The following is a 144,179-nucleotide window of genomic DNA, read 5'->3' as shown; positions in this document are numbered from 1 at the left end:
TGGCATTATGGATCCACCAACCTGAGAAATCAAGAGATCACTTTGAGGCTCTAGTTAGATTTTATCTTCATAATGACTTTTTCTTCACTCCATTTTCAGTGTTGAGAGATTGAGAGATTAGATGCAGAGAAAGCGATCAAATAGAGAGAAAGAAATGAGATCGAGGGAGATATAGAGATCTTATAGTTTCTCACAATCGAGAGAGAGAGAGGAGTTTCTCACAATCGATCGAGATAGTGAGAGAGGGGAAATAAATCGCATAGAAACTGAGAGTGTGAGGTTGAAAACTCAAAATTCATGGTCCATGCCCATCAAATTTGGGTTTTTAAAATTCTTCAGTCGAAACCCAACAAATTTTTTTTTTTTTCAATTTTTGCGGTTTTCACATAGTGGTAGCTCATTGTCTCGGTGTATATCAAAAGTTGTACAGTACAAGATGATTGATCACTGAATAACTAATACACCAGATGAGCTTGCACTAAGTAAAGGTTCAAGTCGTAAGACACCTTTGCTAATGCATGAATTTTTTAGTGTATTCCAATATTTATTTATTTTCATTTTCATTCATGTGGAGGGTTGTTAGTTATATGTATTTTTTCTTGATAGTTTATCATATAAATATAATTGAATAAAAAATATTTTTGTCAAAGTGTCAAGACCCACTTGGTTTTGTTGGTGACCCAAGTCAATACCCTAGAAGTACATAATAAATACCCTTGGTCTTATCTAGGAAGTTGGATAGACCATATCTTCTAGAATCTTCAACAACAAAAAAAAATCAATCTCTTACATTTATTAAAGAATAAAATGGGTTTCCCAACTCAGATTTGGGTGTGAAGCAATTCAACTGTCAATTTATTCATAACATCTTTGACCTATTCATCACTGCTACACAATAGCTCTGTATTTAGCATTGGAGTAACGGTTGGAGAATAAATACTCCTTGTTACAGATTGTTCTCTTAATGAGATTGGCAGTTCAATTTGTAAAGCTAGCTAAGATGTTGCCACGTGGACATTATAGATGGTCAAGATGAAGTGTACATTGACCACTATTATCTTTAAGTAGAAGCCTTGTCTTCCTTCTTTGTTAGATAGTATCAGAAAGAAAAGAAAGATTTAGAACAAATAAAATTCTTAGTTCATCCATCACACAAAATTTTGTTTTTCAAATTTTATCTTGATCTGTATATGCTTGAGACAGTTAATATAGTTCATTGAACTGCTCCCTTCAACTGAACTAAGAAGCTCATTGAGGTTTGCATTCCTTATTGTATTCTTGCTTAATCTGAACTGGCTTAGATCCAATTTTTCTAACAAATTAAGATCTAGATAAAATATCTAAACAACATAGTATCATTCTACATATAGTCCGTAGATCAACATATTGTAGTTTATAACATTCCTTCATCATCATTGAAGGAGAAATGCTAATACTAACAAAGTAATCTTTATTAAAATAAATATTATAAGTAAGAAGTTAAATCTTATCGATGCATATTTAATACTCTTTTCCTTCTTCAAGTCCTACACAAGTTTTTGTCATGCCTTCTCCAGACACTATAAGAAAATAGTGAATCAAGAACAAAATTATAAAACGGATTTTATCCGTTTCTAATTAAAAACGGGTTTAAACCGTCTTACATTTAAAAACCGTTTTATCAGCATTTTCTCCGACCCGATATCCGTCTTTTTAGTTGGAACGAAAATCTCTCTCAATCGTCTCTCCCGATCGCCACTCTCTCAGTCGCCTCTCTCTCTCGATCTCTGTCGCTCTCTCGATCGTCTCTCTGGATGTCATCTCTCTCTCGATCGTTCTCCCTCGATCTCATCTCTCTCTCGCTCAGTCGCTCGCTCGATCGTCTCTCTTGCTCAGTCGCTCGCTCGATCTCAGTTGCTCTCCCTCGATCTCATCTCTCTCTCTCGCTCAGTCGCTCGCTTGATCGATCTCTCGGGTTAGGTACTCTCTCTAATCCCTCTTTTCTTTATATAAATTTTATTAGGGATTTGGATTGAAGATTTAGATTTTTAGATGTAATTAAACACGAGCTTGAGCTCTTCAGCCGTCTCCATCTGCAACCAAACAGCTTCTCGATCGATTTTTTTAGTCTGGATTCTTAATTTCGTGATTAACAATAATCTTATTCAACTCTTTAACCGTTGATTTAGCTGACATTTGACTATGTCCTGTTCTCTTTGTTCAATTTTCTTCGATTCCATTCTCCTTTAGTCGATCAGCAGCACAAATGTCAACAAGGCTCTAAATGTATTAAAACTCACCTAAAAAGAAAACATGAGTCGGAAGGATTTGATGAGGCCAAACTAGATTAGATGTAATGGTTAAGGAAAGCAAATCTGTGAGCCAAGTTCATTGAGAATTGTGGGATTTAGTGAAAATATAGTTCCCTATATCTGCTGAATTCTTAATTTCTTCTCGATCAAATTTCATTTTAGCTTCTCGATCGATTTTTTCAGTTTTATTCAAGTAAGTGTAAAATCATTTGATTATCGAAGTGTACTCTGTTGGACCTCTCTGTAATTTGAAAAATCTGTTATTTTTAATTTCTTAGATCTAAGGGGATTTGATTTTCTATATATTTTGTATGGTGCATTTGTGCTTATTAACAATATAGACGTGATTGTCTAGGAGTAGGACTCTTTATTCAAGTCTACTTTACAATTGCATATCAGATTTTACAAGAGATGCTTGATGTCACATCCACAGTGTTTCATGATAATGTTGCTTGTCTGGGGTGGCGTGTTTTTTTATTTATTTTTTGTCCATTTAAATGTCAACCACTATATACAACTATTTCTCATTTGGGGGTTTGCACATTTGTGTATGTCATGAATTGGATTCCCTGATATTTCTCAATTGAAGTCTTAAAGTTAAACTCATCAAATAAAATGAAAAATTAGAGTCAACTTCAGGGGTCTCACTTGTGATCAATCTTTTATTTAGTAGACACTCACTCAAAAGTTTTCCTTTTCCTTGGTTGGTATGACCAAACGAAAAAAAAAATAAAAATGAAGATGGATTGTGAGTGCAAATTTGATGGTTAAGGTCTTGAGGAGGGGCACATATTCTTTGCCACCTTCACTGATAAAGAAGCTTTTTGGTACTTGTAGAAGGGAGGGTTAAAAAGCCATGTGTGTTTGGAACTTTAGACACCCCATTTTTACATCTGCCTGATTAATCAACTCGTCAACCCGATCGCAATGATTCCCAATGATGGATGTGTATTCCATTGCTTTATTTTGTTACCAGATGTGTTTCAGAAATCCGGATGAGGTATCTCAAACTAAAAAAACCTTAGAAACCACGCTACGCTAGGAAAATACGACCCCAGAAACATAGAAATTATCATCTTGCAGACCAAAAAGAAGCTTCACGATAAAAATCACTAAAAAATTGATCAAATTACCAAAATACCCCTAACCTCAAAACAACCCTAGAGCCTACGTTACGATTAGGAAAATCCTTTTGAACACATAAAATAACAAATCGAAACCAAATAAATCATTTCACCAATTTTAACAGAATTCGACAAAATTACGAAAATGCCCCTCATAAAGTTCATGATCATTTCACACAAAAAATTTCATAAATGACACAAAATAATATTTCCATTGAATTCCTTACGAAAAATCGATTCTAAAACATCCTAAAACATTAAAAAACCGACTTAAAACGTGGAAAGTCCTTTTCGGGGGCAAAACGGTAATTTCACAATTTTCATAATTAAAATTTCCGAAATTAATAAATAAAATATTAAATAATTAAAGTGAAACATTGATAAAATTAATTTAAAATTTTAAATTAAAAAATCGATCAATCGGGCTTTCAAGTAAAATTGTTGAGGGTTCGTGAGATATTTCTTTAAGGACCTCTCCATTTGGGGGGTCCAAAGAATTAAAGAAATAATGGAGGGGGGTTCTCCAAAAATTAAAAGTAAATCAAGCAAGACTGAAGTCAAGGTATTTAGGTGTGCTTGGGCAAGGGTGGCCAGATAAAAATGAATTGCACGTAGTAAGCTTAGAGTCTAGAAACCTTCCCCGTAGGTCACGACTCGAACTTATCGAGGGTGTTCCCGGGTTGTTTATTGAATGGAACCTTTGGATTGATGAATATATGTGAATGATGTGAATGATGAGATCAAAGTGTATGATTGTCCTCAAAGATCAAAATTTTGTTTTGAAAATCAAAATGGGTGCACCGACCCAATAAAGAATCCATTCTTTTACAATAATGACCCAGTCCATCCCGATCCAATAGTCCTGATGGACCGGGCCATTTAAATCGAAATAGAAATCAAATTTTCAAAGAAGAAAAATAGTTTACAAAGGCAAAGTATTTCCCAGAAAAAAATGTTTTTCAAAAGAAGTGTTTTCCAGAAAAAGTGTTATTCTCTAGAAAAAATATTTTCTAAGAAAAAACGTTTTCCAAAAAATATTTTTCATAAGAACAAGATTTTCCAAGAGAAAATAATTTCTAAATAAAAAACTATTTTTCAGAGAAAAAATATTTTTCAGAAGAAAATATTTTTCAAAAGAAAAGAAAATGATTTACAAAAGATCTATTTTTGCATGAAAATTTTTTAAAATATGTTTTTTACCAAAAATCTATTTTTTGCATGGACCTTATAAAATTATCAAAATATATTTTTCTAAAAAGAAAATGATTGCAAAAAATAATCAGAATTGTGAAAATTGTTATTTTCAAGAATACAATAAAATTATTTTTCTTCTGAATAATCATTGAATGGAAGAATTGTTTAACGGATTGGTGCACAAAATTCTATAAAATCTCAGGGTTCGTTTAAAATGTTATCAAGGGGGTGACACTGAAATTGGTTAAATTCACCTTCAAAGAGGTTTTAAGGGTTATCATTGTATCTAAGCTTAATCGTCTATCGTCTAGCTAGGGTTGTAAATCCGGTCAGTTAGAGTAAACGTCAATATCAAGTCAACAGTCAGAAATGACCTCAAAATTTCTCAACATCATCCAGTTGTTCTTTGAAAATCATAGTGCTTCAATCCTACCGGTTGTAAGCAATGTCTCAGTTCTCATCAAGCCCGTTTTGGGTAGTCTTGAGTTTTCATGAGTCATTTGGGTTAACTCGAGTCCTTTTTCCTAGCAAGGTCATGTCCTCATTAGATTGAGTCTACTCTTTCTTATTAAGTCAAGTTAGTTCATCGAGTTTATAAAGGTGTTTATCGCCCCTTCTGAATTTGATTAGATAAAGAAAATTTTTGAATACCTCGAGCGCATTAACGAGTTAACTAATAACTGGCTTCAAAGAGAAATTCCTCTAATAAGGAACCCCCTCTTGAATGAGAAGATAAATGTCTTGCTCAAGAAAGCAAAGGTCATTGACCTCGGAACAGAAATAAATTCCTAAAGAGATTCAAATAGAAACCATCTTATCTCTAGAGGAACACAAAGGGATAATGAATTTTCTCAGAAATTTCAAAAGACTTGTTCATGTGATCATATGAGGGTATGTTAGGTACAAGCTTGAGTGTTGTTCAACGTGGACTAGATACTCGTCTATATCAATGGAATCAAAGAAGATGTTATAAAATGTATCAGTGCTATCCTCACTACATCTTAAGTTGCAAATCACATATTATCAGTCGATATGGGGATACCTTTTGAATCGATATCTGATAATGGGTCGTACTTCAAAGTATAAATCACTACTCTGTGTTTAAAGTTGAAGATCCGGAATCACAAATCATCCCCCTACCGTTCTCAAATCAATGGAACGGTTGAGGTAGTTAATAAGAGTCTCAAGACTATCATCAGGAAAATGTGTCAATCACATCGAGATTGATCAGAAAAATTATCATTCACGCTATGGACATATCGAACCTCAATTCGATCCTCCACCGGAGCTACTCCTTACTCCTTAGTGTATGGCATGGAAGCAGTCTTGCCAGTTGAGATGAAAATTCCATCTCTCAGGGTTTTGTTAGAAAGTCAGTTGTCAGAAGCATATTGGGTTCGTCAACGGTACGAAGAATTAAGAAAAACGATTAAGAGTGTTGAAACATGTGCAAGCTTATCAAAGAAGAGTCGCTCGTGCATTTGACAAGAAAATCAAGGCCCGTCACTTACAAGTCAGGGATTTAGTACTCAAAGAGAACAGGGCACCTATCTTTGATCCCAGGGGGAAGTTCAAACCAAATTGGGGAGGTCCGTTCATCGTTAAGGAAATATTACCAGGAAAGGCTGTCAAACTTCAAGATCATGATGGAATTGAATTACCAGAACCAACCAACCTTAACCAAATCAAACGGTACTACATTTAAGGAGGCCATCTTTGGCCGAATCAATCCTCATATTACCCAGTTACCCAGTTCAACATATCCTTTCTCAACCCCTTTGCAACCTTTTCAAAAGGAAAAATTATGCCTTTTCTTTCTCAGCCTGATCACCTAACCTAGGGGAGGGAAGCTTCGAACTACATTTTGGTTTGATCCCAAAATTCTGGGGTACGTAGGCAACCTGAGAAGTTACTTCAGGCCCGACCACATCAAAATAAAAAAATATATAATTCCCACACAATAAAAAAAAATCAAGTAAAAAATTCAAAAGAAAAGAAAAATATCTTCAAAATGGGGAAGAAAATTTAAAGAAAAAGAAATAATTTAAAAGGAAATGCCACACAAGGGGCATTTGGGTTTTTGAGCCTCAAAATTCATTTCTTTTTATACCCAGTCCTAAGCTTACCCATGAAAGTCCTCCTAAGTACCATGCGAAAAGTCAAAGAAGATAGCAAAGCATGATCAGACAGCAACTCCAGAAGTTCAGAGGAGAAGGAAAAGATAAAAAAATGATGAAGCCTGCTAAGTTGAAAACCCGAAAAGGGCGACTTAGGCAAAAATTAAGGCAAGCTCGCAAGGTTGAAAATCTGAAAGGACAACTTTGGCAACAGTCAGAGCTAAAAAAAAAAAAAAACTCGCTAGATCGAAAACCTGAAAAGGCGATCTAGGCAAAAGTTAGAGCAAGCTCGTTGGATTGAAAACCTGAAAAGGCGTTCTAGGCAAAAGTTAGAGCAACAAAGAAAAACAGAAGAAAATCCCAAGCTGAGAGCGGTGCGAGCTAAAACATCAGAAGTCCGAATAATCAAGTTCAATACTTAGTGTAAACCAGGCATAGACTCAGAAGCCACAAGTATCTTGTCTACGATCGATCTGAAAATTCTTACTTCCCCAAGTGAACCAAAGAAGAGAAGGATGAATTCTATGATGAGTCTCAAAAGGAAATATTTTGTTCTCTTGAGCCTGACTAAAAATCTTTAATAAAATTAATCAAAATTAAAAGTTGAATCTTTATTGCGCTTGTGGTAATCAATTATTTCAAACCTTCATACAAGGGCATTTTTTTTTCTTCTTTAATGTAACTTTTCCCCTTATACTAGGGGCATTTTTTTTTATTTTTGCATGATGTGTTCAATTATCTTCAATGCCATGTTCATTGTCAAACAAGGGGCATTTTGTTTTTGAGCAATGTTAATCCTAAAAGATAATGAGAACCCCAAACTTAAGGTTACTCTCTTGATAACAGTTTTTTGAAAAACTCTTGAGGTTCAAAAGTAATAAAAACTCAGGTTTTAAATTCATAAAACTTTTTGATAAATCCTTGAGGTTCAAACAAAAGTATTTAGGATCTCACATAGGAAATATGGCATTCTTTCGTTCCCAGATTCCTTTCCAGATCCAATCATTCTTAGATTTGATCATTTATCTTTCAGATTCATTATCTTTCGGATTTATTCATTCTCCGATTCATTACAATCAGTCTTCTTCAAATTCATTCATTCTTTTCTAAAATTCCTTCATTCCTCTGCCAGTTTTGCTCAGTTACCGCCAAGGGTTAACTTGGATTTTGTCAGATGTCGCCAAGGGTTAACTTGGATTTTGTCAGATGTCGCCAAGGGTTATCTTGGATTTTGCTCAGTTGCCGCCAAAGGTTATCTTGGATTATGCTCAGTTACCGCCATGGGTTTTCTCGGAACTAATACCATCGAGGGTTTTCTCGAAACTATGCTCAGTTACCGCCGAGGATTTTCTCGGAACTATGCTCAGATGCCGCCGAGGGTTTTCTCGGAACTATGCTCAGATGCCACCGAGGGTTTTCTCGGAACTATGTTCCAGTTACCGCCGAGGGTTTTCTCGGAACTATGCTCAGATGCCGCCGAGGGTTTTCTCGGAACTATGCTCAGATGCTGCCAAGAGTTTTCTCGGAACTATGCTCAGATGCCGCCGAGGGTTTTCTTGGAATTATGCTCAGATGCCGCCAAGGGTTTTCTTGGAATTATGCTCAATTACCGCCGAGGGTTTTCTTGGAACTATGCTCAGATGCCGCCGAGGGTTTTCTCGGAATTATGCTCAGATGCCGCCGAGGGTTTTCTCGGAACTATGCTCAGATGCCGTCGAGGATTTTCTCGAAATTATGCTCAGTCATCGCCGAGGGTTTTCTCAGAATTTTGTACAGTTTATGCTCAGTTTATATTAAAATTATGCTCAGTTTATACTCAGATTATGCTCAAATTATGCTCAGATTTTAAATCACACACTTGCACAATTGTTACATTAGTCAAGGAGAATTTTCTAAAATTCAAGGATCTGACACCGTCAGTGAGAGTTTGCGCTCAAGGACCTGACAACCTTTTTAATGCGGGGAGAGTTTACGCTCAAGGATCCGAACACCTTAACAAATTGCTAAATCAGGCTGCAAAATGAACTGTCACTAGCTTTGGCATTCAGATATCGCACTATCTACCAAAATAGATTTGCTATCTAGTTTGTTTCAACCCTTTACCAAAGAGGGACATCTGTAGACACCCCATTTTTACATCCGCCTGATTAATCAACTCGTCAACCCGATCGCAATGATTCCCAATGATGGATGTGTATTCCATTGCTTTATTTTGTTACCAGATGTGTTTCAGAAATCCGGATGAGGTATCTCAAACTAAAAAAACCTTAGAAACCACGCTACGCTAGGAAAATACGACCCCAGAAACATAGAAATCATCATCTTGCAGACCAAAAAGAAGCTTCACGATAAAAATTACTAAAAAATTGATCAAATTACCAAAATACCCCTAACCTCAAAACAACCCTAGAGCCTACGTTACGATTAGGAAAACCCTTTTGAACACATAAAACAACAAATCGAAACCAAATAAATCATTTCACCAATTTTAATTGAATTCGACAAAATTACGAAATTGCCCCTCATAAAGTTCATGACCATTTCACACAAAAAATTTCGTAAATAATACAAACTAATATTTTCATTGAATTCCTTACGAAAAATCGATTCTAAAACATCCTAAAACATTAAAAAATCGACTTAAAATGTGGAAAGTCCTCTCCGGGGGTAAAACGGTAATTTCACAATTTTCATAATTAAAAATTCTGAAATTAATAAATAAAATATTAAATAATTAAAGTGAAACATTGATGAAATTAATTTAAAATTTTAAGTTAAAAAATCGATCAATCGGGCTTTCAAGTAAAATTGTTGAGGGTTCGTGAGATATTTCTTTAAGGACCCCTCCATTTGGGGGTCCAAAGAATTAAAGAAATAATGGAGGGGGGTTCTCCAAAAATTAAAATTAAATCAAGCAAGACTGAAGTCAAGGTATTAAAGTCAATCAAGTGAAACTGAAGTCAAAATTAAAGTCAATTAAGCAAGACTGAAGTCAAGACTAAAAGTCAATCAAGTAAGACTAAAGTCAAAATATTAAAAAGTCAATCAAATAAGACCAAAAGTCAAAATCATAATAGAATTCTAATTAAATAATAACTCTATCTAATAGCGTTCTAACTAAAAAATAATTATACCTAAAACAATTCTAATTAAAATACAATTCTACCTAAAACAATTCTAACTAAAACACAACTCTAATTAAAAGAACTCTAATTAAATACTAACTCTATCAAAATCAACCCCTAAAAAAATCTATAAATAGGGGTGCTCACACCCTATTTTCGTATAAAATCATAAACCCTAAGAGAAGTAGGTCTAGAAGTCCCCCTAGCCTCCCATAAATCCTAGTTTTGGAGTCCCAACTCCTTACCTAACATCCCTCCTTCAATTTTAGCCTAGAAAACACCTAAAAGCCCTCCAAAAATACCCCCAAACCAGCAACAAACTTGAAGAGTTCAGATCTAAAAATAAGGAGATACCTTGATCTCGGAGATCCAAAATCAAATCCGGAGACAGAACGAAGCAAGGGAGTACGGTACAAGGAGCTATTTTTGTCAGATCTGAGGGAACAAAATCCTTGCTATCGGAAAGGTATAAAATTTTTTATTTTTTATTTATTTTTATCTAGGTTTTTAGCAATGTGATTTTATTTGGGAAGTTAGTAGAGACCGGCTTTGGCCCGGCGGGATTGATGCCTAACACCTTCCAACCCCGTAATGTGATCCCCGGACTCTTTTTCTCTTTTGTAGATTAGTTTCCTTTTTTTTAGAGTCAGTTTGATTCCTAGACCTTAACAACTAGGTGGCGACTCCCAAACCTCAAGGGTCAAAAGCGGATCCGCACACCCCGCGGATCAAGGGCACTTTAAGGAACCACCAAAGGTTACCAAGCATCTTTTGTTTCTGTTTCGTGGTATATGCTTCAGGACCACATGTGAGACATTTGCAAGATACTTTGTTCAAATTTTATTTTAAAAAAAATATATATTTGGGTGAGGATGCATGGGTGTGTGGATTCAACCTTGCTTTATGTGTACCAATTTTCTTAATTAGAAACAAAATAGTTTCGATCGAATGATTATAACTTTCTAATCTATAGCTTTCTTTCGAATGGAGACAGAAAAAGTTGATCCTTTGTCGACCAATTTGGATGGGGTAACGATATCCTTAATGGACAATGTCATCCCATTTCTTGATTCACGACTCATTGAGTATTAGAGGTAAGATCTATCAATTATAATTCTAATATAATCTTAATCTTTTTCTCAAATACCAAAGACAATCTTTATCTTCATTAAGATCATGAAATGGATATATATCGGTATACACCTTATTATATAATACATCTCCTCACCAAGAGAATGAACTTCATTATTTTTAGTCCAATGGATATGGGGAATATAATCGCAATTGTTTTGTGTGTGGTTTTATGTACTACTTGCAATGTGAACTGGTTATCCTTCTTTTGGCATATGTCTAGATACTAAGTGGTACTACTAGTTGTATTTGGATAACCCCTCTAAAGTTTTACTACTACTAGTAATGTTTCTTCTCACTACAAGGTTCTTTATCAACAAAGTACTTTTACTTTTTTAGTTATATTGTTTAACTAATAACTGACTATGTTTTTGTGTCAACTAACCCCTTTTTAATTCCGCCATTGTAAAATTAATATTTTACACTGCCGGTCCCAAGCCCGGATAAAGGAGGAGGGAAAAGGATGATCCAAAGAGTATTAAAGTGCTAACAGGTATTGCTTTTCTTCCTCTTTTTTCTCATTCTCACATACAGAAGTATTAATAGTGAGGTTAGTAATGAGAGTTTCTTATAATAGTTTTTTGAGTATAGATAATTCTTTTCCCTAATCTTGTATTATACTTATGTACCTCAAACTGTATATGCATTAAGGGTACTTACGAAAAATAGAATATAAAAGATCTTACCTTCCTTGAATTCCTTATTTGCAACATATCCCTATGCTGCCTTTCTAGAAATAAGATCTATGATCTTTCAATGTCCACATAATCTATAGAGCAGACTATATGTGTTCTATTTATCATTCTTTTACATATTATATTATTTTCTATGCGTTATTATCTCACATTTGGTAACTGGCACTCCTTTTTTTTGGGTTGCTGAATTCATGATTTTAGTGAAAGAAACAAACATAACATTTGTAGGGTTTCCCATCATTCATTTGGCACAAAATTTTATTGCAAAGAAGTTTATTTAAGATATTTTTCATGCTATGTTGCTTTTATTTAGTTGAGAAGTTCGTGATTTCCTCACAACTCTTTTTTAGTTCTAATGAAGGAACAAATTATTTCCAGGTGACATGGTTGAAAGTCGAATTATGCAGATTGCTGGAGGAGAACAGATCTACTATCCTGAGGTCGGTACCTCTTAGACAGTGGCACATTTGTTGTCTTCAAAATTTAGCTGCATGTTTGTAATATGACTCTTCACTTAGCAAAAATAACAAGTTAACAACCATAATAAGTTCAAACTATCAAATAATTCTTTTAGGATTTTGTTCTAGTGCACTCAGAAATCTTCCCATAGTTTATATATTATTACTACCTAATTGACTCAGCAGGCTGCATGGCAATTCTATGTTGGATATCAAGTTGTAATCAAAGAAACACATAATTCTAATTGGATTTTGTCCCAGTGCACTTGGAATTCTTTCCATGGTTTATATGTTAATACTTACCTTATTGATTCGGCAGTCAGCATGGTAAATCTACGTAAGCTGGGAGTAAAGTCTATTTATAGTGTTATTGAGCTTCGATTATCTTTTGATACTCATTCATTATTCTCAAAAACAGACAACTTAGGTTGGATACTTTCTCGTGTATCCTCTAGTTCAAGCCGATAAGCTAACTCAACTATATACATTTTGCCTACTCTTCTTTATCCATTAATTTTTCATGATCAACAGTTTTTTCAGCCTTCATGATGCCTCTGTTTATGTTACACTTGGACTTTATATGTGATGGATTTGAAGTGTTATCTGGAGCCATTACTATCTGTCTTAGAGTTTCTACTGTAATCAAGATGTAAGTTTGCTTCTGTTTTAGCATCAAAATCTAAGGTCTTGAGCGGCCGTTCTGGAAACTAAAATGCTTCCTTAACAAACCGCTCATCTTACAATTGTATTTTTGGTGCTTTTCTAAGGTGTTTGAAACAATCTCAGTAATTGTCACAGAACTCTTACGTTTTTTTTTTATTACAGCATTGAATTTTCTTATGGTTCCTGTTCTTTTCCAAAGCTGGAGACAGCATTAATGGAGATGGTCAAGCAGGATAATAGGTGTCAATTGAGTGCAAGGGTATATCTGAAACTTAGAGAAACCAACTTAGAGATGATGAAGTCTTCTCTGGGTCCATTCAAACAATATGTAATGGATGCAAATGTCTACATAGATCGAACCTATATTTACAACTAGATAGTTGAAGGTTGTGCTGTTTGGTTTTCCTTTTTGACCATTTTTCAAGTAATATAATTGGATTAGGCTTCCTTGAAGCTTAATGTTCACTATTTTCGCACTTTTTCTAATTGCAGATGCCTGGTACTATTGAGGAATTGTTTCTAAGTGTTGGAATGGCTCGAGCACCATTATAACCTCACCCTTCTTTGCTTCAGAGGCGATCTTGTTTTTCAATAATTGATAAGACCACTTGCGGCCACTAGCCCAAGACTTGATGCGAGCTAGTTGGAGTATCTTGGAAGAGAGATTACGTTGAAGGACTCTCCAGAGAGGACCATAAAGGGCAGAGCTAATAGTGTGTTGGTTGCTACTAATGATGCTTCTGGTTTCTGGACCGACAGGACGATCAGCCAATGCTGCACCATTTTGGATGAGAGCTTTGTGAGCAGCAGAGGTGGTGGTGATGAAGACAGCAGGACGACTGCTCATATGGGTATGATTTTTGGGCTTGGTGGTAGTTTTCTACTACTCTTAGAAGTATTAGAGTTTGAGAGTAGATTGAAGAGGGATTTTAGTGCAACACAGACACACACAGAGACTAAGACTATAAAATGTTTGACTTTCTTCATTGATCATGCCTTCTCTACTTATAGTGGTGGGGAAATGTTAGAACTTAGCATCAACCTTAAGGTGGTCAGTGTAATTATTTCATCCCTTGCTTTAGACCGTTAGATAGTCAAACTTTGAGCTCTATCTAACGGTGCAGAGATCTTGTAGGGATTTCACTGATTTTCTCTATTTGGATCTATCTACAAGATTTCACTGATTTTCCCTATTTGGATCTATTTTAATCGTGGGTAATAGGTAAGTAGCAAAAAAAAAAAATTAATTTTAGATATTAATTTGTAACAATTTTAGATATCGGTTTATGACCGATGTCTAAAGTCTCAGACGTAGGACATCAGTTCTATAAAATCCGATGTCTCAAATCTTTTTGAGTTATTATGTGCTGTTATACAAAGACGTAGGTTAGGAAGGGTTTTAAGCCGTTCCAAATTTTGAGATCTGGAACGGTTGTTAACCGTTCCAAATCATGAAATATAGAACGGCTTTCAGCCGTTTAACCTCATTAACGACGCCTCGATTAAAGACGGTCTGCAAGCCGTTTCATAGTGGCTTAGGAACGGTAATAAACCGTTCCTAATTGCCATATTTGTTGTAGTGAGAGACATTACCTAACATGACAATTCATAACTATCTTTGCCAAAGAAAAGCACATAATCAATTTATGGAGGAATTTAAAATCTAAATCAAAATAATAAATCCTCAAATATTATGCCAAAAGCATTAGAGTGAAGCTTAAATATATAAATGCCATGATTTACTCCATATAGTCTTTATTTACAAAATTTTGGGGTTAAACAAAAACTCCAAGATTAAACCCCGAGCAAACTCATACACTACTCTATACTACATATTCACATCATTAGATTCCCACTTCAGTACTCCATTATAATATATTGCTCGGAGGTCATATCCACCGTCCCAACCTCGTGTGGTTCCTCAAAAACCAAACAATCATATCCTACTACTGTCTATTAATCTGACAATGACTCAAAGCATCTCCTAGCAAAGTCCTTCAATGAATCAATGCAAGTCACCATCTCGACCACACTTTGGGTTTTCAAATAGAATCTCAAATCCTACAATTGAGGGGTAGAATGAGTGAGAAACAAACATGTTACCTAGTAGAGGAGGGGCACAACAACGATTGTAGGATGAACAGTTAGACCTGCTGAAATCATATCATATGAGCTCGATATTAACATAGGTTTTGTATGCACTTACAAAAAACTCATCACAATTTAGTCTGGTTTATCGCTAAAATAGAGGATGATCACACTTAATCATAATAACTTACTTAAATAACAAGGCAATTTGTATATAATGGAATATAACTTTAGCAATCAACACACGATGAATGAGATAACTACTATAAATATGATGGTTTATCAAATAAGAGTTATGGGTTTTATGACTGAATTACACCTCAGTTGAGAATCCCAAGTTTGTCGATGAGGGACTACAATGTTATTGCCTAATTTTACGATTGACCTGACCGCTTTATTTAGAGTCCATTCCTTCAACTCAAATTGGACGTTGACGAAGATGTTCCACAATCACAGGGACCCATTTTCACTTGGGTTAGTCAGTTTGACTACTATAAACTTTCCACGATCACAAGGATAGTCTTTTTCGTCTTGCCTATCAGGCCAACCATATGAATCCCATTATGCTCTACACTCTACACCCCTTTACATTACATTACAGATAAACTAGCTTTCCTTTACTTCAAAAGATCCCTTACTCAGCTTCATTTTCAAATGAAAAGTTAAAAGATAACATAGCACGTACATGGATTTTATCCCAGAGAGCACCCAAACACTTACTGTTAGGTCGATTACGCCCAACTCCGATTGGAACGATCACATCCAATCTCTCTTATTGGAGTAGTACCCACCACTCCTCGAAACGATCATGTCCAATAGCAGGGTTGAGCACATCTTTGTTCTATTGGAGGATCGATCACATCTACTAGAACTACCCGCATGGGCACTTTCGTGTACCTGTTCACTTTTCTTGAATCAATCACATGTAAGTTTACATTTGGCCAAGAGTCCTCCACGTACCCTCAAATAGTCTTCAACCCCTCTGTATTTTTCTTGAATGATCACGTCCATAATTGCACACTAGAATAATCACGTCCACTGACTCCTCTGGGATTTATTCCCACGTACTTACATAAAATAAAACCTTTATCTTAGCTTTTATAGGCGTATATTTATAAATCCCCGGTTCATCTAAATCCAACCTTTATAAATATCCTGGATTCACCAAACCCAACACTTATAAAAGACTCTAGACATCTGGTTCCCTCACTTATTCGCACTCAAACTCACACAACACCGGGTTCCCATGACCCAAAAATAAATACACTATGGGTTCTCCTTAATCCAACAGAAATTAAATCACGGGTCTCATTCACCCAACAAAAAAGTAAACACGACTCTCATTTACCCAATAGAAAATTAAATATGGGTCTCATCCATCCAACCAAAAACTAAATATCGGGTACTTCCTGACTAAAAAAAAAAAAAGCAACGAGCACTTCCTAGCCCTAAAAGTAAACTATCCATTGAACTCAATCTCATTTGTGTCATTTTCTCAACATAAATGGAAAATTTAAACAAATATCTTTAATTCAAAATAAACAATTCTCACAAAGTGTAAACACTCCATTTTTGCACTTGCCTGACTAATTAACTCGTCAACCCGATTGCAACGGATCCCAATGATGGATGATTATTTCATTGCTTTATTTGTTACTAGATATGTTTCAGAAATTCGGATGATGTATCTCAAACTAATGAAACTATAAAAATCATGTTATGCTAGAAAAATATAATACCAAAAATATAGAAATCATCATCTTGTCGACAAAAAGAATCTTTACCATAAAAATTACTAAAAAAATGATCAAATTACCAAAATACCCCTAACCTCAAAACATCCCTAAAGACTACATTACGCTTAGGAAAACCCATTCAAACACATAAAACAACAAATCAAAACTAAATAAATCATTTCGCCAATTTTCACAAAATTTAACAAAATTACGAAAATGCCCTTCATAAAGTTCATGACCATTTCGCACAAAAAATTTCATAAATGACAAAAACCTATATTTCCATTGAATTCCTTACGAAAAATTGATTCTAAAACATCCTAGAACATCAAAAACCGACTTGAAACGCAAAAGTTCTCTTTAGGGGCAAAACAGTAATTTTTCAATTAAAAAAATTTTAAATTCTGAAATTAATTAATAAAATATTAAATAATGTAAATTGAATCATTAATAAAATTATTTTAAAATTTTGAATCAAAAAAATCAATCACTCAGACTGTCAGGCAAAATTGTTGATGGTTGCCTAAATATTTATTAAAGGACCCCTCCATCTGGGGGCCCAAAGATTTAAAAATATAATAAAGGGGGGTACTTCAAAAAAAAATATTCTTAGTCAATCACATAAGACTAAAGTCAATCAAGTAATGCTAAAGTCAATCTTAAAGTCAATCAAGTAAGACTAAAGTCAAAATCTTAAAGTCAATCAAGTAAGACTAAAGTCCAAAATCTTAAAGTCAATCAAGTGAGACTAAAAGTCAAAATCCTAATAAAATTCTAATTAAATAATAACTTTATTTAAAACAATCATAATTAAATAATAACTCTATTTAAAATAATTCTAATTAAAATATAACGCTACCTAAAATAATTATAATTAAACAATAACTCTCTCTAAAAGATTATAATTAAACATTAATTCTATCTAAACAAACACTTAAAAAAATCTATAAATAGGGGTCCCTACAACCTATTTTGGTATCAAAAAATAAATCCTAGAAAAAGTAGGTCAAAAAGTTCTCCTAGCCTCCCATAAACCTTGATTTTGAAGTCCCATCTCCTTACCTAACATCCATACTCCAACTTTAGCTCAAAAAACACCTAGAAACTCTTCCAAAATATCCCAGAAATCTATAAAAAAAAATTAAAAAAATTCAGAAAGAGATACTTTGTTTTGAAGATCCGAAACGAATCTGGTGACAGAACGAAGCGAGGAGTGTTGTACGAAGAACTATTCCACTAGATCTAAGGGAACAAGACCGTTGTCTTCGTAAAGGTAAAGATTAAATTTTTTTTATTGATTAGGTCTTTTTAGAAATGTAATTGTCGGGCGGGGTTGGTGCCTAACACCTTCCAACCCTGTAACGTGATTTTCGGACCCGTATTTTCTTTCGTAGATTAGTGTTATTTGCATTTTAGAGTCAAAGTTCGATTTCTAGATCGTAATAACTAAGTGGCGACTCCCAAACCTCAAAGGTCAAAAGTGGATCCGCGCACCCTGCGGATTGAGGGCGCTTTCACAAAGCAAGTGTAAACACAACTTGAAAAACATACAGTTATCCTTTTGTAAATTCAGTACATATCGATAATTCAAGTTTAACGTATACATGTAATTAATATTTACAAAACAATTATTGGAAATCTTATTTTTGGGTAAAATCATATTTAAAAGGTGTTTTTAAATCATTTTAGAGTATTTGGGAATCATACGGGTCCCACATAACTATTTTCGAAAAAATGGCACTTTTATACATGAGTGGCATGTGCAATGGCAGAGGGGGTATTTCCGTGGTGGCACAACAAAATATACCTATGACAGGTCATAGGGACACCAAACTTTCCATTGTGGCTTCTTCCATGGTGTCTCAAACATCACATATTGTTCTATTTGTGATGCCTAGTCGTTCCCACTGGTTCTTATCATGGATGAGATGTGTACCACCCATCTTGGCTCACTGAGTTTAATAGTGGAATCCTTACATAACACAAGAAAACTTGACACATACGAAAAATCACATGTATGCATTTGAGAGAATCATTTAAATATGATTATAATTACAATTCTTTCAATAAACACAATTGATATATACTATCAAATTAGCTACAACCATCATTTCTCCAAATTCAAAACCAAGTGTGATTTCGAATTCTACCTGAGCAAACTAGTGCTCTATCATCCGATTCTTCTCGAAGTTGTCAAACTTCTTCGAAACTTGATCAAATCCTCATGCTCCTATGTTCTAGATCTACGTAGGACCTTAAAGGCTAGAACTTGGATAAGGTTTTTTGATAAGAATTGGTTGTGTTTCATGGGGGAAAGTCGTTGGAGTTTTGACTTAAACAAAAGATAGAAAAGTATCTCTTGAGGGGTTTTAAATAGAAATTAAGTTTATGTTAACCATGGTTTGATTAACCTTAGTTAATCAATCATGATCACCACTTTCCATTTGGTATGGGTTCAGCACCGTGCTAAGTAACACATAGGGGGAGTTAATTCAACCATGGTTTGGTTAACTTGAGTTTATCAAGCATATGATCTCCATGCCATATGGCATGGGGTTAAAAGAGGGGCTGGCATATGTGCATTAGTGTCTCCACACAAGACATATGGCTAGGTGATGTGTGTTAATTACTTAAGCCACCTTGAGGCAAATCAATCATGATTGACTTTATCAAATAACCTAGGTTATTCTACTGATCCTAGTTCTAGATTTAATTAACTAGTTAGGTTAGGTTGTTGGGTCCATCCTAGTCTGACTAGGATTCAGATTTGTTGACTTTGACTTTGGTCAACTTTGATGGACCCAATTGACATTTCTATGAATCTAACTTCAAAACCCTTGACCAGGCTTATTTCTCGTCGAATTTTGACGTGCAAATAGTTCATCTTAAATAACATTATGAGATCTATTTAATGAATGTATCCATTTGTCGAAATCATAACTCCTTATATCACCTATCTTTATGACATATTCATACTCATCTCGATTTTTCATCAACTTTCGACTATACTTGGTAAAACTTATTGTTAACACCTCTTATGATCTTATAGATTCCTTGATTTGTTACTTTTAATTTACTTGATCTCACATATCTTATTGAAATTTTTTTCAAGATACGTGGTTGTAGACACCCCTTTTATGAATCCATCTAATTCAACAATACGTCACCGGATTGGTGTTGATTCCTAATGATGAGTAAAGAATATGCGAAAAACTCAGAAGTTTATGAGAGGTCCATCCTAATTTTTTCTAATCCCTTCCCTATCCTCGTGATTCCATTTTTTTCTTTCTTGGCATGCTAAACATAGAAATTGCACATGCTTAGGATTGCCTCCATCTCTACACTCAATTTAGCAAGTACATATACCTAGGATCGATATGCATTTCGACAACTTAAATACCTCGCAATTCTAGAAAAAGGGAACTCCAACTTCCCAACCTTTGTTGTTAGCTCTCTTTTAACGTTTTTCTCTTCTCCCTCCTCCGAACTCTAAGAACCTTTCTCTCACAAAAATAGCAATCAAAAAGAAAAATAAAAAAATGAAAGAAGAAGGAAGACAACAACAATTACCTTCTTCACGTGCAACCCTCTTTAACCATCCTCTTCTCTTCGTTTTTCTTCCAAAACCCAACAACCCATTTCTGGTTTAGCCACCATTAACCTCCTTCATCTCACCTCCACCTCTCACTCACTCTCTCATATCACTCTCCCTCTCTTTCATCTTCTCTTACATCATTCCCTTTTGTATTGCAACTTTCGCATTGCACCCCTTTCTACCCAAAAATGACCCTCACCTTCACCACTTTCATATCAACCCTCACAAACAATCTTACATCATCTCTCTCTCTCTCTCTCTCTCTCTCTCTCTCTCTCTCTCTCTCTCTCTCTCTTTCACAGACCCTCTCTATTGTTCTCTCCCTCTATCCATCCAAAATTACATCATCCTTCCTTAATTTTTCAAAATCCCTTTTTGTTGTGGTTCGTCTTAGTTTTTTAACACCCATCTCTATTAACTAAATTTTCTTCATCATTTGGTTTAAGAACTAAAAAACTACATTAACTATATGGAGATCTTGAGCAAAGAGTTATTATCTAAGCTTCTCTGAAGGAGATACACAATCTAGGTAATCTTTATTTTAGGATGGTTTGAATTAATTAAGGTCTCCATTAGAGGTAAATATCAATTCAATGATATCACTTATAAAGAGGAAGATCATCTTGTATTAGGATATTCTTGGATCATAGTAGAGACCAATCACCTCGATCAGGCGAGTTCAGTGCCTAACACCTTCTGAAACTCGTAACTTAACCCCTTACTTGTTTTATTTACTCGCGAACCAACCCGAATCCAATTTAGAGTCAATTTATGATTCCTAGATCTAAACTAGGTGGCGACTCTCCAATTCCTAAAAAATTCTCCAATTTAATACTTTTTATTTTATTGTAAAAAGTGTCGAGACACTTTCAATGGTGACTCCACTAGGGATTTTAGGGTCAAACATGACCTGGTCCAAGACTATCCTTAGGTTGACTTTCACTTGAGTAACTCTGATTGACTCAAGAAGATTTTTAGTCTAGGTTATATTTTTTTTCTTTTCTTTTGTGGGAGTTTCATTGGATATTGAATGACTGATGTTTATGTGGATGCTTGTGTGATTTGATTATATGGTTTATGTGGTTGATCATTCATGAAAAATGCCTTGGGCATTCCTCACCCTATTTGCACACATCACTAGCATATTTATGTTATGATGCATTGCATTCTATCATGTCTCTTATAGCCAATGTGGTACTAATATGTGGTTCGGTTCCCTTGTGGGATGCAACTTCACTCATAAAAATCACAACTCTAATCACATACCTATATGGTATATAAAAATGGGGCATCAGTACCAATTGATTAAGAGGCCCTTAAAAATATATTGATGGACCCACACTAGAGAGACCTGAGCCTTTGTCCTACTGTAAGCTGCAAAGGCATATGTCCCGAACGCTAATGTAGTACTAGTACATAGTCGACCTCCTATTAGGATGCTAAACCATTTGTGAAAACTATAACCCTAGTTTCGTATCTATATGGTATATCAAACCAAGTCACCACGTATCGTCTAATTGGATATGCCCGAGAAATATATAAGTGTATTTGGGCAAGGATGACCAAAGAAATTACTTTGCACATAAAAAACCTAGAGTCCAGAAATCTCCCCATAGGTCACAACCTAAATCGATTATGGATGTTTCTAGGTCGCTTTATTCAATCTAACCAACAAGTAGGTGGGTGGACCAGTCTACACCACTCAAATAAGAACCTGTAATACTTGTCCAACCCAATAGAACTAATTGATGGAACCTACTAGTCAATACCACTTGAACCAATTGGCCTAATTGGTAAATGGATCTCATCGATCAACACATAAACCGATTGGACCAACTAGCTTGAAGCATACTAGATGAAATAATCCAAGTAAATTATTCGGATCCATTAGTCCGAATTGACCCAAATTTAACTTAATGGGGTATATAGTCCCAATTACTTCACATTAGCCAGTGTAATTCAATGAATCAAATTTTTCATTACTTTTTCAAGGACATCTCGATCGACCCATATATTATTTTCATATAATATCTCTTGACAGAGATGTTTCATCAATTGGTAGATTTGAATTTAGGGGATTTAACTAGTCAAATATATCAAGAGAGCTATTATTTCTACAATTGTTAAACATTATTCTCAAGTTCGCAATCAATAATTTACATTCGATGAGGTTTCAGTGTATCATTGCTCCTAAACTTAAACGTCGCTTAGTTGGGGTCATAAGTCGGGTCGATTAGACTGAATACCAGTATTGGGTCAACAATCAAAAATGGTCTTAGAATACGAGCTCATATAAATCCACAAGATCATGGCAACTTTCGTCACAGACATGAAAAAAGTGAAAGGAAATATTACTTTCGTCACAAGCATGAAAGAAGTGAAAGAAAAGATTGTTGTACTAGAATGCCCTCAAGTGGCATTGGAAATTCTTTTTACATAGAGAAAAGATATAAAAGCAAAGATTGGCACGATTAAATACCCTCAAGAAGTCTTTGAACTTGATGGAGAGGAAGAATCCATAATTGAAAATCCCATGTTGGTGTAAACACCCCATTTTGCACTTGTCTGATTAATCAACTCGTCAACCCGATCGCAACGATTCTCAATGATGGATGATTATTCCATTGCTATATTTTGTTACCAGATATGTTTCAAAAATTCAGATGAGGTATCTCAAACTAACAAAATCTTAGAAACCACGCTACGTTAGGAAAAGATGACCCCAAAAACATAGAAATTATTATCTTACAAACAAAAAGAAGTTTCACGGTAAAAATCACTAAAAAATTATCAAATTACCAAAATACCCCTAAATCTCAAAACATCCCTAGAGCCTACATTATGCTTAGGAAAACCCTTTCAAACACATAAAACAACAAATCAAAATCAAATAAACTCTTTCGTCAATTTTTACAAAATTCGATAAAATTATGAAAATGCCCCTCATAAAGTTCACGACCATTTCGCACAAAAAAAATTCATAAATGACACAAACCAATACTCCCATTGAAATCCTTACAAAAAATCGATTTCAAAACATCCTAGAACATCAAAACTTGACTTAAAACACAAAAAGTCCTCTCCGAGGGTAAAACGGTAACTTTATAATTTTAATAATTAAAAATTATAAAATTAATAATTAAAAAATTAATTAATGTAAAGTGAAATCCTAATTAAAATTAAAGTCAATCAAGTAAGACTAAAGTAAAAAATTAAAATCAATCAAGTAAGACTAAAGTCAAAATCTTAAAGTCAATCAAATAAGACTAAAGTCAAAATCGTAAAGTCAATCAAGTGAACTAAAAGTCAACACTTTAATAGAATTTTAATTAAATAATAACTCTATTTAAAACAATTCTAATTAAAATATAACTCTACCTAAAACAATTATAATTAAATAATAACTATTTCTAAAAGAATTATAATTAAACACTAATTCTATCTAAACAAACACTTAAAAAATCTATAAATAGGGGTCCTTACAACATATTTTCGTATCAAAAAATAAACCCTGGAAAAAATAGGTCAAAAAACTTCCTTAGCCTCCCATAAACCTTGATTTTGAAGCCCCAACTCCTTACCTAACATCCATACCCCAACTTTAGCTCAGATAACACTTAGAAATCCTTCCAAAACACCCTAGAAATCCATAAAAAAATTAGAAAAATTCATAAGGAGATACTTTATTTTGGAGATCTGAAACGAATCTGATGACAGAACGAAGCGAGGAGTGCTGTACGAAGAACTATTCTACCAGATCTGAAGGAACAAAACCATTGTTTTCATAAAGGTAAAGATTAAAAAAAAATTATTGATTAGGTCTTTTTAGCAATGTGGTTCTATTTGGGAATAAGTAGAGATCAACGTTAGCCGAGCAGGGTTGGTGCCTAACACCTTCCAACCCCTTAACGTGATCCCCGGACCCATATTTTCTTTCGTAAATTAGTGTTATTTGCTTTTTAGAGTCAAAGTTCAATTCCTAGATCGTAATAATTAGGTGGCGACTCCCAAACGTCAAAAGTCAAAAACGGATCCACGCACCCCGCAAATCGAAGGCACTTTCAGTTGGCCAACAGAATGTCTCAGTTGGAAATAATCCTAAAGAGCCTAAAACGGATTGATGAAATCGCTACATACATTAAGGTTATAAACATCATCCCTAGGATTTGTTTGCTTGATAAATTTGTGATATCGGAGATGGAAAAGTTTAATGGAGTTGGCTATGCAAGAGCACACCTAAAGGTGTATTTCACCAATATGTGCACTTTGAACCTTAGTAACAAACATATGACATTTCTCTTTCAACGTACCTTATCAGGATCGGCCTTTGGATGACTAAAGTCTCAAGACCCATTAGTGGTCGGAACATAGAAAAATGTCAAAACTATTTTGGCATCAATACAAGTACAATACTGAGATTGAGACCTCCTGAAGGGATTTGGAAGCAATCAAACATAAGAGTGGTGAAACCTTTATTAACTTCATTAGTCGTTGGATAACTAAAACTACACAAAAATGGGATAGGCCTTCAAAAAAAAACAAGTCACCATTATTCTGAAGAATCTGACTCAGGGATATGCCCAGTATCTCCTCACATTCGAGTCTCTGCTATAAGCCAGTAGCCAACTTGAGGATGCATTTGCCTCAGGAGTTCTTGTCAACCCTTTAGATAACAAGTCTAAGAAACCTTTCACCAATTTCAAGCACAATACCAACCATTTCTAGATAGCCAACACATCTGCCACTCCTTTCAAACCTACTAACCAAGCTATTCCTAGCCAACCTCGACCTCATCAACAATTCATTAATCTTAGGATGTTCTTTAGCATCATTTTTCAAAAACTATTAAAGAAATGACTAATTACACCCCTCCAACCTCAACCGTTACCAAACCCGTTCCCTATTTCTCACAACCCCAACTTATTTTGTGTATTTAACCAAAACCATGGTCACCTTACTGATTGCAACTTCGTTCTTCATCACGTCGTTCAAGGCGTTATTGACATGAAAAATTCATAATCCCTACCCCTACGTAGTCAAATGTTACCACAAACCCTTTACCTACTTATCAACTTCCTCAGACCTTAAACATGGTGTCCAGCACCCAACTCTCATTCAACCTAGTCCTCTTCATCTGCCCAATCAACTCTGAACCACCCAATTTTCTTCTCATTGGGATCTATACCTCATTGAAGTTCTCACCACAGGGTGTGAGCCCTTTGACCTACCTTCAGATGAAACTTATTGTTTATCTTTACCTCGTGTTGATGATCCGATTTTTACTAGCCATCTCCTAACTCAAATGAACCCAAAAAAACCTTTTTTCTATAAAATGGGGATCCTTACTTGTGGGTCGAAAAATAAGAACCTTTTTCCCTCTTTAACAATGAATTCAAACATGTAACCCGTGAGAAGCCTTGAAAAAAAAGTAAGAAACCTAAAGAAGAAGTTCAAGACTGGAAAACTATTGTAGAATCTCTTGAAGATCATAACATCTCATTCCTACTAGTCGAAAATGGTGTCCCAAGTCCTCAATTTGTAATGAAGCCTATCGTGGGTGTTTGTCTCTAGTTTTTGTTGTCATAAGTCTTTTGATTTAGTTTGAGTCTAATTTTTTATCACATCTACAATGTTCTATTTTATTTAGATTGAGTATAGTATTTTTATTTCTATTGAGTCGAGTCAACTTGACAAGTTTGCAATGGTTTCTATCACCCCATATAAATTTAATTGAATAAAAGAAATTTCTAAATACCCCGAACGTAGTGACAATTTGATAGATATCTGGCTTGGAGAAGAGAATCTTCTAATGAAGAACATCCTACCGAATTATTCAAATTAATTGAACAAGAAGATAAATGTCAGGCTCAACCTCTAATAGAGGAAGCAGAGATCATTGTCCTTGGAACAAAAGATAATCTCCAAGAAATTCAGATTGGAACCAGTTTATCCTCAGAAGAACATAAGGAGATAATGAACTTACTCAAAGTATTCAAAAAACTAGTTCGTGTGGTCCTATAAGGATATGCTAGGTGTAAGCTTGCCTGTTGTTCAACACTAAATAGGTATTCGCCTGATAAAGTGGAAACAATGATATGTAAAGTCAGAATAAACATGCAAGATCAAAGAAAAAGTTATAAAATATATCAATACAAGACTTCTCAAAGTGATAAAATACTCAAAATGAATCACTATCCTCAGACTAATATAGTAATTGAAGAAGTTAGCAAGAATCTCCAGGAAGATGTGTTAGTCATATAATAATTGGTTTGAAAAATTAATATTCGCACTCTGGACATACCATACTTCAATTTGGTCATCCACAGACCTACCCGTACTTTCTAGTGTATGGCATGGAAGTTGTATTACCAGTCAAAACAAAAATCCCATCTCTCAAGGAATTGATGGAAAGTCAGTTGCTAGAAGTAAACTGGGTTCGACATTGATACGAAAAACTGAAACTAATCGAAGAAAAATGGCTTCGAGCCCTTTATCATGTGCAAGTTTATCAGAGAAGAATCACTCATTTTTTATAAGAAAGTCAAAGTTCAAAACATACAAGTCAGAGATTTAGTCTTCAAAGAGAATCAAGCACCTATCTTCACCTTAGAGGGAAATTAAAACCTAACTAGGGAGTTCTTTTATCATTAAAGAAATATTGCCTAGAAAAGTTGTCAAACTTCAAGATCATGATGACATCAAATTGCTAGAACTAACTCACCTTGACCAAAACAAGCGGTAATACATCCGAAAAGGCCATCTTTGACCGATACAGTTCCCTTTTAACCTAAATTAGCTTCTTATTTGTTAGTCATTCGTAAATTTTTAAAAATAAGTCATTTTCTATCTTAGCCCAATCACCCAACCTAGGAAAGGAAATGTTCTCGAACTACATTTTGATCTGATCCAAAACATCTGGGGTATGTAGGTAACCTGAGAAGTTACTTCAGGCCCGACCACATCAAAAAATAAAAAATATATTTTGCCCTCAAAAGAAAAAGAAACAAGAAAAGATAAGAAAAGTTTCAAGTTAGGGAAGAAAAAAGAAAAACAAATTCAAAAGTAATGACACAAGGGGCAGTCGGGTTTTTGAGCCTCAAACTCCCTTTGTTTTCAAGCCCTATCTTAAACCACCTATGAAAGTTCTCTTATGTACCGTGCGAGAGGGTCAAGGAAAAGAGCGAAGCATGATCAGGCAGTGACTCTGAAAGTTCAAAGAGAAAGAAAAAAAAAATAAGAAAGAAAAATTCGCTAAGTCAAAAACCCAGAAGGGCAACTTAGGCAAAAATTAAGACAAGCTTGTGTGGTTGAAAATTTGAAAGGATAACATTGGCAATAATTAGAGCAAGAACATAAAAAAGAAAAGACTTGCTAAATTGAAAACCTAAAAAAGTGATCTATGAAAAATTAAAGCATGTTCGCTAGATTGAAAATTCGAAAGGGCAATTTAAGAAAAAAATCAAAATAACAAAAAGAAACGTTTAGTCTAGCCAATTGAAAAACCTAGAAAGGTGAGAAAAAATATCAGAACTTCAAGCGATCAAGTCGAAGATTCATCAACTCTTGAGCAAGTGCCTAATTATTAGCCATGATCAACACCCAGCTTAAACCAAGCATAGACTTGGAAGACACAAGAATTTTTGTCTATGATTGATCTTAAGATCTTCACTTCCCCAAGTGAACCAAATAGTCAAAAAGAAAAATTCCAAGATCAATCTCCGAAGGAAATATTTTGTTCCAATTAGTTTGAGTCCGACTCAAAATCTTCAATATAAAAGTTGGAATCAAAGTTAAGGGCTCATGTGGATACAGGAGCTAGAAGTACTTAGAACATAAGTATTTTCATAAGTACTTTTTGAAATACTATCTAGAGTAGGTGGATAACTGTTATGTGTTTGAATGCAAATTCTGAAAAGTATTGTCATAAATACTTTTGATAGAGTTTTGTGTTTGAAAACTATTTTGGATTCTGTTAAAATGATCAAAATGCCCTTATAAGTATCAATTACTATTTTTAACATTATAACTCAACAAATTATTCTTCAAAAGAAATAAAAGTTATTGTTTTTATCCATAAAAACTAATATAAACACCCAACAATTATAAACAAATAGAAGATATTGTGAGTAAATATATATAACTACTAAAAATATGAAGAAGTTTTTACCACATCAATGAATAGTAAATTTGTGTGTAATTGTTCATATCAATCTTACAATAAGAAAATTTCAACTATGGTTTGAATGCTCATGGATAAATCATTGAGTGAGTAATTGGGGGAGGTAGAAATCCAAATTCAAATGCTACACTAAAAGGCTACTACCACATTAATGGATAATAATAAAATATTATTTAATTGTATTTCTGAGGATATGTTTATAATTTTCAAAATTTATGAGGGACATACTTATCCCAAATGTTACACCAAAAAGCTATCACCACATCAATGAATAGTAATATAGTATTACTGCAATTGCATTTTTGAGGGTATATTTGTAATTTTCAAAATTTATAAGGAGTATACTTATCCCAAATGTTACACCAAAAGGATACCACCATATCAATGGATAGTAATATAATATTATTCCAATTGTCTTTTTGAGGGTAGGTTTGTAATTTTCAAAATTTATAAGAGGCATACTTGTCCCAATCCCGCCATTTTGACAATGTTTTATGGTTCCTCGTAAGAGTAGTTTAGAGAAGTAGCATCATTGGTACTCCGTAAAAAAGTACTAAAATGACTCCATAGTAAAGTAGTTATTTCCAGGAGTTATTTATCCAAACACCTTTAAAGTACTTCTGACTCATCGCAAAAGTCAAAAGTACTTAGAAAAGTCAATCCACACGGGCCCTAACATTTTACTACAATTGTGGTAATAAAAGATTTCAAATTTTCATTAAAAAAAAAAGGATTTTCCTCTTGTAAAGTATGTGGTCTTTCCCCTCCACACTAGGAACATTTTTCCAAGCTTTATCCAGTCGTTTATCCCCAAAGTGAGTTCTCCGATCAACTAGGGGTATTTTGTTCTCAAATTTATAAATCAAATCAATTTTTACCCCAAATGATAAGGTTAACCATTTTGACAACATCTTTCTAAAAAAATGAGGTTCAAAGAAAGTTAGAATGTTGGCCTAAAATCCATAAGATTCAAAGATTTTCAAAACATGGTAGCATTCTTGATTTTGCATTTTTTTACCCACAATGTAGTTCTTTACTCTTTCGCCCAAAATAGATAGAGTAATACTCCTAAACTTTCATAATAAAGTTCATTACTCTCTTCCCTGGAGTAGGAAAAATAGAACTCTCAGACTATAATTCATTACTCTTTCACCTCGAGTAGGTAAAATAGGACTCCTAGAATATAATTCATTACTTTTTTGCCCAGAGTAGGTAGGGTAGAATTCCCAAAATATATTTCATTACTCTTTCGCCAGAGTAGGTAGAGTAGAATTCTTCAGTTTATGCTTAGATTATGCTCAGTTTATATTCAGATTATGCTCAATTTATACTCAATTTATGATCAGTTATGCTTAGATTTTGCTCAATTTTACTCAAAATTTCTCATATTTTGATCAATTTCACTCATATTCATTTGAACTCTTTCTCAGATTTTACTCAAATTTTGTTCGAACTCTTTCTTAGATATCTATATGGTTTTACCCAGATTTTATTTAATTTTACTTAGATTTTGCTTAGGTATTTTTATATATTTTATCACATCTTGTTCGGTTATTTTAATCATTTTTTTTATTACTTTTCTTTAAGTTCATGATCCCCCCATTATGAATGCATCAAACAGAAGCACACCATTTCAAAATCATACGTCCATCATTAAATAATTGTACATAAGTGTACTCTTATTGCATTTGCATTGGTCTGGGAGAAGTTTTCAAATTCAAGGAGATCCTAACTATCAATGAGAGCTAACGTTCGATGATCTAACACCTTTTGTCCAAGGAAAGCTCAACCCTCAAGGTTCCAAACACCCTAATGAACTATCGAATCAAGTTGCAAAAAAAAATGTCAATGACTTTAGTATTCAGATGTCGCATTACCTACCAAAGTAGATTTACCATCTTATTTGCTTCCACCCTCTTCCAAAAAGTGGCATCTATAGACACATCATTTTTACATACACCTGATTCAACAATCCGTCACCCAGTTGTTGTGAATTTTTAATGATGAACGCAGAATATGCGAAAAACTAGAAAATATATGAGAGGCCCTATCCCAATTTTCTCCAATCCCTTCCCAATCCTTCTGATTCCATTTTTTTTCTTTCTTAGCACGCTCGACATAGAATTACGTACGATTAGGATTGTCTCCATCTCTATACTTGATTTAGCAAGTATGTATGCCTAGGATTGCTACACATTTTGATAATCTAGATACCTCACAACACTAGGAAAAGAGAATTTTGACTTCTCAATATTTTTTTAGCTCTCTTTTAACCTCATTCTCTTCTTCCCTCCTCTTGACTTAAGAACCTTTATCTCACAATAGCATCAACCAAGGAAAAATATTTAAAAAAAAAAAAAATGACAATACTTACCTTTTTCATGTTTAATTCTCTTTGACCATCCTCTTCTCTTCCTTTTTCTTCCAAAACCCAACAATCCCCCTTTGGTTTAGCTACCATGAGCTTCCTTCATCTCACCCCAGTTTCTTACTCACTCACTCAGATCACTCCCCCTCTCTTTCATCTATTCCTTTCATTCCTTTTTGTATTGTAATTTCCCCATTGCACCCTTGCTGCCTAAAGTCGACCCTCACCTTCACCACCTTCATCTCAACCCTCACAGACAATCTCACACCCTCTCTCACTCTCAGACCTTCTCTATCGTTCTATCCCTTTGTCCATCTAAAACTGCATCATCCTCCCTTAATTTTTCAACATCCCTTTTTGTTGTGGTTCCTTTTAGTCTTTTAACACCCATCTCCATTGACTCAATTTCTTCATCATTTAGTTTAAGAACCAAAAAATTCCATTCTCTATTTGGAGATCTTGGGCAAAGACTTCTTATTTAAGCTTTCCTAAAGGGGACACACAATCTGGGTAATTGTTATTTTAGGATGGTTTGAATTAATTAAGGTCTCCATTAGAGGTAAATATCAACTTAGTGATATCACCTATAAAGAGGATGATTGTCTTGTATTTTTAAAAGTTATGAGCCATTATCTTACAACCCCTAATTAGTCAAATAATTGAATGGGGTTGATGCAAACACGATAATCCCTCAAGATCTTTATTGTGGATGCATGGCCATAAAATTTTACTTGTGTGCCATTTGCATTCCTTAAAAGCTTCATTTTATGTGATGGTTTCAAAGCATTAATCTCGTTCGGTGTCAAATCACTATCAAGATCAAGTTAAACTCGAATAAGCTTGAGATCCAAGGATTTCAAGTTAATTTAGTCAATTTTTCAAATGTTAAATTTAATATGATCTGTCATTGTCGAGGTATGTTTTATAACCTTTAGATTCATTTTAGCAAGTTGGAATCGATTTCTCATTTCAAAATTAAGATCATGTTTTAATGGTTCAAAGGGTCTCTTGCACATCTAGTTTGAACACCTTCTTGATTGGTCCCTAGTTGAAAATCAGTTTCTTTTTTGATTTATTTATTGTCTTGATTGGCTCTGAAGCCTTAAATTTGGGTTAATGGTTTACTAACATCAATTCATGGTGCTCTAGTTTGGTTTGGATAACAATACATGAAAGGTATTTATGTTTCCAATGCTCACTGATGGAGTGTATTGTATGTATGTGAGCTACTTAATTATAAAGAAAGAACTGCATTACAAATGAAGATGGTGAAATATCCAACTTTGAATATTTAATTGTTGAGTGTATGGATTGCAAGAAGGAAGTATTGGCAACATGGTATCTGTCTCATCATAGGAATATTTGGTGCATCAGTCTCATGGCTTAAAAGCCATTGTGCCAATATCCACATTCACCCATTGGATTCTTTAGATCAATTGGTGAGACCATAAAGCCCAATCACAAAACATACCACGGGTTTTGATTGATGATTTATTATGCCATGGTAAAGCTTTAATCGATTTGGAAACTTTCTAACCTACTGGGGATTGTGGATCATTATGGTAATCTTCTTAATAATTCCTCAACTCATCATAATAATTTTTTTATATAATCCCTCTCACTCAACCTTTAATTAATTTTGCTACGTGATCTTTCAGAAAATTTCAAGACCAATCCATGTCGTTAAATTCTCTTTTAGGCACATAATCTTGTGGGAATAATTTCAAAATAATTTAAAAAATGTGTAGCAAAATTGGATCGGAAAAATTAATTTTTCAAATCCAAAAACACCCTAAAAATTCATTTTTGATGTGGACACACCAATATTAACACTTTTGGTGTGTTTCTGATGTCCGCACACCTTTTTTATATAAAAAACACCATGTTTGTGGCATTTCATTATTCGTGTATATTTTTTTATAGGGTGTATAGTATTTCAGCTTACTACATAGTACAACATCAATGCAATAAAGCACTTCATTTCAACAAAGGATTTGAAGCTATAAACTTTTGTAATTAATTTTTAGGACTCGTGCATAAAATAATGACGATAATTGAACCTTGAATTGACCCTAGTCTTTTTCTCTTTACTTTAGGATTTTCTTGGATTGTAGTAGAAACCAATCACCTCGATCGAACAGGCTGGTTTGGTGCCTAACACCTTCAAAAAATCATACCTCGACCCCTTGCCCATTTCTTTTACTCGCGGACCAACCTGTATCCAATTCGGAGTCAATTTATGGTTCCTATATCTAAACTAGGTGGGGACTCCCCAATTCCTAGAAAATCCCCTAATTTATACTTTTTATTTTATGGTAAAAAGTGTTGAGGCATTTTCAGTGGTGACTCAGACGGGTCATTACAATCTCCCCTCCTAACAAAAATTTCATCCTCGAAATTTAATACTAGACTCCCTTCCTCAAATAGTCTTCAAATTAATAATTTTCATATCTAATCTTGTTTGATATCATGATGTCTCCAAGTAACATAAATTAATCTCTTACAAATCAAATCTCACCTAAATAAGAATCTTCAAGGAAAAGTTACTATCATCCTTAAGTTATCTACCCGAATAAGTTGCAAACCCAAGATATTAATGGTCATATCCTAAATAGGGTTCTTGAGCTCTTGAGATGTATGTTTATCTATTTGTTTTTTTTCATAAGTTCCATGAATTACAATAGTATGAGAAATCAAGAATTTTCTTCATATCTAGCCTTAACAACACCCATCCATGAAATCATTTCTTTCATAACTCAAAGTTTCTTAATTGTCTTCTCAAACGAAGCCTTGTTTACCAATAATAACGTTATATTTCCAAGCTCCTTTTTTGTTCTTGAGATGTCAAACAATCTTCCGATTAAGTAGATGGGAGTCTTTATTACCTACTTTATTATTGCACAGTTAATTAATCACCAAAGCCTTTAATTAAGCTTCCATCTTTTTCGAAATACAAAAAATAAGGAAAGAAAATGAATTAGTATGTTCGATCGAGAGTTCCTGATAATAGTAAGTTTCTCCCTTTGAAGAGGTATCTGGCTTTTTAAGATTTAGTATTTTCTTTCGCTCTTCCAATTGTTAGATCCCAAATACTTGAGAAATTGTTTCATTGAGGTCATTCCAAGGTACAATTTATCTATGTAGACACCTCATTTTTGCATTTGTCCAATTCGACAATTCGTCAACCGACTGTTGTGGATTCCTAATGATGAGCATAAAAGAATTCGAAGGCTTGTGAGTACTACTTGATTCCTTCTATTTCTAGTCTTTTCATCCCTCATACTCGTCACGACTTGACACAAAAATTTACGCACGCTTCGGATCGCTACACCTTACACCCGATTTAGTAAGCAAGTACGCTTAGATTCACTACACAGTTCGACAACTTAGAGACTTCGCTACACTAGAAAAATATAACTTTGAAACTTAGAAATACTCACACAGTGACTAAAAGAAGCCTTACGCTAAAATTAAAAAAAAATCCGTAAAAAATCACTTAAATGATGAAAATACCCTTAATAAATTTTGGATCTTCGAAAAGTCTCGAAAGTACCTCCATTGTACTCAAAAGGTGATTTCGAGTCTAACGGGATCCAAATCGATAAAAACAGAGAAATTCATAAAAATCTGAAAAAAAAAATCATCAAAATGATGAAAACGCCCCTCATAAATTTTGGACTCCCAAAAAATCTCAAAAATATCTCCATTGCACTCAAAATGTGATTTCAAGTCTAACAGGACTCAAATCAATGAAAACAGATAAATTCATAAAAATCTGTAAAACATCATCAAAATGATGAAAATGCCCCTCATAAATTTTGGACCCCCGAAAAATTTTGAAAGTACCTCCATTGCACTCAGAATGTGATTTCGACTCTAACGGGACCCAAATCGATAAAAACAGATAAATTCAAGAAAAATCGTCAAAAATCGTAAAAATGACCAAAACACCCCTTAACATCCAACTCTAACATAAAGACCTTGATCCCTAGGAAAATAAAATTCAAATAAAAAATTAAATCAAAATAAAATTTAAATTAAAAATTAAACTAAGATCCAATTAAAATCCAAAATTTAAAATCAATTTAAAATCAATTTAAAATCGTAAATCAAATTAAATTTCAATTAAAATACAAAATAAAAATTACATTTAATTTAAAAATCAAGAAACCGATTATCAAAATCAAAATCAAATTGAAAATCAAGTTAAAAATCATTCAACCAATCAAAATGCAAAATTGAATTAAAACTTTAAAATCAATCAACCAATCAAAGTGCAGTCAACAAATTAAAATACATTCGGTCAAATTAAAATCCAATTAACCGGCCAATTAAAATTTAAAGTCAATTTAAAATTTAAATTTAAATTAATCAACCAGTTCAAAATTTAAATTAAAAATTAAACTCAAATTAAACAATTAAAACTCAAATCGAAATTCAAAACGAACCAAATTGAAATCAAACCAACCTAAATGGAAATCCAAAATTCAAACTCAAATAAAAATCAATCAATCACAATTCATTTGTGAGAAATTATTGTAGTACGAGGAACATGGGATCACCACCTCTCATTCTCCAAAATAAAAGAAATTGAAAAAAAAAAAAAAAAAAGAGAGAACAAAACATAGGTAAACATATCTCTCCCACATCTTCTTCTCCAACGAGAATGACCCCATTCTCTCCCATAACTGCTCCCAACTTCCTCACCCCTCTCTCCCTTTTTCTTCCCCACTTCTTCTTCCATCTCTCCCTCTCTTGAATAAATAATCAGCCACCATGATAATAATAAAAAAAGGAGAAAAAAACAGAGACGATTTTTTGGCTTGGCTGCCATTGAAGAAAAAAAAAGGTTTTTCTTTCACAAAAATCTGCAACTCTTCTTCTCCATTTTCTTTCTTTTAAATCTGCTATAACCTATCTCCACTTCATCTCCCTCACTCCAAATCTCTCTTTGCTGTCCCATGTTTTTTAGAGAGGAAGAAGAAGAAAAACAACAAAAAAAAAAAAACTGCAACTCTCCCTCATTGCACCATTAAAATTAACCGCCATTTTCTCCTCCATTAACGCCCCCATTGCTGCCCCCTTGGTCCTTCAACATCTCAGCAACATTGCCACCATTTTCTCTTCCATTAACAGCCCCTTCTCTCTCATCTTCTCCATTAAAAACCATCTAACATCAACCATTCAAAAAGAAAATAAAAATGTTTCTTTTGCTGCCCTTCACCACATTTTAAACCTTTTCTTTTGCTATTTTTTTTTTATAATTCTAAAAAAGAGAGACATTCGTTTTAGATTGCCATTATCACCTCCAATAGCTACCTTCGGATTCTATTGAACTCAACGTTCACGCTTAAGTCATTACAACATTTCATTCGATTCTTTTTTGAAGGAATCCAAACATCCGAAATTATTCGACGAAGGTAATATATATATTTTTTTTTATTTTATTTATTTTAATTTGATTCTTGATTTGATATTTGTGTATGTACTAAAATTAATTCATCGATTTTTGGGGGTATACGCGATATTAATGGCAATCTTTAATTTTTCAAAAAATTAATGGATCAATTCGACCATTTTTGTTGATAGATTGATTAGGCCAACTCATTATTTTCAAGTTAGTGAATCGGTTCATTGATTGTTGATATCTATCGAGTCGATTCATCGATTTTTGATGTTATTGGTTTAACTCATTAATGTTGATCTACTGAATAAAAATTAATGGTGTACACGGAAGATAAAAATAAAAAATCGATTTTCACAATAAAAATTACGAGTCGATTCGTTGATTTTGGGGACATTGAAAATTTAGATCGATTTTTTTTTTATAAATTAGCACATGGATTAAACCACCAATTTAATACACGTGGCGATTCCAAAACAAAAATTAAGATTATTTTGATTAACAAATTGCGAGTCGACTCGTTGATTTTGGGGACATTGAAAATTTGAATCGATTTTATTTTTAAATTAGGCACGTGGGTTAACTCACTGATTTAATACACATGGCGATTCTAAAAAATCAAGATTCTTTTGATTAACAAATTGCGAGTCGACTCACTAATTTTAGGGACATTGGAAGTTTGGATTGATTTTTTTTATAAATTGGGCATGTGGGTTAACTCATCGATTTAACACACGTGGCATTTCAAAAATTGAATTTCTTTGATTAAAAAATATGTGAGTCAAGTCACTGATTTTAATGCACGTGGCATTTCAAAAATCGAATTTCTTTGATTAAAAAAAAATATATGTGAGTCGACTCACTGATTTTAATGTTTGTACGTGGCGATTCAAAAAATCGAATTTCTTTGATAAAATGTCGTCAATGAGCCAATTTACTAATGTTGTATACGTGGCATTGAAAATCGATTTCATATTATTCAAAATGTGATCAAATTGATCCATTAATTTTTGACGCCACGTAAACCTTATTAAATCGTGGGATTCATTTATGCGAAATTCAAGAATCTATGTAATTATCTTAACCGTAAAATTCGTTTGGCAAATCAGACATAAATCGATGATGATGATGATTAAACCATAGTCTTATCCCGTTGACCATAGGTTAGTTTTGGATCGTAGTAGAAATCGATCATCTCAATCGGACGGGTTCGGTACCTAACACCTTCCGAAACCCATAACCGTCATCTCTTTGGAGTTAATTTTGGTTCCTAGACCTAAACTAGGTGGCGACTCCCTGTTCTTTTAAAATTCCCGAGATACGTAGATCGGACCCTTATCCGCTATTTAACGGACAGCCGGGTCGAGGCGATTTCAATCTCCCATTCAATTACGAAAAAAAACTTTATTTCCATTCTTTGAATTTCATTAAATAAAATTACTTCTTCAAAAATACTATCACATCAACAAGTTAGATAATTATAAGTTATCACAAATGTTTTAATTACCACATATGTATAGTTTCATATCCTTTGTGATGTCATTACATATCACATGTTCAATAATTCTTTCACACCAAACCAGATAAATAACCTTAATATCATTCCTGATGATTTTTTTTTTCTTTTAACTGATCAGATGCTTACTCATCCTCAAACTGTGTAAATGTATTGGTCTCAAAATTATTTTTGTACTTCATATTCATTTCTTCTTCCACTTTGAATCCAATAATTAACTAATCAATTACTTCACATATCTTTATGTAGTTCCGTACATCCTCAAAACTCCAAAATCAGGATCTCTAGTTTATCCCACAACATATGATTCATACTGGCTCCTCATCGAGTCATTAGAGAAGGTAGTGGAAATACTTAGAAGTATGTTCAACCAAAGCTGGAGACATCATAACAAAAACTTTCTCCCGTATCATCCTAATAATGACACTCTTCCTAACTGTCTTTTTGGTTCTTGCCATGTTCCTGTTATTACAATTCATCCCGGATCAAATCTCAGTATATCATCCCAAAATATGTGCTTTGATAATACAATGACAACTCCAATTACAACCAATGCTTCTTATTATGCAAAAATCATATCTCATGTGTATCTTATCTTGTATTATTCCTAGATTTTCTACCATCTATTCCTAACATCGTTCTTATACCCCATTCAAGATGTACTACTAGGCTCTAATACCAACTTGTCATGCCTCCTCTAGGGACACTACCTAACATGACACTTCACGATCATCTTTGCCAAAGAAAAGCAGGTGATCCATTTATGAAGGAATTTAAAATTTGAAGCAAAGTAATAAATCCTCAAATATTATACCAAAAACATCATACTACAGCTTAAATATATAGATGCCATGATTTACTTTGTTCAGTCTATATTTACAAAGTTTCAAGGTTAAACAAAAATTCTAAAATTAAACCCCGAGCAAACCCATACAAAACTCTATACTACATATTCACATCATGAGACTCTCACTTCAGTAATCCATTATGATCCACAACTTAGTGGTCATATCCACCGTCCCAGCCTCGTGTGGTTCCTTAGAAACATAACATTCATATCCTAATACCATCTCTTCATCTAACAATATCTCAAAACATCTCCAAGCAAAGTCCTCCAATGCATCAATCCAAGCCAGCATCGTAACTACATTATGGGTTTTCAAACAGAATCTCAGATCCTGCAACTGAGGGGTAGAATGGGGTGAGTAACATATATGTTAACTAATAAATGAGGGGCATAACAACGATTATAGGATGAGTGGTTAGATATGCTAAAATTGTATTATACAGGCTCGATATTAACATAGGTTTAGTATACACTTATGAAAAACTCATCACAACTTAGTGTGGTTTATCGGTAATAAAGTAGATGATCAAACTTAATTATAATTACTTACTTAAATAACAAGACAATTAATATATAACGAAATATAACTTCAGCAATTAGCACATGAGAAATAAGGTTACTACTAACAAACATGATGGTGTATCAAAAAAAAGTTATGGGTTTCACAATTGAATTACACATCAATCGATGATCTCAAGTTTGTCGATGAGGAATTGCAATGTTATTGTCGAATTTTACAATTTACCTGCCTATTTGGTATACAGGCCTATTTCCTCGACTCGGGGTAGCCGTTGATCTGGATGTCTCACGATCATAGGAAGCCATCTTCACCTATGTCAATCTATTTGACTACTATAAACTTCTCACGATCACAGGGACAATCATCCTCATCTTGCCTATCAGACATATCATATGAATCCCATTATGCACTACACTCATACACCCCTTTACATTACATTATAGATAAAATAACTTTCCTTTAGTTCATAAGATTCCTTACCCAGCTTCATTTTTAAATGAAAAGTTAAAAGATAACATAACACGTACGTGGATTTCATCCTAGAGCACATCCAAACCCTCACTCTTAGGTCAATCACTCCCAATTCCCTTCAAAACGATCACGTCCAATGTCTCTTATTGGAGTAGTCACCCACCACTCCTCAGAACAATCACGTCTGATGATAGGGTTAATCACTCCTTCTATTCTACCAGACGATTGATCATGTCTAGTAAAATCATTCGTGTGGGCATTTTCATGTACCCACTCACTTTTCTTGAATCAATCACGTCCAAGTTTGCATTTGGTCGAGAAATCATCTCCCTACCATCTTATGGTCTTCAACCCCTCTGTATTTTTCTAAAACGATTACGTCCATAATCACATATTGGAAGGATCATGTCCATCTGACTCCTCTGAGATTTCTTTACAAGTACCTAAATAGAATGGAACCTTTAGCTTAGCTTTTATATGCACATATTTAGAAATCAACAGTTCACCTAGACCCAATCTTTATAAATATCTCAGGTTCACCCAACCTAATACTTATAAAAGACTCCAGACATCTAGGTCCCTCACTTAGTCACAGTCAAACTCACACAACACCAAGTTCCCCATAACCCAAAAATAAATGTACTCCAAGTTCTCAACCCAACAGAAAAGTAAATCAGAGGTCTTATCCACCTAATAGAAAAGTAAACATCGGGTACTCCTTGACCCAAAAGTAAAGCAATGAGTACTCTCAGCCCTAAAAGTAAACCATCCATTCAGCTCGATCTCATGTTTATTATTATCTCAACATAAATGGAAGATGTAAACTAATATTTTAAATTCAAAATGAATGATTCTCACAAAGCAAGTGTAAACACAACAACTTGGAAAACATATAATTATCCTTTCATAAATTCAGTATGTATCGATAATTCAAGTTTAATGTAAATTGGATACATGTAATTAAAACTCACAAAAAAAATATTGTAAATCTTTCTTTTGGCTAAAATCATGTTTAAAAGGTGTTTTTAAATCATTTTAGAGTGTTCGGGACTCATATGGGTGTAAACACCCCATTTTCGCATCTGTCCGGTTCAACAATCTATCACTCAATTGTTGTGGATTCCTAATGATAAGTATAGAATATGTGAAAAGTCAAAAGTTTATGAGAGGCCCACTCTCGATTTCTTTCAATTTCTCTTTTTCTGTCTTAGTCTTCGTGATTCCATCTCTTCTTACTTGGTATACTCAACATAGAAATTACGCACACTTAGAATTGTTGCACTTACCTCGATTTAGTAGGCATGTACACTTAGGTTTGTCACATATTTCGATAATCTAGAAACCTCACAAAGCTAGAAAAATGTGATCTCGCAATTTAGAAACAATCACATTAAATTGAATAAAATTAATGAAATAATAAAAATACCCCTCATGGATCCCACACCTTTGAAATGTTTCGACAGTACCAATGTTGTACTCGAAATGTGATTTCGAGTTTAACGAGACTAAAATTGGTGACAATAGAGAAATTTATAAAAAAATTACAATAAAAATACCCCTTGGTATTTGATTTTTACTTAAAAATCTCAATTCTTAGGAAAACATGATTAAATTCTTTTTACAATATTCACGTATATCGAGAAAATTTAAAAATTCTCATGCTTAGAAAAATTAAAAATTTTCACATAAAATGACAATTTCTACGAAATGGAATGACACCAAACAATCACATAAAATGATGATTTTCATTACATGGAATGACAATAATCAATCGTGATGAGATGATAAAATTGAAATTTTAATTTTAATAAAAAAATCGGGTATTGAATCCTTGTAGATAAAAATTTTAAATTTATTTCTTGCACCCCAATTTGAGAGACCAAAAAAAATAAAAGTGAGATATCAATAGTAATTAATAAGACTCATTATCCGCAAATCGAGAAAATTTAAAATTAAATAATCTTTGTACTAATCAACTTGTAGATATCTCAATTTACACAAACTTATTAGAAAAATCCAAATTTTCTCGAGTTGATTTCGATTAGGAGTTTAAAGCTTTCTACGGGCCCATATTGCCATTTGGGACCTTTTTCATGTATACATGCACACATGTATCATCTCATATTATTTTGCTTCCCGAATCTTGCCCTTAATTCAATCTAATTTCATACCCACTTTCCTAACCATAGACCAACCCAATTTCATACATGTTCCCTAATCCATATTCACTATCTATTAGCTAATCCATTATCTATACCCTAATCCAATACCAATCCCATTTTCAAACTTAAACCATCTTAAATACAAAACAAAGTCCATCTTACACCTCCTAAAAGATAACACGTTGTGATCTCCTATAAGTCTCAATGCTTAATACTCCAACCTAATTGATGAGTCAACTCTCTTGTGAAAATTCAAGAATGCCCTCCTCAAAAAAATATGATCAAACCAAAAAGGTACTTTGGTCTTTTGTAAAAATGCCTACATGGAGCTCTCCCATTATTCCATTTCAAAAATATACATTCACCCTTACTTTATGAGTTATTTACAAATGAACCAAGGTCTACTTTTTATCTATCACTTCACATTTGCACATGTCACTTGTTAGTACCTCATTTTGTCAATCCCGAGCCAATCATATGTTGTCGAGTATGTAACCGATAGGTAAACTCGTTCAAGACATGAGAAGACATATACTAGATACATCTGACACCCAATGACACATAAAAACATATGCTAGACACATGGCAGACATATCGCGACACACAATGACAAATGCAAACACAACTCAAACACATCGACGTGCACGCGCTTCATTGATCTATCCTTCAAGTACTAAACCCAATCAGGTATATGGACCTCCCCATGACCCATTAGACATACCTGTGGAACGTTGAACGTGTTCATACATATTCATACTAAAATGTTCATATCCCCCACCCTTTCGAGTCAAATTCTGATGAAATTATGACTTTCAACGAGCGTAGAAATGCCCCCGAAGCCGATGAGTCATTTCAAGTGACTCAAGTTTTGGAGGTGGCAGAACCTTAGTTTAGGTGGTGCCATCACTAGTGCTGCTTCTAGTGTCCAACAATCATATTTTTACCGTTATGACACAAACGATGCCACCCCCAAGAAGTCATTGGAGTGCTCATTTTTATAAAGAAGAGACACTTGACTTCATTCTCTCTTAATCATCAAGTCTATTTTGAAGCTTATACCAATAAGCAAACCTCACAAGCCTCACCAATAATAGAAGACATTTTAGGGTGAATTTGAGATAATATGTATCACACCAAAATGTTAATATTTATTTTCATTTCCAAAAATTTGAAAAAGTTTCCTTGATTTTTCTTTCCAAAAATCAAGCGCTTGGTTGAGTCGCGGACTCAAGTCAAGTGTGAAGGGTTGTTGAGTTTTCGAAGTACAAAACTCAAACATTTCAAGTAGATGCGGTTTACTTGATCATAAGGTTTAACATTAGCCTAGATAAAAAAAAATTACAATTGTAGGTGAACCATAAACCTATGATTTACTGAATGTCAAGTAACCAATAATTTGATTACCTTAAGAGTGGACGTAAGCATAATTGTCGAACCACTATAAATTATTTGTCTCGTGCATCTTTTATATTTCTGCAATCTTATGCAAATCTGAATGTGTATGTCATGGATGTATGAGCCATGTATGCTTAAGCCCATATGCCATGAATGACATGTTATGAATGCCTAAAATAGAATTTGTATAATTCCTTTGACCCTAATTGGGTCTTTCATTTTCATCAACCCTAAAACGGGTTATTAACCACAATCAACCCAGAATTGGGTCCACTATCAACAACCTCAGTTTTATACTAACAAACATCCAACTTCGTGTCAACGAACATCTGACTCCATGTCGATGAACCTTCAGCTCCTTGTTAACAATATCTAGTTTCATGGTGATAAACATTTAGCCCCGTGTCGAAAAACCTTCAGATCGGTGCTGACAAACCCCAGTTCCATGCTTAAAATCCTCCGACTCCATGTCAACGAACCTCCAACTCTGTGCTAACAAACTTTGTGCTGACAAACCTCCGACTCCATACCAACAAACCTCCAGCTTCGTGCTAATAAACCTCAATTCTTTACTAATAATCCTCTGATTCCGTGTCGATGAACCTCCATATCTAAGCTAACAAACTTCCAGCTCCATGTCGACGAACCTCTAACTCTATGTTGACAAACCTCAACTCCATGCTAATAAACCTCCGACCCCGTGCTGAGGAAACTCTAACTCCGTGTTGACAAAACCCATCTCTGTATTAACAATCTTATGATTCCAAGCTGATGAATCTCCAATTTCGGGTTGACAAACCCCAGCTCATGTTGATAAACATCCGACTCCATGCCAACAAACCTTCAGTTTCGTGCTAACCAACACTAATTTTGTGTTGATGAACCTTCGAATCCATGTTGACCAACATCCAACTCTGTGTTGACAAACCCTAGCTCCATTCTGACTAACATCTAGTTTCGTGCCAATGAATCTCTAATTTCATGTTGACAAACCCCATCTCTATGTTGACAAACCTCTGACTTTGTACCGATGAACCTTCAGTTTCGTGCTGACAAATCACAACTTAATGCTGACAAATCTCAGCTCCGTACTGACAATTATCTAGCTCAGTGCCGATGAATTCCAATTTCGTGCTGACAAACCCAACTCTGTGCTGACAAACCTCCGGTTCTGTATCGATGAACCTCCAACTTCGTACTAACGAACCCTAGTTCCATACTGACAAACCTCCGACTCCATATCGATGAATCTCTAGCTCTGTGCTAATGAACCCTAGCTCCATACTAACAAACATTCAGTTTCATGACAATGAATTTTCAGCTCCGTGTTGACGAACCCCAGTATCTTTTGTAGATTCATCGTAAATCAATATCTTTTTGTAAAAATTTTAATTATTAATTTATCTTAAATAAATTTATTACTAAAATTTTATTTGGTTTAATTTGATAAGTTTGTCATCCCTAATACATTTGATATTATGGGCAAAGTTAATAAAAATTATTATTAAAAAACTTAACCAAATTGTTAAAAATAATCTCATAATAATTGTAACATCTCTGAAAGTATAATCATTTAGAGATACATATTTTAAAATATTTTATTTTAATTGATATTATGTTTCACATCGTTTTTATTTCATATAAGATTTTTTCTTTTTTCTACTTCAAACTCAATATTAAAAATCAGACATTCAATTAAAAAAGTCCTCAATAGAATAATCTAAATATTTTTATATTTTTTTTAATTTTTAATTTTATTCTTAAATATCTTATCATTTTTATAATATTTTAATAGATTAATTAAAATAGGTTTGACAAATATTTTCAATGATAGAAAAATAAAAATTTAGATTGCTTAAATATCATCAAATTATAAAATTGGAAGAATAACATTGAAAGAACATCTTTCATTCTCATAAGATGTTAAACATGTAAGTAAAATAATACTAACATAGCTTAATTAATTATTTATTTATTTAATTTATTACTTTACTTTTTATTGATCGATTTTTTTATAATGAATTTTAACTTGTATTCTAAGTTAAGATAAAAACTATGAAATTAAACAACAATCAAGATCTGTGATATATTGCATGCATGATTTGTAATAAAAAAAATTATTTAGATTACAAAAAAATATGTTTGCCATAAACGCAACAAAATGAGTGTTATTATCGTATATAAGTAAATTTTAAAATTTTAATAAAGATATAATCAAACTATTATTTAATTTAATTATTTATATTTTTAATAATTTATAATTCTAATTTTATTGTTCAAACAGGTATATGTTACATTACATGTTGCTGATGATATTGATAAAACTTGGGTGAAACTTTTTCATGATGAAGTAAAAATGTTATTCCAATGTAATGCCCATGTACTTGGAAAATTAAAAGTAAAAAAATATTTTAACGACAATACCAATTTTAAAATTTTACTATTATTATTAAAATTGCTATTATTACTAATTATAGATTTTAACTAATAGTTTTTATATCTAAATTTTTATTTTGAAAAAATAAGACTTTTTAAAATTTAACAATATTTTGGATAGTTATCTATTCAAAAATTATATTTTTAACATTAAAGTTTAACAATACCAAAATGACAGCCGTGTAAACCAATCTTACACATGTGTGACAATCAAGAATCTTGACAAATGAATATTTTATTATTTCAATATAGAGATAATATGACATTACTCTTTTAACCAACACCTTATTTGTGTTGATTATCATAATCTACCATTATTAGTGTATACTTTCTGGATATATCACTCTCTTATCTATTTGTGGATGATAATTATGCTCTCATTTGTTTTGCATCTTTTAAATTTATAAACAGATCATGTATGACACAATAATATGACCATTTTTATTTGGTTTCTATTAAAATAATTTGCACACTAAATGTTATTGATAGGAAAATATAATTGTCGATTACCTGTTAGTTTACAATTCATCATATTTTCAATGTAATTTTAATGCCTTCGACTTCTCACTTAAAATTATATTCTTGTAAGTTGTATAGTCATATTTGTGTTAGTATACTATTATTGCTTGTATTTATCCATGTCTCATTGTGATTGATGATGTTAGCGGAGTACGAAATACACTAATAGGGGGAAGCTTACGAAAGAAAGATTATCCTTTTTGTCTTGAAACTAAAGTTAGAATCTTAAAGATGTCATCGACAACCATGTCAAGTGGTGGTTCTGCATTATCTGAAATGCTTGCAAGAACGAAGCAAATTCAAAAGATATAGAAAAATTAACCAATGTGGTTAATCAACATAAAAAGCCTTCAAAGAATAATGTATGAGTGAAAAAGTTGAAAAAGATTGCCTTCGTCAAGTTTCCATCACTCTCAAGGAGCTTCGTCAGGTTGATATGCTTCAGGGATTGCCTATCAATTATCTCTTTCGATGAAATGACGTATTCTGTGTACAATCATTCGTTTACTTTTTCTCTTTGCATGGGTGGATTAGATAATAATTTTGATTTATACTTGTTTATTGGTAATTTATCTTAGAGAAGGCGGTTTCATGGAATGATGAAAGACCATGGGATCTTGTATTTTTGTACTTTCTAAGTGAGTAATACTGATTATTATTTTGATGTTTTTTGAAATTAAGTAGCTAAAAATAATTGAGTGCATATGTGAATTTCTTTTGTCAAAAGTAGGTTGTTACAACTTATCATATCTTATCATTTGGATTCAATCATGATAAATTTGGATCTGTCCTTTTTTCTTTCCTTTTTTTTTTTTTTTTTTTTTTTTGTTATAGAAAGCTTTTCAAAACAAAAGAAATTTCTGGAAAATACTCTTCTCTCAACGTAAGATCTTCACTCTACGTTAAAGAGAGAGTCCTCAACCTTTCTCATATATATAACATATTACAAGAGAATCAATTTTGTTTGTTACTCTGAAACTAACTCTATAACAAAGTCTACAACAAACTCTTCTAACAGAATCAGTTAACTATAACCTTCTAGAACTCCAGCTGGATCCAAGTCATTATGATGAGATGGACATGACTCACATAATGACATCGATTTCTTATGGCTTTCATCCCCTCGCAAGCTGAAAGGTCGTGGCACGATGCAAAGTCTGGACTTCAAAGAGTCGAACCTTGAGCTTGACAAATGCTTTGTAAGCAAGTCTGCGATTTGATCTTATGTTGGAACATAGCAGAGTTGCAGCTTCTTTTTAAGGACTAAGTCTCGAATAAAATGAATATCTATTTCAATGTGCTTAGACCGAGCATGAAAAATTGGGTTGGCTACCATATAGCTGGAGCTGATGTTGTCAAACCATAAAATAGGCACGGCTTGTTGAGGGATACATAATTCTTGTAAGATGGACAAAGTCCAGACAACCTCAGCTGCTACTATGGCGAGGCCCCTATATTCGGATTCAGCACTACTTCTAGAGACAACCTTTTGTTTTGTTGAAGACCAAGACACCAGATTATCACCAAGAAACAAACAATAACCACTAGAGCTTCGTCGATCATCAGGAGTGAAAGCATAATCAGCATCAGCGTAGGTTTATATTTGAAGATGAGTTGAAGGATGAAGTCTTAAGCCTTGGTGCATTGTACCTCGCAGATATCGTAGAATCCATTTTGCAGAAAGCCAGTGTGCCGTTGATGGATTATGCATAAATTGACAAGCTCTGTTAACAGCAAAAGTTATGTCCGGTCTGGTTAAAGTGACATATTGTAAGGCTCTGACTAAACTTCTATATTTGGTTTGATCTTCAAAAGGCTCTCCATCATACTGAGACAAAGTTTTACCAATAGCTCCTGGAGTTTTTGTTGGCTTACAGTCAAGCATCTCTGTTTTCTCAAGCAAGTCAGCAATATACTTGGTTTGCGATAGATGAAGAGAATGATCATCATAGATAACCTCTATGCCAAGAAAGTAGGACAACTGACCAAGATCCCTCATTGCAAAAACAGAGTGGAGTTGTGTTATGAGGCCATTAATCAGTGTAGTTGAACTGCCAGTAACCAGAATATTGTCCACATATACCAAAATAACTAGTGTATCAGTTTGTCCAAACTTCACAACTAGAGAACTATCTGACCTTAAACACATGAATCCCCATTGTAGGAGAGTGTGACTCAGTTTGTTAAACTAAGCACGTGATGCTTGCTTCAAGCCATATAAAGCTTTTCTGAGTTTGCATAACTTGTGAGGGAAATGCTGATGAGAAAATCGGGGTGGCTGAGACATATACACATTTTCCTTAAGATCGCCATTTAAGAAGGCATTTTGGACATCGAGTTGCCTTATTTTCCATCCAAAATGAAAAGCAAGAGTGAGAACAAATTTAATTGTTGCTGGCTTCACCACAGGACTAAGCCATGGATTTGATTATAGCCCTTTTATACTAAACGTGTCTTATGCTGTTCCAAAGTCCCATCTGCTTTGTATTTGAGCTTAAAAACCCATTTACAGCCTATGATATTGACATTGGAAGGAGGATCAACTAAGTCCCATGTGTTGTTTCTTTGTAAAGCTTCCATTTCCATTTGCATTGCTGCTATCCAAATAGGATCTTTCATAGCTTGCTTAACTGTGGTTGGCTTTTTTTGGCGTGTGGCTAGAAACAATTGTTTTTTTTTTTTACTATTCCATGTTGAGACCTGGTCACCATCCTGCGTGGTGCTGCTATAGAAGCTGGGGAAATAGGTTGTACGTGTTGTTGGGTAGCTAATAAGGAAGGAGGACTTGTGGATGGAATAGAAGAAGGGGCGTGTTCTGATGAACTAGTAAGTAAATGATCAGTTGATTGGGTCATAACTAAAACAGGTTGGGGTGCAGAAACAGGTCGTCGTGAAGAAAGAGAGACAATAGCAGGTGGCAGAATAGACTTTGGTGTAACATGAGCAACTGGAGAAGATGGTAAGGGGAAAGGAAACTTGCTCTCATAAAAAACAACATGGCGTGTTATATAGACTCGACCTGACTAATAGGCTAGACACAAATAGCCCCTATGAGCAGTAGAATATCCAAGAAAAACACATTCAATAGACCTATATTGCAACTTGTGTTTATTGAATGGCCGAATAAAAGGGAAGCATAAACACCCAAAATTTTTCAACATAGTGTAATCAGGTATCTTATGGAAGAGAACAAAGTATGGAGAGGCAAAATCCAATACTTTAGTTAGCATTCTATTGATTAAATAAACAGCTGTTTGGAATGCATATAACCAAAACTTCAAAGGTAAAGACGCACGAGCCAAAAGAGCCAAACCTGTCTCTACTACATGTCTGTGTTTCCTTTCCACTCTCCCATTTTGAGCAGAAATGTAAGGGCATTAAAAACGATGAGCAATACCATTGGACTGAAGATAGCGAGCAAACACCTTAAATTCTCATCCATTGTCAGACTGAAGAGTTTTTATCTTAGTATTAAACTGATTTTCAACCAGAGTTTTATACTGAATGAAGACCTGCAATGCTTGATCTTTAGTCTGCAGAGGAAAAAGCCATGTGAATCGTGTATTGTCATCAACAAAGAGTAAGAAATATCTAGAGCCTGAAGTAGACAACACAGGAGCTGGCCCCCAGATATCAGCGTGAACAAGTTCTAAAGGAGAAGAAGCTCGAGAAGTTGATATATGAAATGGTAATCTGTGACTTTTAACATGTTGACATGATGAACAAATCAAATTTTTATTCACTGAGCAAGAAATATTACAACCACTTAGAACCTTTTGTACAATAGTAGGAGAGACATGTCCAAGACGATCATGCCAAACCACATTGCTATCAGTAGAAATAGTAAAAGCTGAGACATAGTCTTTATTCAAAAGAAAAACACTAGTAGTCTCTGTATCTTGAGAACTAGTGACTGGCAGCTTATACAACCCATTCTCAATCCTGTCTCGAGCTAGAGCCTGCTTCGAACGTTGATCCTTCACAATGAAATATTTGGGATAAAACTCAATCATAGAATTATTGTCAGCACAAAGTTTAGCAACACTGAGTAGATTATTAGAAAGAGAAGGTACATGATAAACTTGTTAAGAGAAAGAACTTTGGAATCAGAAACTAGGGAAGCAGTACCAACATGTGAGATGGGAATTTGCTTACCATTACCAATAGTAACTCTTTCAGTACCAGGATAGGGAGTCATATTCGAAAGAGTAACGGCATTTAGAGTCATGTGATGGGTAGCTCTAGAGTCAAGATACCAAGAATCATCTGCAACAGTGTTAGGAGTAGCAACCATTGTTGACATTTGACTCTGAGCTTGATTAATGTCAGTGGATTGTTGAACTTGAAAGGTAATATCAAACCTGTGATAACAATTTTGAACAATATGTCTAAATTTACCACAAAGTTGACATTGAGGCTTTGTATTATTGGTGTTGCCTCTTCCACCTTGGCCTCCACGACCACCATGACCTCGACCTCTGTAGGTATAGTTCGAATTCCCCCCTTGTCCAGTTCCCTGGTTTGATGATTTCGAATATCCCTGATTATTCTTGCCATAGATCTTTCCACCGACATACTTGTTGTTCTGAACAAAATTTGCAGACATTATTCCAGTATCATCAAAGGAGTTCTGTTGCTCCAAACGATGCTCAAAAGTTAGAAGAAGACTATGAACAGCTTCAAGAGAGAGCTGATTGTCTCTAGCACTTATTAAAGTAACCACATCATTATAATCAGCTCCTAATCCCGCCAATAGATTCATAATCTGATCTTGTTCTGAAACAGATTCTCCTATTGCTGCAAGACTATCACAAAAACCTTTAATCTTCATAATAAACTCAATCATTGACATTGAGTTTTTCTTTGTTGTTTGCAACTGTAATCTCAGATGCATAATTCGAGCTCGCGAGGAAGATGAGAAAATTTTCTCAAGAGCATTCCAGGCAGATTTTGACGTAGTATGTCCAACAATTTGAGCCATAATCTCAGGAGTTAGAGAAGAATAGATCCAACTTAGGATTAACCTATCTTGTCTACGCCAAGTTACAAACTCTGGATTGATACCTCCAGTAGTAGAAACAGTTTTCTTAGGACAAACTGATAAACCTTCAATGAAATTCTCAAATCCATTTGCATAGATCACATTATCCATTTGTGATCTCCAAAGTACATAGTTCGATCTCTCAAGCTTAACAGAAAGAGTATGATTAAAAGACTGCAAACTTGAAGCCGGAGCAAGAGAAGAAGAAGAAGAAGAAGATGCTCCAATTGATTTTGAGAAAGAAGAAGAAGAAGAAGTCGATCCAGATGCAAAGATTGACATGATTGATTTCCAGGAAAATAGCAAGAAAACAGAAGAAACCAAGCTCTGATACCAAGAAAGCTTTTCAAAACAAAAGAAATTTATGGAAATTACTCTTCTCTCAACGTAAGATCTTTACTCTACATTAAAGAGAGAGTCCTCAACCTTTCTCATATATATAACATATTACAAGAGAATCAATTTTGTTTGTTACTTTGAAACTAACTCTATAACAAAGTCTACAACAAACTCTTCTAACACAATCAGTTAACTACAACCTTCTAGAACTCCAGCTGGATCCAAGTCATTATGATGAGATGGACATGACTCACATAATGACATGGATTTCTTATGGCTTTCAATGGTTAATGTTGATAATTCAAAGTGTGAAATTAAAAATTTTAATTAAATAATTTTTCCTATATATCAATCACTCACAAATTTAATAGCTATATAACCCCAATAGAAAAACCAACAAAATTAAGTTGGAAAGGACCTTAGCAAAGAATTTTGGGTTGTGGTATGATTATAATCAATTGAATGGTCCAAGAACAAACTTGTGGTGTTTTTATGCAGTCAGGTTCCTAAAATCCTTCACTATATCGATGAAACATGGACTGTCCAACCTAATATGAACTATATCTAAAGGTACAATGCATTTTCTAAAAGTCATCAAACAACTTTACTTGGACACCACGTATGAGTGATATTAGTATAGATTTACCAAGGGAGATGCAACACTAATTTGTTTGAAAGTTGTTATGTGCCTTACTAACACCATTCGCTTTATAAACCATTCCCCAATCCAGAAAATAGTGGCGCCCATGCATGATGAGACAAGTAAACTGACACAAATTACAAAAAGTAGAGATTAATTCAACCCCTGCAACACAGAATAGTGCCTTAAAAGATCTAATGGATATCTCACCCAAAATAAACTCAATCTTTCACTCAAACATCAACATTTTGCTTTATTATAAATACTAAAAGTTGGATTTCTACTCTTGTAATGTATTGTGAAATACTTTTGGGTCCACTGACCTTATAGATGGATCTTTTAGTGGATCTACACCTCAACATTCAACTTGATTCGTGTCTTTATTGGGTGTTTATGACTATTCATTTTAGTGATATTGTTCAATGAAACATGGTTCACATCAGAACCAATCATTCCAATGGATTTTGGGCTCAGTTGTCAAGCCCAGTTAGTGATCCCTGGACTTGGGTTTTAGTCATGGTTTGCCTGGACCTAACTTTCTAATGCGACCTTGCAATCAACCTAAACACTTGGTCATCAAAAGAAGAGAAATCAGTCAAGCCTGAGTAAAAGGTAGTGAAATCCAAGCAAATTAAAAATAACAAACTAAGTAAAACCCCTTCTATCCCCAACCAGTTAAGATTTGTTTGGAGAGTACTTGTGGTGTCACTGTCTATTTCTCTTCTTCTTTTGTTATTGTCTATTACTCACATTTATGTTCGTACTTTAACTAAAATTTACATTGAACTTGTCAAGACTGCATGGAAAGTTCTCCTTATGACCATCAAACTCCATTTTTTGCTCTGCTACTACATAGGAAGAAACATCGAAACATACGGTTCTTCTATCATTTCAAAGCCTTGGAGCAGTTTATAGTCGCTTGAGTACTGCTCCCTTTTTTTGTATTTGGGAAGGGTGGTGTAAAGGCTAATTAGACTTACCTTTTATGTTGAGGATATGATCATTTGTATGGTTTGGTTTCCTTTTTTTTCTGGACTATGATTATCATTCCTTTGGTGAAATTTTCATTCATTATTGTGTAGGAATGCCAAAGTGTATGCTACCAAATTTGTAATCACTTATGAGATTTTGAATTATATGATGCTAAGCCATTCTAAGATTGAAGTCGGATCTAAGGCTAGAAGGGAAATCGAAAAACCTAAAAGCAGTCACTATTTGATGTTGTTATTGACATTGTTTGGCAACTAATAGTTAGCTTGAAATCTTTGGCAATAATGATTCTATTGCAACCTCTGCTCTCAACGAGTTTCAACTCCTTTATTATAGCTTGTAACTCATGGTGTATTAACAAATTTGGCATGGGTTGAGCTTCTCTATAGTTTTGGCCTACTTAACTATCAAAATAGAAAAGTCCCATATGGGTCTACTTTTGAACAATTTAAATCTTCATATTGGTTTGAATTTGAGAGCAGATCAATTGGGAGTGCTTCTTGTCGACTTGCATCTCTTTTAATTTGTAACATAATTAAGAGCTATAGAGGTGTCCCAGATAATCAAAGTTGAATAAAAGTAAAATAAACCTGGTTCAAGGAAAGAACACGTTTTTGTTATGAAATGAACCCATAACCATAAAAATCCATTTTCTCCATTTTTCGTTTCAATTTCGATGTAAGTAAGAATACATCTAACTGATCATCTTCCAATGGTGTAGCTTGTGTTCTTGTTAATATATTCTCCTTTAACAAAGTAGTATGGTTCCGAATATTGGATTGTTGTAACTTTTAGATTCTTCTTCATAGATTGATCTTGTTTCTAAAATTTTGTTAAAATACAATTTACTTGTATGTGTGCTGTATGGATTATTTGTATATTTGAATTAAATAAGTGACATTGCATAATCTTGAAAATCTCAATCATATTGAATAATTATTTATGATTTTTCTCTCTTGCTTACGTAGATATTTAATTTCTTGTTAGAAACTCATGCGTGATTGGATAGATTCCAATGTAATTCATGTTTGAAATTCATTAGTAGATATCTTGAGATCCAACATTAAGACTCAAAGTATGATATGGATCATACAGCCTGCAAGTGCAGGATCCACTAATTGCATAAAAAATGAATAGACCTATCTTTAAAGAGTTTCTATTGCCACACCAACTTTTACTAATGCCACACCAAATCATACGTAAATCACCAAAAGAATTGCACACAATTGGTGCGGTGTTAGTAAAAGTTGGTGTGGCAATAGTAACTCTCTATCTTTATAATATGATGAATAGTTCATAAAAATAACATACCAAATCATGATCATTAAAAATAACTATGTGCTGACCACATATTACTTGTTGAAGGGTTTAGGTTTTTGTTTGTTTTGAAGGTAATTGTGAAGTTGGATTCTAAGAGAGTCGGACCTAAGACGTGGGACCACTTTCATACGTTTTACCAACTTGCTAATTTGGTATCTTGCTATTGAAGGGTTTAGTCATATCCTTTGCTTATGTATAATAAATTTGTTCCGAAGAGAACATATGATAGGAGTCCGGCTTTGAAACGGGTTGCCCACTTCAAAATTTGGACGGAACCCTCTTCACATTATGACACATGGCTTTTTGTATTTAACTTACACTGCTAATTTTTAGAGCAGTGATAATTTGACGCCCCCCTCTGACATAAGTCCCATCACAGAACTGTATATCATTTGCCTCAGGATACATAAGAAAACGATTTATGATATTATATATCCTGAGGCAAATGATTTACGGTTATGTGATGGTAGAATATCTCTGAGATGACACATGTCATAATTTAAAGAGGGTTCCATCAAAATTTTGAAGCGGACCTTCCGCTTCAAAGTTTTTCCCTGAAAAATAACGAAAAAAACTCTTAAGCAGGAAGGCCGAAGGAATTCTCACCATTGAATTACAGAAGGCACTTTCAAGGAGGTGGTTCAGATTTTAGAGAAATGTAGGGGTGTGAAATAAATTTAAAACGCCACGCGTTTTACAACGCGGAGGGTTTCTTCAAAATTTTGAAGCCGCCAGCCCGCTTCACAGTGAGGCTCGAAAAGTAACTATTTGACCACTGAGAGAGGTTATCTTTCTCTTCGCATCCGAAGACTATTCGGTGGATATTAATCCTAGAAATGCCCGATTCGTAAAGCGGTTGCTTTACCATCACTGTCATGGGTTTAGGTCCGACAGGTCATTTTTGTAATTTCACTCTTTCGACCGAGGAGGACTGAGAACCCAAAAAAGGAACGAAAAAAAAAACGCAGAGAAAGCGCCTTTTTGTTTCTCTCAATCTCAATTTGGCAAATTACAGAGAAGAGAGAGAGAGAGAGAGAGAGATGGGCCATGGAAGCTCGAAATCGAAGCTCGAAGATTACTCCGCAGACGCGGCCAAAGATTCAAAAACCTCGCGACGGTCTCGAATCCGCCGTTATCTACATCTTCATGGTTCCCATAGGGGCGGAAACGGTTCGAGTTCGAATTCTCATACAAAGCACCTCACAGCAGAAGATTTCGCTGGAATCGCTCTCGTCAAACTCATAGGCGTAAGCTTTGAACTCTCAAATTTCCCAAATTTCTGCAAAATCTCTCTTAAAAATCATTTGTTCTTGTTTGTAGGCGGAGATGAAGTTCAAGGACAGATGGTTTGCTTGCGTTTCTTTGGGAGAACGAACTTTTCGTACTGTAACCTCTGATCAGTTGAGAAAATCACTCCAAATTTCTCTCATTTTAATTTCAAAATTACTATTTTGGGACCAACTAGTTGCACACCAACCACGACCAATTGCACTCAAAATAAAAACATTGCTATTCTTTCTTTTTTATTTTATTTTATAATATTCTTCAACCATGCTCACATAAATTAGTGTTGGTCCAATAGTTTAAGAAATACTTAGTTGTATAACAAGCATATTTACAATTTACACGAGCAGAGAAGACAAAGACCTTCCAAAAATTCTGTGTATAGTATTTTTACATACTTGACTGTATAACAAGCATGTTTACAATCACAAAAGACCTTTATTTATTTATTTTTCATTTGGGGATTTCAACTCTGCACTTGTCGTTTTCATCACGGATGTGATAGGACCCACCAATGGAAGGTTAAATACTTTTTGCGCTAATGAGTATCCAAATAGACTTTTTAAGAAAAATGTAATTTTAAATATATCTCTAAAACGTATATTATCACAATTAGTTGTTTTTTATTTTATATTTGATGATTTATTATGTCTGAGTGTAACCAAATTATTATATATTTTATACCTTTATTATGGGCTTTAAATTATAAGAACTTCTTCATGATTTATTCTTTTATAATTTTCAAATATGCAATTTCATATATAAATTGTATTTAAATTTTTTTTTTGGGTATCCATAGAATAGATGTGATATCTCAAAAATATACTAGATTAATGGTACGGAAAATTTAAAGACAAACAAAACGAGTAAAACTTAGAACAATCATTTGTGCAATTTGTAACTCCATTAAGAGGATCTTTAAGAATTATTTTTGGGTGTGGGGGCAGGGGGGCTTATCTTAATTAGAGGCCTTAATCAACCACCTAACTTTCCCTAAGGTGGAGCTAACCCTGACTTTATGGCATGGTTCTTCCTTCTCTCATACATTGTATTAAATTTTGATATATTTCTATGAAATATTTTCATTTTCACAAGGCTCGATATGGAATTTAATGGTGGTTGCTTTTTGTATATATTTAGGTGGAAATCAGTATTCATCTTGCGACATATTTAGGTGAATAGTGGATTTCAATTGAAATAATCAAACTTTAGGTATAGAGATACAAGATTTTGGTGGAAATAATTGGTGAACAGTAAAATCTGGTTAAAATATTTTTTCAAAAACTTCTTCTAGCAACAACGTGCTTCCAATGGGTAACATTGTATGTATTATTAATTGCTGCAATTTCATTTTCCATAATTTTCTTTTATCCATGATGAGAAAAGGCTTTACTATGAGAAGTAGGAAGCTGAAGGGATTTCTAAAAAACAGAACAAAATGTTTATAGCTTAGTTGGTAGAGTCTTTGGGTGATGATATCAAGTCTCCGTAGCATTGAGTTACCAAACTCATTAAAAACAAGCTTATTGATAATAATAAAAAATGTTTATAGCTAGGAGATAGATGATCAAAGGAAACAAAACTGGAAATTGGGTGTTTGATATAAAAAAAATATACCTTTTGAAAGAGAAATGTGGAGTTTACTCTCCATATCAAGGCCAAATACTGGATCTTTAGATGATAAGTTTGAACATGGAGGAGGTTGAGGAGTAGAATTGTATTACCCTTCCTATGTTTCCGAGCATAAACCTATACGAGAGGAAACATAGTAGGAGTAGGAAGAATAAGAAACATAGGAGATGACTGAATCATTTGATCCTTGAACTAACATATGTTTTTTTTTATAATTATAAAATTTATTGAGCAAAGAAGAGAATTATAACCGTCGGCCGAGATGGCCCATGAGGTAAAGCAAAAGCCCTTAAAAATTACAAATAGATTCCCATCTAAAAACAATATCCTCAAAGAACAATCCTTTAAATTTCGAGCACATCTTGCACCAAAAGAAACAAGAAGAATTGTAGAAAATAAATTGTCAAGTCTCTAATTAGAGCTTGGCAGATATTTATAATTTATAATAATAAAAGAGTGAATGGACATAAATACCTTTACATAGAAATAATAGAATTAGACTACCAAATAGACTACTATTTTCCAATACTGCCCCTCAAGCTGGAGCAAATATATCAACTAAACCCAACTCTACAAGATGAGAATTAGAAATAGAAGGACCAACAGTCTTCATAAGTATGCCAGCAAGCTGATCTGACGAAGATACAATGTCTGTTTGAAGAGCACCAAATCGAACTTTCTCCTTATGAAAGTAAACATCAACCTCTATATGCTTAGTTCGTTCATGAAGAATTAAGTTGGAAGCAAGCATGATAGCAGACTTGTTGTCGCAGAATTACGTGGAAGAACCAGAAGCACGAAATTCCAACTCTGTCAACAAAAATCGAAGTCAAAGAAGTTCACACGTGCCAAGAGCCATAGCACAATACTTAGCTTCAACAGAAGAATGAGAAATCACACTCTATTTCTTACTTTTCTATGAGATAAGATTACCACCATGGAAAGTACAAAAATTAGAGGTAGATCTTCTATCTGTAAGAGAACCCGTATAGTTAGCATCAATGAAACTCGATAGATGTGGTTGAATAGCGGAAAAGTAGAAAAGCCCAAGGCCAGGACGTGACTTCAAGTAACAAAGAATATGGTGAATGATATCAAGATGAGACGTATGCGGTGTATGCATAAACTTACTAACTACACTAACCGTAAAGGTCAAATTTGGTTTAGTGTTAGTCAAATAAATCAGAAGACTTACAAGCTTCTGATAAGAAGAAGGATTAGATAATAGATCACTAGATTCGGCATGAAGTCGATGATTCTGATCCATAAGAGAAGAGGCAGGACGACAACCAAACATACCATTGTCCTAAAGAAGTTCTAATGTGTATTTGCGTTGAGATAGCGAAATACCACGTCAAGAGCGAACTACTGCTGTTCGAAAACTGCTATGTTAGAAGAAATGACTACTTTGCAAAATAATCAGACATGGGATATGGTATTTCTTCCTCGTGGGAAGAAAATAGTGGTTGTCGTTGGGTCTTACTATTTAGCATAACTCCAATGGTAGTGTTGCTTGGTATAAAGCTCGTCTTGTTGCTCGTGGTTTTACATAAACTTATGGTCTTGACTATAATGCTACCTTTTCTCTTGTGGCAAGGTTGTCGTCGATTCGTGTCCTTATCTCCATTGTAGCCTATCAAGATTGGCCCCTTTATTAGTTAGATGTGAAGAATGCCTTTCTTCATGGGCATCTCACAGAGGAGGTGTATATGGATCCACCACCTGGGTTTCTGCTTCAGGGGGAGTCCACGAAGAAGGTTTGCAGACTCAAAAAGTCTATTTATGGTTTGAAGCAGTCACCTAGAGCTTGGTTTCATCGCTTCAGCGGAGTGGTGATTAGCATGGGTTTTCAGAGATGCCACTCTGATCATACTGTCTTCATTCATTCTGGCTCCACAGGTCGTACTATCCTCTTAGTCTATGTTGACGACATTATTCTCACTGGAGATGACTCATCCTTCATCACTTATGTGAAGAAGGAACTAGGCCGTATATTTGAAGTTAAGGATTTGGGCCCCTTAAAATATTTCCTTGGGCTTGAGGTTGCTAATTCAAGGAAAGGCATTTTTCTCTCGCAAAGGAAGTATACCTTGGATCTCTTACGCGACACTGGTATGATTGGTTGCAAATCGACTAGTTCATCCATGGATCCAAAGCTATCTTTACATGAGAATGCATATAATCTCTTTTCTGATCCACATACCTATCAGCGTATTTTAGCCGATTAATTTATCTCACCTTCACACGATCAGATATTACATTTGTTACGAGCATGGTTAGTCAATTTATGCATGCTTCTTGTGCTACCCATCTCGTAGCAATTTAGCATATGCTCCGTTATATCAAAGTCTAACTCAAGTCATGGACTTGTATATCGTTCGCATGGTCATCTGGATCTCACCACTTTTACTGATGTAGATTGGGCAGGATTTGTTTTTGATCGTCGTTCGACATCAGGATATTGTGCCTTTTTAAGAGGCAATTTGGTTGCATGGAAGAGTAAAAAGCAACCAGTGGTATCTCGTTCCAGTGATGAATCTGAGTATATGGTTATAGAGGGTAAAATCGGTATTAGACACGTGGCGTAAATAAGGTGAATATTGGTCACATGACAGATTTAATGTGTATCTCGAGGCATTGATTGGTATATCTTGAATTAGATTTTATTTAGTTAAGATTCTAATCTTATTTAAACAAAGAATCCCCTTTGATTTGGGGAAGAAAACACAAGAGAAACCCTATAAAGTCAAGGAGAAATATACCCAAACAGATTTAGGATTTATCCCAAAAGCTTCTTGTGTTTTTTATGTATTATTGAATGCTTTAGAATTGTTAGTGTTGTGCTTAAACTAGTTCCACACTATACATTTCGCCATATGCTACTCTTGTTTATTCTATTGTTAATTATATTGTCAATGTCTCAAAAACTTTACATCTCATAAGCCTTATCCCAATATTGGGATCAGCTACATATATAGGACTGTTTGATCAAGTTGAAAATATACTCAACCAATTAATGATTCATATAGATGTATTTAAGTTACTTGGATTTATTTGGTTAATGATGACCCACATTTGTATATCTTTCCAACATATTATTTATTAATAATTTCATGAATCTGTATTTTCCTTTTCTATTATTATTTTTGAAATTTTATTGACACTTTTTTTTTCCGTGTACTGATTACGAAATAATGATGCTGCAGCACAGATAGGCCAATTTGGAAGTCTGTGAGTAATCCATTTCATTATGTAGCTACCAATGCTCTTTTATTCTTTTCATTTGATACATATAATTACTACGAAAACATAAAACCAATTGGAATAATCTTCTTTAAGAGGGGAATCCTCTCACTTTTTATCCACCCAAAATGGAACCTTATCCCATAGGAAATTTCAAGTGGGAGATGCACGTATCCTTTTAGCTGACTTTTAAAGCATCCATAGAAAAGGCAAAACAAGTGACCTCCATGCATTTGTTCCTCAACTGATTTCCCCCCCCCCCCCCCCCCCCCCCCCCAACTAGCTTTTGCACGTTGGTGCCCAATATGGCCGACATCACCGTATTGAGATGGGACATGCATCCACAAACAATAATGATAATTATGGGTAGCAAGCTACTATGATAACGAATGTTGCGAGCACCGTTGACTTTGGTCAAGGGGAGTAGTTTTCCCGATGTCTTATACATAAATTTAGGTTGAGACTTGAGGACACAAAGTAGTTTTCTACCTTTTTTTTTAAATTTTTTATTTTAAGAATGCAATTTTAAGGTACTTTTTGGATTTCATGTTTAAAATGTCATTTGCAAGTACCTCCTAATTACTAAAGGCTAATAGGCAATGTACATTAAAGGCCTTGCACTATATGGTCTGGTGGGTTATCATGTGATTTCTAATTATTCATGCTCTACGTATTCAGGTTAAGTCATGGTTTTGCTACTATGGCAATAAAGATTTGCGTTTTATTTCTTCATAGTATTTCACATTGCATGCTCTACCAAAAAGATCTTTATTTTGGAAAATTTTGAGGCTCATTTTTGCAATTTTGTTTCACAATTGAGATAAGTATTGGCATTTTGGCTCTAATGATAGCACTTGAAGATATTAACTTGACTTTGGCTTCGATGTATCTTCTGTAGGAGAAGAAACTTTTATTGGAAAGAAATGGTCCTCATGTTGCACGGCTATCTGTGTTTGAGGTGTGTTATGTTTCTATTAGTTCTTATGCATTGATTTGAATATGATCAGAGAACTTTTTGTCTAAGAGCACACCGGCATATGTTGGCCTTTTTAAAGCATTAATCAAATAAATTTCAATAATTTTTTTGTGATTTTTTAAATGTTCTTTAACTTAACTAGCAAAGATAACTTTCTATGACTTACAATCCATTATCAATTTGGATCAAATTGCCTATTTATTTATTGGATTAGTAACTCTTTTTTGTCTCAACTTGAACCATTGACTTGTTTTCATGTCTCTTCTTTGAGGATCTTGTTTTTTTATTTATTTTTTATCTTGAGGTTCATGTTGGTTTCGTTACTAGGATTGTAACTTGACAACATTTACTAGACAAGTAGGATCGCGAGAAGTAGTGGTTCCCATTTTTATTATTTTCCATTTTGGTAAATCAATTTTATGATTTGTAAATGCAATCAAATCATAAATCATAATTGATTGGTTGATTTTCTTAAAATTTCCTCTCACCATTATCTGGAGTTTGTAATGGTAGTAAATGTGGATGAGGTCTTAGAGGAAAGGTCGGGCGGATTTAGAGTGGGGGCAATGGGGGCACTTGCCCCCACAAGAATTTTCACACCATCTTTGGAGTAATGAACTATTGCAATAGAAAATAATGGCGAATAAAGAAATCTGCCACCATTGCTCTCCCAAGTTGTTTTACACTCTTAGTTGCCCCTACAAAATAGTTTCGATTGTTATGTTGCCCTCATAAAAAAAATTACAATCTTCGTTGCCCTCACAAAAAAATCTTCCACTCTTACATTGCCCCCACCTGAGTTAAATCTTGGCTCCGCCCCTGGGAAAGGTAATGGTAATGATCATCATAGGAGGGAATATGATGGCTCCTTAGATCAAAGGGGAAGCCCCCCCTAGCAGAAGGAAAAGTTTTTTCCAAGCGAAAAGAGATCAAAGAGTTTAAATTAGGGTTCCAACCCTTTTCTTTGTTGCCCTAAATTATTATTTATGGACAAAATCAATGGAAAACCCCTTTTAATCCCTTGTTATAGATTAATTAAGATGACTTAAATGCCCTTAGGATTCATTTTGCACCATCTACATTTAGCCCTTGCATGGCGTAGAGGTTGTGATGACCTCTATGATAGGCAATTCTTGGTGCAAATCATGGTGATGCACAAGCAAATGACGTAAAAGACAACCACTTGAGAGGGCAAGAAATATCGCACGAGTGTAACATCATGTTAGAGCGATGAGACCCACTAAGGTGGTAGAATCTGAATGTTGAATTGCTCTGGGGCCCGATGACTACAAGCTGAGGCAACTGTAAGACGAGGCACTGGGGCCTAGCAACTGTAAGTCGAAGAGGCATTGGGGTATGGCAACTGTTAGTCAAGGCGTTGGGGCTTGACTACTGTAAGTTGAGGCACTAGGGCCAAGAGATTGAAAGTCTAAGAGGCACTGGGGCTTGGCGACTATAAGTCGAAGCGCTGGGGCCAGGAGACTATTAGTCAAGAGTTCTAGATGTATAGGGTCAAAAATATAAGTATTAGATTTTTGTTGGAACTTGAATTTAAAGTAGATCCATGCTTATAACGTAAGTTGGGGCCCACTAGATTGAATTTAGGCATAGGTGCAACGTATGTTCAAGCCCTCAAGTCCTTAAATCAATAATCCCCAACAGCTCTCGACATTGCCAACCCTCGTGTTTCCCATCTGGTAGCCATACCCTATGCACCTCAGGTTCATCTTGTGAACAGAACAACCGACCTTTGCATTGCACTATTCGCTCAGCCTCCTGAGGTAAATTTGGCTTGAAATCATGGGTAAGTTGAATAGGAACCAAGTTTCCATTGTAAGAAGTTGTAGCCAACACACCACGAGAGTCACCAACGTTTGCTACGACCATGAGTTCACTTTATTTGACAATTGTCAGAGAAGTGGAACCACTGTAGAAATAATCGATCCCACGATACTTCTCTAGCTCATGGTCAATGGCATCCAAAGTCTTTAAGTGGGATTGCTTTTGTAATCATTGCTGGTTCCATTTTGAGAGTAAATACTCTCTCTTTCACAGGTGATGGTACAACAATATCATGAGATATGAGCTTTTGTAGGCAAGAAAGTCTAAAGACACTCAGCTACACAATTTTAACCTCACAAACCATTAGAAAGATACGTAGTCTATCCTCATTATGAGCAATTTCACTAGGACTTCAGAACTGTGTGCTTGGCTTACATTGGAATTGATGTGGATTAGCAAAAGTTGGTGCTATTGGCGCACCATGAGATAGACATTACCTGAATCTAGAATCTAATTAAGTAATCTGTAGCTCTGCTCAGTTAAATACCCTAATTTGTTTTTACTCTTAGTAACATAATCATTGACATTAATAGTAGGAAACAACAAAGATTCATTTATCTACCTCTGATACAACCTCTTCACACTAGTTGTAGTCTCCTCTGAAACACCAACCAATCTCTCCTTCATCTTATGACTCTTTGGATCGCTCTTCGATCCATCTCTAGCAATCATAAGCATGATTTGAAACTACGCATTATCAGTCGAATCTGGAATTTTCCCAGTCTTCTCATACTTCTCTTCAGCCTTCACTCCTTCATGAATCAACGACGTTGCATCTCCACTATCATCAACAATCAGATCTGGACCGCCACCAGGACCCCAATTGAGAGCTCTCTTGGTTCACCACCAGTACTCCTATAGGGTTTCTCCCTTCCAAGCAAAGGCTACGGCGCTGTCGCGAGCAATGGTGGATGTGGTGTGGTCTTAAGTGGATAAGATGTTGTAGGAGTGCCAGCGAACTTTGGCTCCAAGGGTGGTTGGGGTTTCAATGAAGACCACGGTTTGGATGATCATGTGGAGTGATCTAGTGATTCGAGCTCCTTTGAGGAGTTGTGAGGGATCGAATTTAGATCTATAAAACATGAGTCCAGGCATCATGACCTCTGTGAGTTCGATCTCGAGATGACTGAAGTCTGCTTGAGACATGTCTTTGACCTTGTAATCACGACATGATGAAGTTTTCTCTACGAGAAGCACCATGGCTGTTGAGATCTGAAGCTCTGTGTGTGTGGAAAATGAGTGAGTGAGACAGAGAAGGAGAAGGGGGTTTTGTGTTTGATTGGTGGTTTTTGAGGGGTTGAGATATTTGGTGAGAAGAGCTCGAGGATCATTGCTCACGAGAGAAATCTGAGATAAATCGCTCCAATCCCGTCGACAAGATTGAAATTTGTCTTCATAGCTTCAGATCTGATCGATTTTACTATTGAGAATTGTTGGAATCTGTCATTTATCTTCTCTTACATTATCGCCCTTTTCCTCAATTGACTAAGTGAGTTATGAGTTCCCCAGCGGAGTCACCAAAATGTAATGGTGGTAAATGTGGATAAGGTCTTAGAGGAAATGTAATGGTGATGATCATCATGGGAGGGAAGATGATGGCTCCTTAGATTAATAGGGAAGTCCCCCTTAGTAGGAGGAAAGGTTTCCTCCAAGAGAAAAGAGATCAGAGAGCTCAAATTAGGTTCCAACGCTTTTCTTTGTTGCCCTAAATTATTATTTATAGACGAAATCAATGGAATAACCCCTTGACCTTGGTCCCTTGTTATAGATTAATTAAGGTGATTAAAATGCCCTTAAGGATTCATTTTGCACCATCTACAGAATTCTACTGTAAGATAGCTTTAGAAATTTGGTCCCATTTCATCAATCTTTTGATATTTATTGGACTCCACTCTACTCTTCATCGACCTACGTCAAAATTGGCGTGCACAAGCCTTTGTCTCTAAAGGTAGGATTCTAGGGAGTTTGATACCATTTAACTTTGTGGGGGATTTGGAAAAATAAGAATAGGAGAATTTTCGAAGGATAGTATACACACAAGATTATTGTTAGTGTTAAAAAACTAATCTCCCAATGGTCCAAGCTTTATAAGGATTTCTATGGCACGGGCATCATCTCTCGGGTTAAGGGGGTAAAAGCGAAACAAATAAATTTGGCGGGGTATTATTATAAAAAAAATTAAGATTAAAGGGGTAAAAGATAAAAAACAATAAAGTGGATTAAATGGGTAAAAGAGGAAATATAATGAAGTTAAGGGAGGTGAAGAATAAATGAAATAAAGTGGGTCCCAAGGAACTATAGCATGATGGAAAAAATTGAGATTAAAGGGGTAAGAGATGAAAAACAATAAAGTGAATTAAAGAGGTAAAAGAGAAAATATAGTCAAGTTAGAGGATGGGGATCCTCTTTCGGATTAAGGGGGTAAAATTAAAAAAAATAGAGTTGGAGGGGAATTATTAAAAAAATTGAGATTAAAAGGGTAAAAGATGAAAATAATAAAGTGAATTAAAAGGGTAGAAAAGAAAATATAGTAAAATAAGAGGAGGTGAAGAATAAAAAAAATAAAGTGGGTGCCAAGACACTAGGGCTAGCAATGATCCGAAATTTATCTGATATCCAATCCGATTCGAAAAAATAGGATCTAGATCAATATTTTTCATTTACGGATCGGAGTCGGATTTAAACCACAAATCCGATACATTTTTCGGATCGGATTTGGATCAACCCCAGTCCAATATGGTAAAAACCCGGTCTGAACTTAGTTATACATTTTTTTATTATAAATAAAATCATTATTACTAATACCACCTCCTAAAGATTTCGTCCATTTAGTTCACAAATTAGTTTCAACTTTTAATTTTCTTCTCCAAACAATACACAGTCAACTACCAACGACACCACCGTGGGAAAGTCCCTACATGGCAATGTATCTCTCTCTCTCAATTGGAAATGGTTATTTAAGATATTTAAACTGAAGTTGGAATCTAATGGTGGTGTAGTTATGGATGGAAATTGGTGATGGACAGATCTATGAGATTTAATGAGTTGAGAAATTGGTGGAGTGGTTGTGGATGGAAAGAAAGATGTGGATTTTAGTATGTGTAAGAATGTAGAAACAGAAGGCACTAAAAAGTAGATAGAGAAATGATGGGACTCTTCTTGCTCATCCTCTTCTCTCTACCCTGTATAGTCATGAATCTTTGCTCATCCCCTTATTACAAATCTGTTGGTGGTGTAGTTATGGTGTTAGTCATGAATCTTTGCTCATCCTCTTTTTGTAGATCTGTTGTGTGTCTTCTTGCTCATCCTTCTTCCACCCTCTCTATCTTTTTAGGGTTTCTTTGTGACAATTTAGGGTTTGGAAGATTGGAGAAGAAATATTAAGCGGATCGGATTAGATCAATTTTGGATTACTTGAATCTTTGATCGGATCGGATTCGGCTTAAGAATTAAATAATCCAATCGAATAGGATTTGGATCAAATGGTAAAATTTCCAGATCGATATCGGTTTGGTACTGATCCGGCACCAAACTGATTCGTTGCCAGTCCTACGTGACAATATAGCTCGATTGGAGGTATATCCCACAAATTGTAGATGATGGGAAGTTTGTGTCTCTCACAACACTGTAATTGATTAGACGTTTGTGTCACACAACTGTTCCAACTAAGTTCTGTTTTATTATATACTAGAGTTCACCTGTGCCTATAATACGAGCATCCTCTCTCGGGTTAAGGGTGTAAAAGCGAAAAAAATAAAGTGGATTAAAGGGGTAAAAGAGGAAATATAGTAAAGTTAAGGGAGGTGAAGAATAAATGAAATAAAGTGGGTCCGAAGAAACTATTGTTTGATGGAAGAGGTATTATTAAAAAGAAAAATTGAGATTCAAGGGGTAAGAGATGAAAAACAATAAAATGGGTTGAAAGGGTAAAAGAGAAAATATAGTAAAGTTAAAGGAGGAGAGGGGGGGGGGGTGGCATTCTCTTTTAAGTTAAGGGGGTAAAAGTGGAAAAAACAGAGATAGAGGGGTATTATTTAAAAAATTGAGATTAAAGAGGTAAAAGATGAAAATTAATTAATAAAGTAGATTAAAGGGGTAGAAAGAAAATGTAGTAAAATTAGAGGAGGTGAAGAATAATGAAAATAAAGTTGGTCCCATGACACTATAGCTTGATGGGAGGTTTAACCCGCAAAATTGTAGACGATTGGAGGGGATTTGTCTCCACAACATTGTAGATGTAGATGTGAGTGTATATATATATATATATAGGGTGGTGTTTGGAAGCCCTAAAGAGAGCCAAACATTTTTTCAATGTATGGGTTAGAAGTTTCGAAATGGGCTGATTTTTTGTGAAGATGATCTCTATAATGAGGAGATCATCCTCACCAAAAATCAGCCTATTCCGAAACTTCTAACCCCATCAAAAGTGGTTTGCAAAAATTGGACGATCCACGATTCTTCAACTTAGCTTGGTGAAAAAATCATCCTCATCAAAAATCAGCCCATTCCAAAACTTCTAAACCCCTATTTTGAAAAATGTTAGGCTTTCTTTAGGGCTTTCGAATGCTTCCCATATATATATATATATATATATATATAGGGGTTAGAAGTTTCGGAATGGGCTGATTTTTTGTGAGGATGATCACTATGGTGAAGAGATCATCCTCATAAAAAATCAGCTCATTATGAAACTTCTAACCCTTGCTTACATGTTGAAGAATTGTGGACCGTCCAATTTCTGTAAACCGCTTTTGACGGGGTTAGAAGTTTCGAAATGGGCTGATTTTTGGTGAGGATGATCTCCTCATCATAGATATCATCATCACAAAAAATCAACCCATTATGAAACTTCTAACCCATACATTGAAAAAATGTTTGGCACAATGTTTGGCTCTCTTTAGGGCTTCCGCGCTACCCTATATATATAGAGCGGTTCAACGGCCCTAAAGAGAACCCAGCTTCTTGCCAAGTTTCTTGGTCCGTTAGATATCAACTAATCCGTCGGCTGAGATATAATTTACGGTTTTAAGTTAAAACGTAACATAATCACGTTTGGCCCCCTGTAAAAAATGTTTATTCTGTTTTAAATCCTTCACAACTAAACCCTCTTCTTCCTATAACGCAACTTCTTCGAACTGTCAAGTTTCAGATCGAAAACTCTCTCCCTCTTCTTCGAACGAAACCCTCTCCCTCCCTCTCTCTATCTCTCTCTCAAGTTTTAGATCGAAACCCTCTCACTGGTTCCAACATTCACAGGTTCCAAAGAAGTGGTTCGAAAATGCAATGGGTAGTAAGTAAGGTCAATGGGTTTACAAGATGAAGCTTTGGATGAGAAAAGAAACATGGATTTAGCTTGGTTGGATGAAAAATTCAAATTCATTGATGGGTTTTCAGACAAAAACAAGAAATTGATTGATAAAGATAGGATTTCGGTTGATGACTTTTCATCAGTGAAAAATGATATTAGAAGTGTTATTGATGAAGTAGATGATGGTGCAGAAAGTGATAGAAGTTTTGATCTGTTTGAATTACAAAACTATGATTTGGGTGTTTACTCTAGTGGTCTACCTGTTTATGAAACTACTCATATGAATAGCATCAAGAGAGGAACACTAATTTCCAATGGTCCCTTCTAATACTGTTATTTCCCTTGGTTGATTGGATTCTTGTGAATGTTAGAACCTATGAGAAAGAAAAAAAAAAAATTGGAGTTCTCTGTGTAGAGTGCCAAAGATTTTACTTTGTCTCACTTCTTTGTTTAAAGCTATTAAATAAAGTGCTTCGTTCCAAGGGGGTTTCGATCTGAAACTTAAGAGAGAGATAGAGAGAGAGGGAGGGAGAGGGTTTTGTTCGAAGAAGAGGGAGAGTTTTTTATCTGAAACTTGAGAGTTCGAAGAAGCTGGGTTATGGGAAAAAGAGGGTTTAGTTGTGAGGGATTTAAAACAGAATAAATATTTTTTACAGGGGGCCAAACGTAATTACGTTACATTTTAACTTAAAACCGTAAATTAAATCTCAGCTGACAGATTAGTTGATATCTAACGGACCACGAAACTTGGCAAGAAGCTGGGTTCTCTTTAGGGCTGTTGAACCGTTCCCATATATATATATATATATATTAATAATTAGGAAAAAAAATGTACTCATAATGTAATGTATAATACATTGGACATTTATTCTAAGTATATAATATATTTTTAAGCGAAAAAAATATTATTGAATATCTATGTATGATACATGTTCCCACACATAATTATATATTTTGTGATGATAAAAAAAAAATGTCTAATCATCGATGTATCTTTTGAGCAAAATAACACAATTGAAAAAAAAAAAAAACTATAACATCAAGCATTATCATTTAACCCTACATTAACCAATGAACCAAAGTACAAACAACCATAATGCAGTAGAAATTAACCATAGATTGGCAAAAAATGGTTTATTTTTGTTGTTAATTTAAAAAAAGAAAAGAAAATCAACTTGCTTAAAACGTAAAAAACACATTTAAAACGTAAAAGTTGTGTTTAAAAACTTAAAACGTGCTTTTTTTAAAAGTCTTTTTTATTTTTTTATTGTTTTAATTGTTAGAGGTGCAAAATGCATTTTAAACGAGACTTTTTTTAAAAAGAAAACGAATTTTTGTCTTACTATGCTCTTGATTGTGTACACATGCCCAGGAGACTGAAGATTTAGGTTGCACCTATCATTATATGCTTGTTTTTTGGTTGTAAATGTAACTCTTAACGCTTTTCAAACAAAAGAATATTGGATTTGTGCTGACAATCTTCTGTAATTGTATATGCCCTAATGTACATTCAATTATTTTGCAGACTAATAGATTGTCCAAGAATAATCTGATCGGGTATTGTGAGATTGATCTATTTGAAGTTCTCAATCGGGTATATATATGTTTTCATTTGAAGGACTACTTTGCACACATGACTGTACTAAACATTAGAAATCATTTCTGCTTCCCAGTGCCTTTAGCTTTGCTTATATCTTTGTTTAAACATTTCTCATATAACTTGAACTTTTTACAGTAGAGTTTGAAGCAAATTCATGAACTAATTGAATTTTTTACACTGAGTACAGCGTCCTCTTTTTCTTGTTCTATTCATACTTATCTTACTTTTCTGTTATGTTTCTCCTATATGAGCCCACATTTTATGATATAAATCATGACAAAAATCTATATAATAAAACACAACGGTTCACTTCCCAATGTTTCTCTTCTCCTTTCCCAAGAATACCCCTTCTACTTTATTCCCTTTCTTCTTCTACCCTCCTTCCAAGAATACCCCTCCAACTTTATTTTCTTTCCTCTTTTTCAATAATACCCTCTTACTTTATTGCATTTACTCTTCTACCCCTTTTCCAATAATATCTCTAGAACTTTATTGTCTGTCCTCTTTTACCCCCTTAACCTCAAAGATGATGACCGCGCCGTAGGCATTGGCGAACTCTTGTATATTCTATGTCAGTACGACGACATGGATATCAGATTTGTGTTTATGTTTTGGGGTATCTTTGCTTTTTCCCTGTTTTGTTATGCTACTTTGTGTCATAAAGCTCTATAGGGCGATTGTGTCTTTTCAATAATTATAATATGGAGGGGTTTTTAGGGGGAACATGTATCCCAACTTTCTTCAATCCATGCTTTTTAGATTTGTACCTGCGTCATACTAGTGATCTCTTTGTTGAACCACCTGATAGCCTTGTCTAGGCGACAGTCCACCAAATTGATTTGGTTGTAGTTATCTTGGCTAGAAAGCCTTAGAGAGAGACTTCTTGACATAGAATCCATCGGCATGTCTCAATACCACTTCAGCAACATGAACATTTCATAATTCCCAGTCATCTTCATGATGTCCCTTTGTTCCTAATTCATTTTTAGGTTCGATTAATCAAAAGTGAGTTTCTATCTCCCTTTGATGGCTTACACTTAGCTCTCGTTGCAGATTCAGCTGAGTGTCAAATTTAAGGACTTAATGTAGTCAGAGAAAAATGTGAGGTTAATCTAAGTCTTCTCCACTAGTCTGATTTGTGAAGAGATTTGCCTCTGATGTGGAAATAAGAGGATTGGATTTTGGGTTCTGTCTTCATCACCACCTTGAGGGACAGATGAATGACTGTTCGCGATAAAATTTCATTGCCTTCATTGTCTTTTTTGCTCGATGGAACTGAACTTCATTTCAACTTGAGATGTTTTTACCTTTTCAAACCATTTACTCAAGTGACTTTCACAGTCACCACGTGCCTTCACTTATTCATACACTCTCCAGGCTGATTGTAGTTTCATTAGCTCTCAAAAAGCCTTCCTACTTTCTCTAATTGCTTGAAAAATTGTAATACACCATAAGTACAAGGAAAGATTAGTAGCTCTCACTCAGATGCCTTCACCGCGACTCTTGTCAAGCCAGCCCACTGCTGGGTTCCAAGCAATTTTGGAAGAGTAAATAGTTCCCACGAAATCTTTATCCTATCTCCAAATTTTCGAGTACTTCACATTTAGGTGGAAAAGTAAAAAATAAAAAAAAAAATAAAAAAAATAACAACAGAAGATTGTTGGGGAGTTGCTTCATCATGATCTCCATCTGGACCCTCTACTTCCTATTCATCTAAATATTTAATCAGTGGAACATCTCCTAGTATCGCATCAAATCAACCTATTAAGCATGTTCTCCTAAAATTGATTATCTACTTCACCCCATGGTAATCGGGAGTGATATAAACATTGAATGCCTGCCCAAAATGACACAACCACCACCTAGAGATTGTTAGGAACCCAATTTGATAGTTAGGATTTACGTTAGATTTTCAATAGTTAACATTTACCAATAAGATGAGAATTCTTATTGATTTGTGTTGATAAGAATATCATAGCTTTCCTATCTTATCTTTGGAAAGATGTTATAAATAAGGCTTTAGGGATTTAGATTGGGAGAAGAAATATTTGGGAGAGGTCAATTAGGTGGTTTTGCCAGCTCAAAGGCAAATGAAGAGAGGTTGCCCCCCTCAAAGTGGTCATATCAACAAAAGGTATTGTTTTTTCAAAATTTTTATGTTTTATTTCCATGTTCATAACATAGGCCACTGGCTAATCTCTAATCTGTGCGTGTAAAAGATGTATGTATGTTTTTATTTCTTGTTATTGCTAATTTTCAAGTGTAGACATGTAAATATCTGTTGTAATTTTGTTGTCATTTTATTAATTAAAATTCCACTTGTCCCATAAAACTAATAGTTTCTTTAGCATTACTTTTTTTGTTCATCTAAATATTCTTATTCATGTTGGATATAGAACTAAACTAACAAATAAGTCTGAATTTATTTGGTTCTTGTGCTGTTTATATCCATGTCCTGATGGATTTTTTTTAATACATATATTTTTTCCTGGTTTAAAACTTTTCTGTGCTTCCCTGCAGGATTCAGATTCAGATACTGAGGTCCTTGACTTGTTAGATCCATCATCATCCAACACAATTGTGGGAAACATTTCTGTTTCTTGTTCTATTGAGGTATGCAGCACAATTAATGTCTTTCTGCTATGAATTTTTGTGGGAAGTACGATAAATCATATTCCTCCTGGATATTAACACACTAAGGTGAATTTTTTTTGCAGGATCCAGTTGAAACTGAAAAAAGTTTTGCAAGACGTATCTTATCTATAGTGGTACGTTTAAATCATCTTTAATTTCCATTACATAAAGTTATTCATTTAATATCCTTTACAATATATTTCTTTCTCTTGAGACCTCTTTGGAATTTAATAATTTTGAATGCTTGCTTCAAGTGTAGGGCATTAATTTTTGTATATTAATGTTCTTTTTGAAATCTGTTTGCTTTGAAAATTATATAGTGGTTTGTTTCTAACCTTAGACTTTGGATACAGGACTACGACGAGGATGGAAAACTTTCATTCTCTGAATTTTCTGACTTGATCAATGCATTTGGTAATCAAGTGGCAGCTACCAAGGTCTAGGCATTGTTTGTTTTTGTATATGCTCTTGAGTTATTTTTACATCTCTCATAGGGTTCTTTTCGTTGATTAGATGTGGACCTTTTAAATTATATTAGCATCACTTATGGAACATTATTTTGGTAAATTTACTTACCCTTTAGCACTTGATTTTGCGTTGTCCATTAGAAAGAGGAGCTCTTCAAAGCAGCTGACAAAAATGGGGATGGTGCTGTTAGCATGGATGAGTTAGCATACCTTCTCACTATGCAACAAGAAAAGTAATGGATTAATTCAAGTAGCATAGATGAATTTGATTGAAGTACTTAATTTTATGGTCCTCTATGTCATCTAGGATTTATTGCATTTGTAGGGGCACTATATCATTCCATTCCCTACTTCTTATGCCATGGTGTTAATAATTTTAGGTATCTGTTGCTTTGCTTGGTAGTTTGCAATTGTGTGTTTTCACACTAGTGTATTCATGTATTATGTCATATGTATTTTGCACAAGGTATTAAATTTTGATTTTGGTTAGTCTGGAAATGGAAATATTTCGATTATTGTGGAAATTAATACAATTTTTGGAAATGATAGAAATATTGAAGAAATGTTCATTGACCCTATAAGAAATGATAAAATAGGCATTAAAACACACCCATTAAGTCATCAAGATACAATAAAGATCCATGTGGAGTTTGAAATTGAAGAACAACAACATTTTGCTACATGGAAATAAGAATAATAAGTTGTGTTTACTACATATAAAACATTGAAATGAAGAACTATGAAATTGCATTCATGTGTTATTATATTTCTTATTTTTTGAATAAGTATGAATGAGTTGCTGATGTATCCAACTAATTAAAACATGGCTAATTACGTACGTGCATATACAGACGTAGTAATGCACTTAGAATACATTGAAATATAGATAAGATAACTAACTATCATAATTCATTTATACGAACGGAAGAACGTTATGTGCAATATTTTACTAGTAAATACAATGTTTAATTTACAAGTTCTTTCTAAAAGCAATTATAATTTTTTCAAAAAAGAATATTTTGGTCGAAATTTACTATTCCTTGAAATATTTCCATCGAAGTATTGCATTTTTATACTTAAAATTTGATATTTCGGTCGAAATTCACTATTCATCGAAATATTTTGCGAAATGAATAGTGATTTCCACTAAAATGTATACAAAAAGAAATTGTGGGGTTAAATTTCATGTCAGAACTTGTGGAAATGGAAATATTTCGGTAGATTTCATGGAAATACGTTGAAATTTAGTACTCCCCAAGCATCTCCAGCCAACTTTTGAAGGCGAATCCAAGTTCCTTTGTTCTCTTTCACCAGGTGAGCCAAATAGAGCATCCATCTTCTTTGTCTCCATCATTGGTAGAACTTCTAGATGAAGGCTTTCCAATTCTTCTTGTCCTTTGGACCCTATTGACCAAATGCAATGAGTTCAAACAAATTTTCTCATTATGCTTTCTGCAGGTCCAAGGTCAAATATATGAAGCTTTGAGTGCTTTCGGTCACTAGTTTCCTTCATACCAGTGGCAGTCAAGTTGCATGCTTAACTCAACTATGATATGAATTATTAGACATTGAGTCAACTCTGATGGCTCACTGCAATCGATTTAAATATTGAATTCTTGAGTAATTTATAGCTTGCTGTTATTTGTTGAAGACAACTTATCTTACCTGTGTTTGTTGATTTTGTTTTTATATAATCCTTGGATTCTTTTCCAACATATGTTAATGTACTTTAAATATGAATTATCAGGTTCTCTACGATACATAAATGATTTTTTTTTTACAATTTCTTATTCAAGCTTGTCTTTCATTTTATTGTGCATAGATTTGTTTCTTGGAATCAATGATATGATACCCTATAACCTCATTGTTGATTCCTCATAATGCAGGGAATCACTTATCAGTAATTGCCCTGTCTGTGGCGAGGTTCTTGGTATTTTTGACAGGCTAAATGATATGATTCATTTGACTTTATGTTTTGATGAGGGGACCGGAAATCAGGTTATGACTGGAGGATTCTTAACTGATAAACAAGCTTCATATGGGTGAGAAATTTATCACGATTGCTCTTCTACATACTCTTAGTTTGCAATTCCTTGCTTTGTCATACTTACTTTTTATGTATCAGTTATATTCTCATTCTAAGCGAGTTGAAACTCAAACTTACCGGTTTTTTTTATAGGTGGATGTTTAAATTAAGTGAATGGGTCCATTTTTCGTCATATGACATTGGTTTGAACTCAGGATCAAGTGCTTCAAATATTCTGGTATGCACCTTTTTTTCTTAGTTTAGGATTAAAATTGAAATCGTTTGAAAAGACATTGGAATGTATATTTTGTTTCTTGCTTGTTTTTTCATCTTATTTAATTAGTTATGAATTTTTATTTGATTGCATTTGTTAATGACAATTCTGTTTAATTATAGGTAAGCTACTATATCACGAGGTGGTTTTATGTAATTTTGTTCTGAGAAGTGGTTGTTCTTGGACTTCCTTATTTTTATTTACTTAATATACCTTAAGTGGTAGAAGTACTTGGGCCTTTAAGATTTCGTCGAGTTCAAATTGTTGGACTTACATTTATGTTTCTTATGCTAGCAATAGATAATCTTGTCAATTTGTTGTGATTTTTAAACATCATCTAATTTATTAATAGCACACTTGAAATTATGTTTGCAGTTTAGGCTTCTATTGACACCCCAACATTTAGTTATTACACCCCAATTAAAAATAAAGAAAATAAGTGAATGGTTAAGAAGAAGTAAAATTTGGGATGCAAGCTCTCTCATTTCTAAATTTATTTTTTGGGTTTAGGATTTTGTATGAGCCTAATCATCATTGTAAACAACTACTGAAATTGTTTGAATGAGTGTTACAAGGTTTTATAACGTTGAGATTATAATTTGAGTCAAACCTTTGTAATGTTTGAAGAGTGTTTAAATCTTTAATTGAGGTGTGATAAATAATTTAAGAAATTGGGGTGTGATAAGTAAAAGTTGGAGTGCGAATAGCAATCTTTTAGTTAATGATGTAACAGAGGACCTTGATTAGAGTTTTATTGCACTCTCTTATCCTTCACTTTTGACCTAGATGCATCAATTAATCTTTCTAGCTGCAAGAGATTAGAGAAACACCACTGAAATAGTCATTAAGTACATAAAATCAAAATAGATGCCCTATAACTACGCAGATCTTCCTTTCCCTATAACCTAATTCATGATGAGCTGCCACCTCACTTGTAAAACTCAACCACCAGTTTACCCTCTCATGCTTTCCTTTGGTCTTTCCTTTTAGGAGCCTTTGCCGTAGTATTATTACTTTATCAAGGATTGTGCTACTAACTACTATTGATATAAATATTTATATATTCTTAATTGAAAATAATAAAAATAATTTTTTTCAACCAATTAAAGAGCCATCTAAAGAATAACTCTTGTTATAATGCAATATGTATGACGACTTGATGCACTAGGGTTATTTTTTTAATTTTTAATTAAATCTGTTTTAATTATTTATTAGTGATAGCAAGACTTTAGATATATACTAATAAATAACAATTTATTTATAGTGATGAATGATAATTGCCCATAATTTACAAGTACTTAAGATGAATTTCTTAATTTTACATAAATTTTTTTATGAATTTTTAAAATTATTCTTAGAAAATTCAAAATATATTTTTGAAAAAGAAAAGTTGATCAGTCCAAATTATAGATTTTAAAAAAATCTGATCAAATGCATTTGGACTTCCAAATCCTATTTCTAGCAAACAACTTCAGAAAAAATAATTGGTTTAATGTAAGACATTCCAATTTTGGATTCAATCCAATCTACCAATCTAAAGAATTAGTTTTTACAGGCTTTAATTATGGTGGATTCATCGTGCTTTTACTGTAAATGTATATAGATTTCAATTCTATAATAATCAATGGGACTTTTGTGGGGTCCTAAAGTGAAGGAAGTTTGTTTTGTGTAGAATTGCAATTTTTTATATCATTTTGATGAGATATTTCTATATATGAACCAAGATTTAAAATTTGAGTGGAATTTATGCCGTTCCTTGAAAATTTGAAAACTGAATAGTGTTTTGATAAAAAATTTGCGGAAAAGAATTGCAACTTCTTTTTCATGTCAATACTTGGGGATGGGCAATTTAATCCAGATTTTTGTGCAATTATGGAATTTGATACCTTTTGATTCTGGATGAGAAAGACAAAATTTGGGGAGATAATGCAGCTAACCAAGCTTTGAATACAGAAAACTTTTTTTGATCAAATCTAGATGGTTTGAATTTGATTTCCCATTATCTAAATGATATGATTGGTTCATAGGGCTTTCTGAAGATGTGGAAGTCCTCAGTGCTTAATTGCTTAGGAAGAAATGGTTGGTGGTTGTCCTCCCTTTATGAGTTATGTTTTTAGGCTTTTTATACAAGTTGTTAGGGCACTATCAAATACGACTTAGGAAAATATTTGGAAACATGCTTCCTTCTATTGGAAATGATGTAGTTTCCTAGTTCTCTATGTAAGGCATTTATGTCCATTCATACATTAGTTAATATAAAATCTATCAAGCTCTCATTATGAGACTCGACAATTCTCTTTTTATTATTCTTCTCCTTCATTAGAAACTCAATTATATTGTTTATCGCCTTCATCTCAAAGAAGGTGTGGGAGAACTTAAAGAATCTAAACATTTGGGGAATGCTTATAAATATTAGCCAAAGCTATGCCATCCTGATACGTTGAAAAGCATGCTGTATTCATGTCAAATAATTCAATTTTTAATGGATTAATATCATATCCACACCATATGGGTTCCTTTTCCTTATCATATTTGGGTAACATAGCCAAGTCTTACCTTAAAGAAATGAGAGTTAATGAGAGCTTTGCATGGGCTTTATTGTTTCCATTTTTCTCACCTTGAGTACGCCAATAAAGACTATTTTGTTAAGGAACCCATGAAGAATGGAGGAATCTTAACTTGTTTAAGTGCATCATAATTTTCTTGGTGGTCTTAGGTTTCGAAATCAATCTTGGAAAAAGTAAAGCATTTATTTTTTTATTATATATGGAAAATATGGGAGTTATCCTCAACTTTCAGATGTAGGGTAGCTCTTTCCCGTCATCTTATTGTGCCTTATCCTCAAAGAAACTTGTAAATATATGTTAGACTTTGTTGTGGAGCACCTTGAAGAGAGATTAAATTCATGGAAGAAGGTTCTCTCTTGAAAGAATGTAAGATTACTTTGATTACATGGTTTGCTATATAGCTTGCATGCTTTATTTCAGTTTTACCATCTACAAATGTTTTGGTCATATGGAACAAAACATTACCTCAAATCCATGGAGTAAAACATCGATTTCTCCATAAAATAAATTATGTTGATTGCATGATGGACACCCCTGAAAAGGAAAAAAACATTGGTGCATGCAAACGTGGTGCTCTACCTAACTGGGCTATAGCCAAGCCAAGAGAAACCATGAACCGGAATAGAAGAGCTTTCCACACTCATGAGTAAATATTTCATAGTAGCCTCATTAGATCGTTCATCTCTCTTGGTATATCCAGATAATAGTTAGGAGCATAAACATGGTAAAGACAAGATACACTTTGACCATAAAAAACCGCGCTCGAAATCAAATAATATATATCGAGTACGGTTTTTTTGTCGGTAAAGAGAAATCAAATGGATTCAAGTGGAGTTTTCCGGAACGTATCAATAAGCTAGACCCATGCTGCGAGTTGTCTCATGCCATAAATAAACCCGAACACTCAAGAAATCCGTTGGGCAAGCAGATTCACACCTCTTACAACCTACACAGTCTTCTGTTCTTGGAGCAGAAGCAATTCGCTTTCAAAATTTTTCAAAACATACCTAAACTATTCATCAAAAACAATATTTTAGAGGTAAATATTGTAAAAATAAATATCTTTTAGAAATGAATCTTACAACAATTTATTTTAAATAGATCACATTCCATATTGATAGCACCAATAAATATTGAAGTTTGATTGCACTTAAGTATGTTTAATGTTTCAATAAGCTATCAGTTCAAAAACAGAGAGAAGATTAAGTATTTTATTAATTAGCCCTAATTAGGCTATTTAAGACTTACATAAGATAAACAGAAAAGGGAAAAGACTAAAATACCCTAAGGACTTATTTAACACTCCCCCTTAAGTTGGTGCGTGGATATCAACAATGCCCAACTTGGATAAGACTTCTTCAAAGGAAGCTTTGCTAACACTTTTAGTAAGAACATCAGCAAGTTGTTGAGAGGTAGGAACAAATGGAGTACAAATCTGTCCAGAAACTATCTTTTCTCTAATGAAATGACGATCAACTTCTATGTGCTTCGTTCTGTCATGCTGAACCGGATTTGCAGCTATGTTAATAGCTGATTTATAATCGCAATATAGTAAGAAAGGGACCGGCACAGGAAGACATAAATCAGCTAGTAAGATTTTGAGCCACAACAACTCGCATACTCCAAGTGCCATAGCTCTGTATTCTGACTCAGCACTCGACCGAGAAACCACATCCTGCTTCTTACTACGCCAAGTTACCAAGTTACCACCAACTTTAGTACAATACCCAGAAGTAGACCTTCTATCAGTCACTGAACCAGCATAATCTGCATCTGTCCATGCCTCAATGCGAAGATGACCATGATTGTTGAATAAAATACCTCGACCAGGACATCCCTTAAGGTATCTAAGAATACGATAAACAGCAGCAAGATGAGATGTTCGAGGCGAGTGCATAAACTGACTTACAACACTAACAGCATAGGCAATGTCAGGACGAGTCATGGACAAGTAGATCAACTTTCCTACAAGACGCTGATATTGGCCAATATCTGACACACACTCCCCCTCAGAATCAGCCAACCTGTGATTCTGCTCAATAGGAGTATCAGCTGGCCGAGATCCAAGTTGACCAGAGGCACTGAGTAAATCAAGAACATACTTACGCTGAGAAATAAATATACCAGACTTGGACCGAGCAACCTCAATATCCAGAAAATAGCGAAGATGGCCAAGGTCCTTAATCTCAAATTGACGGCCTAAGTAAGTTTTGACCTCAGTAAGGCCATCGGCATCATTTCCAGTAAGAACAATATCATCCACATACACAATCAGAGCAACAGTTTTGCCTTGGGAGTGACGCAAGAACAAGGTGTGATCAGCAGAACTCTGATGGAAACCAAACTGATGCATGGTCTTAGTGAAGCGCTCAGACCAAGCACGAGGAGACTGCTTCAGACCATAAAGGGACCAGCGAAGACGACAAACATGGGCAGGAGAAGCAGAAGGAAGAAACCCAGGAGGTTGGACCATATAGACTTCTTCTTGAAGATCACCATTGAGAAAAGCATTATTGACATCTAACTGAAAGAGAGGCCATCCGCGGATAGCAGCAACAGAAAGGAGAACACGAATGGTAGTCATCTTGGCAACCGGAGCAAAAGTTTCCTGATAATCAATCCCATAAGTCTGAGCATAACCTTTGGCCACCAGACGGGCCTTATAACGAGCAATGGAACCGTCCGAATTATGTTTAAGCGTGAAGACCCAACGACAACCCACAGCTTTCCGTCCAGGCGGAAGAGGAACAATGTCCCAAGTTTGAGTCTTGTCAAGAGCAGTCAACTCATCAATCATAGCTGCACGCCACTCAGGATGAGCAAGAGCATCTGCAACAGTAGTAGGAAGAGAAACAGCGGAAACAGAAGTAAGAAAACTCCGATAGGAGGGTGATAGTACAGAATCAGATAAATAATTGGAAATGGGATAAGTACAAGTGCGCTTACCCTTACGAGTGGCAATAGGACGATCATCATAGGGAACAGACGGAGGCGGAGCTGGAGGCGAGCTAGTCGGACATCGAAGTGATGGTAGTATCACGGGAACGTCGAGAGTAAACCTGCAATGGAGGAGAAGACGAACTGACGGGGAGTGGAGAAGGAGGAACAGGCATGGGAAGGGGAAATAAAGAAGGAAAAGAATCATCAGGTGAATCGAGAGGAAACCACTCAGATTGAATACCAACGGATCCACTATAGTAAGGAGTATGCTCAAAAAAAGAAACATCTCGAGAAATGAAACGCCGACGAGAAGGAGGATGGTAACAACGGAATCCTTTCTGGGTAGAGGAATAACCCAGAAAGATACATTTTACGGCCTTAGGGTCAAGTTTAGTACGAGTGTAGGCAAGAACTTGAACAAAGCAGACACACCCAAACACGCGCGGAGAAAGTGGAAACACAGAACGATCTGGAGAGAGCTTAGAGAGGGGTGTGTCAAACTGAAGAACACTAGAGGGGGTTCGATTAATAAGGTAAATAGCAGTAAGAACTGCATCGGCCCAATAGGATTGAGGCACATTCATGCCAATAGAAATGGCACGAGCTAACTCTAGAATATGACGATTTTTGCGTTCTGAACGACCATTCTGCTGAGGGGTCTTAACATTGGACATTTGATGCTCAATGCCAGACTCTAAACAAAGTTTCAAGACCTCACTATAGGTGTACTCAGTACCATGATCAGAACGGAAGGTCTTGATGGTACAACCAAATTGGGTATGAACCATAGCAACAAATTGCTTGAAGATACCATAAACCTCACTCTTGTGTTTCATAAGATAAACCCAAGTGGTACGACTGTAGTCATCGATGAACAAAACAAAGTAGTGAAAACCAAGAATGGATGGGACAGGGGAAGGACCCCACACATCAGAATGAATTAAGTCAAACATAGCAGGAGTAGTAGTATTCATACTAATAGGATAAGAAGAACGCACATGTTTAGCTAATTGACAAGTTTCACAAGACAAATCAAACAAATTGTTATTATGAAATAAAGTAGGGAACATGTGTTTCAAATATCCAAAAGAAATATGGCCTAAACGTAAATGCCAACGCATTACAAGAGCCTTATTAGACTGACTACGACTACTACTAAGCTGAAAAGCAGAATAAGTGCTAGGGGAACCGGGAACGTCCAAGAGATACAATCCATTTACTTCATGTCCAGTGCCAATTGTCCTCTTCGACTCCAGATCCTAAAAGACACAATAAGAGGGATAAAAGGTTACACTGCAGTTCAAATTTTTTGTAAGACTACTAACAGATACAAGGTTAGTAGTAAGTTGAGGAACATGAAGTGTGTTAATTAAGGATAAAGAAGATGTAACAGGTAAATGACCTTGACCAGCTATGGAAGACAAAGAACCATCAGCTAGTCGGACCTTACGATGACCAGAACAAATACTATAGGTTTTAAATAGGGAGGACATATCGGTCATGTTATCTGAGGCACCAGAATCAATGATCCATGGTGAGGAAGTGGTAGAAACACTGTGTGCAGATGCTAAGGTACCTGAGTGAGCGAAGGTAGAAACTGGCTGTGATGAGGTCTCTATCTGATTGAAGAATTTTCTGAACTTGTCAAGCTCGGCTTGGGACAGAGATACCGAATCCGACGAGGAGGTAGTAGCTGAAGGAAGTGCTAAATCATTCGTTTGCTGAGAAACTACATGAGCTGAAGATCGTGGAGACTGTTGACGATGCTGATTAGGACGACTATGAAGTGCATAACAGCGAGCTTTCACATGACCCAACTTTCCACAAGGATCACACTTATGTCGCTGACGAGTAGACAAAGACCCACTGTGGGACTGTGAAGAAGATAGACGAGCAAGCATAGCGGAGTGATCTCCTGAAGAAAGGGGTATGACAGCTGCGCGACGACTCTCATCAGCCAAGACATAGGAATACGCAGTCTGTAGGGAAGGAAAATGATCCATTCCCAATAAATGAACTCTCGCATACTCAAACTCATCCCGGAGACCAGCCAAAAACTGAAAAACCCGATTCTTGTCCAGAATTGATGCATACAATGTCTCATCAAGAGGGTCCTTCCAGGAGTAATACGAAGAATAAAACGTCAACTCTTCCCACCGAGCACGTAGTTGTGATATATACGTAGTAACAGAAGAGTCACCCCGTGAGAGTCGAGAAATCTCACGCTCTAGGTTGAAAATTCGGACATTGTTTTGACGTTGCGAGTAAATACTCTTTGCGGAATCCCATATCTGTTTGCTGTCGAGGAGAACATAAAACCGGCTGCAATGTATGGTTGCATCGATGAAACCAGCCAAGAACGGACCATAGAATCGTTAGCAAACCACTGTGAGTAAGAATTGTCGGTTTGTGTAGGTTTGTCCGCCCCTGTGAGATAACCGATCTTCCCTTTTCCACCAATGAACATTTCAACCGATCGTGCCCATAAAAGATAGTTAGGACCATCTAATTTCACGGTAGTGATTTGAATACCAGGAAAGTCGGTTGAATGAGACGGAAAACCACTCTACCCATTACTAGTACCAATGATCGAGGAAGAGGATAACTCAGAGGCCATCAAATAACCCGAGTACTTTGGTTTGAAGAGAGTTCAAGAAGATGAGAGCACAACTCCTTAGGATAAAGTGATCGCAGCACCCTAAAGGTGACAATGCACGATCAAAAGAGCTATAAGGGCTGATTAAATACTGTTGTGAGTGATCCAATTAATCATTACCGCAAGTATAGGTAATCAGTGAGCAATATAAGTGGAAGAACAGCCTCAAAGAGCACTCTAATGTGATCGAAAAACTTCGTAGGTGTTCAAAACACTGCCGGCCCCCTCTTATAACCACTACGTGAGTTAAATAATTAAAAACACAGCCACCTGATGAGTCGTACAGGTCAGAACAGCAACTTGCTGTGTTGAAAAACTTAGATAAACCACTTTCTGTGATCGTAGATGTCCAAGCTGCTCTGATAGGTGTTGCACGACCTCTATACAGCCACCAAAGGCATCGCACGACCTCAATAAATCTACCAGAGGCGTCGTACGACTCCACTACAACTACTAGAGGCACCGCACGACGTCACTACAGCCACCAACGACGTCGCACGATCTCACTACAGCCACCAGAGACGTCGTATGACTTCAGTACAACCACCAACGGCATCACACGATCTCACTACAGCCACCAGAGGCGTCGCACGACGTCAACAACATCGTTGCTGTGAGTATAGCCTGATCGCAGGCTTTGAATCAAGTTAACTCCCTATCGCATGGGGTTTTTAACAACAAATAACCCCCGTAGAGGTGATATAGGTTGAAGACGAGTGATGTAAGGGCTTTGTTTCCAAGGAAGAATGATTTGATTGAGTCTGTAGAGGAAGAAGTAAGAGTTCGAGTTCGAATCAGATCGCAGGCTCTGATACCAAGTTCAAAAACAGAGAGAAGATTAAGTATTTTATTAATTAGCCCTAATTAGGCTATTTAAGACTTACATAAGATAAACAGAAAAGGGAAAAGACTAAAATACCCTAAGGACTTATTTAACACTATCAAATACTTATATACACAAAATGTACGCATCAATTGGAGAAAACTTCTCCATGTCATTATATGAGCCAAGATTCAAAATTTTGTCTCCAGTTACAATGTAAGAAAAAACTTCAGCATGGGCATTGCCTGATCACAACTTAGGAATAGTTTGGTCGGTCTAATTACTTGTTGGGGAGCATGGGCATGGCCTTGGCTGGACTAGGCCTTCCTTTACTGGTTTAATTGGTCTGCGTCGGAAACCATGATGAAAAATTCTTATATCTGTTGTGGTTAGACCTTGCCGCAGACGAAAAACCAATGAGAGTCCAACTCCTCTTTTCTTGTACAATCGATATATGTTTTATCTTTGGATCCTGTTTGATAAGTCAACTACTTAAATGACCAAGAGAGGGCCACTATATTTGATAGAAGCTCTGCACATGCTAGTCATATATATGAGATGTCCAACCTCAACTTCATTCTTAGCTGTAACCATTTCAGCTTCACAAGGAATTTGGACAAATGGATTTTTCACACAAGAAAAAGGATTGATAATAATAAAACTTTCCTAGGCACATATTTCCAACAAAAGGATTGTGTAAGTTGAAGATTCTAAAAGAGAGTGGTAAACCAAAATTTTTGTGGATTGAGGTAGTGATAGTGGACACAGACTTGAATTAACAAAAGACACGACTTTAAACATACCAACATTCATTCAGTCAACCCCAAATTTTTGGAGAAAGGCTTTGATGATGATAAACAAGTGTCATTCTTCAATGTTATGTTGGAAATTGGAGGGATCATGACATCCACAACATTGATTAAGTGTCTTTTCATCAATTCCTATGTCTTTCAAATAATTTGTAGATAGGAGTTGTAGTTTATAATAGAAACAAATTATGATTGTTGAGTTATCTATATACAATCTTGCCTGTGTAGACAAAATTACTAAAATTGAGATCATAAGCCTAAATTTCATTCTTTAATAAATAACCTACCAAAACATATTTGTATATATAATCAATTACTGATCTTTATCATTTAAGGTTATTATTATTATTTTTTACATAATTATGATACATGTAGTTGATCTAGCTTATTATTAACGTTTCCATGAATATTGTTATGATTTTTGGTTGTCAGGTTCTCAGATACATGTGCTTCTGGATATCAAAATGATAGTCATATTCAATGCTTATTTTATTTTAATAAATTATTAGTCAGTTTTCATGTTTTTTTAATCAATGCTATGGTTTCAACGAAATATACAGCCATTTTTTGAGAATGTATTATTTTCACATTGTTGTAAAACAATTTTACAAGGTACTTACATTTTCAGGCTAAATGAAATAGACACCATAAAAAATATTTAGTATCTTGGTTAGACCTCATTTAACTCTATATCTGATTTAATAATTTAATTGTTTTAGGTTTTTGACCGAAGGAGGAAGAGGCTGGTCGAAGAATTAATTGATGGAAAGATTGTTTTGTCTATGAGAGCCATTTATCAATCAAAACTAGGGCTCAGCATTATTGACAAGGGTACATATTATATTTATACACAATTAATCATTCCTGAGTAAGGTTAAAAAAATTCTTAACCTGAAATTTATGTATTTTTCACAAAAAATAACTGATACGAGTTAGAGTTGCCTAAAAGAATCTACCATTTATTGTCATTGTATTTAGTTTTGTGTGGGAGTTTTGTTAAGTGCAAAACCAATGTTTAAAAGTCGTGAGGTGAAGCCTTTATCTGTTTGATGCATAAACCTCATTTTTGTTCTGAAAAAAACATACTAAAGTCTTTTTGAAAATAAATTTGTCACAGAAATAAATAGAAATGGATAAAGTATGCATACTATTGATCCTTTTCTTCTGATTTTCCATAAGGAGTGACAATTTCGAGTCCAACACCTAATATAAATTTTCAATATGACTCAACCTTTGAATAAAAGATGAGTTATAAATCAAAATGTTTTTTATGAACCAAATATCCAATTAAAAAATCAAACTAAACCATCTAAGTAGCGAACAATGTTAACGAGCAGCTACAATTTTCATTCTTCCTTTGTTTTCAAAATCTATATCCCCCACATTCGTAACAACAACAATAGCCTATGGTTCATCAGTCAAAATCTTCTCCCCCCTCATCATCATCACTTGTAGGGTATTAGATGTCTTAGCAAGAACTTGATCCCAAGAACTAGAGCAAGATAGAACCAATTTTAACAACAGCTTGATTGTGTAAAATAGGGTTATAAAGGGGAAAAGATGAGAGAAGAGGAGAAGAATGTGGATAAGGGAAGGGATGAATTGAAACTTTCTCCAACCCTCTTTTTCCTTGTTCATGTCATATTTTAGTTCAGTTACATCGGCAAGATGGCTAAGCGTAAACCAATATTTTGAATGTGAAGGCATGGGATGAGGTGCCTATGGTTTGAATGGCATGGGAAAGTTGTTTTAATTTGTATGAGCCATAGGCTTGCGCTGCTGATCCCAAGTCCATATAATGGAGGGTTATGTCAAGTTGGCAGCCAGTGCACAACACATGCCAAATCTCCTCACATGAATTCAAACTCAAGCAACTTTACCATAGACACTCATAGGAATTAGGCACTAGTTTTGGTTGATGTTCAGGAAATTCCCTACAACAACCATTCTTGTTATCTGGATCCTATAATCCGTAAAATGGACAGATTGATGAGGATGTTACCCATGAAATTAGTTTTTTTTTTTTTTTTGGTTAAAGTGGAGATGTTCTTTAGGAGTGTAATCTCACCAATGTTTACCAATCAAAATAAAAGACAGTTTTGACAGCACATCGATAAGGTCACCTATGCTTTATGATATTGAATGTCGAGCGAAGCCAGTAACATGTTCCAGATTTGACTATGGCATAAGTGAGGATGTCGACAAAGAAAATTAATGTTTTGGTGGACCATTCTTGTTTCAGTCAAGACCGGCATCAACATTGACCCCAAGACATTCATTGCCTTTGGAATGTATAGGAATATTTTGGTAAAGATTGTCTCAGTTTTCTCCTCACTGAAACATTGTATCGAACCAAGATTTGAAACCTTGGTAATATGTGTTATTAAAAGCACTTTCCTTGAGCAGAAGATATAGTTCTGGAATCTGGATTGAGTTGAATGGAAAATCGGATATTTTCGACCACAAGTAGTTGGGATATGACGTAGATAATGGTGATGATGGTGAGACAATTGAAGTTTATTGCTATTGGCAACGTAATTGACTATGCCTGGATTTTTTTTACAGTTTCACACACAACTTCGAGAGACTGAACATAAAATACAGTTTTACTTTAATCTTGTAGACAAAAAAAAATGTTAATGAACTTAATGTGTCCTCTTTAAATTGATCAACTCTATTTCAAATTCTCACTGGATGAGGGTTTTATTGTGGGGCATATATTTCTGTTATTGAAGCAAATAGACTCATTGACGGTTGCTGAACTCTTTAGTGGGTGCTTGCTAATTGATGGTTCATTGTTGGGGCTTGGAGACATGTACTTGATGAATTTCTATCTGCTTAGGCTGTTTGTTGATTCATAGTTTTTTGTGGGGTTTAGTTTGTTCTGAATACCTTAACCTAGGGCTTATAGATGATCAGTGTCTTTTACAGGAATCAAATGACCATAGTTCCAAAATAAAAAAATAATATTTGGACAATATAGGTCTCACTTCTTAGCCCGGCCCAAAGAGTATACTTGCTTATGTGAGAATTATCACTTTTTGACATCAACAACCTTCTATGTTAATGACAAGAAATAAAGGAGAAACAAAGGGTGCTTGTTTTATCTTCATGTCAACATTAGATCCTCTTTCAAGGGTCTGAAAAAGTTCCGTCGATCATTCATCTATTGTGAAGGATGAAACAGGTCCATCAGATAACAATTTCCCACATGAGACATTTCATATTTTCTTAAGCTGCGGAAGAGACTAGCTTATAAATTGCTTTTCCCAATCTATTATTTTTTTTATTTTAATAGTGTCTCACTATAAGTTGAGCTAAATTTTATTTGCCACAATAATGGTTTGTAGCACAGAAAAAGTCCATTGGATCTCCATGTGGGTTTATCAAATCTTTATTTCAAAAAGAGTAAAATGATAATCTTTCTGGTCACCAAAGAATAATTTACACTTCATCCCTTGTCATAACCTTCCTTGAGTCATTCAACAGTTAATACTTCTATTTGCATTTGAGTTTCTAATATTCCAAGTTATAAGATGAATTTGGTGTTCATTTGGGTGCAGGCGCAAAAGAAATCTTGCAAAGCCTATCTGAGAAACAAGGGAGGAAGATGGATTCAACAGAATCTGCAAAAGATATACAACAGTTTATTGAATTTTTCAAGGTATGGACATTTTTTTAGAATAGATCTAGTTGACCCTCATTATTGATGCCATTATCAAATTTAACATCCTCCCCTTCACCTTCATACGCATCTTCTACAATGTAACTTGCTTCCACTTTGGATACTAATTAAATGTGTGCCACTTTTCTCCTCATCTATAGCACAATCCATGGGTGGGATTATGGTAATGCCACTAGTAGCCCTCATTTCCATATTTCCTTTACGTGCTTTGGATCTAAAACCCAACCTTATGGAATTTTGGAGTCAGCGGATTTCGAATATGAGTCCAAAAGAAGATTGTTATACAGTAATTTCTTCAGAATATAGATAATTAATGCAGGTGAATAGCTAATTTAAAGTCACTGTACATGCAAGTAATCCTAATAATCAACTCTATTCCTTGTTATAAATCAACCAGTATGTATATAATCTAAAATGGTTATTTTTATGAGCAAAATTTCATTGAAAATGAAGGCCGGTCAAGGAGACCAGCAAAAAATACAAAGCCTCCCCCCTACACCACAGAAATTCAACAAACCCTCTCCCAACTACCTAAGAAATCCTCAAAACACAGACCCTTGAACTCCTTAAAGAGTTTACACCAATAAAACAAGTTAGCCAAAATAAAGATTATGAGGTCCTCCACAGAAAGCTGTCGAAGGCAGAAATTCCTTTCTTTTGAAATCCCCCAACAGACTGCAAAAGGGATTTGGCTCAACGAAATCCTGTTGGAAACCAAGGACACATATCCCGACGACATCCAAGACCTGAACAGAAATCGGAATGACAGCAGGAAACATCATACCAAACATAGCCAAACAAATGTGCCCAAATTCATGTGGAATTAAGTATGATTTATCTGGTTTGTAATAATTTGTAAAGATTTTCCTAGTTTATTTATTTATTTATTTTTATGGATGTGGAATTAAATATGATTTACCAAATTCCTGCATTTCTTCTGTGCATTAGGTCTCATGTTGTTTCTAGCATAATTCTTTGTCCTTTTTTCTTACATATTCGATGCACAATTCTTTTTTTTTTTTTGTCCTGCAGGATCAAATCTATATGTCTGAAGTCAAGTACCCCATAGAACACTTTAAGGTAGTTGGCTTTTAAACAATATAAATACTATATAATTCAAGCATGTTAGGATCTAAAGGGAAATGATGAAGACATTGTTACTATTATGTATTATTGAGCGTGCAGATCAATTATATTGATGAATCATGTAGGTCAAGTTGTTTCTCGATAAATATATTTCTCTCATCCATTTCTGGTAACCATATTTCACTCAAACATTATGCTAATATTATCGACCGCATTATCATGTATATTTTCTTCCTTTTATTTTTGATCACTATGTTAAGTGAATTTAATTTTTGTATTTGGTTTTTAGATATATCCCGATTCAAACCTTGCAGGAATGCTTCCATAGTGATTATCAAGGGCTTTCTTGAAGTGTGTACCTGTTTTGAGTTTCCTGATGGCATCGAGGCAAACTCCTCGTAACTGTGTTGGACTCCAACACTATCCATGTCATTGTCATATAGCTTTTGCCATCTCGATAATAGGCTAACATAATGCCAAGTTTTAATACATATTTATTAGAGGGAAAAAAAAAGATACAAAAAGCCCAAGGAGGTCGAGGGGATCTACCAACGATAGAATCATACAAAAGGAAGACTATCTTAGTTCATTTGCAATGACATCCCATTTGAAACTAAGTCCTTACATAAAACCCTTTTGCGTTCCCAACAAAGCTTGGATCCCATTGTCCTTTCCTTCCAAGGCCCTTCCAATTTCCCATAGATTAAGATGCCAAGTCTCATTCCCAGCTTGATGCTTATGATCTCAAATTCGTCTTGCGGCTGCATTTCTCTACTTCCAAAGGCTCCATAAAGTCGTGAAGGGAAGAAACCTCTAGATAAAGTGATGAGCCTCCTTCTAGAGTCGAAAGCCCAAGTGTGCCAAACTCCTAAAAAGATGAAGAATAGACATTTGAAGAATCCGATATATATGTTACAGGTTGATAACAAATATTGTTTCTTTAGTGAGATCCTGGTTCAGTAGGTTTTCTATTTCTTCTAGCTTTTTTTTCCTTTTCTTAATACAAATTAATTGGGAAAGAGTGGAGATTTACTTTGGGGCATGCTACTTGAGTGGCACTTACTATTCAGACTAAAGGGAATATTTTCAAGGTTTAAAATCTGATTTCGAGACAATGTTTTGGTTAGGAGAAAAATTAAAACGGTCTTGACTGAAACATTCTGAGACAATCCAAACAGTCCAAATATTCATAAAACATTCAATGTTTTGTTCAAGATCGGCCCAAACCAGAATGGTTCATTGAAATATTCCGAAACGAAATGAAACTTTGAACCCATAATGTTTTATATTAGAGTTATGAAACCAGTTTTGCTCTATGGGTAGAATGTGAAAATTCGGATATCCCAGATACCACAACAATGGGAAGAGAGGGGGGGGGGGGGGGGGGGGGGGGGGGGGTTGGTATAAGACTTTTTGAATTCTCTTGAATTTGGTCCTTTTCTAGCCTCCTAGGTAGGATAATGTGAGAGCTATTCTACCTAGAGCTTGTCACTTATCCCAACAAGGTCTCTCAAAAAAAGATTATACTAACATAGCACGTTCATGAGAGATTGATTATGGAGGCCAGTATACATGGAAAATAAAACATGCTCAGAAAAAATAAACAAGATGAACAATACACAATAGGAAAGGAAGATTTGGAATGGTTCGGTCTTGCCTACATCCACTCTTGAGGGCACCTAACCTTGGGCCTTGGTATTCCACTTAGAAGAGATTTGTGGTTCCCCTCAAACCCTTTTCACTTGTTTTTTATCCTATGAAAATCAACAAACCTAGACACAGTGGTGGGAATTACTCCACATCACACTCTTGGTTTTATGCTTACGTTTAGGAAGAACCTCAAAAAGGACTTCACTCCCAACGCACTTGGAATAAGGAAACCTAGAGCCCAACACTCTTCCTTGAAAGGTCAAATACTGTTACAAGAGCTTGGTTTTATCCCTTTGGAAGCAAAGAAACCATGGACAAGAAGAATTGAAAATAAAAGTAAAAAGTGAAGACTCTTGCCTTTTTGAAGAATGATCTCCTATAAGCTTGGAGAGGTTTGAATCTTTAAAGCCTCACGCCATCTTCTGCTCCCCTCCCATCTTTGGCTGAGATGCTCCTTGAAATATTTGTCGAAATGCTTGGCGAGATTTTGTTAATCACAATTCACAATGAGTTGTGATAATAAAATAAAATTCCGACCACAAAGTATTTGGAGTAAAGTGAATCATGCCAGTAATTGAAATTTTATAAATTGTTGGTTATTACTAGTGCATTAACATATTTCTTTCTCTACTATCAAATAAACAATTTATTTGACCTCGAAGTTTAACCTAATATTCTATTAGGCTGCCTGGATATGTTTCCATATCATTAAAATATACTTTAGCCATTAACTTTCCCAAGTTTGAAAATTTTAATTTGTTGGCATGCAGACATTTAACGAGTTTTTCATAAGAGAGTTGAAGCCTGATGCAAGACCAATTGCCTTCAGGGAACGGGATGATGTTGCTGTCTGCGGTGCTGATAGCCGTCTAATGGCATTTAAATCTGCTGAGGACAGTTTAAGATTTTGGATTAAGGTGATGTCTACCTTGTGTCCTAAACCATTAGAGATTTTACCAGCTCTTCATTGATAATTTTCATCTACTATATACAGCTAATAGTGTATCATGAAAGACCAAACTTCTTCCATTTCAAGAGCAAGTCATGATTCCTTTCATGGCAATATTTTTGTTTCCATATTTGTTTTAAATATTTATATTCTGCACATGACATGTCAGAGAAAGTTGATCCCATCCCTAATTTTCATGTGTTATCATATGCAATTTTAGCATGCAATGTTAGTAATAATCAAACCCTCGCATCATTTAGCTCAAGCCAGTATCACTTCTAAATAGGTAACATACATTTGTGCGTTATGTATTTAATGTATGCATGTAAACAAACAAGTTTCAGTGGTTTGGACTTGGCATGAAAATTGAAGCCTATGTGATACATTATTGGAAAATAATTTGCTACTATTTTAGAGCTGAGGACTCCACTACGTCATATGGTTTCTAAAGTTCAGTTGTACATGTTAGCATGGGAGGTATAGGATAATAAAACCCTAAGCTCGGACAACCTAAATTTTATCTATTCTAGGTCTGCTATATTTGAGGAAAAGTGGGGGAAAGACTAATTTGGTGGCGAAGAAGAAAGAAAAATTATAGAAAATGGTTTTAGGCCCAAAAGATTTTATTAGTCATTATGAAAGGTTTCACTAAAGGCCTATTGGGTATGTGAATTATAAAGTTTTGTAATAGGGTGTTGTAATTAGCTTTAGTTTGGAGTTAGGGACAGGTTTTGTTGACAATCAGTTATCCCAAAAGACCGATCTGATGGGGAAGGTTCAACTATGAATACAAGAGGGTCACGGGTTGAACTAGGGCACGATACGTGAGCACGTGACACCGGGGAGCGGAGGCGGATAACACAACACTCAACACTCCCCCTCACCTATAAGGGTGGCAAATTCCCTCGAGGAGACTCGAACCCGTGACGTATACGAACCTAGCGCTCTGATACCATGTTGACAACCATTTACCCCAAAAGACCGATTTGATGGGGAAGACTCAATTATGAATACAAGAGGGTCACGGGTTGAACTGGGGCACGATACGTGAGCACATGACACCCAGAAGTGGAGGCGGATAACACAACACTCAACAGGTTTAATATAGAAAATAGAGAAAAAGAGATGGAAAAAAATAAAAATAAATGAAGATGAAGATAACAGAAAAGATAAAACAGTTATCTTGGAATCACAACAAGGGTTGTTGGCATGACATTAAGATGGCTTCAAACCATACCCAATCACTAGAGATATCTCAAGATGAGAGCTGTAATTTTTTTAAATAAATAAACTGTGAAAAATCAATTATAATAGCCATATATGTAAGCTCTCACATGTTAGACTCAAACCCTATTCCTAACATGAGTTAAACTTTGACTTTTTGACCTTGACATGCAAATCCCATGTAAAATTCATATCCTATTAGAATTTTGGCTGTAACTTTCACATTACACATCGAATTTGCAAAATCGTGGGCTTGTTGGATGGTAATTGAATACCTTTCAAATGACATGAAAATCAACCTGATATGACAGTTTTGATCCCTCAAAATAAGGCCTAAAAAAGTAGCGTGAATGGTACTCAAACTCAAATAGAACTTCTAAAATAACTTGAAGACAATTCGAAACTAGAATATAATAAAACTAACTATTTTGAAACTAATCCTAACAAGATAAAAGTGATAAAAAAAAATAACTCTGAACCCAAACAAACGACAACCTAAATATTACTAAATTTCCATTAGAACCCGTGATTGTTGGCTTAATTTTGCATTTCCCTTTAATGGGGGGCCTCAAAAGGACACCTAGACAAGTTCTTAAACTTTGTTCAAGTTGGGTGTGAATCAAACAATGCGTGTCAATATCAGTACAAGTTGATTACAAAAACAACTTGGTGAACTCATATCAAATTACGTATAAATTTTCATGTAATACAACTAGTCATTCCCAATCGAAATGAGTAGTCCTTTCTAATTGCTACCAATTTTCATGTAATCTTCTTCCTAGTCTTTACCTTAGAATGAACTCCCCGTAGTCTTTTTTTTTTTACTCTTTGTATGTTGATTCTGATTTTGGCTTGCATCAAGAACTAGCTCTTCATGAGTTGAAATAGCAAGGGAGAGTATCTATCTATCAACCTAAAATGTGAAAAGTGGGCCCTGCCTCTCTTCCCAGGACTATTGTGCTATATAATGACCTTAGACTGTCGACTATATGTCATAAAAAAGTCATAAGTTGTCATTGTTTAGGACAAAAGTTTTAGTTGTTGTTTTAAACTCTCTGAAAATATGATTTTGGGTTCACTATTTGACACTAGCTTACGGAAAGACGCACTTCACCACATCCTTGAGAAGGTTTTGGCACTTCACATAGGGTGGTGATGAATGGAGCTTCAAAATATCTTGTGAATTCTTAGTCTCAAGCTTCATTTGTTTGTCCCAGGGGCGCAAGTTTTCCATCCAAGGTCTCTTGGGGACAGATGTATGCTCCAGTTCATTTATCCAAGGATCTTTGGTGATTTTCCGATTGGCACCACAGGTATTATTATGTCTCTCTATTTTTTTGGTTAGATGCATTTTTCTTTAGACTGAATCTTTAAGTAGTCTGATTTCATTTATAAGTTTGCAGGATTACCATCGTTTCCATGTTCCAGTCTCTGGAACTGTTGAACAATTTGTTAACATTCCAGGTTGCTTGTACACTGTATGTGCAAATTAATTTTTTTTTTTTTAACGTTAATTGACTGGTTTTTTCTCCTTTTTTATTTTGATAAATTTTCATGACCTGCCTTTATTTTGTTCTAGGTGAATCCAATAGCTGTTAATAGCAAGTACTGTAATGTCTTCACTGAGAATAAACGAGTTGTAGCTGTTATTTCAACTGCAGATTTCGGAAAGGTTTGTTGATTCTGCCATGTGACACTACCGTGACTCATTATACTTTTGCTCTTTCTGTCTAAAATGTTGGTGGGTTCATGATTGGTATTATGGTTCTAACCGTAGCCAGTCTGATAGATGCATATTATCGTAGGAGGACACTGCATGGGGTCAAGCCAAAGTCCAAGATGTAGTTGAATATAAAGATAAAAGGTTAAGAACATAATTATCGAACGATGGAAATAAGTTTTAGTGTGATGATTCATTATGTAGGTCCAATTCTTGGTCTTTGGACATGGTTCTAATTTGTCTCATATTCCCTTTACCTTCTATTTGTGGCTATTGTCTCGTGCTTCCTATGTTTGATGAAATATTGAATGAGAAAAAGGAACAGAAGTGCCGGCTCACTTCTCATATGGTTGCAGCGTTTGAAGAAGCATGTCAAATGTGTTCTTTGAGTTTGAAAAAAGACTTCAATATCAAGATTTCAGGACTTACAGGGATTTCCTTTGGTGGGACTATTGGTGTGGTGAATCCTCTAGTAGAAATGATTTCCTAATTCTCTACTCCATAGCAAAAGGATCATCAGTGCAGGAATCTGTCAGTTACAATGGTGAGAATATATCCTAGTAGATTTTCGTCTCAAAAGGAACTTGAGTTATTGGGAAATAAATCTCATTGCCAAACTGTTAACACATAGAGATGGTTATCATCTCTCTCCCTTGGTTGTTAAGGAACTGTTGTGGTCTAGAAATTGAAACAACTCCTTTTCGATCAATTCCTTAAATGCAATGTTGACCACCTACAGTCCTCATGTTTCTTGGTTACCTTTATTTGGGATCGAGAGCCCCTTCCAAAGTTGCTTTTTTCTCTTTGTCAGCCTCCTTGAATAAAATCTTCATCATAAACCACTAGATTAATCGAAAGAAAGGTGGGCTTCCAATATTGTATTTGTTAATCATATCCTCATTCATTATGAGTTGAAATTTTTTGTTCAGTGTTCTTTCTTGTCTTTGTCTGGGATTTGTTGGGTTCTTCCTTATTCAGTTATTACTCCAGTTAGTAAGATGGCACAACTAATAAAGAGCCATGTAACTTTTTTCTGTCTTTCTTCTTCATTAGCTCAGAAGAGGAAAACCCCAACTCACCAGGAAGAGACTGAATCCATACTGTCTCACGCACAATATGTGCCATAGTTTTATATTATGCTTATGCACCTAAGCAATGAAGTTGCATTTTTACTCTTCCATATTACCAAGTTGTCACCCACAAAGTGCAGTATCCAGAGATAAACTGCCAACCAGACCTATGACCACTCCAATCTGCATCAGAAAAACTTGTATCTTGATGCAGACTGGGCTAATCACAGTGAGATAAATGAGCTTCTGTACTAATCTCTATGCATCCCCGGATCATCAAATACAGTTTTAGCCCAAAATACCCTTCTCCTACACTCCTTGTTTGTCTCCCCTGAGAAAGATACCCAAGAGGTTGGTCCATATACACTTCTTTATGAAGATCGCCATGTAAAAAGGCATTCTTTGTGCCAAGTTGATAAAGATTCCAATGTTATATAACTACTATGGAAAAATAACTCTTACCCCCTCTGTTTGTCTGTCTATAATCACCATCGAATTCATATACGAAAAAATCGGGATCCAATTCCATACATGGATGAAAAGGAAGCTTATTTCATTGATTGCGCCCACTGATTGATGGTGGAGAAGAAGGTGGGGCACTAACCATGAGAGGCAGGCACGTCCCCAAGCAGATGTTTCATTTACAGACAGAAGACATTCATTACAGAATTAGGTCAGGCTATAGGAGAGATCTCAAAATAATCAATACCAAATGTTTGTGTATAACCTTTGGCTACAAAACGAGCCTTCATTCAATCAACTCTTCCATCTATTTGGTACTTAATAGCATAGACCCAGCAACATCCAACTACTTATTTGCTCGGAGACGAAAAGGTTAAATCCTGTGTTTGATTTATGGAAAGCCTCCATCTCCTCATCCAAACCCCCTTTTCCTTCCAAAAGAGAATAATGCTTGATGATAAGTTTTTGGGACAGAAATTGAGAATAGAGACTGGTGAGTTAGTGGGAAAGGGCAAAACTGAGCAAGAGGAAGCTGAGTACCTTTTTGAGGCTATAGGAAGATCCTCACAAGAAAAGAAGCATAGATTGGTGAGTTAGTGAACAGGTGTCCCGCTGAATGTTCTTGAAACATCTTTGATTTACTTAAAGCGGTTTCTTGGCAGGAAGAACAGTCACTGGGTAATTTTTTGAAGGGCTATAGGAAGATCCTCATAAGAAAAAAAGCATAGATTGGTGAGTTAGTGGAGAGGTGTCCCGCTTAACATTCTTGAAACGTCTTTGATATACTTAAAGCGGTTTCTTGGCAGGAAGAACACTGTCACTGAGTAATTAGGGTGTAATGGAGGTGGAGTCTTTAAGAAATTGGAAGTGGTACATAAGAAGATGAATAAGAGTCCCCCTGACTATTATAAGGGATATCCATATCAACAGAATGCCATCAACGGAAAAAAAAAAAAGGTGATATTTTATAAGAATGTAATATCAGTGCATATAGTGCATCTACGAATTTGAGGATTCCAACATTTGTATCCTTTCTGAGTGCATAAATATCCCAAAAAGACACTTAAAAGGCTCGATGAGGCAAATTATCATGATAAGGACCATGGATTTAAATATAACAAACATACCCAAAGAAACGTGATGGAAGATCAAATAAAGGACGATTAGGTAAGACAATTGAATGAGGTGTTTGACCTTGAAGAACTGAAGAAGGCATAGAATTCATGAGATTTCTGGCAATCAACATATTGTTTTAAAAGAAACCAGAGCAGTAATGCCCATGTCAAATCTTGGCAATCAGTATATTGGACTTGCAGCTCCTATAATAAAGAGATGTGTCAGATGGTTAAATTTTTGTGGCAATCAATGAGCAGTTATTTTGACTCCCCTTTGGAAGTACTTCAATTTTTATAATGGGAAATTATTGTATTTAGACACGCAAGTTGTTTTCTCAATAAAGAGAGGACCCAAAATCTAAAGATCTTCAATGGTAAATAGTTATATTGTTTCTTGTTGTTTAGGGCAGACCTTTTATTTCAAATGTTGCATGCAAAAGTTCTTTGTACCAGTTTCTCATGGCCATGTCTTGTAGTTTAATGTTAACCTATAAATCAATTGGAAAGGTTGTGCCACACTCACAAATTAATAAGGGAAAGACACCTTCATAATTTTTTGGTTTCAGGTCGCATTTGTTGCTATTGGAGCCACGATGGTGGGCAGCATCACCTTCACTAAGAAGAAGGGTGACTTTGTACATAAAGGAGATGAGGTTTGCTTGATCTCTGACTTCTATTTTATTGCCACAAAGAACATTTGGGTTCCCCCGATTTCATTTGACCAATTTTTCACTCATTTTACAGTTTGGATATTTCTCATTTGGAGGAAGTACTGTAATTTGTGTCTTTGAAAAGGTTAGTGTTCTATTGTACAACTCTACAAACTTAATAACTTCCCCCTTAAAATTGGTACATTTTTTCCCTTCGTTTCCTACTATAACAAAACAATTCCCATGTTTTTCCACAATGGATGGGCATGTTGTTACTCCAATACTTCCTCACGAAATAGACTTCAATTTTATATCCATTTCCTATGATAGCATTTATACATGACTTAAATGGTTTGAACTTATTCCTCTCTCATGATGCTTTACATAAATAGTAAGATAATTTAGACACACCCCTCTTAGTTTTGGTGAATATTTAAGACACCCACATGTGCTTTCAAACTGATGGCATACTGTTATTGACCATGGCTTCTCTGAGAGGTTGTGTACACCGTTACACAAGCATCAAGAACTTGTGTGAATGGGGAGGGAACATGTGCCATTTCATTCCAAAATGTTCCCATAGCACAAGGCGCAAGCCTCCAAATTCTATTGCAGGGTTAGCCCACCTCAAAATTCCAAAACCAAATCAAGATAATAAAGAACTCAACTATGATCTTGAATTCTGAATTAATCTGATTTTTTCCCCATACTTAAATGCTCATGTCTTCAACCTTTTGCCAAAAACCCTTGATTTTTCACCGAAATACTCAATGATATATATATTTTTTCCTTAATCTATTTGACCTCATCTTCAATCTCTTGCTAAAAACCCTTGATTTTTCTTCCCCAAAATGCGCCGTCCTCAACTTCTCCAAAAATTGTCTCTTATTCTTGAGGTTTGAAGGTTTAAAATTATCATGATAGTATTAGAAGACTCCAGTCAAGGGGGCATGTCATCAGTTTGAAAATATAGGGGTGGTGACCTGATATACAATTTCTTTTAATACTATCATATACTGTACAGACATGGTATGTTGAACTTTTGAGAATTACAGTATCTGGCATCTGTGACCCTGTCTACCATCGTCCTACATTTCCATAACTAAGTCTCATGGTTCTTTTTCGTTTTTTGTTTTTTCCTTCCTTTTATTTGTCCCTGTAATACATGATCTTTCTCCAAAAGAACAACTTATGTGTCAAGCCTTTTGGGCCATTGATCTAAAGAATCCAATAAATTTTTTGAGTTTTTCACTTCATGTACTCAGAACACCAGATTTTTATGAAGTGAGATTCAATAGTTTTTTCCGTCTTACTTTTTGAAAAGTTTTAAGTGCATATTTTATAAATGCTTTCTAGTAATTTAACTGAAGGAATGATTATTTCTAGAATTCTTCGTATAGGATCCTTAGGTACTTATCTTAGTAGCATGTCATAAGTGATTGTGGCATCCATTTAATTACTAATTCACACCATTTGTGTATCCAAAATATGCCACAGGATGCAATAGACATAGATGAGGACCTCCTTGCAAACAGTGCTAGATCGCTTGAGACCTTAGTTTGTGTCGGAATGAAATTGGGTGTCTCTAGAAAAAATCAGGATGGACTCAACTTGCCAAATGTGGGGAAGTGCACAATCGGGGAATAAGGGAAAGTGACGTTCTCTTTAAATGCAAACCCATCACTTGAACGCTCTTGTGTGATTATCTCATTGTATTTCCTACTATGATTTGCAAGGAAGGATGACTAATTTAGAATATATGCGCTGCTTGTTCAGTATCAAATTTCATTTGTATATACAACTTCAAAATTGGATGATTGATCAATCTTTTTCTTGTTTTTGTCTGTGGAAGATTATCCAAATATATAGTTTCTGCTACTATATTTGATGTTTTAATCGCTTTGTTGCTATGGTAGGCAGTATTCTGGCTAGTACTAAAATTCCTATTTTGTTCAACTATTATTTGGCAGTAGTTGAAGTTTTATATAATGGTTGTGTAGAAAATCAGATTAAGGTTTAGAGAAGAAGAGGAGAAAAAAGAATGGAGAAAGTGGGAGTCGAACTTGACTCTCTGTCATGCCCCAAAAATTCAACTCCCATGATTTCTAGTTGAATCCCGAGGCATGATATCTACTCATATCATGATAAACAATATATAGACACAAATTGAACAATTTAACATAATTACACAACAAGTATTGGAATATTTGTATATAAGAGTTTGAACATCACCCACATAATCCAATGACTATAGAACATCTTCTCAAACTGAAACTTTATACATATAGAAATGATAGACACATGCTATGTCAAAACAGATACAAAGACAGGCCTCTAAGAGATACTACACTTAACCCACACCAATCACCCATGTTATAGTAGCCAAACTTCTCTCCTGGAAGCATGGCATCATCATCAATCTGTCCTGAAGCTCATAAGATTCTTCAGTTTGTGGTATATCTGAAATTTTATTTGATAGGGTGAGTAGTTACCCAACAAGTCTTTTGTAGTTCAAAATAATAGTCCTAGGTATGTAGATTAATCACACTCAAGTAGTTTAAAAATATGCAGGTTTTATTTCAACTATAGACAAATTAGTAAATTAGAATAATTGCATTTAAATAATTTAAGTGAAATACTGTACATTTAAACATTCGTAAATCATCTTGGCATCCATATAATATACAAATCAATTATAGTGTGTTAGAATAGGGATTTGAGGATCACGACTGATGTGAACATCTCCCAATCAAGATATGAATATGCTGCAATACTTTATTTGTATGGAATCCACCATTCATTCTCGATTTTGTGGCTAACAAGGCAAATCACTAGGGTTAGTTGTTTATCAAGCTCAAGTTAGCGTTTCACTAGGAAAATAGTGAAACATGTCTCCTTAACATGGGTCAAATACGTCAATTACTCTAGACTATTAATGATAATTGGCTAGTCAGTTTTGTCTATACCCATCAAGCATACGTGTAATTCTCAAATAACTCTAATCTTATACATACACTACATTTACACCTTGTTCTTTATCAAAGGTAGAAGAGAATTTTTCGGATATGGAGAATGGTATTGATCTCTAAAGCATCTCATACTATTAGGGAGATCAAACATCTCAATCTATATCCTAGAGTAACGTGTTGCTCCGAAAAGTTATAACCAACTATTCATTATAGGTACTCTCTAACCCTTTAATAGATCATTAAAATACATAAGTATAATTATTCTTTTTATTTTCAAAATATTTAAATTAAACTGAAAAATAACACTCAGTATGGATGTGAATACCTCATTCTTCTATGAAATATCATTTTGTCACCATATGTATCTTGTGATCATGAATCTAAATCTAGTAATATAAACTACACCTCGCGATCACACGAGCTAAGTCTACACATCGTGATCACACGAGTTAAATCTAATATACTTAGTTATTCATACGTCGTACATTCAACCAAACTAAGATATTTGTTCTCCAAGTCATCTAAAATTAGTCTATTGTATCTCATAGAAATTATGTCCCCAAATACTGTTTTTATAATTTTAAGGTAGACTCATTAGTTTGGTAAAGGTTTCAAACGTAGTATATTTACTAGTGTTTTTATAAAATACTAGTGTTTTTCATATATACTTTTTCTAACACCGAAATAGAATTTGATTTACACTTGTTAGATACTTATTAAAAACACTAGTGCTGGTCAAAATTTCCATCAACTTAGTTTGTTGTGAAAACGTATGAAAACCTAGTAAAAACAGTAGTGTTGTCCGGAATTTCCATCAACTTAGTTTGTTGTGAAAACGTATAAAAACTTGGTAAAGTCATTAGTGCTATCCAGAATTTTTAGTAACTTAGTTTGCTATGAAAATTAATAAAGATTTTGTAAAACAATTGTACTTTTATTTATCATCAATAATACTATTCAACTAAATTTATTCATAATTAAAACATGTTTCAAACATCTAGAAGCATGCTTTTCAGAATTTAATAGAAGTGGAAAATAACTTGAATAATTTTAAGAAAAAAATGCATGAAACATAACTTACAACTACGATTAAGAAGTTATAAAATGCCTATTTGATTATGAAGTATGTTCTCCAAAATGGTTGGATCTTTGTGTTGGCGAGAATGAACTCCTTTTTTTAAAGTGCTCCCAAAAGGTCTTACTTCAAAACTTGGAAGATGTTGACAGCTTTTTCTCTTATTGTTTCTTCTTCTAATACTTCTTTTAAGATTTTTAACAATGGTGTTGGAGGAAGAGGGTTTTCAATTGAAACCAAAAGTTTGATTATGTTTCTCCATGGACAAAGAAGATGGGTTCTTATAATCATATGTATATGTTATAAAAATGAACAAGGCGGAGTAGGTCCATCAATTCACTTGGATATTAAATGTATAAATCAAGCATGTGGAGTAGGTAAGATGATCATCATCCCACGTACTTAGATATTTAAACGTATAAACCAATCATGTGGAGTAAGTGATTGATTATGCTTGGATATTTAAATGTATAAATCATGAATGTAGAATAGATGATCAATTATCAAACCACAAAAATGCATATGTATACATAAACAAAACAATCCTACAAACATAATCCAAATTTCTTTAGTAATAATAATAATTAAATTTGAGTCATCACACTCTCACTATGAACTATGGTATATATAAAATTAGAAAACAAATGAAATTATAAAGATGCCCTTATGACACATTTATAAAATACGGATATATTTAACACCCCTTCAAGATGGATAATATATATCATATAATTCCAGCTTGTTACACATAAAAGTAATATTATCACTTTCCAATGGCTTAGTAAACAAATTAGCAAGTTGATCTTCAGACTTGATATATGTTGTGACAATCTCACCACTCGGAAGTTTCTCCTAAACAAAATGATAGTCCACCTCGATATGCTTCGTCTGCTTGTGAAATACCGGATGGGAAGTTATATTCATGGCTGCTTGGTTATCACATTTTCTCAACCAAATAAGTTAACAAGAAGTATGAACATGGCTCTATGTTCAACTTCTGCACTTAATCGCGGCTATTGTTTGCTTCTTGCTTCTCCATGATACAAGATTACCTTCTATGAAGGTATAATACCCGTGGTAAACCTCTTGTCTGAGAGAGAGCTAGTCCAATTTGCATTTGTCTATCCTTCAATCCAAGTATGACAATTATGCTTGTACAACAAATCACATCTTGGAGATCCCTTCAGGTATCTCATAATATGTTGAATAGCTACATAGTATAGCTTCCTAAGTGCTTCCATAATATGACTCACAATGCTAACATGTGAGATGCCTAGTCTTGTGATGGTGAGGTAATTCAATTTTCCAACTAACTTCCTATATATACTAGGATCATCAAACATATATCTCTATTTAGCTATAAATTTTAACTTCTAATCCATAGGGGTGCTCACTAGTTTGGACACAAGTAACCATGTCTCTTCAAAAAAATCTAGCAATACTTCCTCTGAAAGAAACTAATACCATGACATGAACGAGCTACCTCAATACCAAGGAAATACCTCAATTTTTTCAAGTTCTTGGTATGAAATTGTTGTTGAAGATAAGACTTCAACTTTTGTATCTCATCAGCATCACTATTAGTCAATACAATGTCATCAACATAGATTATCAGCAACACATATCCATTTTCAATTTTATAATGAAAAATTGAATGATCTATCTAACGCCACATCTTCCCAAATGCAAGAACCACATCACTGAACTTACCAAATTCTGCCCGTGGAGATTGCTTCAAACCATATAGTGATTTTCAAAGCTTACACATTTTCCTAGTCTTCTCCTGAGCAATGACCCCAGGAGGTTGCTCCATATACACTTCCTCATGTAAATCACCATGTAGGAAGGCATTTTTAACATCTAACTGATAAAAAGGCCAGTCAAACATAATAGTTAATGCAATCAACACTCAAACCGATGTAATTTTCACAATTGGAGAGAGTCTCAGCATAGTCGACTCCATAGGTTTGTGTGTATCCCTTAAAAACTAACCAAACTTTCAATATACAAATTATACCATCAAGATGAAATTTAACAACGTAGATCCACCTACAACCAACATACTTCCCAAGAAGAAGAGAAACCAGAAATCAAATATCACAATGATATAGAACATCCATCCCATCAATCATAACTGTTTTTCATCCCAAGTGAGATAGGGAATCCTGAAGATTCTTAGGAATAAAAATTGAAGAGACGGTGGAAATAAAAGAAAACAACAAAGCATAAGAAACAAAATTAGAAATAGGATATCTAGTAACACAAGAACAAGTATCTTTGTGAATAGCGATAGTTAATTCATTAAAAGATGAAGCAACATGCATTACCTAAATGGAAGGTAATTGTAAAGAAAGGAAAAGAAAACTTTCCTTTGAATTGAATTTTATTGAATCAGAAGATGTAGCTTTATACAAAAGATTTCCTACAATCATGCTAATTTATTCTAGGTAATCTAAGTATAAAAGGCAACGAAACAAATATACAACCAATACAATATATCTGTCAATGAGTAGATAAGGAAACTAAACATATATAAAACTAATACAATATATTCTTCAATGAATGGCTGGATATTATTGACCTTCTCAACACTCCCCCTCAAGTTGGAGAGTGAATGTCAAGAACTCCCAACTTGCGCATCATAGTTGAGAAAGCTTCATTTCCCAATGGCTTTGTGAACACATCCGCAAGCTGATTTGTTGAAGCAACATGTTTGGTTATAGCTGAACCATCTTGTATTTTGTCACAGATAAAATGACAATCCATCTCTATATGTCTAGTTCTTTCATGAAAAACGGGATTGGCTGTTATATGTAAGGCAGCTGTATTATCACGATATAACAATGCTGGCTTCGGATGTAATATTCTCAAATCTGTCAATAATGAGCGCAACTAAGATAATTCACAGCATGTACTTGTAATGGCTCTATATTCGACTTCTGCTGAGGAGAGAGATATGATTTTTTGCCTCTTTGTCCGTCAGGAAATAAGAGAAGATCCTAGAAAAATACAATAGCCCGTAGTGGACCTATGAGATATTGGACAACCAGCCCAATTCGAATTAGAAAAAAGCCCGCAAAGATAAATCATTCTGAGAAGGGAAAAATAAACCTTGTCTTGGACTGCTTTTCAAATAGCGCAACACGCTCAAGGCAGCTTCCATGTGTAGTTTGTGTGGTGCATGCATGAATCTACTTAACACATGAACTAAGTAGGTGATATCCGGCCGGGTAATAGTCAAATAAATTAGTCGTCCAACAAGTCGCCTATACTCAGATGGATCTTTAAGCAATTCACTTGAATCCAAAAGCTTTATGTTTTGCTCCATGGGAAAGTTCATAGGTTTAGCACCCAAAAATCCACCATCTTTTAAAATTTCCAAAGTATATTTTCATTGTGAGATGGAAATACTTTTCTTTGATCGAGAAACTTCGAAACCCAGAAAATACTTCAAATCACCCAAATCTTCAATTCGAAAATGACTATGCAGAAATTTCTTGAGAGCTAATATGGCATTGACATCATTACCCGTAATAAGAATGTCATCAACATATATCAACAAAGCTGTAAAAGATTTGCCTTCCCAACATGTGAATAACGAGTAATTTGCTTTGGATTGAACAAATCCAACAGCTTGGATAGTTGTAGAGAACTTGGCAAACCATTGTCGGGAAGCTTGTTTTAAGCCATATAACGACTTGTGAAGGTGAGATTCTCCCCCTGTCGTCGAAGACCAGGAGGTGGAGACATATAAATTTCTTCATGGAGATCACCATGAAGAAAAGCATTGTTAACACCAAGTTGGTGAAGAGACCAATTCTGGGCAGCTGCTAAAGCCAATAAACAACGAACAGTGATCATTTTAGCAGTGGGGGAAAAGGTGTCATAGTAATCTATACTTTCCAGCTGTGTGTAACCTTTCACAACCAAACGAGCTTTGAAACGCTCAATAGTGCCATCCGAGTGTCATTTGATTTTATAAACCCAACGACAACAAATAGGCTTTTACCAGGAGGAATAGAAGTGAGGGACCAAGTGTGGTTGGCTTCTAAAATGGCCAATTCAGATTGCATTGCTTCTTGCCAATGGGAATGAGAAGCTACTTCGGTATAAGATGTAGGCTCAATATCTTGACTGATAGCAGTAGTAAAAGAGTAATGTGTGGTGAGTAACGATGATAAGAAACAAAATTAGAAAGGGGATATCGCGTATCTTTTTGTGGATCAGATGACAAATGCGGCAAATGGTCGGGAGACGTTACTTGGTTGCAAACACAATCACGTAAAGTCGTGGGAGAGTGATGAGGTCGTTGAGAACAGCGTAAAATGGGTTTAGGAGGAAGACTAACATGTGATGGTTGAGGAGAAATTGGATTCAATGTTGAGGGTTGTTGGACGGGAGAAACTATTTCCGGTGGTGGGGGTTGTTGGACTAGTGAGGAAGGATTGAATATAGAAAGAGGAGTCACAGGGGCTGAATTTGAGGAAGTGGATAAAATGGACTCATAAGGAAAAATAGTTTCATGAAAAATAACATCACAGCTAGTGAACATTTGATGAGTGGCAAGGTCATAGAGCTTGTAAGCTTTTTGACCAACTGGATAATCAATAAAAATACAACGTTTGGCTCAAGGAGCAACTTTATGGGGGATGTGCACATCAGTAGCATATGCAAGGCACCCAAAAACTCGAAGATGGGAATAAGAAAGAAGCTTGCCATAAAGTCGTTCAAAAGGAGTTTGGCGAGAAAGGAGTGGTGTGGGCAAACGATTAATTATGTGTGTAGCTACGTGCTTTTCATCATTACGACGGCCACGACTACTAAATATTGGAGTCGCCACCATTCAAGTTGGAAGTGGGTGTGAATAGTCACCCGAGGTACATTTTTCAAAAAAATGGTATTTTTGGCATTTTAGTGACTCACAATGGATAAGGGGTGGTCAAACCTTGAGATTCGGATAAGCGGCTCGATTGGAGAAAATGGAAGGTGTTAGCCACCATTTTCTCCCTGCCAAATGGCGGTAACCTCAAAGAACTCGATCATTTTAGTTTTTTAAAAGAAAGTAAAAAGTGTGTCACGTGGGTGCATTTGTTCCCTAAGTAGGGATTTAATTTTGACTTGATCATAGGGTCATTTCATTGATGGAAATGACCCTTATGAACCTTTAGCTTTGGGGTCCAATCATTACAAAGGTAAAATAAAATAAAAAAGGGGGATGTTAGAAGAGGGAAGAGGAGAAGGTTAGAGAGAGAGAGGGGAGGGGGAAATCTAGAACCCACCTTGAAACTTCTTTCCTCTTCTTTCTTCTTTCTTCTTCTTCTAGATCCTCTTAGGTCCTTAGTGAGGTATGTGAATGAAGTTACTTTTCAGAAGGTGGTATGAGAGAGTAGTAGAGTAGAAGAGGGGCGAGTAGATTTTTTTAAGAAGACTTGGTAACCCTTTTTGGGATGAAAGGGGAGGTTTTTATAGATGTTTGAAGGGGGTTTGGGGGTATAATGGGATTTTGAGTTGAGAGAAATAGAGAATGGCATGATTTTTAGAAGATGAGAGTATGAAATTTGGAGTGAATTTAGGGGTAGTTTTGTAAAGAATGAAAATAGATTGTATTTCAACCCAAATGGTTCGGATCCTACCCAAATCCATTTGGGTAGAGTGTTGAGTGGGATGAGATGAGTGATGGTTGATGGGAGGAGTGGGGGTGTAAGAGAGTTGTTTAGGGAAGGAGTGTTAGGTTGATGAAAAGGGTAAGGTGGAGGGATGGGTAGTGTAAGAGATTGGTTGGTTGGTTTTTAGGATAATAAAGGAGATGATGCCATGTGACAATCATGATGAGAGGGTGAGGAATGAGATTGGTTGATTGGTTGATGGGGGTTGTTTGATGAGAGAGAGAGAAATGGATTAGTTGATTGATGATGAATGAAGTATGGGTTGAGTTGATTTTATTGGAATGTTTTAAGGAAGATGATGGGTAGAGATATGGGTGGTGATGTGGGTGGTTGATGATGTTAGATAATGGTGATGGATTAGGGCATGGGTGGAGGTGTGGGTAGTTGATGATGTTAGAGGATGGGGATAGGTTAGGTTAGGGTAGGGTATGGGTTGAGTTGATTTTGGAGGGAAGGTGAAGTGTTTGGTTGATTTTTAGAGAATGGTGATGAGGTAGGTGATTAGATGAGGGAGGTGAAAGGTAGTGATGACATGTGTCATCTTTTGGTATGAGGATTGTAATTGGTTGATGTGGGTAGTAGTTAATGGATTAGGGTTGTGGGTTGGGTAATTGGATATGGATAGAATGATATTTGTGGGCTTTTGGTGTTGGGCTTTGGTTTGTAGATTACTTTGGGTAAGGCTTGTTTTGGGTTGGATTTTGAGGGTGGATAGGTTTTAGGGTTTAGAAGGTATGAGGTTAATTTTGGGTTAAGGGTAATGGGTTTAGGAAGGGGTTGAGGCCTTGTGGGCCTTAGGTAGGTTTAGGGCATTTGCGAATTTCGAGGTGGAGTGATGGATGATAGATGAAGGGTAGGTTTTCTAAGTCTCACCTTTTTAATTTTTTCAATTTTTTTTTTATTTTTCTTGGAGTTATTGATTTGATTAAAAATGTCACGTGTTTGGCAATTTGGGCCTTTTGGGCCCGTTGGGGAATTTATCGATTTATTTTTATGTGAGCGTGGAGCGGTGATGTTGGACACATGTGGGATGGGTCCCACCCCTTCTGTGGGCCCCTAGACCATTGGGAGGTCTTAGGGCATTGATTTATTCAAAATTGCCATTTTTTAACGTTTTGGGCCCTTGAGGCCCATTGGCCTATTTTGTTGGAAAATTGGTGTTTCAAATGAGCCGGGGTAGATGGGAATGTGCCGAATCCTTTTAGTGGACCTACTAACCCATTGAGAGGTGTTAGAGGCCTTGATTTTGGTGAAAATTGATGATTTCAATGTTTCGAGCCTTCGAGGCCCGTTGGCCAAATCCATTGAAAGAAGTTATTTTTGGGTCCTTTCAAGTGAGGGCCCATTCAAATCGGGGTGTCTACAGCTGCCCTTCTTTGCAAGAATTGCGTGCATAGAACTGCAAAGAATAGACTAAACCCCTATTTGTACGGGCCCGACGAAATTCTACAAAACACGACTTCGAATTGTCGACTGAATTGATGACTTTTGGAGAAAAATGGTTATTCAAGCGCGGGGTCTGACAGAGTTACCTTATTGATTCTTTGGTCTCGATGGCGCGGAGCTCGTGTGAGACCTCGGATTTGATGAAGATTTGGTGATTTTGAAATTTGGGTATTTCTCGGTCGTGTTTTAACAAATCGAAATTAAGTGTAACTTGAAAGGATTTTGAAAATTTTCTGATTTTTTCAATTTTTGATTTTTTTTTCTTTTTTTTTCACTTTTATTTGATTTGATTTGATTTTATTTTTTATTTTTGATTTTTTTTATTTTTATTTGGTTTTTGACTCGATTTTTGATTTTGACTGATCCGTGCTTGAGGCACGGATAGTTTTTTATTTGCTTTCATCTGTGTTTGAGGCACGGATGGCTCTCAATTCCATTTTATCCGTGTTTTGGGAACGGTTCCAATAAAATTATCCATATCCGTGATAGTGATACGGATAGTGCGCCCTTTGCTTTGTCCGTGCTGGTAGCACGAACCAGTATGAATTTTAAACGGTTAAAGCCTGCGCGCCCTTTCATTTTCAGTTTCTTCTCCGTTTTCTTTCGATTTTTCTCCCTCTCAGGTGCCTTTTGACGATTCTTCTCCTCGCCTCTTCGTGATTTTGTTGATTTAAACCTCGGGTGGACTAGTTTGGAACAATTTGAGTGCTCATATTTGGTTTAGCCGTTTCGAAGGCTCGAGTAAGCTTTTGACTTCGCATCAAGGTGAGTTCTTCCTTTTAATTTTTCCTCATCTCTCTTGATTGTTTGGTATGAGAATCATTTTGTGCAAGTTACCCTCACTCATGCACACTTTCCTTTTTCTTATTATTGCGAGAGAACCTGTACCCTTGGATTGATTTCTCCTTTTTTCTTCATGATTTTTTTATTTTCTTTCCACCAAAATCACATGTGCACCTTGATGTTCTAAATTTTCCCTTTTGTGATACCATGTTATATTGTATCATTGCATGTTTTAATTTTCTGATTGTCTTCTTTATGCCCCTTTTTTATGATTGCTTTACGATTGGTATGGTACGGATGTAATAATGGTGGGGTGGTGGTGAATATGGGTGATGTTTTGACTGATCGAGGCATTAGTTTATGAATTTGGGGTTGGGTATTGGTTTGGTTGATTTGGGACTGAGTTTTGATGGTGGTGGTTAACAGGTGGGGTGATGGCGCATCTTTAAAAGAAGATAGGTCGGGTTAGGTGGATGAATTTTCTGGTTTGGATTTACAATGGCTTAGATTTCATGATGGTGTGTTGGGTGTGTAGAGGAGGTAGGAGTCGCTGGCTATGATGGTGGCTTGGATTGTTGGTTCACTTAGGGAATTGCCTAGGGGTTGTTAGGTTTGTTTAGGGACTTTTGAGAGGTGGGCCGAGATTTGGATTGTTGAGGAATCGTGTGGATGAAGGTTTGGGATGATCATGGGCTGTTTTGGAATGGGTGTTAGGGGTGATTTTAGGGGCCGGGCTAGAGGAATGGATTAAGCGGTTTATTGGGACTGATTTTGGACTACTTAGGGCCTGTTGGTGTTTTTTTCATTTTGCCTTGCTTGCTTAAATTATGAACATTTCTGTTTGCTTTGGTACCCGTGCTTTTGCTTTCCTTCAAATGATATCTCGACATGGTTGTGGTGACTCTTGGCTAGGTGGGGTTGGTTGGGCTATGTTTTGATTTGGCTGATTAGGTTGGTCGGGTTTGATTAGGTTACCTAGGTTGCTTGGGTTGATTGGGTTGACTAGGTTGACCAGGATAGATGGGTTAAACTGAGTTGGTCGAATTGACTTTGGTCGTCCAGGTTGACTTTGATTGGGTGGATTTGACTTGATCTTGGGTTGACTAAATTTGATGAAATTGGGCATGTTCACTGAGTTGGGTTGGATTGGGTAGGTTTTGGGTGAGTCGGTCGAGTTGACTAGGTTTTAGATTGAGTTGACCTAGGTTTGACTTCGGTTGGATGGGTTTGATTTAAATTTGACCTAGATGGGATGGGTTTGACTGAGTTTGACTTTTTGGTTGACTGAGTTGGCTGAGTTACATATGTTTGTCTTCAGACTCAACTGGGTTTGACTGAGATTTGACTCAAATTTGACTAGGTAGGTCAGATTAGGTCGATTAGACGGATTGGGTTGACTGAGTTGACTTGGTCTCGGGTGAACTGGGTTGACTAGGTTTTGGTTGCGCTGGATTGGATATTGACTTAGGTTGACTGAGTTGGGTAGATTATTGGGACTAGGTTCATCGAGATGCGTGATGTTAGGATTTTTGCATTCTTGATTGATTACGTGGTGGCTTGCAGATGGGTAGAGAGCGACGGACTCAAGTGGCGCAGCATTCTTCAGACGAGGAGGAGGAGGCGACGCCCCGGTCCGGTGTGGCCATAGAGTATGGTTGGCCGAGACAGCCTTCACGTAGGCCCGATTCAGCGTCGGTAGCCGGTTCTTCGTCTGGTAGCAGGGCAGATGAGGCCAGTTCTTCTCACAGTGGTCCAGCTGAGGATCTGCCTAGCGGTAGTGGTGGTAGAGGTCGACGCGGTGGCCGAGGCCGGGCGGATAGGGCCGTAGGTGCCGGTAGAGTCGGCAGAGAGGTTCCTAGGGTCGAGATCCCTGTAGAGGAGAGTGAGAAAGTGCCAGATACCTCTCTTCTCCGTGGATTAGGGAGGCATGTCTCCATGTTAGTTCGTTTGGACATTCCTACCCCTTATCCTTCAGCCAACTTCAAGGGTAGGTGGAGTGCTTTCTTTCTACTGCCGCCCTATTCTCAGACGATATTCGGACGCAATTTGCTACAGTGGGCTTCGGGGCTTTTCTTCAGATACCGACTTTCAAGGCAGATCGGCCCCTGTTTCTAGCCATGGTAGAGAGATGGTTTCCATCGACGCATTCCTTTCATATGCCTGAGGTAGAGATAGGCATCCATCCCTCAGATTTTGTCGCCATTACTAGTATTACGATGGACGGGGAGCCTCTGCCCCTTGCCATGATATCTATCCAGGAGGTGGGCGAGCTATTAGGCATCACCAGAGTCCCTGCCTCCATGGTGGGGAAGCAGGGCAGGATCAGCACGGAGGTGTTGATGGGCTTGCTGCTGATCGAGGGGGAGGATGGGGCTCCACCTACTTATAGAGAGAGATCAGCCCGATTAGGAGATAGAGATTTCGACATTATTTTCCATATTTGCTTCCTTCTCCTCATCGGCAGCTGTTTCTTTTTAGAGGATGATTCTTCAGTTTCCACCACATTCTTCTCAGTTATGCGCGACATCGATCATATTGGTGATTTTGATTGGGGGAGCTTGATATATGGTACTATCCTTGCTGGACTAGATCGAGTAGTAGAGGGCATTACGGCGCCCCGTGGAGCTGGGATCTCTACACGGTTCTTTTGGCATTTTATTAAGGTAGCATGGATCTTGACTTTATTTCTTTGTCTGATTCTCTTCCTGTCTTTCATTCACTTGTCTGACACCCTATCTTCTTCTTCAGATTTTCATTCATGTATATTTCCCCTTCTATTTGCCCACCCGTCGTCATCCTGACGAGGGTTATCCATTGGGCGCCTTTTGGGCCACCAGAGATATTAGGGCCATTCGGAGCAGCCCTAGGAGTGCCCGGGCCCACATTGATTAGTGTCGCCTTCGAGACGTGAGTACTTAAACTTTTCTCTTTTGTTTGGCCTCGAAGTTACCTACACTTGTTTTCTGACTGTCTCTTTTGCAGATCTTCTCCGTTACTCTGCGAGACCTTCCTCGGACCGTTAGCTGGAGGCAGGAGGTGAGGAACGCCTATAGGCGTAACACCAGACGACAGCGCTACCCCTTCTTCATCGGAGAGCAGAGGTACACATTTTATCTGGGAGAGCGCTTGTTTTTCCAACACGACGGGAGCCTTCGCATTCCTGTCGCTCCACCTGAGCCTATCTCGGGGGCTATGACGGTAGACGAGTATCTCGCCCAGGCGATGGGCGTAGATGCTGCTGGTCTGGTGAGAGCGGGTGATTTCCAGGCTTGGTTCCGAGAGGCATCCATTGGGTGTCTCATGCCTGCAGTCACTGCTCGTGCGGGGACTACGGAGATCGGAGGGGTACTGCTACAGGAGCATGCCGTTACGGTACGTACGCTATCATTGTCTTCTTTCTTTTGGAATTTTCTGTTTTTTACCGTTCTCACTTGGTCGGTTTTCTTGTTTTCAAGCTGATGATCTTCGTCGCCTTCGGGAGGGGTATGGCGTGATTGAGGCTCAGGCGGAGAGGGCCATGGAGATGGAGAACAGGTGGAGCGCCTCTAAGGCGGGGGTGGAGGAGCAGGCTACTCGGTTGGAGGAGCAGGAGGCTCGTCTCGAGACTCAGGCAGCCCGGATCCAAGAGCTGGAGTTAGAGATGGCCATGCGCGAGTCTCGTTTTCAAGCTGAGATGGTATGACATTTGTTTGCTTCTTTTTCTTATTCATGTGTAGACTATAGCCTATTTTTCATCTGTTCTAATAGACTTTCTTGTGATTTTCTCCGGATTACTATCGATGCCGAGATGGAGCGAGCACTTCTGCACGGCCTCCGACACCTCCTAGGGTAAGTACTTTCATTTTTGTTGTTCATTCACTTATATATGCTGCATGTATCACTGCCTGTATCTTGACATGTTCGTTTCTTCATTTTCAGGCTTCCCCCTCCACTGGACCCTCCGTTCTAGGTACTGATCTCGCGGGGACTACAGAGCAAGATGCTGCCCTGGATGCTGAGCTTTTCTTCACGGATTCGGAGGGACGGCTGCGGATGCACAGTCTACCTTCTTCCGGGGTGTCTGGCTCGGGTGCAGTGGCTGGATCTTCTTCTGGAGCAATCCCAGAGACTTAGAGCGCCCGGGATGATACTCCTCCCTCTATCTGATCTCATTGTACCTTGCAACATATGTAGACATTCTTATATTAGACTCAGACATATTTGTAAACAGTTTACTTATATATATACATATGCTTATATGTTTATCATTCTTTGCATTTGTCGTATGACTATATGTGCGGTTCATTCGAGATTCTCGGGTGTGATATCGATCATTGGGGCTTTTGACCCTTTTGAGTGTCGGTGAGTCTATGGGCGGGTGGAATCTCCTCGACCCTTTTTCCACCAAATTGTGGATAGGGGTCCGATTAGTAAATTGGGGATTTTGAAAGGTAAGGAGTCGCCACCTAGTTTAGGTCTAGGAACCATAATGACTTCGAAATGGATCGGGTCGGTCCATGGATCAGAGAAATGGGTAAGGGGTCAGATTACGGGTTTCAGAAGGTGTTAGGCACCGAACCCGCCCGATCGAGATGATCGGTCTCTACTACGATCCAAAATATGCTATGGTCAACGGATAGAGACTAAAGTCAAGATTATTGTTCGATCATCATCACTGTCATCATCAAACTATATCGAATATGCTAAACGAATCTCAAGGCCAATATTCTCCAAATATCATATAATCCTCAAATTCCGCATAAAAGGGAAATATTTGAAAAAGCCTTCTATAATCCATGATCTGAAGCTAACTGTAAATCCTCATGCAAATATTATTTGAATCAATAACAACAGAAATTCGCAAAAATTTTCTAAATTAAAAAATTATAAATGTAAAATTTCCAAATTGATAACTCATGAGATTTCTAAATTAGAGAGATGAAACCTCCCAAATTAGAAATATACAAAACAATGAGTTACCAAATTAGAAGTTTACAAAAATAATTTTTCAACATGGAAAATTACTAAAGAACATGAGATTTCCCAATTAGTAAATTACAAATCCACATAGAACTTCTAAAAAATAGAGTGCAAAATTACTGAATTGGATAATTATCAAAAATGTGAAATTTCTAAATATGGACTTTCTTACAATTGTAAAATATGAAATTTCGTATTAGAAAGCACCAAATATTAACCCTCCCACAAGATGGAAACTTGTGATCACGAACTTTTCGAAATAGGGAATATGAACATGGAATTTTCGGGATAGAATATTGCAAATTTGAGTAGAAAATTTCAACACACATGTAATGTGTGAATTTTCAGATTATTGAAATTTCTAGATTGACAAATTACTCACATAAGCAAAGTCCCAAAATCAACAAGAGAGAGAGATATGCTAACTTTCAAATTTACAAAAAGTTCGTTTGGAATATTCATCAATTTCACGAGTAACTCAATGCATAGCATCATTCATCACAATCCATCAATTTAAATGATTATCCGTTTCTAAACATGAAAACTATCAAAAAGATTCAAATAAGCATAATTTCATCGTATAAAAATTGACTTAACCGTGGCGACCATGAATTTAAAAAAAATAATAAAAAAAAAAATAATAATTCCTAATCCTATTAATATGAAAACAACTCATAAGAGGCCAAACTTCCTATACCCTAAGCTTTATGATAATCACTATACTAAAACAATGGAAAACTCTAATATGGTATAAAATAAAATAAAATGAGGAAGAGCACATCACTAGGAGAAAAAGAACAAAAAGAAAAAAAATTGGAATTACATCAAACTTACCTCAATGGTGGAGTGGTGGCCGGCTATGGTTCCTTCAGAACGTTTATTGCTGCTGTTGAGAATGTCAAGGCGAAGTGAAAAGTAAACAGTGGCTGCATTCTGAAGCCCTCATGAGAAGAGAAGAAAACTGACGAAGAGGGGTGTGTTGTTGGGATCGTTTAAGAGGTGGAAGGCAAGGCTATTACAATGGGGCTGCCGTGCTGCTAATGGAGGCTATGTTGGAGGGATAAGGAGCCACAATTGGGGCTGGTTTTGGACTGACACGGGGCTGCCAATGAAGGGCATTCGGGGCATCAAAGATAGCAAAAGGAGGGGTTACTGGCTATGCTGGAGCAGAAGATGACAGCTTAAGAGGCCGTTACAGTGAGGGCGTTGGTGTAGCTGTTGCTGTGAGGGAGATTATGGCAGCATGGCTGCTGTAGATGATGTAATGGCGAGAGCGTTGGTGCAGTAGAGACAATGGAGATGGTGCTGCATAATGGCTGAGAGGACGTGAATGGGACAGTAATGAGGTGCTGTTTGGAGTTGTTAATGGTGAAGAAGGGATGTGGTTTGGGGCTGCCAATAGTCCAAGAAAGGGAGAACGAATGGGACAGCAAAGGGGGTGCTATTTAGGGGAGTTTCGGGGCTACAAGGGGCTGTGGTATTGCAGATTTTTCTGGGAAGAAGAAGGGGCAGGAATGGACTGTAACAATTGGAGAAGATGAAAACCAATGGGGTCCTTCTCCTTTTTTCCTTTTCTTCTCTCTTTTTCTCTCTTTTTTCCCTTGGTTATTCTCCAAAAAACGTCAGCTCTTTCCTCTTTTGTTTGTCAGCCCTTTTTTTTGTCAAAAAGAAAAGCCTCTCCCCTCAAGAGGACGTAGGCTCTTCTTATAAACAATAGTTTCTAATTGTTTTCTCTTTCTTTCCTTTTTTATGTTTTCTTTTACTTGCTTTTTTATTTGTTTCTTCTTTTTTCGATTTGATTTGATTTGATTTTTTATTCTTTCTAACTTTGTTGACCATACCTAGGAAGGTAGAGATTTTACTTCTAATCTTTTTTGGGCTTCATAGAGAAGGTGATCCCACGCATCGCATAGGTTTTTAGTTTAAGTTTATTGGTTGGATTGATTCGTTGCCTAGTTTGTTTTAATTTCAATTTGAACGTTGATTGGTTGATTTGGATTTTAATTTCAAGTTGATTGGTTGATTTGAATGTTGATTAGTCGGTTTTATTTTTAGGTTAGTTGATCACTTTTAATTTGCATGTTGATTGGTCAATTTGATTTAAATATTATCGATTGCTTGGATTCTTATTTACGTTGATGGGTTGATTAGATTTTAGTTTAAAGTTTTCAAATTAATTGTTTAAATTTGGAATCCGATTTTAATTGTTTAAATTTGAATTAAATTTTAAGTTTTAATCTTTTTTAATTTTGAATTAGATTTTAATTGTTTAATTTTAAGTTTTAATTTTTTTAATTTTGGATTAGATTTTAACTGTTTAATTTTAAATTAGATTTTAAGTTTTAATTGTTTAATTTCAATTTGATTTTAATTTTTATTATATTTTCCTAAGGATCGAGATCTCTAAGTTGGGTTTGGAGGTCGAGGGGCATTTTGGTCATTTTTTAATTTTTTCATAAATTTCTTTGATTTCATTGATTTGGATCTCGTTAGGCTCGAAATCCTATTCTAAGTACAATGAAGGTACTTTCGAGACTTTTCGGAGGTCCGAAATTCATAAGGGGTATTTTCATCATTTTTTCAATTTTTGTCCATTTGGGTGAATTTTGGCATGTAGTTTCTTTCAATTGCAACGTGATTATTTCTAAGTCTCGAGATTATGTTTTCCTAGCGTAGCGAGGTCTCTAAGTTGTTCGAATGTATAGCAAACCTAAGCGTACATGCTTGCTAAGTTGATGTATGATGTAGCGATCCTAAGCGTGCGTAATTCTATGTCACGTGGCAAGGAGAAAGAAAGGCATAAAATTATAAGAAAAAAAGGAAATTAGAAGGATGCTTCTCTCAAGCTTTCGAGTTCTTTATGCTCATCATTAGGAATCCACAGCAACCGGGTGACGGATCGCCAAGTTAGGCGGACGCAAAAATGGGGTGTCTACAGCGGGTAAAGGGTGCGACGAGGATCCCAAGGACCCTTCGAGTGTGCTCTTGAGTGGTGTGAGTCGTTTGGGACTCGTGGTGAGTGATGTGATCCTTCGAAGTCTGATTTGGCCCAATATGATCTTGACGAGTTCCTATGTGCCCGATATATATCTTGAGAAATTTTGCGAGTTTTGAACACGTTTATCGGGCATGTAGGAATTCCTGTCATTTTATGTAATCGAGCCCTAAGATAATCATTGCGTAATCCAGAATTATCAAAATCTCCAATGCCCTAGGATCCCCAGCTTAAAGCGTTCTGGTCCGTGTCCTCAACACGGATTGCTTTCTTCCAATTTTCATCCGTGTCAGGCATACGGATAGAATGTTTTGTATTTTATCCGTGCCATAGGCACGGATGAGTCTCTTTTTTGCTTCATCCGTGTTATTGGCACGGATAAGCTACTTGTGATTGTATCCGTGTTTTGGACACGGACCAGTATGATTCACTTAAGCCTGTTTCAACCTCATTTCGCCCTAACATTTCACTTCCACCTTTTTTACTTTCCTTTTTCACTTTTGGCCGATTTTTTACTTTTCTTCTTCCCCTAAAGCTTCTTCTCAAGCTCTATGGAGGTGTCATCTACTCTTCCCAACTTGAAAAGGTATGGCATTGTTGATTCTTTCTTGAATAGTTGGATAGATAGCATGGATAACGATGATAAGACTTGATGGTGCTTGAACAAGTTGGGGTTCACCCTCTCTTTGCCCATGGTTCCATTGCAATGGGGTTTGATTGAGGCAATGTTGGGGTATTGGGTCCCCGAGCTTAATCTTTTTCGATTTGGGGTGCATGAGATGACTCCCACCATCGAGGAGTTTGAAGTGTTGTTGGGGCTTGAGATATCGGGTCTCGTTGTGATTCCACCATTACGTGATGGATTTCGAGGTGAGGCTTTCGACTTTTTGGGGATAAGCCGCAAGTTTTTGAAGGTTCCGGATGGTGGGTCGGTTTTGAAGACAATGTCCAAGTCTTTTTTGATTGAACGCCTCACGGATCCCTCGAAGCCTTTGATTCATTTTAACGCTCTCACTTTGATGGTGGTGAGTCAACTCTTATTCCCGGGTGGCGGAGACATCATAGATCTTTCTCTTATTCACGTGGTACAACAAGTCCGGGAGGGATGCAGGTTGGCCCCGATACTTTTGAGCAGAATGTTCCGATCTCTTACGGCTTGTTCTTTCGGTTGTGATCGAACTTTTCGAGGATGTGCCCCACTCCTGCAGGTAGATTTTGAACTTAGCTTGTTTTTTTAATTTTTAATTTTTTTTATTTTCTATTATTTATTTATTTATTTATTTTTTTTTTTTATTTTTTTTTTTAATTTTAAATTTGAATTTACTAGTTTCCAAAGTTTAGAATGCTCCTGTTATTGCAGCTTTGGTTTATGGATCATCTGGCTTCCACTGAAGTAGTTAATCGCCCATTATGTGTTAACGCTGATCTTGTACTCATGATGTCGAGGCGAGTTGCTCCCTTCATCTCGGGTGGCAAAGAAGAATGGTATTCTTTTATTGGCAACCTTGCCGAGGAAGAGTTGAGGTGGGTTGGAGCCTTCCAACCTCGAGGGTCCCCTGTGACGGTGCCCGTTTTCTTGTTTTGATTGGTCTTCACGAGTCAACTCGTTATGTACCACTTCGGGTTCTTCGTCAATTTGGTTATGACCAGGGTGTGCTTATCCCTGAGAATTTCAATGAGCTGGTTGGTCCGTTGTCAACTGCACTTTTGAGTCGACTTGTGAAAGAATGGGGTCGAGTCGAGATTCTGAGTCGGCCCATCTTTGCAGCGCACTTGTTCCCGTCATACCTTCATTGGATTCTAGAGCTCGTATCTGGGAGACCCTCGGTGTCGATAGTTCCCTGAACACGCCCTGGTGCTTCATCCTTTTTTGATTACCGAGATCGAATTGAGGAGTCTCAGACTGATCATTGTCGAATTCAGGCTATTTGGCTCAAGTCCGAGAAGAAGATGCAGAAAGAGATTGCTCGGCTGACATCTGCCCTTGCCCATTCTGGATGTAATGATAACGGTGAAGTGGTTAGGCTTCGAGCTGAAGTTGCTGAGTTGAGGGATCGACTTGCCCAGTGTCCTCATTTTGAGGACTTTGCGGCCTATTTGGTGGGCCGCGATGCATCTAATGCCAAGAAAGTGATGATGAGTCGAGCTGCCTGGATCCTTGCTTTGGAGGAGCGCCTTGACTCTTTTTTCATTTCTCACCATGATGTTTGACTGATTGCGCTATATTCTCACTTTTGTATTTTCTTGTCATTAACTGGATGTATGCAAAAATGTTGAAAGATTAATGCAAAGAAAATAGGTTTGTACTTACTTGGCCTCAGGTATATCTATCGTTCCTGAAAACTCGAAGTTTTGTTGAATACATCTTAGATTTGTCGTCATTGGCCAAAATAGTAGTTTTGAAATACAATTTTGCGAAATGTCTTTATCAAATGAGTACGATAAGTTCAGAGTTTGTAAAATCTTTGGTTATGACGATTTTGATGTTTTCGCCCGACACAGAGGATATAAGTGTCAATTACTCTTTTGGTTCCTTTAGAGTCATCCCCAGTGCCCTGGTATTAGAAGGTTGTTATCTGTTTGGGTCTCGGAGTTTTGGATGGATTTTGCCGTTCACAGTTTATACTCTTGCGGGCCAAGAGTTTTCTATATATATATATATTTTGTTCTGTTTATTTACCTTTATTGCCCCTGGTGCCAGTTACGGTTTTCACCAGACCCAGTTTCCACATTTTTGCGCATCGACGTTCTTTTCGGGATTTTCATCATGCTGGTGGCTTTGATCTTGCCATAGTCTGATTCTTTTACTCATAGCGTCCTTTCGGATTTTCACTATGCCTTTTCAGACTATGCTCATGCTTTTAGATTTTTCCATTACAATTCCGTTCGAAGTCTCTGTGGCTTGGTGACTCTAGTTGAGCTGCGAGATCGGCGACTCTACTCTTGTAGTAGCACTCTTTCTCGGGTAACAGATCTGGATTCCCCTCTCGAGTTTTTCAACGACTATTCGTGGTTCGGCAACTCAAGTTAAATCGCGAGATCGGCTACTCTACACTTCAAGCTACACTTCGAGTACTCTTATTTTTCGAGTCTTCCAACGACTAATAAGACTTTGGAAGTTCGGACCAAGTCGTAAGATCATTGATGCTGCCATTGTCATTATTTTATCTTAGGACATTCCCTGATCAAAAAGGACTTTTGTTGGGACGAAACGTTGGCTTAGGCTAGTGGTGGTGGAGGGTTATAAAAAGGATTAAGGTCTGGATATATTATAGTGGTTTAGACATGGGACTCGTCTATTTTTGTTTCGAAAAGGTGATCTGTGTCTCCTCCCAGCGTCTCTCGAACTTGTTTAGGCTGAAGATTTGGGTCGAGCTCAGATCAAGTGTCCGAGTTTTTGACTTTTTTGATTTTTTTGTATTTTTAGCCGTTCACAGTTTATCCTCATGCGGGCCAGGAGTATCTCGATACTTCTGATTTTTCTTTTGATTTTCTTTTCTTTTGTTTTTTTTTTTTTTGTTTTTTTGTTTTTTTTTTGTCTTGTACTTGTTGACTTGCCCCAGTCTCAAGTTAAGAAATGAACGTGATGGCTCAAAAGGCTGACTAGGGTTAGATGGTTTATTTGGGATAGCAAAAATGGCCTTTCGTCATCTCAAGGTCAGATCTCAGGCGTAATATTTCTTGACAGTGCCAGCATTGATCGGTTGTGGGAAGACTTGTCCGTCCATCTCCGTAAGGATTAGAGCCCCTCCTGTCATCACCTTTTTCACAATAGTTTGGTCAAAATTTTCCTCGGGGCGTCTTCTTGGATTGGCAGAATCTTCTTTAACACAAGGTTTCTTGATGAGAAATTTCTAGGCTTGACTTTCTTGTTATAGGCATGAGCTATCCGTCGCTGATAGATCTGTCCATGGCAAATGGCCGCAAAACGCTTTTCCTCTATCAGATTCAGTTGATCAGACCGGACTTGAATCCATTCTGTTTCATCCACCTCTGCTTTTTTCAATATCCGGAGGGAAGGAATCTCAACCTCTACGGGTAGGACTACTTCTATTTCGTAGACCAATGAATATGGAGTTGCCCCAATCGACGTCCTGAACGAGGTCCGATAGGCGTGCAGTGCAAAAGGCAACATGTCGTGCCAATCTCTATACGTAATGCCATCTTCTCGATAATTTTCTTAATATTCTTGTTGGCTGTCTCGACCGCTCCATTCATCTTAGGTCTGTAAGGTACAGAATTGTGGTGAGTAATATGGAAGTCTTCGCACATTTTGACCATATCTTTGTTCTTGAAGTTCTTGGCATTATCCGTTACTAGCCCGCTGGGAAGCCCATATCTGTAGACAATGTTGTTTTTGACAAACTTCAGGACATTGCTTTTAGTGACGTTGGCGTATGAAGCAGCTTCTACCCATTTGGTGAAGTAATCGATAGCCACTAGGATTAAGCGATGTCCATTTGCAGCTTTTGGTGAGATTGGCCCGATGAAATCCATTCCCCAGAGTGAAAAAGGCTAAGGCGTAGTCATGTAATGCAGTTCTGAAGGCGGAGCATTGATCTTGTTAGCGTAAATTTGGCATAGATGGCATTTACGAACATGCTGATAGTAGTCACTTTCCATTGTCGACCAATAGTACCCCATCCGCATAATCTTTTTGGCTAGCATGTGACCATTCATGTGAGGTCCACAGACTCCTGATGAGTGTTTCCAAACACTCAATTATACACACATTTTTCTGATATTTATCTTAATTTTTGTACCTATTATATTAAGATAATAATCATGATAAGCCTCAAATCACCACGTTGCATGTTAATTAGGTTTAATTATATATAAATAATTTCATTTACTAGATAAATCTAATTACTTGTGTTTCTTGTGCAGAAAATCAACAAATTGGAATCAAAATCTCAAGACAAAAGCATTTGGGCCCACTTTGGAATGCCTAATCCTTTGGAATGCCCTAATCCTTAACTCATATTCTCCTCTTTTGTCTTTTTGTGCAAAGAAAAGTGGAGGCTACTTTTAGACTCTTCTACACACATTTTATCTATAAATAGAGCCTTCATTTCTAGAGAAAGGGTCACATTGTGGTTCTCTTATCCAAGACTCCTTTAATCTAAGGCTCTTAGCCTATTCTTTTATTTTTTGTATTTTCATTTTCTAGTTATTTTCTTTTGGTTAAATAGTCTTGTAAGAAGTAGAAGAATAAGAAGTTGTAATTTTCTCCATGAAATGAAGAAAAGTTCTTTCATATCTTATTTTTCCTCTCTTACAATGACATTAGGCTAAGTTCCCCTCCACTAGAGAGTGGAAAAGCCTAGAGCAAGTTCTTATGTTATTTCTAATTTTATGTCTTTCTTTTATTTAAAATGCTTACGAATTCTCTTTAAGTTTCTTGCACCTTTTATTCTTAATATAAATACTTTATGCTTAGATTAGATCAAGATAAAGTATGCTTAAATTAGATAATTGGTAGTAAGAAGTTTTCAAATAATTTTACTTTGTTTTTGTTCTCTTATTTCATTTTATTTGCAAAACTTTTCGATCTAAGGAGCTAACTGAAAGCGCCCTCGATCCGCGGGGTGCGCGGATCCGCTTTTGACCCTTGAGGTTTGGGAGTCGCTACCTAGTTGTTAAGGTCTAGGAACCAAACTGACTCTAAAAAAGACAAACTAATCTACGAAAGAGAAAAAGAGTCCGGGGATCACATTACGGGGTTGGAAGGTGTTAGACACCAACCCCGCCCGGCCAAAGTCAGTCTCTACTAATGTCCCATATAGAATCGAAGGAAGGATGTTAGGTAAGGAGTTGGGACTCCAAAACTAGGGTTTATGGGAGGTTAGGGGGGCTTCTAGATCTACTTCTCTTAGGATTTATGATTTGATACGAAAATAGGGTGTGAGCACATTTATTTATAGATTTTTTTAGGGTTGATTTTGATAGAGTTAGTGTTTAATTAGAGTTCTTTTAATTAGAGTTGTGTTTTATTTAGACTTGTTTTAGGTAGAATTGTGTTTTAATTAGAATTATTTTAGGTAGAATTATTTTTTAGTTAGAACTCTATTAGATAGAGTTATTTTTTAATTAGAACTCTATTATGATTTTGACTTTTGGTCTTATTTGATTGACTTTTAATATTTTAACTTTAGTCTTAATTGATTGACTTTTAATATTTTGACTTTAGTCTTGCTTAATTGACTTTAATTTTGACTTTAGTCTCACTTGATTGACTTTAATACCTTGACCCTAGTATTGCTTAATTGACTTTTAATTTTTGGAGAACCCCCCTCTAAAATATCTTTAATTCTTTGGACCCCCAAATGGAGGGGTCCTTAAAGAAATATCCCACGAACCCTCAACAATTTTACTTGAAAACCCGATTGATCGATTTCTTTGGTTCAAAATTTTAAATTAATTTCATTAATGTTTCACTTTAATTATTTAATGTTTTATTTATTAATTTCAGAAATTTTAATTATGAAAATTGTGAAATTACCGTTTTGCCCCCGGAGAGGAATTTTCACGTTTTAAGTCAGTTTTTAATGTTCTAGGATGTTTTAGAATCAACTTTTTCATAAGGAATTCAATGGAAATATTAGTTTGTGTCATTTATGAATTTTTTTGTGTGAAATTATCGTGAACTTTATGAGGGGCATTTTCGTAATTTTGTCAAATTCTGTGAAAATTGGCGAAATGATTTATTTGATTTCGATTTGTTGTTTTATGTGTTCGAAAATGTTTTCTTTATCGTAACGTAGGCTCTAGGGTTGTTTTGATGTTATGGGTATTTTGATAATTTGATCAATTTTTAGTGATTTTTATCGTGAAACTTCTTTTTGGTCTACAAAATGATGATTTCTATGTTTCTGGGATCGTATTTTCCTAGCGTAGCGTGGTTTCTAAGGTTTTGTCAGTTCGAGATACCTCATCTGGATTTCTGAAACACATCTAGTAACAAAATAAAGCAATGGAAATAACATCCATCATTGGGAATCATTACAATCGGATTGACGAGTTGATTAATCAGGCGGATGCAAAAATGGGGTGTCTACAGATGCCCCTCTTTGGCAGAGGGTTGAAGAAAACTAGATAGCAAATCTATTTTGGTAGATAGTGCGAAATCCGAATGCCAAAGCTAGTGACAGTTCATTTTGCAGCCTGATTTAACAATTCGTCGAGGTGTTCGGATCCTTAAGGGTAAAAACTCTCCTCGAACTAAAAGGTTGCCAGGTCCTCGAGCTTGAACTCTCACTGACGATGTCAGATCCTCGAATTTTAGAAAATTCTTCCTAACTAATGCAAAAGTGCACGTGTGTACAATGGTGTGATGCTTACTGAGTAAAAATGTGTCAGGTCCTAGAGATCTTCTCTCACTGACAATGATGATTCAAAATTGAGATGCACTTATGCAACGAAAACAATCATGGCAAGGTTTAACAATGTGGTAATCGGAGTCATAACATTGTAGGAACTTCGTTAAATCCTATTTGAAATTCTTTTTTAGAGTTCGAAAAAGTTTGAGTCTCGTTTATCGGACTCGAGCCCATTGTAGCCATACTTCTCGGGATAAGGAACTTAAACAATCCTTTTAATTCAATATGATTTCAAACAAAGCTGGAGTCTCGTTTCTCAGACTCTGGCTAAGGTTTACAGGAACTTAAACAATCCTATTAAACATGGAGTCTCGTTTCTCGAACTCGAGCTAAGGTTTGTAGGCACTTCAAAAAGCCTATTCATTCTATGATTCAAAAAGTTTGAGTCTCGTTTCTCGGACTCGAACTTAAGTTTGTAGGCACTTCAAAAAGCCCACTCATTCTATGATTCAAAAAGTTGGAGTCTCGTTTCTCGGACTCGAACTTACGTTTATAGGCACTTCAAAAAGCCCACTCATTCTATGATTCAAAAAGTTGGAGTCTCGTTTCTCGGACTCGAACTTTGGTTTATAGGCACTTCAAAAAGTCTATTCATTCTATGATTCAAAAAGTTGGAGTCTCGTTTCTTAGACTCGAACTTAGGTTTGTAGGCACTTCAAAAAGCCTATTCATTCTATGATTCAAAAAGTTGGAGTCTCGTTTCTCGGACTCGAACTTACTAAGTCAAGTTTCTCGGACTTAGATTTATAGGAATTTAAACAATCCTATTAATTCATTCTATGATTCAAAATCGAGCTCAAAGTTTAAAAGATCAGGCCTTTATTGGCTTATCATGCATCTAGATTCATAATTATCATTAGGCTTCGCCAGACTTTTAAGCTTTTGTAAGATTTTATTTTTATCATGTGATTAAGAATAAAAACTTTAAAATTAAAATGACCTTCAAAAATGCCCCTAGTTTCAAGGCTGACTTTAACTGGGACTTGACTACGAGACTGATGGAATGGATTACGCTTGAAAAATACGGACTCTGATGTATGACAGATAGAAGAACTGACATTCTCTTAAATTTAAGACTCTTAAGATTATCATATGTACAATAAAGAATTGATCATTATTTTTGAGAAATACTTGAGCTGGACTTAAAAAATCTTGATAAATATTAGAATAGAATATCTTTCTCTTCAAAGTGGTCGATGATTCTACATCTTCCATTAGCGAACACTTGAACAAGTAAACATGCTTTTGAAGATTCTACAATGTTCAAGATGACTTCTGATTTTTTTGACTTCAACATTGTCTTCATCGGATGTGAGCTCTTAGCTGAAAAATGAATATTGTGGCTTGAATGGTTCTGCATTTTCTAATTTCTGCACAAGCTTCCTTCTGAATTTTTCTTCTTGATGGGACCTTTCCTCCCATTTGATGATGCCCTAATTTTTACCTAGATTGCCTCTTCAGGTTTTCAATCTAGCGGACTTCGTTTTTCTTTTTCTGATGATACTTTGATTTTTGCCTAGGTCGCATTTTCAGGTTTTCAACCTAACAGGCTTTCTTTTTTATAATTATGCCCTAAATTTTGCCTAAATCGCCTTTTCGAGTTTTCGACTTAGCGGGCTTTTTTTTTTTTTGATGATCTTGAATAACTAACTCGATAATTTCTTGGTTCCCTGCACCTTAACCGAGTCAATTAACATTCAGGAGGACTTAATAAGTGGGCTTAGGATATGGTTTAGAAAGAAAAGATATAAGGCTCAACTTCCCAAAATGCCCCTAGTTTGATATTCTCTCTTTTCTGTCAATTATTTTGATTTTTTCTAAATGCCCCTAGTTTGACATTCTTTTTTATCAATTCTTTTGATTCTTTTTTCTAATGCCCTTAGTTTGGCATTCTTTTCTTTTGAACATTTCAATAGTGGATTTTTCTTTTGGATGACAGTTTCCTCAAGAGAATACATTTTTCTTTTAATGATCGGGCCTGAAGTAACTTCTCAGGTGCCTACGTACCCCAAATATTTCTTTTTTTTTCTTTTGGGATCAGGTCAAAACGTAGTTCATACTAATATTCCCTCCCAAGGTTGGTTGGTGTGGTTTAGAAAGAATCAGGCTATTTGATTTTTTTAGAGGCTGCAAGGGGCTAAAGAAGGTTGTATTTTTCTTGGTAAGACAAGAAAATGATTCGACCAAAGGAGGCCTCCTTTGATGAATGCTGCTCGACTTGGTCAAAGTTTCAAGAATTTGATATCTGGATTGCTCTGTCGAGTAAGGTCTTCTTTTGAGAATGAATATTCTTCAGCCTTCTTTTGTGAAATCGAGTATGATCGAGTTTTCTGACTATTCAACTCTTCTAAAACTTCGAGAAAATATTTTATTCTCTTATGAATGAAACTCTCTTCTTTTGAGTGAGAAACATGGTAGATTCACTTGTAAGTCTTAACACGTCTTTGTTGATGGTTTCAACTATATCATTTTTAACTGATAATCTTTGACTTTGAAATCACTCTTGACTTGATTTAGGTTTTTGTGTAATTCATCCATATATCCTTATGAAATCATGCAAGAACATTGTTGAATTTTTCAAGTAAGTTTACTATTTTCTCATGTTCTCCTGAGGATAATGTATTACCAATTTGTACTTCTTGAGTGTACTCTTTAATTCCAATATTTATCAAATTTGATTAGTGAGTTTTAAGTCATTTCTCATGTTAGATTTTTTTTTATTAGAATTAAAAAACATAAATTGACAAACTCATCGAAGATTTGAGAGTTGAAGAAAGACTAACGTAATTAAAACAACTAATTGGATTTAAAAACTGACGAAAACTGGATTGAAACTCAAAGAAAACTCAGGGACAGTTATCTACAAAGCGAGAAGGTCCTTCTAGGTGGATGGAGTAGTTGGACTTGACATTGGTACTTTGACTAGACGACTCTTTCAACGAACCCAAAATGACACAAATGAGGGTTTAGAACATTTAGGAGCACTTAAGATTAACCATCGATTCTGAAGGTTTGACTCTTAACCACATGATTAAAAATTAGCCCTCTAATGGGAAATATTGAACCAAATGCACTATAAGTCTATAGTGACCAAGAATGTGAAAAAGATTAGTCACGGGTCTACCCCCGATTGGGATAGAACCTTTGATCAGACAAATTAATTTGATCCTAAGATTGAATTTTTCTATACAAAGTGGTCTGGATCTTTAAAAGTGAAACCAATTAGTCCAACTGATTTGGTATTGATCAGTTTGATCCATTTGTCAATTGGGCCAACTAGTTTAATTGGTTCAAATTGATCGGTACATTTCACTGATTGGGTCGGACCGATATTACGGGTTTTGTTTGATTATTCTGGATCAGTCCGCCCACTTACCTGTTGGTTGGATTGAAAAAAGCAACTCGGGAACACCCACAGTCAGTTCGGGTCGTGACTTATAAGAAGGCTTCTAGATTCTAAGTTTACTACGTGCAATGCAATTTATCTGGCCACCCTTGCCCAAGCACACCTATATACCTTTCGATACGTAGTGACTTGGTTTGATATACCGTATAGGTGATAATCTAAAACCTCAATTCACTTCTCTGAAGCCAAAAATAGCCAGTTTGATCTCCAGTTGAGAGATGGTGCACTAGTACTACGTTGGCAATCGGGACATGTGACTGTGTGGCTCACAATAGGTAAAAAGCTCAGGTCGCTCCAGCCTGGGTGCATCAATACATCTATCAGAATCACCTGATCAGACGATATTGATGTCCCAGTTTGATATACCCTAAGGTACGTGACTGGAGTTGTGGTTTTCATGGATGACGTCGCATCTCCGAAGAGATCGGGCCACGCACTAGTGCCACGTTGGCTATATAGGATGTGTAAGTGTGCAAAACAGTAAACGTGCATGTGGTGTATGCAAAACAGGGTGGGGTGTGCCCGGGGCCTTTTTCAAACACATGGGCCCATGGGCTAGATTATGTCATCACATATGGATATCAAATGAATATTGATCAAGAAAATAATACAAAACCCATCACATCGAAATTAAGATGAAAGCAAACACATCACAAATATATCTTTAAAGATCATGGCAAATCAATTAATGAGCATGGCATATAATAATTGATCAAACAAACATTACAATAGGCATAATTTTTATAATTTTTAAGGTCCAATCAATGATCACTTTTGGGTGATCCAAAATAAATCGATATTCCAATAGATGTTACATTGATGATACAATGACAATGGTTGAGATGAGCTCACTCTCAGGAACATTAATTGTGCCAACATTAGATAAATTCGGATTTTCTGTGAATTAGGAAAATACAATCTGAACTTTCATCGATGATATCTAAGGCTCCCGATAACGAAATCGAGTGAACTCAAGTTCTAAATTAATCAACTCGATGAGATCTACATTTTATTAATAGGTGCCCAGACTTAGTTCTCACTACAATATTCTGTAAAAACGTTTTAACATTGCTGTCCCAACCTTCATTCAGAAACAATTCCAGATTTACAGATTGAACTTGCATCGATGATATCTAAGGCTTTCGATAACGAAATTGAGTGAACTCAGATTCTAAATTAATCTACTCGATGAGATCTACATTTTATTAATAGGTACCCAGACTTAGTTCTCATTAAAATATTCTGTAAAAACGTTTTAACATTGCTGTCCCAACCTTCATTCAAAAATAATTTCAGATTTACAGATTGAACTTGCATCGATGATATCTAAGGCTTCCGATAACGAAATGGAGTGAACTCAGATTCTAAATTAATCTACTCGATGAGATCTACATTTTATTAACAGATGCCCAGACTTAATTCTCACTATAATGTTCTATAAAAACGTTTTAACATTGCTATCTCAACCTTCATTCAGCAACAATTCCAGATTTACAGATTGAACTTGCATCGATGATATCTAAAGCTTCCGATAATGAAATTGAGTGAACTCAGGTTCTAAATTAATCTACTCGAGAAGATCTAAGTTTTATTAAGAGGTTCCCAAACTTAATTCTTACTAAAATATTCTGTAAAAATGTTTTAATATTTCTGTCCAACCTTCATCATTCCATCATTTTCATAAGTCAATTTGAATCTTTCATTATTTAGGGGTCATCAAAAGTGATCCTTAATTGGGAAAAAATGCAATACTCAAAATCATCCACAATCAAGTCACAAAAATAAATAAACAGAAAAAGATAAATAAAATAAATCGAACTAAATAATAAAAAAACTAGATCATCTTGGCAATGCTCCCATACTTGGGGTTTTTCAAATTCGATTCTCAATAGTCCCCAGTGGAGTCCCCACTGAAAGCGCCCTCGATCCGCGGGGTGCACGGATCTGCTTTTGACCCTTGAGATTTGAGAGTCGCCACCTAGTTGTTAAGGTCTAGGAACCAAACTGACTCTAAAAAAGGCAAACTAATCTACGAAAGAGAAAAAGAGTCCGAGGATCACATTACGGGGTTGGAAGGTGTTAGGCACCAACCCCGCCCGGCCAAAGCCGGTCTATACTAATGTCCCAAATAAATCACATTGCTAAAAACCTAGATAAAAATAAAAATAAAAAATTTTATACCTTTCCGATAGCAAGGATTTTGTTCCCTCAGATCTGACAAAAATAACTCCTTGTACCGTACTCCCTTGCTTCGTTTTGTCTCCGGATTTGATTTCGGATCTCTAAGGCAAGGTATCTCCTTATTTTTGGGAACTCTTCAAGTTTGTTACGAATTTTGGGATGTTTTTGGAAGACTTTTAGGCGTTCTTTAGGTTAAAATCGAAGGAATGATGTTAGGTAAGGAGTTGGGGCTCCAAAACTAGGGTTTATGGGAGGCTAGGGGGCTTCTAGACCTACTTCTCTTAGGGTTTATGATTTGATACGAAAATAGGGTGTGAGCACCTCTATTTATAGATTTTTTTAGGATTGATTTTGATAGAGTTAGTGTTTAATTAGAGTTGTGTTTTATTTAGACTTGTTTTAGGTAGAATTGTGTTTTAATTAGAATTGTTTTAGGTATAATTTTTTTTAATTAGAACTCTATTATGATTTTGACTTTTGGTCTTATTTGATTGACTTTTAATATTTTGACTTTAGTCTTAATTGATTGACTTTTAATATTTTGACTTTAGTCTTGCTTAATTGACTTTAATTTTGACTTTAATACCTTGACCTTAGTCTTGCTTAATTAACTTTTAATTTTTGGAGAACCCCCCTCTAAAATATCTTTAATTCTTTGGACCCCCAAATGGAGGGGTCCTTAAAGAAATATCCCACGAACCCTTAACAATTTTACTTGAAAACCCGATTGATCGATTTCTTTGGTTTCAATTTTTAAATTAATTTTATTAATGTTTCACTTTAATTATTTAATGTTTTATTTATTAATTTCAGAATTTTTAATTATGAAAATTATGAAATTACCGTTTTACCCCCGGAGAGGAATTTTCACGTTTTAAGTCGGTTTTTAATGTTCTAGGATGTTTTAGAATCAACTTTTTCATAAGGAATTCAATGGAAATATTAGTTTGTGTCATTTATGAAGTTTTTTGTATGAAATTATCGTGAACTTTATGAGGGGCATTTTCATAATTTTGTCGAATTCTTTGAAAATTGGCGAAATGATTTATTTGGTTTCGATTTGTTGTTTTATGTGTTCGAGAATGTTTTCCTAATCGTAACGTAGGCTCTAGGGTTGTTTTGATGTTAGGGGATTTTGGTAATTTGATCAATTTTTTGTGATTTTTATCGTGAAACTTCTTTTTGGTCTACAAAATGATGATTTCTATGTTTCTGGGATCGTATTTTCCTAGCGTAGCATGATTTCTAAGGTTTTGTCAGTTCGAGATACCTCATCTGGATTTCTGAAACACATCTGGTAACAAAATAAAGCAATAAAAATAACAACCATCATTGGGAATCATTACAATTGGGTTGACGAGTTGATTAATTAGGCGGATGCAAAAATGGGGTGTCTACACTAACACCAAGCCCTTATGATTGAGTTGTAAAAAGGCTAGAGACTAGGAATTGCTCATTAACATGTTTTAAGTAGATCCACCTCCAAAGGTGTTTTAATTCATAAGTTTACTTGCTTTCAATTTCATTTACTTTAGTTTATTTTCTAGCAATTTTACATCTTCTTATAAGTTCAAAAATGGGAAGAAAAATAGTTTTAATTCCTTTTAGTTAATTTGGATTTTATCTTTTTAACTTAGCACTATTCCTATTTTCTCTTGGGTTCGACCCCCTACTTGCCCCACAAGTAAGGTAAAAGTAAGATTATTATTAACTCCGGTGAGAAGAACAACGATAGTCTCATCAACTCCACCATGTACAGTCTCGATTAATCGTTTTGCTTCTGCTTCTGCAACGCATCGGAGTAAGACCTCATGATGTGATTTTTTGTGCAGAATGTCATTGCTGATGAAGAATTGTCCTGCCAATTTTTGAATGGTTCTGCGATCATTTGACGTTGCATCTGAAGGAAGGGTTCGATCTTCGAGATATGCCTGGATGTCCGAGTACCAAGGCTTTTCTTCAAGTTCTTCTACTTCGACGGGTAGACAATAGGCTGGCTCGTCTTGAATTCCAATCTCAATTAGGTCGATGACCAGATCTTCTGAGATACTAATCATGGAAGCAAGCGTAGCTAGTGCATCGACGAACTGGTTCTTAGCTCTTTGCATGTATGTGAATGAGATTCTGTCAAAGTGTGAGCTTAGCTCCTCTAGATACTCGTGGTAAGGGATCAGTCTCTGTTCTCGAGTTTTTCATTCTCCAGTCGTCTGATAGACTACCAGGCTTGAATCTCCGAAAACATCAATCTCGTTTACCTCGAGATCTAGTGCTGCTTTTTACCCTGTTATGCATGCTTCGTATTCGGCTTCGTTGTTAGAACATTAAAATTTCAATCTGATTGCGATCGGTATATGGGACCCGTCTAGTTTAATCAAGACTGCCCCTATTCTGTTTCCTTTCTGATTAACTGCTCCGTCGAAGTACATTTTCCAACCAGGTTCTTCGTCATCATCGTTTTCAATCTCGACAAATAGTATGGCTTCATCCGGGAAGTTCATCTTTAACGGCTCATAATCAGGCAACGGGTGCTCGGCGGGGTGGTCAGCGATGGCTTGCCCTTTGATGGCTTTTTGGGTGACATAGGTGATGTCGAATTCTGATAACAATAACTACCATTTCGTTGTACGGCCTGTTAGTGTTGGTTTTTCAAATAGGTACTTCAGGGGGTCCATCCTGGCGATAAGCATAGTCGAGTAGCTGAGCAAATAATGACAAAGTCGTTGAGATGCCCAGACTAACGCACAGTATGTCTTTTCAAGTGTCGAATATTTCACTTCGTAATTGATAAATTTCTTGCTGAGATAGTAGATGGCCTGTTCCTTCCGCCCTGATTCATCGTGTTGCCCTAGCACACACCCCATAGATGTTTCTTGCACTAAGATGTACATCAGTAGAGGTCGCCCTGGAGTAGGGGGGACTAAGACTGGTGGATTGAGCAGATATTGTTTGATCTTGTCGAATGCTTCTTGACAGTCTTTGTTCCACTTCTTCGGCGTATCTTTCCTTAATAGCTTGAAGACTGGTTCACAGATAGGCGTGAGCTGAGCAATGAAACGGCTAATGTATTGTATCCTTCCCAGAAAGCCCCGAACGTCTTTTTCTGTAACGGGTGCCTTCATTTCCAGGATATATTTAGTCTTTGCCAGATCTACTTCAATGCCCCTTCTGTTGAGGACGAATCCCAGTAGCTTGCCCGATGTTGCCCCGAACACGTATTTTGTCGGATTTAGCCTTAAGCTGTACTTCCTCAGCTTGTCGAACAACTTCTTTAGACTGACCAGACGATCTTTTTCAATGTCGGATTTAGCGATCATGTCATCTACGTAGACCTCCATTTCTTTATGGATCATGTCATGGAATAATGCGGTCATTGCCCGTTGGTAAGTTGCCCCTGCGTTTTTCAGCCTGAATGGCATAGTCTTGTAGTGGAAAGTACCCCATGGTGTGATGAATGCAGTCTTTTCTTAGTCTTCTTCGACCATTTTTATCTGGTTATAGCCTGAGAAGCCATCCATGAACGAGAACATGTCGTGCCCTGCTGTACTATCGACTAGAGTGTCGATGTGTGGAAGTGGAAAATCATCCTTAGGGCTGGCCTTGTTCAAGTCACGATAGTCGACACACATGCGTACTTTTCCGTCCTTCTTGGGTACTGGTACAATGTTAGCTAGCCATTCCGGGTATGTAGAGATTGCAAGAAATCCTGCTTCAAATTGCTTCATGACTTCATCCTTAACCTTGAGGGTCCATTCAGGCTTCAGTCTTCTCAGTTTCTGTTTGATTGGCTTACTTCCAGAAGCAATGGGTAGTTTGTGGACGACCAGATATGTATCTAAACCTGGCATATCCCTGTATGACCATGCGAAGACGTCTTGATATTTTCGTAGGAATTCGACCATATCTTCTTTCTGCTGTGACGTCAACAAGGCTCCAATCTTGATAATTCGTGGGTCCTCTTCGGTACCAAGATTGATTGAATCTGTATCCTCGATGTTTAGCTGAACACCTCTCTCGTGACGTTCTACCAAATCTTTGATTTCTTTGGGTGGGTATTCCATTTCGTCCTCAGACTCTTCTTCTATCCCCATGAGGTCGAAGTCGAGTTCAAGATCGAAATCATACTCGTCCCTTTCAAATTCTATTTTATCTGAGTACTCATTTAATGGAGACAGATCCCTTGAAAACTCTTTTTTTGGTTTTTAAAAAATATCTATTTTTTTACGATTTTGAAAGCATTTTGATTTTTTTAATTTTTGAGAAATTTTTGATTTTTTTGCCTTTTGAGAAATATTTGTTTTTTTGTGATTTTCTGGATACCTGAAATAAGAAGAACAATTATGCAAATTTGTTAATAAAGATAGGGAGCCCCTAAAACAGTCTTTACCCGAGGATGAGGGCTCATTATGATCCTCGGGCAAATTGATGTTGCCTAACGGCATTTTTTTTGGAGGCCTCAACAGTCTCAAGAGTTAACGAGAATTCTTCCCAATTGTGCAATGTCTCCCCTTCTTTGAGGAGGCGGATGAGATGAGCAAGTGATTCGTCGGATGATTTGGTTGGTGGTTTGGAGATAACCATGATCTCCGATTGATTGTTGTCAGGTTGGGGCATAGTCCCTCCCAAACATGGTGGGATGATGACTGATGCCCAGTCAATATCCAATGAAAATGGTGAGTTGTTCTCCTGGTTGTTAGTGACCTCTACTTTAGTGGGTTTTGGAGCAGTCTCTGATGGACTTTCATCGGAATCCCCATTGAATAGAACATCAATGCCTTCTTCAAAGGAAGATTGGGACTCTACGATTGGGTCTTCTTGAATGTGCATTGGTTTAGGGTTTACCATTTTTGGCTTCTTTGCTGATGGCAATTCTGATAAGTCGTCAGGTCTGATATGGGACTTTGGGAAGCTAAGACTGATGTGAGGGACTCGGCCCAAATTCTAGATGTTCGGTTCACTGTTTTGCTTTCTTGTTAGCCGAAGCTCCTTTTTCTTGTCATTCATTTCTGCAATATCCCTTTTCGTGGGCCTAAACCCCAGACCAAAATAGGGAGTATGCTTTCTCGCTTCGACCGATGTAGCTCTTCCTCTTCATCCCGGTCCCAACCCTTGCTTGGGTCGATATCCCGATCTTTTCAAAACCCGACCAATCATCAGGTTTGTTCTTGATAGCTTTGCCCTCACCTTCTTTTTCCCCTTCTCGATGTGATTGACAGCAGCGACTTGGTATAAATGGTAAAGTGTCTTGTCCTTTGTCATCTCGATATCAATGAATGGCACATCTGGAGCTCTCCCAACTGGAATAAGGTTCTCTGCCAATACTGATATCATCCTCTGTCCCATGATAAATTTGACTATTTGGTGTAATGAGGAAGGTATAGCTCTCGCAATATGGATCCAAGGTCTGCCCAGTAACAGGTTGAATGTCGTTGGTATTTCCATGACTTTAAATGTTACTTCGAAGGTGCAAGGACCTATTGTGATAGGTAAATCCACCTCTCCCAGGGAATCCCTTCTCGAACTGTCGAAGCCTCGGACAACCTTGTTATTTGGTTTCACATATGACCAATCAGCGTTGAGTTACCGGAAGGTTTCAAGCGGACAGACGTTAAGTGCTGAGCCATTATCAATCAGCACTCTGGCAACCATCATGCCCTTGCATATGACCATAATGTTTAGTTGTTCGACGTGCCCCGTTCCCTCATGCGTAAATTCATTCTCTGTGAAAATAATAGGATTGGGGGCCATGATCTGGTCGACTGTTTGTTCCAACTGTGCTGGTGTCGTGGTCGAAGGTACATGTGATTTCCCCAGAACTCTTAGCAATGCCTCTTGGTACTCTTTCGATTTTTGCATCAGCCCCAGGATACTGATTTGAGCTAACTGTTTGTTCAATCTGTCCACTATATTATGCTCACTCTTGAGAATGAGCTTAATGAAGTCTGCAGCTTCCTTGTCTTTGACCTTCACCTTTCCTTCCGTCTTCTCATCCTTATACAGCTTACCTTTTCCCTTTGCTTGCCTTTTTTCTTCGCCTGTCCCCTGTTTTGCTGATTCTCTTGTTCCTTTCCTGACGTTTTCCCCATTTTCTGGTAATTTTTTACCTTTTCCTACCTTTGTCATATGGTCGATATCCACCACTATTGTTTCTTTCACTGTTTCGATCCCCGTGGTTGTGGTGATAGTGGTCTCATAGCTCTAGGGAACTGCCTGTTTGGAGCTATAGGGGAATGGTTTAGGTGAACGTATGATCATGGGGGGTGGATCGGGTTTCATATTGAGGATGAGAGGCGGTGGCCACGTTTTAGAGGTAGTGGTGGTGTATGGAATGACAAGTGGTGGACGTGAGGATGGAGCGTAGGGTACGTGAAGGGGGGGTTGAGTTGATCCTTGAGAATATGATGGTGTACATGGTATAACAAGGGGAGGTCGGGTTAGACTTTGATGGTTGGATGATCCGCAAGGTATGACTAAAGGTAGTCGAGTAGCAGCATTTTGATGAGTGGGATGGATGGTAAGGTCGGCCATTCTGAGAGGCAATTGTGGATTTGGAGGTGGATTGGTAGTGTAGTGGTTGACTGTGTTAATTGACGATATCTTTGGCTCCTGGGTTAAGTGGACCCTAATTTTTGCCCCTACTGGTACTATCAGATCCGGAGGATTGAAGTTGAGCTCTCCGCAGACGACATTTACCTTATGCCCACTCCCCTCTCCATTGTGAGTGGGTAGGGGGTTTTGATTGACATTCTGTTGTTGGGACGGGTTGGCAAGCTCATCTAGGATGAGGGCCTTTTATTAATTAGGTTCTGTACTTGATGCTTGAGCTGCCAGCATTGGTCCGTAGAGTGCCCTGGTGCACCTATGTGAAGTTCGCAGAATAAATTGAGGTTGTATCCTGGTCCTTTGGCAACTTCCGGATTTAGCGGGTGTTTTGTAAGATACTCACCTCTGAGTAAGAGTGACAGCAATTCTGATAATGTCATGGGTAACTTGGTGAACACTCTATTCACTCTGTTGGGTCGTGCTTGCTGGTTCTGCCCGTATAGTGGTGCCTACTGTGCAACTGGTGGAGGATTTGCCCTGAATTGATTTTGAGGGGGACGGTTCCATGTTGGCGGTGTTGGTGCCCATGAAGTTGTCGGTGTTGGTGGTCTTGGTGCTGGTGAGGGAATGAAGAGGGGTCGGTTTGGCTGTACGTTATTGACCTAAGTCTCTTTCCTCTTTTTTCCTGGAGGCACTGACTTTCTCTGAGAAGGGATTCCCGTTGTTGCCCCTAGACTCGTGAAATCGAAGATCAGACCGATTCGGATTTCGTCCTCGACCCTATCTGCCACTTGTACCAGATTCGAGAATGTGCCTGTGGTATGCCCCACCAGATGAGTGTAGAAGGCATGCCCTAGTGTTGAGATAAACGTAGTATTCATCTCTTACTCTGTCATTCTGAGCCTTACTTGTGAGGCGGATTATCGCCATCTCTGGGCATACTCCTTCACCGTCTCCCTCTGCTTCCTTGTCATTTTGGCCATGTCATTTTGATCTAGCCCCACATCAGTATTGAACGGGTAATTTTGCTAGAACATTTCGGCTAAGTCTTGCCAGTTCTTAATGAGTGAATGATCTAGTCCAGAAAACCATTTGAGCGCCGGCCCGGTTAAGCTCCTTTGAAACAATGTACCAACAACCTATCATCATCGCCGTACTGGCACATGGAACCACAATACAACTTCAGATGCGACAGCGGACACCCTACTCCGTTATATTTTTCAAACTCCGGGCATTTGAACTTGGCCGGTAGTTGAGCATTAGGGTAGAAGCACAAATCCTTTAATCGGGTTCCGCTCATAGTGTTGAGGCCCTTCATCCTCCTCATCTCTTCCTGTAGAGATTTGATCTGCTGAGCCAATTTTTCATCTATTGCACTTTTGGCTTCCGTAGCTCTGTACTCACATTCATCGTCAGGAATGACCACTGGGGGTGGTCGGTTTTGTGGAATATAGAGTGGAGGCCCTGAAAGCTCCCTTGATCCGCGTGGTGTGCGGATCCACTTTTGACTCTTGAGGTTTGGGAGTCGCCACCTAGTTATTGTGGTCTAGGAACCAAACTGACTCTAACATAGATAAAAAGAACTAATCTACCACAAAAAATCTGAATTCGGGGATCATGTTACGGGGTTGGAAGGTGTTAGGCACCAACCCCGCCCGGCCAAAGCCGGTCTCTACTAACTTCCCAAATATATCACATTGCTAAAAACCTAGATAAAAATAAAAAAATTACATACCTTTCCGATAGCAAGGATTTTGTTCCCTCAGATCTGACAAAAAGAGCTCCTTGTACTGTACTCCCTTACTTCAGTCTGTCTCCGGATTTGACTTCGGATCTCCTAGATCAAGGTATCTCCTTATTTTAGGATCTGAACTCTTCAAGTTTGTTGTAGATTTTGGGATGTTTTTGGAAGGCTTTTAGGCGTTCTTTAGGCTAAAATCGAATGAGAGATGTTAGGTAACGAGTTGGGGCTCCAAAACTAGGGTTTATGGGGGGCTAGGGGACCTTCTAGACCTACTTCTCTTAGGGTTTATGATTTGATACGAAAATAGGGTGTGAGCATCTCTATTTATAGAATTTTTTTAAGGTTGATTTGGATAGAGTTAGTGTTTAATTAGAGATCTTTTAATTAGAGTTGTGTTTTAGTTAAAATTGTTTTAGGTAGAATTGTGTTTTAATTAGAATTGTTTTAGGTATAATTGTTTTTAAGTTAGAACTCTATTAGATAGACTTATTATTTAATTAGAATTCTATTATGACTTTTGGTCTTATTTGATTGACTTTTAATGTTTTGACTTTAGTCTTAATTAATTGACTTTTAATATTTTGACTTCAGTCTTGCTTAATTGACTTTAATTTTGACTTTAGTCTCACTTGATTGACTTTAATACTTTGACTACAGTCTTGCTTGATTGACTTTAAATTTTTGGAGAACCCCCTTCCATTATTTCTTTAATTCTTTGGACCCCTAAATGGAGGGGTCTTTAAAGAAATATCCCACGAACCCTCAACAATTTTACCCGAAAGTCCGATTGATCGATTTTTTAATTCAAAATTTTAAATTAATTTCATCAATGTTTCAATTTAATTATTTAATATTTTATTTATTAATTTCGGAATTTTTTAATTATGAAAATTGTGAAATTACCGTTTTACCTTCGAAGAGGACTTTTCACGTTTTAAGTCGGTTTTTAATGTTCTAGGATGTTTTAGAATCGATTTTTCGTAAGGAATTCAATGGAAATATTATTTTGTGTTATTTATGAAATTTTTTGTGTGAAATGATTGTGAACTTTATGAGGGGCATTTTCGTAATTTTGTCAAATTCTGTTAAAATTGGTGAAATGATTTATTTGGTTCCGATTTGTTATTTTATGTGTTCGAGAGAGTTTTCCTAAGCGTAACGTAGGCTCTAGGATTGTTTTGAGGTTAGGGGTATTTTGGTAATTTGGTAATTTTTTAGTGATTTTTATCGTGAAGTTTCTTTTTTATCTGCAAGATGATGATTTCTATGTTTCTGGGGTCGTATTTTCCTAGCGTAGCGTGGTTTCTGAGGTTTTGTTAATTCGAGATACCTCATCCGGATTTCTGAAACACATCTGGTAACAAAATAAAGCAACGGAATACACATCCATCATTGGGAATCATTGATATCGGATTGACGAGTTGATTAATCAGGCGAGTGCAAAAATGGGGTGTCTACAGGCCCCTGGTATTCAGGCACTGCAAGTGGTATCGTAGTCTGGGGTCCCTGCGGAGGTTGTTCGGGTAACTCTTGATTCGACCCGGATGCGTGCTGCTGTATCGTTTGCGCTTGTCAGATGCTGGTGTTGGCTAACACAGTACTGACTATTTTTTCTTTTTTTTTGATTACCTTTAGTAGTGCTGTTATTTGCGGGTCAATACCTGATGCTTCGGTCACTGGAGGTTGTGTTGGTTTGGAAAAACTCATGGCGACGGTAGATCATCTGAGAAAATAGGGAGGCACTTCTGGCTGCTTGTATTTCTTTCGCTTGGCCACCTGTGGGTACAGACAACCAAGAGTTACTATCTTATTTACAAAAATGAGGATGCAACGTGTTTTATTAGATTAGGTAAAGTTGTTTATTATAAGTTTCGATGAAATGGTAATTCCTCAGCGCGGAGCCAGCATCACCACGGAGTTGGTAAGACATTTTATAAAAGAATTATATCAGCACCGAGCTGGCATCGGCACGGAGTTGGCATCAACACGGAGTTGGCATCAACACGGAGTTGGCATCAGCACGGAGCTGGCATCGACACGGAGTCGGTAAACATTTTGAAAGCAAAGTTATCTCAGCACAGAGCTGGCATCGACACGGAGTCAGGAAAATATTTTGAAAAGATAATTTCATCAGCACGGAGCTGGCATCGACACGGAGTCGGGAAAACATTTTAAAAAATAGTTTCATCAGCACGGGGCTGGCATCGACACGGAGTCGACATCAACACGGAGTTGGCATCAGCACGGAGCTGGCATCGACACGGAGTCGGTAAACATTTTGAAAGCAAAGTTATCTCGGCACGAAGCTGGTATCGACACGGAGTCGGGAAAATATTTTGAAAAAGTAATTTCATCAGCACAGAGCTGGCATCGACATGGAGTCGGGAAAAAAAGAATTTTGAAAAAGTAATTTCATAAGATAAATCGAGTTGGAATAACTCATATTTTCTTTGTAGCCTCCAATTCAGTTCTCTGAAATCACCGCCGGCCAAACAGATCTCCAAAGAAGAGGCGGCGCACAATGGCGCTCTTAAATCACCTTGTTCCATGAATAGACGTAGTCTATCCCCCTCGTATCAACAGGGTAAGATCTTTCTAGTCACCGACTTTGATCAAGGACTGCAATTGGTGCTTCTTGAAGTCTTTTGTTTTTTTTTTTGTTGTTTAAAAAGTTGAATGCATTTGAGTCGATTGATCAATTGTTATCTTTGTTAGCTTATGAACTTGGTTCGAAATTGAATCTGGATTCAGCTTGTAATGGATCCGGGTCTTAGTCCTAGTTGGAATGGATCTGGGTCACAGACCTAGTTGAACGGATCTGGGTCGGGGACCCAGTTGTATTGGATCAGGGTCGTGGACCCAGTTGACATGGATTTGGATCTGGGTCGTGGACCCAGTTGAGCGGATCTGGGTCATGGACCCAGTTGAGCGGATCTGGGTCATGGACCCAGTTGAGCGGATATGGGTCGTAGACCCACTTGGGATGGATTTGGGTCGTGGACCCAATTGGGATGGATCTGGGTCGTGAACCCAGTTGACATGGATTTGGATCTAGGTCGTGGACCTAGTTGACATAGATTTGGATCTGGATCATGAACCCAGTTGAACGGATCTGGGTCGTGGACCCAGTTGAGCGGATCTGGGTCGTGGACCTACTTGGGATGGATCTGGGTCGTGGACCCACTTGGGATGGATCTGGGCCACGGACCCAGTTGAATTGGACCTGGGTCGTAGACCCAGTTGACATGGATTTGGATCTGGGTCGTGGACCCAGTTGAACAGATCTGGGTCGTGGACCTAATTGGGTTGTATCTGGGTCGTAGCCCAGTTGAAAATGGATCTGGGTCGTAAATCAGTTTGAAAATGGATCTGGGTCGTGACCCAGATTGAAATGGATCTGGGTCGTAAACCCAGTGTGAAAATAGATCCAGGTCGTAACCCAATTGAATTGGATCTGGGTCGTAACCCGGATTGGAATGGATCTGGGTCGTGAACCCAAATGGAAATGGGTCTGAGTCATGACCCAGTTTTTAGATGGGTGTGGGTCGTGGACCCGGTTTAAATGAATAAGAGTGGGGGATCCAGTTTACGAAATTGTTTTCGGTTTTGGGAAAATATGCAAATTCTTCCCTTTTCTTTTCTTCATTCCATATCTCCCCCCCCCTTTTTTTCATTTTTTAATTTGGTTGTACCTTGTGAAAAATATCGATTGACAAAAATCCATTTCACATAGTTTTTTTTTTTTCAAAATTTGTGATCTTCCCACGAGGATGCTTTCAATACTTGACAAATGGTGAGGGTTTTTAAAAATGGACTGTCGAGTTCATTCAGGGGGTCGAGTTCACTCTGGTCCGTGTCAATGGCACGGATTTAATCTACATTCCATTATCCGTGTCTTGAACACGGATGAGATATTTAATGTTTCAACCGTGTCACCAGCACGGATGAAGCACATTTTGGTCCATCCGTGCCATGGACCC

At 36.1% G+C, this 144,179-nt stretch overlaps 2 protein-coding genes, 1 long non-coding RNA gene and 1 pseudogene across 4 annotated transcripts; 2 read left to right on the top strand and 2 right to left on the bottom strand.

Moving 5' to 3' along the window:
* Positions 1-1,719: 1,719 nt before the first annotated feature.
* LOC147409806 (uncharacterized) lies at positions 1,720-14,140 on the top strand. The gene is made up of 4 exons (XR_015175405.1): positions 1,720-1,959; positions 10,846-10,945; positions 12,056-13,184; positions 13,291-14,140. It is a non-coding gene; the product is annotated as an uncharacterized LOC147409806 (long non-coding RNA).
* A 21,662-nt stretch (positions 14,141-35,802) lies between these two features.
* Positions 35,803-51,186, bottom strand: LOC147409805 (uncharacterized). Its single transcript, XM_086432014.1, has 6 exons — positions 50,134-51,186; positions 49,808-50,011; positions 48,735-49,057; positions 47,685-48,172; positions 38,752-38,828; positions 35,803-35,934 (listed from the first exon to the last, which is right to left on the bottom strand). The coding sequence occupies exons 1-6, from the start codon at positions 51,184-51,186 to the stop codon at positions 35,803-35,805; spliced, it is 2,277 nt and encodes a 758-aa protein (XP_086288140.1).
* Positions 51,187-55,172: 3,986 nt separating this feature from the next.
* LOC147409803 (phosphatidylserine decarboxylase proenzyme 2-like) lies at positions 55,173-100,937 on the top strand. Of its 2 annotated transcripts, XM_086431861.1 has the most exons (21): positions 55,173-55,611; positions 55,685-55,764; positions 60,487-60,511; positions 61,422-61,481; positions 70,175-70,243; positions 72,770-72,862; positions 72,967-73,017; positions 73,237-73,320; positions 73,492-73,583; positions 75,237-75,392; positions 75,530-75,614; positions 86,165-86,276; positions 89,009-89,109; positions 90,163-90,210; positions 92,637-92,783; positions 95,257-95,352; positions 95,443-95,517; positions 95,619-95,711; positions 98,973-99,059; positions 99,151-99,201; positions 100,554-100,937. In XM_086431861.1, the coding sequence occupies exons 1-21, from the start codon at positions 55,405-55,407 to the stop codon at positions 100,701-100,703; spliced, it is 1,962 nt and encodes a 653-aa protein (XP_086287987.1). In that variant the 5' UTR covers positions 55,173-55,404; the 3' UTR covers positions 100,704-100,937. The 2 variants fall into 2 exon arrangements, with proteins under 2 accessions (XP_086287987.1, XP_086287988.1); XM_086431862.1 differs by lacking the exon at positions 70,175-70,243 and having other exon boundaries at positions 55,178-55,611.
* On the bottom strand, positions 63,792-64,541 carry LOC147409804 (adenosylhomocysteinase 1 pseudogene; annotated as a pseudogene).
* Positions 100,938-144,179: the final 43,242 nt, after the last annotated feature.

This window comes from Akebia trifoliata, chromosome 2 (assembly GCF_017979445.1).
Source record: "Akebia trifoliata isolate Shusen 1 chromosome 2, ASM1797944v1, whole genome shotgun sequence".
Taxonomy (NCBI): Eukaryota; Viridiplantae; Streptophyta; class Magnoliopsida; order Ranunculales; family Lardizabalaceae; genus Akebia; species Akebia trifoliata.
Note: the sequence above shows the minus strand (reverse complement) of the source record. Positions and strands in the feature narration are given on the sequence as shown.

What these genes read in the sequence shown, in the direction of transcription:
- LOC147409803 (XM_086431861.1), top strand. Translation starts at nt 55,405, where the DNA reads ATGGGCCATGGAAGCTCGAAATCGAAGCTCGAAGATTACTCCGCAGAC. An exon ending in CTCTCGTCAAACTCATAGGC is followed by an intron (nt 55,612 to 55,684) that starts GTAAGCTTTGAA and finishes TCTTGTTTGTAG; the next exon opens with GCGGAGATGAAGTTCAAGGA. An exon ending in TATTTGAAGTTCTCAATCGG is followed by an intron (nt 70,244 to 72,769) that starts GTATATATATGT and finishes GCTTCCCTGCAG; the next exon opens with GATTCAGATTCAGATACTGA.
- LOC147409805 (XM_086432014.1), bottom strand. Translation starts at nt 51,186, where the DNA reads ATGGATAATGTGATCTATGCAAATGGATTTGAGAATTTCATTGAAGGT. An exon ending in CCCTAGTTTCTGATTCCAAA is followed by an intron (nt 50,012 to 50,133) that starts GTTCTTTCTCTT and finishes TTCATTGTGAAG; the next exon opens with GATCAACGTTCGAAGCAGGC. An exon ending in CTCCTACTATTGTACAAAAG is followed by an intron (nt 49,058 to 49,807) that starts GTTCTAAGTGGT and finishes CTAGCCTATTAG; the next exon opens with TCAGGTCGAGTCTATATAAC.